The following is a 144,179-nucleotide window of genomic DNA, read 5'->3' as shown; positions in this document are numbered from 1 at the left end:
TAATATTGCTACCTTGCAATACTTTCCTTAATAATCATACAAGCTCATCATTTATGCTCCCACTATCATGATGATTATTATAATATAAGCATAACTCTTATGCTCCCACTAGCTTTGACATGTATTCAGAAAACAGCTTAACTTCCATAAAAACAATACCTATTGAATTTCTTAAGTTCATATTTCTAATACCTAATGCTTTGATAATCCTTTATCTAAGCTTATACACCTTTGCCTCAGATAGCTCATATGTGTGTCTAAACAATTTAGACTAATTGCCAAATCTCACAATTCGAATCATAGAAAGGGATACCGTAACCATAATCGAATTTAAGAATGCAATTTTCACAATCGCTATCTTCTTAAAATCTGTCTTAGTGAAAGCATTTCCTCACAGTCATTTTCATGAAGGAGGGAATCTTATGACACTTAGATTTTAATGGTGTATGTGTTCCTATCCATGTGAATTTGTCAAAACCAAAGTTTGCGACAAATCCAAACTCATATGGACCGAGCTTTCTCAATCTTGATTTCTTGCCTTATGGTAACACCAGTGCCCACCATGTCTTCCAAGTAGTTAAGCGGCTCACCCTTTCCTATCAATTTACTTTCCATTGATCAAGGTGCCTGCCTTTTATGCGTTCAAATGAGAACTCATAGAACTCACATGCATAATTAACTCGATTGGAACATCACAAAAACAAGATAGTGTCAACACGATAGGTTGTAAACTGCAAGTCGTGTGCTAGTGATGTTCGACAAGGTTTATTTTGATTTTTTCTTGAAACCTTTCAAGACCATTAAGACTCCCACTGACTCCTTGACACATAAGATTCTTTTGTCAATAAACATTTCTTGACAAACAAATATTCAAGAGTTAGTGCAGCTTTTATCAAGACAAAACATTTCATAAAATTGGTCATAGTTGGTCTTTGTCTTATCCAAGACATCACAACTTTCCAATTTCAAATGTGCGAGAATAAGAAAACCTTTTTCCAAATTCTACATTTGATGAATGTTATAAACCTTCTTAAAACTTGTCACTCAATGTCACAATCTTAACTCTAAGACTTGTTTGGACCGAAGTATGATTGACTTCTTGATTTAACCATTTCTTCAATTCTTGATTTCTCTTCTCAGACATACAATTGTACTAAGACTCACTTAGAGGATCAAATGAGATATGGTTCTTAATCATTAAGACCTATCATAAAACATAATAAAAGGTACTCTCCCTTCTTCTTAGAATAGAGAAACTTTTATCTTTCTGCCTACTTGATTCTTCTTATTCGTTCTGCTATTGACTTAAACATTTTCAATCAATTCAGAATTACAATTAATCTTATAAGTATGATCACATTTACTAAACTTTTAGTAAATCATGACGAATATCTTTGTTACTCTTGCGGTGGACTTAATCAACACACAACTTTGTGTACTTGATCTCTTAGTCTTTCACTTGACACTTTGTTAACGAATTAGTCTTAATTTCCAAATATGAAATTTCTCATTCATCATGCAACCAAGTTGCATGATTCCAAGTTTCTGTCCAATTGAAACTTGGGCGATGAGAAACTCTCCCTATTTGGTAAATTCTCAACATTTCCACAAATAACATAATTAAGAATCAAATTCATTATTGCTAATAATAGAAACATTCAAACATCAATTTTTCATACGCGCCATTGCAAGGATAAATAAATAATATAAAATAAAAATTTATTTTATTGCGGAAAAATTTGTCCTTACAATGCAATTCAATTGAAAAACTATGTTAATACATATTTCTTAGCAATCTTCATTCTAACTCCAAGTAGTAGCTAAAATTCTAATCTTTAAGCAATGCGATTGAAATCCATTTCTTCACGATTAGATTGAGCTCACTTCTTCCCTTAAGCTTCCTTTCTTTTCTTTGATCCTACAAAACATCAAATGCAATCTTATTACATTATGTATTAAGAATCTAGAATAGGAACTTAAAAGAGTTAGTTAATGGATTTTACCTAAAGCAAAGCCGTAAGTTTTGACTCTCCCATCTCTTAGATATCTTAGGTAAATAGGGCATCTTCGTCTCCAATGCCCCTTCTCTTGGCAATAAAAGCAAATAGACTCTTTTGGAATAGCACATGGAACTATTTCAGACTTTGCCTTTCTCTTATGATCAAACTCTTCGATCATGGCATGCTTTTCGTTGCCATTGCCTATATCCATAGAGGTCTGGAAGGCAGATTCACCAATCAACTTTGCTTTTCCAGTGCGCCAAACCATTGCTGATTCAGCAGCAATAAGCATATAGGTGAGATCGACTAGGGTCACATCGTGGTTCATCATATAGTACTCTCTTACGAACTCACTATATAATTTAGGGAGCGACTGAAGAACCCAGTCAATAGCCAGCTCCTCACAAACAATGGATCCCATCATTCTTAACTTATCAATGTGTGAGTTCATCTCTAGGACGTGTGCACACACCGACTTTCCTTCCTTATGTTTACTTGCCAAAAGGGCTTGAGTGAGTTTGAACTTTTCAAGCCTTCGAACTTGTGGGTTAGGGAGAATAATTGGAGGAGGTGGAGGAAGTGAAGCATGATCTCTTGTTCCTCAATTGAATCGCGGAATATCATCTTCATACGGAAAGCTTGTTCCACGGGATTTGGGAAGACCATAGTTGTCATACTTTGACATCTACAAAACGGGAGAAAATAAATTCAAGTTAGTTGATTGATTGAGTCCTTAGTAAATCACCCAAATGAGATACTAAGGCTAGGACCCAACACAATATTCCACAACTCGGGAGAGGGATGTCGTAACCCAAATTGCAGAACATTTGAAGGTAAGTGAATGACGATTCACTAATTTCCACCATGAAAAACGAAAAACATATTAAGTTTTAAATGTATTGAAAATTCCTAGATTCTTTGAGATTCATTGAACCTTTCAATGACATGCTTAAATCTCGATATGCCCCTCTAGTTTGTGACTGAGATACTGAGGATCACAAAGCGGGTGTGAATAACCATGCAAATCTACATGATGCCCCCACATGTTATAGTCACCTATTCGATGTGCCGGTTAACCACACACGCTCCACCGAACTATGACAAACACTGAGTCACCCTTTGCTACCTTTTCTTAGAACCATTTAGTGTGCCGGTTAAGCACACACGCTCCACTAACGTCTTCGCAAGGGTACAAAGTGTAATTTCATGGAATTGCATCAATTCACTTTTGCCTAAAGTAACTAAGATTGGGAATTTGTAAAAACATTTAGTTACTTTTGTACTTCATTATACTTATAATGGAAGGTTTCTGTCCTATCCTACCCGTTTGGCTAACGACCCTCCACTGGTCAAGAGTGCGGTGGGTAAGAGTGGATACCCATTCAATCGCCATTTTATAGGCAATTTCCTTAAACACCCCTTATAGACCAGCTTCGTGAATGAGGCCTACTAACGGTAAGACTGACTTTTACTCATACATATATATATATATATATATATATATATATATATATATATATATATATATATATATATATAATGTTAGACTTTTAATGTTATATATAGTATAGGGTGTATTTTGCACTTTTAAAATACTATGTGGTCAAATTTAATAATTATACTTTTAATTCAATTAAATTGTAAATCAAAAATTTTATGGATTTATTAAATCTCTTTTAGTTATACACTTTAATTAATTAATAAAACCATAAGGGTGTGATTTGAACTTTTCAAAACAATATTAGGGTTTTAGAATTTAACATTTCTAAATTAACTTTTAATCAACTTTTAAATTCAAAAACTTGAGGGCAAGTTTTGAAATATTTCAAAACATTAGGGTTTCAACTATTTAAATTTCAAAACAAAACGTTTGAGTTCAAATTTAAACTATAAAACCTAAAGGGGGAAAATTGAAACTTTTTCATAACACAAGGATCAAATAACAAATAATATAAATTAAACAATTAATTTTATCATTATCTATATTTGACCTAATTTCAATTTCTTGCAAAATAAGTTACCCAATTAATACAAATAATCAAACATTAATCAAATAAGGAAGTTATTATCTAATCAATTGGTAATTATCTTTTGTTTAATCACGAATACACTCAAAATACGATTAAAATTCGAATTTTAATGACCCATAATAGTTAAGGCAAGCATCTTTGAGTAAAACAACAAGAAATCCCTAAACTGCCTCCTTCTGACGCTCGAACTCGCCGAGTTCCTCTATGGACTCGTCTAGTAGGAGCCAACTCGCCGAGTCCACATTGGAAGCAGTCAGAAAGCCAAAATTTCGATTTTGCAACAAGAATGAACATGCAAGGCATCAATACAATAGAAACCAATCAAGGCTCTGGTACCACTGATGGGTTTTAGCCATAAGAACATCCTATGTGCTCATACAAACCCTAATGCTTGGATCTAGGTTTCTCTATTGTACATGCAATTCATCAAAGACTTTAAACCCTAGATCTAGCATATGATAATCAATATAATATATGAATTAGGGTTTAGATCATACCTTGATTGTTATGTAGGAATAACAATCTCAAATCCTCCTTGTAATGACTTTAGAAAGCTAAGAGTCACAAATGTCACTCCTCTAATGGCTCACAAACACCAAGAGCAAGAGGATGAAGAATGAGGATAGAAGGAGGCTGCCAAAAACGTGTGAAAACCCTAAGGAACATCTCCACCACGTTTTGGGGGATTAAGGGTCCTTTATATACATGTAGGCTATTAGAGTTTTAAACTAGGAAACCCTAATCTGACTGCTTAAGCCCTAAGCAGCCCATGGACCCTTCTTTAATAAGCCTTGGACGATTTCTAATGGGTTTCCGCATAGAATTCATCCAAACTTATATTATAAGGCAATCCATAGCCCAATTGCAATTATCTTATAATTATAATCCAGTCCCTTAAGTTTAATTAATCTCTTTTAGTCACAAAACTAATTACCAATTAATTCTTGACTAATATTAATTAAACAATATGATTTCTCCTTTAATATATTATTCTCATAATATATTAATCAATCATAATTAATCCTTTTTCTCCATAATTCATCCTATCAAGTTGCTTTGGTGAAGGCAACCCAAAAGGACCATGCACCATCGGGTCAAGTACATACCAAAATAGTTATGGACTTAGACACTAATCCAATAGATCTAGTGATTAAGATGGAAAGGTCCAAGCTTTATACCTCCAAAAGCTCCTCAAGGTTGACTATATGCAGACCCTTGAAGCCAAATGACACTCCAAGCTTCCTTAACAACTTTTCATTCTTTAATGAATACTATAAGGACCACAAATGGACTCTAAAAGCTCAAAATGCACTCACAAATGGTATTAGGGTTTTCAGAGACTTTTGAAGGTGAAATAGGTTGTTTAAGGCAAGGCTCAAATGAGTTAAGGGTGTTTATATAGGTCTCATGTCTGGAAATTAGGGTTTAGACATCCACATGTACACCCAACGTACTTCTGGTACGCCCAACGTACGTGTTGCCCCTCCGCGATCCTTCTTGCCAAGTACGCTAAGCATACTCATAAGTACGCCCAATGTACTTAAGGGCTTCTTATGACATATTTGAAATACTTCAAGGGCTACAAGGTCATACCTGATTTGGTACAATTCTCCCCCACTTGAACTAGACTTCTTCCTCGAAGTCCATAGCTGTGAATAGATCAGGATAATGCTCCAGGATCTCCTCCTCTGGCTCCTAAGTCCATTCAGAGCCTCTTCGGTGCTACCATTGCACCTTTACCAACTTCACCTCCTTATTCTGAAGACCCTTCGTCTTCCTATCTAAGATGGCCACTAGCCTCTCGATGTAGTTCAGGACCTCATCCACCTGAATATCATCCAATGAAATGAATGTGGAGTCGTCAGTGACACACTTCCGAAGCTGAGACACGTGGAAGGTGCTGTGAATCTGGCTAAGCTCCTCTGGCAGATCCAAGCGACATGCCACCTTGCTTACCCGGGCCGTGATCCTGAACGTGCCTATGAATCAAGGCCCCAACTTTCCCCTCTTTCGAAACCTAATAATTCCTTTCCAGGGAGACACCTTTGGCAACACAAAATCCCGCACCTGAAATTCAAGATCCGATCGTCGTCGATCGACATAACTTTTCTGACGGCTCTACGCAACCCACAGCCGATCGCGCACATGTTGAATTAGCCCAGTGGTCTTGAGCACTACTTCAGTGCTTCCCATGACCTGGTGCCCAACCTCATCCGAACAAACCGGGGTCCGACACCTCCGACCATATAGCATCTCGAATGGAGCTCAGTCAATACTGGCATGATAACTGTTATTGTACGAAAACTCTGCCAGTGGAAGGCATGTGTCCCAACTACCTCCAAAATCCAACACGCATGCTCGAAGCATGTCCTCTGGTGTCTGGATCATCCTCTCGCTATGGCCATCAGTCTGGGGGTGATACGCCGTAGTAAAATGTAGTTAAGTACCCAGTTCCTCGTGGAACTTCTTCCAGAACCTGGATGTAAACCGAACATCCCTGTCACAGACTACCAACACTGGCACCCCGTGCCTAGCCGCCACCTTTCGCACATAAATATCCGCCAACTTCTCTGTGGGTATACTCTCGGAAATGGGAATGAAGTGGGCATTCTCTGTCAGTCTGTCTATGATCACCCATATGGCGTCCACACCCCTCGCAGTTTTAGGTAACTTTGTGATGAAGTCCATAGTGATCTCTTACCATTTCCACATGGGAATGAGTAGTGGTTGAACCTTGCCATTGGGTCGCTGATGCTCGGCCTTGACCTTTCTGCAGGTCAAACATCGCTCCACGAATCCGGTGATCTCCCTCTTCATGCAGGGCCAACAATAACTCAGTCTCAAGTCTCTATACATTTTCGTAGCCCCCGGATGTATAGAGAACTTGCAATTGTGTGCCTCCTCTAATATCCTCTGTCTCACTCCTCCAGTCACCAGTACCTACACTCGGCTAAACTGTGTCAAAAGGCTGCGACTATCCTTTACAAACAAAGGATACTGTCCCCGAATCCGTTCTATCTTCCAATTATCCTTCTTCACTCCCTCAACCTTGGCCTCTTTGATCATATCCAGTAAAGGAGAAATCATCTTCATCCTCATACAAATGTTCCCAATCGGGGACCCCGCCGTCTTGCGGCTCAATGCATCGGCCACTACGTTAGCCTTCCCTGGATGGTATAGGATCTCACAATCATAATCCTTTAGCACATCTAGTGTAACAACCCAAATTTTTAAAGAAAATTTTCACTTTTAATTAATAAAACACATTTGCATAAACCAAGAAATCCCAACATAATTGTTTTCAAGTCAGCAATTCATTACAACTTAATCAAATCATCAGAGTGTCCCCAAACCCTAACAGTGAAAAAAGAGATAGAGTGCACGTTGCGCCATCACGCCTTGTCCTTGCCCTTGGGCTCAGATGTACCTGAAACAAATCAACAACCTGTAAGCGAAATGCTTAGTGAGTTCCCCAAAGCATACCACACACCACATATACACATATCCTAGTAGGTAATTAAAGCTACACACATATCACATAAGCCATGCATACATAAAACTGCAAGAATGCCATGGGCTACCCTACATGGCCTTTACCTAGGACTGCCATGAGCTACCCCACATGTCTTACATCCAATGCCATAGGCTACTCCACATGGTCTTTACCTAGGACTTCCATGGGCTACCCCACATAGTCTTATATCCAATGTTATGGGCTACCCCACATGGTCTTTGCCTAGGACTGCTATGGGCTACCCCACATGGTCTTATATCCAATGCCACGGGCTCCCCCTGGGTCTTCATGCAAAACACACAATCACATATCATATCAGATCACAAAATGTCTAACACATATACCATAATCACATAATGGGCCGGCCTTGGTGCCCTAGACCCATGGGTATGGTGAGAAGACTCACCTCAGTCAGCTGAACACAAAAGCTGCTCTCCTAACAGTCTGCAACCTCCCATGCTGGACAAATAATATTAATTAATGTTAGTACCTTAAATTAATCAAGGAAAACCCAATCCTAAATCCTTCCATGAGGCCCAATTATCCTTCCCTTGCTAATGGGCCCAAAATCCTAGTCCAAAATTATCAATGGGCCTCTTGGACCTATAACGCCCAACCAAAGTATCCATGGCCCATAACAGAAGAAATAAACCACAATTCACAGAATGCAACCAACCCATTAACAAAAATGAAGCCCAAAAGCACAAAGACCCAAAACAGATCCGACCCAATCTGCAGCGTGTACGCTCGGTGTGCTATTCTGGTACGCGTAGAGTACTGGGGTCTTAAGGACTACGTCCAATGTACATTGAGTACGCCCAGCATTCTTCCAGATTAAACACTTTCTCCATTAAGTGCTTTATACTCGATTCCTTTACGTCCAGAAGCTAGATCTGAGTTGATTAATACGTCCTAAGGCATAAAGTTGCCAACTTTATGCCTTTGCATGCCTCACATACACCCAAAACCTTCATTAAGACATTTCTAAGGTCCTTAACCCATGCAAGAGACCAATACTTCCACCAAGACTCCATTTTTATACTTCAAAACGACCAAGGGACCTCAGATCTGCCATTCTCCTCTCATGGAGTTGCTTAACTCACCAAAAGAGGTACAAAATCCAACAAAGGGGCCGAACTAGAAAACCCTAGCTAGATCTAAAGATTTAAATGGAAAGGTACAAGCTTTTTACCTCTAGAACCCTTGCAAGATGACCCAAAAGTAGATTCTTGAAGCACCCAACTGATCCAAGCTTGCTTAACAACTCTCCTTCTTGAAAGAACTCTGTAACGCCCGCAAATCCGAGCTAGTCAAATTAGAGGCAATAGGGGTCGAAAACGACTTTTCGACAAAAGATTATTTAGAATAAATAATCTTAACCAAGTTGTAGAGTATGTTACGAGGTTTTTGTACATATAAAGAACGTCGAAATCCGAGTTATAACGAAGAAGTTATGACCTGTTGAAGTTTCGCGATGGAACCGGCACGATACCGGGAAGCGTAAATAGTGAATTTACGATAGAGCGAGATTTAGCCTTAGCGATCTAAATGAAAGTTGTAGAATATGTTAAACTAAGAACATCGATAAAAAGAACGCCCAAATCTGACTTCGTATGAGGAAGTTATGATTTTTCTAAGATTTAGCATAGCAGTGCACAACCCGAAATTTGAATTTTAGATCGGTCGATTTTTAGCCGACGGGATCTAAATGAAAATTGTAGTACTCGTAAATACCAACGCATGGATATAAATAACGTCGATAATAGAGCTCGTATGCGAAAGATATGGACGAAGCTTAGTCCCTACTTTTCGAGCGCGGCGAATTCTATACAGTTTTGTAAATCCGAGATAGAATGAGAATTAGCCCACGAGGTCTAAATGAGAGTTGAAGATCTCATTAATAGGAACTCAACGGTAAAAAGACAGACAAAAACGGAACTCGTATGCGAAAGTTATGGACGAAGCGTAGTCTCTACTTTTCGAGCGCGGCGAATTCGATACAGTTTTGTAAATCTGAGATAGAATGAGAATTAGCTAACGAGGTCTAAATGAAAGTTGAAGATCTCATTAATAGGAACTCAACAGTAAAAAGACAGACAAAAACGGAGCTCGTATGCAAAAGTTACGGACGAAGCTTAGAGACTACTTTACTATACACTTCCTATAAATACAAGGGTGAACTCCTCATATTTTCTTCACACCATAAGCCTTTCTTTCTCTCTCTAACTTCTCTTTAACCTCCCTAAACCCCTACCAAGTCTAGGGAACCTCCCTATCACGAGAAGAAAGCCCCGGAGCGCCCGACGGCTCCGAGAAGAAAAGCTTTCGGCTCGGAAACGCTGCTCCAGCGAAGCCTGGTTTTTAATAAAAACCCGCTGTAAGTGAGTTACGCCTATACTATATTTAATATAGCTTTTATTTAATTATAGTAAAATTATTAGGACCTTAAAATAATTATTTGGGCTATTATTATGAGTTATATTGAGTGTTATTTAACGCTTATATAATAGTAATAATAGCTAGACTATTAATTAGTCGCGATTAACGTTAAAACTAAACTCTAGTGGTATTAACACTAGGTTTTGGTCAAGGAAAAATTGTTTTGAGATAACGAAGTGCTGTTCAAGTACCGAGTCACCACCTAATCAAGTGAGTGCATAGTCTCTTTCATCTTACACATAGATATGAAGTATTTTATATAAACTACGTGCTATGTGTGCATATTATCTGAATACTTGATGTCTATGCTCGTTGAACGTTTTATACATGTTTTAAAGGACTTAAACTGTATACGTATTTTATATATACGAAAATGTTGGGTATGAGATGGGTAGATGAATGATGAGAGATAGAAGATGACGTGAGTATACATTGGCAGCTATAGACTTAGTGCCTATGGGACAAACACCGGTAGCTATGGACTTAGTACCTTTTAGACGTTGGTAGCTATTGATTTAGTGCCTGTTGGGAATTGGTAGCTATGGACTTAGTACCTATTAGTTAGACGCTAGTAGCTAAGGATTTAGTACCTGTAGGAATTGGTAGCTATGGACTTAGTACCTGTTGAACATTGGTAGCTATGGACTTAGTACCTATTAGATAAAGACTGGTAGCTATGGATTTAGTACCCGATGAATAGACTATAGTAGCTATGGAATTAGTGCTTTATGAACGAACATTGGCAGCTATGGATTTAGTGCCAGTCCTATAACCCTGGAAGTAAGGGACTTCGGAATAAACGAATGCAGGATAGATGACTCTTAGGTTAAATCCTTAAAGAGTAAAGAAGATAATGGGCATGGGTAATTGGGTTGATTGTTTGATTGAACATAATAATTATATTATTATGGGTTGAAAACCCTATGTACTTACCAGGTTTCCCAACCTGACCCACTCAGTTTATGTATATCATAGGTGACGAAATGAAGTGACATTACACTGAGAGATTTAAAGAGATGTAGATCACTAGTGTAAATCATTGTAAGTTCTGTTTATGCTTATGTTTCGGTATTAACGATGACATCCCAAACGTTTTAAAATGAAATAAATATGTTTCTTCGAAAATGTTTTAATAACGTATTTACCATGTTTTTCTGGGAACAAATTCCGCAACCTTTTTATAAATTGAAGTACTCTGATTTTTATAAAGCATAAACAAAATCGGTCTTTTCTGGCCGTGATTTTGGGGATGTCACAAACTCCAAAATGACCAGCAAACCCCTCTTCTTAGGCTCCAACTCTCACTCACACACTAAATCAGTTGTAGGAAGACGAAATGGGGCTAAAGAGACTGATAGGGTTCGATCTAAGAGGCCAAAAGACGTTTAAATAGGGAACAAGTCCAGGATTTAGGGTTTTGACCCTCTGATGTGTACGCCCTGCGTACCCTCACGTACGCCCAACGTACACGAGGCTTCTCCGCGATCAATCAGGCAGAGTACGGTAAGCGTACCCATAGGTACGCCTAACGTACTCAAGGGACCAAATATGTATAAATAAGAATTCTTGAGGGTCTCAAGACATACCAGTTTTTTTGGGTGTTACAACTCTCCCCCACTTGAACTAGACTTCGTCCTCGAAGTCCGCTGCTGTGAACAGTTCGGGGTAATACTCCCACATCTCCTCCTCCGGCTCCTAAGTCAATTCGGAGCCCTTCCAGTGTTGCCATTGCACCTTTACCAACTTCACTTCTTTGCATCTAAGGCCCTTCGTCTTCCTATCTAAGATGGCGACCGACTTCTCGACATAATTCAGACTCCCATCTACCTGAATGTCATCCAAGGAGACAACTGCAGACTCGTTAGCAACACACTTCCGAAGCTGAGACACGTGGAAGGTGTTGTGAATCTGACTAAGCTCCTCTAGCAGCTCCAAACGATATGCTACCTTGCCCACTCAAGCCGTAATCCTGAATGGGCCTATGAACCGAGGCCCCAACTTACCCCTTTTCCGAAACCTGATAATCCCTATCCAGGGCGACACCTTTAGTAATGAAAAATCCCCTACCTAAAACTCGAGATCTGAACACCTTTCGGTCAGCATAAATTTTATGGCGGATCTGTGCGAATCGCAACCGGTCGCACACGTGATGGATCAATCCAGTAGTCTTGAGCACTACCATTAGTGCTCCCCATGACTCAATGCCCAACCTCGTCCCAACACACTGGGGTCTGACACCTTTGACCATATAACATCTCGAATGCGGCTTGGTCAATACTAGCAGGATAACTATTATTGTATGAGAACTCTGTTAACGGGAGATATGTATCCCAACTCCCTCCAAAATCCAGTACACATGCCCGAAGCATGTCCTCCAGCGTCTGGATCGTCCTCTCACTCTGACCACCGGTCTGAGGGTGGTATGTTGTACTGAAATGTAGCTGAGTGTCCAGTTCCTCGTGAAACTTCTTCTAAAACCTGGAAGTGAACTGGACATCCCTGTTGGAGACTACAGACATGGGACCCCATGTCTAGCCACCACCTCGTGTACATAAATGTCTGCCAACTTCTCTGTGGATATGCTCTCGGAAATTGGAATAAAGTGGGCACTCTTCATCAGCCTGTCCACGATTACACATATAGCGTCCACTCCCCTCGCCGTTCTAGGCAACTTTGTGATGAAATCCATGGTGATCTCTTCCCACTTCCACATGGGAATGGGTAGTGGCTAAACCTTGCCATGAGGTCGCTCATGCGCGACCTTGACCTTCCTCCAGGTCAAGCACTGCTCCACGAACCAGGCGATCTCCCGCTTCATGCAGGGCCACCAATAGCTCAGCCTCAAGTCCATATACATTTTTGTAGCCCCTAGGTGTATAGAGCACTTGGAATTGTGCGCTTCCTCTAGTAGCCTCTGCCTTATTCCACCTGTCATCGGCACCCATACTCGACCTCACTATGTCAAAAGTCCACGGTTATCCTTAACAAACAAAGGATAATGCCCCCATATTTTCTCTACCCTCCAGTTCTCTTTCTTTGCTCCCTCGACATGGGCCTCCCTGATCATATCCAATAAAGGCGAAATCACAGTCATCCTCATACAAATGTCCCTAATCGGGGACCCGACCGTCTTGCGGCTCAATGCATCGGCAACCGTGTTGGCCTTCCCTGGGTGGTATAGAATCTCACAATCATAATCCTTCAGCACATCTAGCCACCTCCTCTGATGCATGTTGAGGTTCTGCTGATCCATCAAATACTTCAGACTCTTGTGATCGGTATAGATAGTGAAATGTACTCCATATAAATAGTGCCTCCACATCTTGAGGGCAAACACCACTGCCCCTAATTCCAGGTCATGAGTGGGGTAATTCGCCTCATGAGGCTTCAACTTCCTCGAGGCGTAAGCTATCACATGCCCCATTTGCATCAGTACCACACCTAACCCTGAGATCGACGCATCGCAATACAACACTAAATCCTTTAACCCCTCAGGTAGTACTAGAATCGGAGCCTCGCATAACCTCAGTCTCATGGTCTCAAAAGCCATCTGCTGATCCACACCCCACCGAAAGGTCACATTTCTCATGGTCAAGCGGGTCAGAGGCACGACAATCTTAGAGAAGTCCTGGATAAATCTCCAACAGTAGCCCGCTAAGCCCAAGAAACTACGAATCTTTGATGCATTCCTTGGTACTTTCCACCGCATCACAACCTCAAACTTGGTTGGATCAATCGAAATACCCTCCTGTTTGATGACATGCCCCAAAAACTGTACTTCCCGCAGCTAGAAATCACACTTGGAGAACTTCGCATAAAGTTTACACACCCTCAGGGTCTCTAATACCTCCCTCAAATGATGCTCGTCTTGCTCCCTGGTCTTAGAGTAGACTAGAATATCATCGATAAAGACAATCACCAACCAATCTAGAATCGACCTACACGCTCTGTTCATGAGTTCCATGAACGTTGTTGGGTCATTGGTGAGTCCGAACGACTCAACACTAGAGCCAGAGCCTAAACCTGAACTAGAACCAAAACCTCCTCAATGATTGCTCATCACCATACTGAAAAGCAACCATGCAATAATACAAACATACCCAATATCTAGATACGTGTTCTTCACTTTCTCTTTTCACATCATGACCTCCTTATGGTCATGTCGTGACACCTGGTTTTCCCCAAAAACCATGCTTTTGACTCCTTAATTCCTAAATTGATCCATTCTAGAAAACGAGTGTTACAACTGGAATATAAAAGTTGGGCTTCCCCTTCGACCCACTGCCAGACGCTCAAGAAAAGGCCTTACCCTTCTAATTAGGTTGGGAGGTGGACTTCCTCTTCTTTCCTCTATTATAACCAATGACCAGGTCAGGAGCACTTGTCATAGAAGGTACATGATTTTTATTTATATTTGATTCAGCGGTCTGCAAAAAGTTATGGAGTTGGGTGGGTCAATGTCATCTCCGTGTTGTTCAAATGATAAGTCAAGTTGAATTGTTCATAACTTGGAGGTAAGGAGTTAAGGACCATGTTAATATCCAACTCCTTATGAAATGACACATTGAGCTTTTCCAACTGCTCTACATATCTTTGCATTCTTTTCACATGAGTGCAAATAGATTCTCCTTCCTTTAACTTGCATGACATAAGAGACTTGATTACTTCACACCATTCTAGTCTCAATTTCTTTTCAATCTTTCCAACCAGATCCAAGTACATCTTGTACGGAAAATAATCCTCATAGAAATTTTTTAGCTCTGTTTCCATGGTTGCAACCATTATGCAAGCTACCTAAGTAGCGTCATCATGATGATTGTTATAGAAAGCTATTTCATCAGGAGTTACGGTTGTCTCATCAATTTCAATAAGAGGTTTCTTGAGAACATACTCTTTGTTCTCATAGCAAAGAATCATCTTCAGATTTCACATCCAGTCCATGGATTTTGGACCAATCATCTTATCTTTTGACAAAATCGACAACAGAGTGAAGTTGGAGTTTTGAGTGGAGGTTTAAGCAGCAGGAGCATCACCATTTCTAGACATCTATAATAAGAGAGATTGTTTTACTTGGTTGATATAAATCCTTAATATTTTAACCCAATTTAATATTCAAGGCTAGGATCCAAAATACAACTCACAATTAAGAAGAGGGATGTCATAATCTAATTGCAAATTTATTAAGGTAAGTAAAACGATTCACTACTTTCAATCTAATATGAAATACCTAGATCATTTGAGACTCATCGAATCATATCATTGGCATGTTTAATCTCGTCTAATGCTCTTCGATTTGTGACTGGTATACCGAGAATCAAAAACAAGATGTGAACAACCATGAAAACCTGCTTGACAACCCCGAAATCATTTATCATCTCAAATTGATGTGTCTATAAACAACACATGCTCCATCAATAATGATAATTTTTGAGTTGTTCCATCATCTTAACTTTATGGTCCCAAATTAGTGTCTCGTTCAACCACACACACTCCACTAACGACTTATAAAGAATGATGTGTGTTTTCATGGATTATCATACATTTCACATTTTTCTAAAGTATTTAGAGTTATATATTAAATAGGATTGTAGTACTTTGGTATCATTAAACTTTTAATGAGATTATGTCATATCAAACCCATTCGACTAATGACCATCCACCACACAAGGGAGCAGTGGGTGAAAAGTACACTCATTCAAAAATAATTATTGTAAAACGGATTGGTTTAGGGCTTCAAGGGGTCAAAGGCTTGGTTTTTGGTTAAAATTAGGTCTCACACCATGAACATAAAGAGGTCATGACCTGACAAGAGATTAAATAAAAAAGCTAATTTAGACTAAGCTCACAACGTGAGATGTGTTGCAGCCCAGGCCCATGATATTTTAGGGTATCCTTCGTATTTAAACCCCATAAACTTCATTTTAGGGTTCCTCAACAACCTCATTCATCCCTAAGAATAGAAAAACCCTAACTCTAGCCTCTCCTTGTGATTCTTGAGCTTTTGAGGGAGTTTTGATGGCTTGAAGAAGAAGAGAACACCACTGGAGCATATATTCAACTTGGAAGTTCCATTTGCAACCTCTAGCAACATATTTGAACCATTATGAGTTACCAAGATTCAAGTTTTTTGATTCCTTGTTGTTAGACCTAAGGTTTTATGCACATTCATCCATGGCTATGAGAGGTAGAGCGTTGGGACTCCATAAAGTTAGCAACTTTATGGGTCCTTAGAATCCTTTGGATATTATATGTAATGGACTGAAGCTTAGATGATGCTTGAGTTTGTACTTGAGATTTGATTCACCTTTTCTTCATGAATGCCCTAGTTTGACCTCAAGTCCTGTATTGGACATGCAAGACCTTGAAGCATCGATTTTTATGATCCTTGGGGTGTTAGGAAGCCTTCTAGAAAGGATAGATTAGTGGCTCAATGGATTAAGAAGTTTATGGATCAAAAAGTCATTCATACTGATCTCACGACGTCAGGCGTTGCCTGTCATGTCGTGAGGATCATGAGCCTTAAATATTTTGTCCCTTAGTGGCTTACATTGTGAATCATAGATGGTCACGTCGTGAGGGGTAGTTTGACTATTGACTTTCGTTGACCATTAACCGTTAATTTTTAGACCACTTTGACTTTGGGTCAAACTTAAAAGGATTTGGGCTATTGATTAAGATTCTTCCGAGATTTCGTGATAGCGAGCTCATGGGAGCAATCATAGTCATCCTCATACAAATGTCCCTAATCCGGGACCCGACCGTCTTGCGGCTCAATGCATCGGCAACCGCGTTGGCCTTCCTCATTGTACTCGTGAGTCGAATGCACCAATGCCGACCTATTAGCTTATGTATCCTGGAATATAGGATGATGCTATGTTTATTATATGTTAGATTGGTAGATCTGTGTGATTACCCGTACTTTCTAGTTATATGTTTATCTGTTACATATGTCGACATAGTGTGGCTGGGTTAAGGTTGTACTGCTTTCTGCTATAAGTCAACAAACCCGGGGCAATCCAATCGGGAGATTATAGGAGAAAGTGGCATTCCAACCTGGAGTTTATGGGCTAGGGTAATCCAATCGGGAGGTTGCGAGCCAAGGTAATCCAACCGAGAGTTGTGGACCGAACATGCAATATGTATGGCAATCTAACCGAGAGGTTGTGGGCCAGGGTAATCTAATCGGGAGGTTATGGACCCAACATGCAATATGTATATTTGTTTTGTTGTGTGTGGTACTTTAGGGGAACTCACTAAGCTTTGGTTTCATGGTTTTAGGTACATCAGATGATCATGGCAAGAAGATGGTGTGATCATGCACACCCTTCGGGTTTTATGAGATTTGTTCTTGGGAAAAACTCTGATTTGTGATTTCGACAATTGGGAATTATGTTTTGTAAACATGGTTTTCCGGTTGGTTTTAAAATTGAAAATTTTACCTTGATTTTTGGGATGTTACAATTTTATAGGTCATTAACTTATACCCATCCTTATAACATGCTTTGTGAATGAGGCATACTATTGATTCAACTGACTTTTATTATGCATATAGTAATTAATCTTTATATATATATATATATATATATATATATATATATATATATATATAGGTGTATGAGCACAAACACCTTAATCCAACAAATAACACAACCTAGTACAACCCACATATATCCTATAAGCACACATGGGCTAACGTAAACAATGTACAATATCTATATAATGTAGTGATAAACTCACCTCAACCGCAGCGTAAACCTCAAACAAACCTACAAGAAACAAATGAGATCAATATACCTCACAACCTCCATATAATATCACTAAAAGTGTATTAATATTAACCCTTTACATCTTAACACAAATATAAGTCCTTTAGGTTATTTTCCCAAAAACTAACGAAAAACAACAGTCTGGTCAAGACTACTTAACCCCACTAAATCATGTCAAAACTAAAATCCAAATTTATATTCCATTATTTTTGTATCTTATCTTACCAAGTATTACTTAAACAAATCCATACAATTTTTCTACTATTTGTTATGAATTTTATGAAACAACATGTTATAGCAACTCAAATTGAACCAATCAGTGAAAATATTACCTTTCACCCTAGTTAGAGTCGTTTCCAACTTACAGCCAAAACTAAAGAAATAAAGTAGACTCAATTTATGAACTTTGGGCATTGGTTTCTAGCAAAAATGACTTCTGTAGAATTAGTTACGATCTTTCAAAATTCTAGACAGATTAGGGAAACTCACAACAAATCATAACTTTGTGTCTTGTGCTAAGCTAGCTTTTCAACCCATTAAGTCCTTAAGGGAATTATCATCAATGATGGAAGAATAGATTCTATAAAACCAAAAGATGTAGGATATACTTAATAGCCATTTGATGATCCAAAAATCACAAATCGAAAGTACATTGCCTAAAAGAGAAAACACCAAACTAGCGTTTTAGGCATCCACTCCTCAATCAAAAGACACAAGGACATAAGATGGAACACAAACCTTGTGCCACCCTTGCACATTTGCGAATGGTGGTTGATCATGGTGACCATGGCAGCCGACGATGGTAGTGGTTTTGGGATGAAAAATGCACCAAATGTGGAGGAAAGAAAAAAAATTAGAATATTACCTCACTTGAAAGATTGCACACCAAACAACAACCTAACACTACCAACAAATCTAAAAGCAATCTCCTCTGGTAGACTCTCGGTTAATACATACCCTAAAGCCCCTAAGAGAAATGGTCAATATCCTTTGGCAACCAGGGGCAATTCATCCATGGTGAGATCAACCTTTAGAACTTCTCTATCCACGAAATTCATCGATTCAAAAACCATTGCTTGAATCTCCGATGAAATGAAAATACCATTGGGAAACTAATAGTGTGGCTTTTTAAAATGTACCATTTCCTTATATTTGAACATGTTCTATATCATTTCTTAAGTCCACAACATCGTCGACTCTTTAATTGACAATTAACATTTCCCCAAAAAGTAGTTACTAACCACAACACTAGCTGTAACAACCATGAACATATATACCATGGCTAACTTATAAAACAATAAAGATATTTATATTTCATTATTTAATCCAAACCGATGGATGTTACATAAAGAGTACTTACATTGCCATTGTCGAATCCTACCAACATGATTGATGACCATCACATATTCATTTAAAGAAATATGAATACAATGAATACAAATCATACACCTGCTAATTTTATCAATTAGTATTCATACACCTGCTAATTTTATCCCAACAAAAGTACATAAAATAGTCTAACTAATTATATGTTGAAGATCTTATAATTCAAAAGACACCCTCTTAGTACACCGATCAACCTTCATGCTCAACATCAATTCAATATACTCTGTCACTACACCAATCATGTCTACAAAACGAAACAACGTATAATTCAAAAATATCGGGACAAGCAACACAAGTATAAAAGGAAGTTTATTTTCAATAGTAAAGCCTACTTACTAATTGCACACTCACCCTAGCATGATCTAAAATAATGTGTCCAAACTTGGAAAAACAATAAGAGCTCATACTAGAGGGATCTATATGTTATGGCCTTAACATACAATTTTCTGAAAAATTAATTTAAATATATGATCTAACATTTTCAAACAGGAAAGCTTACCATTAAGAAAGAAATTCGAAAAAGCATACATAGTTCCTTTATTCAACAATCCTCTAAACTGTCAAATTAAAGCCTTCTTGATGGTAGCTGAGATACAGTTTTCTTGAAATTATCATACAAACAAACAGATAATAAAAAACTTTACCAATATAAACAAAAGGGAGAAAACTTATCCACGACAAATCGATGTCCTCTCATCCATTACAACCATATCAATATTGTTCAATTTAAAAGGCTTCTAGTAAATATGTTGCTTCCATAAATGAATAACACACCCCTTGAACTTCAACTTATCAATGTTAGTATTCAAGTCACTATAATCAAATGATATTGTGAAGCCATCTCAAACAATACAATAGTTACAACAGTTATAACTATCACAATAATTATATCTACAATTAATTCATCTTATACGTCATTTATACATATAACAAACAACATCTAACATCTTAGATTAATAAGTAAGAACTGAACAACCCACTTGGTTACAATACATCTAACATCCTAGATTAATAAGCCAGAAGAACCCATAAATCCAACCTAGCAAAGAGCCTCTCCCAAAACAACGACTCGTTGGAAAACGAAAGTGTACCAAAGACTATTTTTTCTTTTAAATAACACTAAATTAGACCTACCATGTGGCCTTGAAATAAAATGCTTTCGAAAAATCAACAAAAGTTTCCTTAAGTTATATATGATATAGATAGATTCCAGCGTATCATTGAAGGTTGCTAAAAACCAAAAAAAAGTTGAGCAATCTCAATTCACAATTATTAATCAAAAGAGATAAAGTTCAAAAAAGTTTGGTGGAGGTCAAAGTGGTTAAGATAGGAAATATTGTAAATCAAAACAAACTGCATATAAACAATTAATATTTTGGTCAATTTACACAACTGTGTAATGGCAAGTCTATGTTTGCCGAAGGTGACTCCTTTGATCCACCTAAGAGCATCCACAATGATGAGTTTAATAAGAGAGTTGAATGAGGTGACTAATCTAGGTATCATTCAATAGATGAAACTCTATCATTATGAGATGTCATCTTGACATTCGATGCATTTAGAGTTCAATGGCCATTGAACTCTTCAATGGAAAAAAGAAAAGTTTTTAGTTCTTAAATATATACTATAAATTACTTTTCATAATACTCTATTGAAGTTTACAGAGTACAATGTATTGTAGGAAAAAAAATAATAATAGAGTTGTATGGATTGTAAAAATACGATGTGACAATCCATTGAACTTTATGAAGATCAATACATTATGAATGTTCTAAATTTATAAAGTTTATTAGAAATTACATACAAAAAGGTTTAGAACCCATCTTAAAAAAATTGAAGGACCTATCTTATAGTATTTGGCAAAATAAAGGAAGGAAAAAATGGTACATAGACGATAGAAATTATAGCATATTTGGTGAAAGGCAGAAGTCTCACATTCACTCCTAAAAGAAAATCGTGGAGAGTCTTCTATTATAAGTAGATGTTGCATCTTTCATAATTAAACATCATTAGGTTTGTTGAGGCCTAGACTACTTTACTCAAAGTTTAAATTGATTTTAGTAAAAAAGTTTTTAATTGAACAGGTCCGATGAACTTAGTTTTCTTTTGAACCGACATGGTGGAACTTAGGTATGGAACCATATGGTTTTTCTATAGACTCGCCATTACTTCTCACTACTAGAAAACATGGGGTTTCCCTACGGAAAATAGCTACGGAATATTTCCGTAGTTAATTAGCTACAGAATGGCTACGTATCAGCTACAAAATGGGACGCCCTAATTTAGCAACGGAATAGCTATAGAATAGCTACAGAATAGCTACGGATGTAAGTCCATAGGTATTCCGTAGCTCATTAGCTACGGAATTGCTACAGAATCACTACAGATGTGAATCCGTAGCTATTCCGTAGTTCATTAGCTACAGAATGGCTATGAAATAGCTACGGACTAACGTTAGAATAAAATAGCTACAGAATAACTACGAAATAGCGACGAATTTATAATTTCAATTATTATTATTATTATTATTATTATTATTATTATTCCTATTATTATTATTTTTCATTATTCGACTCTTAAAATTTTTTTAGATCATTTTTTCTTACATATTTAAGACACGAACAATTAAACATCATCCTAATAATACTGATAATAATAATAATATTTATAAACATCATAATAATATATAACAATTGTAACAAATGTGTTTAACACACAAACAAACGATTAAACGAAAAAAAAACTAGGTTCAACATATTGATAAGATCAATAAGATGAAATAATCTATGTTTAATTTATAAATAATGAAAAATGATTATAATAAAGGGAAATATGTATGTGTATGTGTATTTATGAATTTATATATGTATGTATCTGTATGTACGTGAATGTAGGTGTGTATGTAAATGTGTATGTGTATGTGTGTATGTATATGTATGTGTGTATGTATATGTATGTGTATGTGTATGTGTATGCATGTATGTGTATATGAATGTGTATGGTAGTAGCTACGGAATAGCTATGGATTGTGCTGTAGCTATTGCACCAATTTTATAGTAGTTTCTATGACTCAATTTATTTTAATAAACCCATTCAAATTTAATATTTTTTTTTTCATTAGTCAAATAGTCGCATAGAAATATAGTGAAACAGTCAAACAGTCAAACTTGTGTGGTTTAGAAAATATTTCCAATTTATAGTTTACCACGACAATAACAACTAAAATGTAGTTTTCTTGTATATTGCCCTTTTCATTTTAACCACGTTTCATTTCATTTTTTTTTGTAGTACCAACAGTGACAAAAAAAATTCTAGGGTAAAGCACAATAATTCAGTTTTTTATATCATTCTTGGAGATTTATCGAAGTTGGAATATATATCTGGCCAACTTGGACCCCACCAGTAATTGAAACTTAACTATCTTCGAGATTTTATGTTTCATCATCAAAAACGACCTTTTGGCATTTGCGATCATAGATCAAATGTTAGTTTCTTCTTCGTCCAATTTATAATAGAAAGCCGGCATGGCAAATTGGCAACTACAACTCAAACATTACATCCTAAATATATAAAGACGAGAGACAGTCAGCATCAATCAAAATATCAATCGTATTAGTTATTTGATTGTAGATCTATTTTTAGCTACTAACAAGCCCATAAATACACACCACAACCCCTTCGAAAACAGACACAGTAGAATGGAGACAATGGCCAAAACTGAGAAGAAGCCTCATGTCATCTTTATCCCACTTCCAGCACAAAGCCACGTTAAGGCGATGCTCAAACTAGCGCAGCTTCTTCACCACAAGGGACTCCAAATAACATTCATTAACACAGAGTTCATCCACAAGCGTTTGCTCAAGTCTGGTGGTGTCCACAGCCTCGATGGATCAAATGGTTTCCAATTTGCATCCATTCCTGACAGCATTCCTCGTAGTTCTGAAGATGACGATGGTCTAGAACATCTCCTTCATTGTGTTGAAACCCACTTCCTGACTCCTTTTCTTGATCTTGCAACCAAACTCTCATCTCCTCCAACTCTTATCATCTCTGATGGCTTCATGTCGGTTTTCACCATTGATGCTGCAAAAAAGTTGGGAATCCCGGTCATGCTCTACTGGACGCTTGCAGCTTGTGGCTTCATGGGTTTTTACCAGACCAAATCTCTCATGGAGAAAGGACTTACACCACTTAAAGGTTTGTTTTTCTATGTGTGTTTGAGATATATATATATATATATATATATATATATATATATATATATATATATATATATATATATATATATATATATATATATATATATATATATATATATATATATATATATATATATATATATATATATATATGGCCCTTCTCATGTATATGTAAAACATGTAATAACAGCTGTCATTCATGCAAACAGATGAAAGCTACCTGACAAATGGATTTTTAGAAACCATTGTTGATTGGATCCCGGGAATGAAAAGAATCCAGCTTAAGCATTTACCGACCAATATCCGGACAACAGACCCTACAGACAAACTGTTTACGTTTTCTATGGAAGCTACACAAAATGCCCACAAAGTCTCATACAATATTATTCACACGTTTGACACATTGGAGACTAGTCTTGTGGATGCTCTTTCGTCCATGATTCCTCATGTTTACACGGTTGGTCCAGTGCAGTTACTTCTTAATCAGATTCCGGCAAAGGAAAGACAAGCTCAAATGTCGAATTTTAATGGATACAGCTTATGGAAAGAAGAAACAGAGTGTTTGCAATGGCTCGAATCCAAGGAATTAAACTCTGTGATTTATGTGAACTATGGGAGTTCAACAGTAATGTCTTTACAAGATCTTATAGAATTTGGTTGGGGACTTGCTAATAGCAACCACTATTTCCTTTGGATAATTAGATCGGATGTGGTTGTTGGAGAATCCGCAGTTTTGCCTCCTGAGTTTGAGGAGGTTATTAAAAAGAGAGGTTTTATAGGAAGCTGGTGTCCACAAGAAAAGGTGTTGGAGCACCCTTCCATTGGTGGGTTCTTGACTCACGGTGGTTGGGGTTCCACCATCGAGAGCTTGTCCGCTGGTGTACCAATGATATGTTGGCCTTATTTGTGGGACCAACTGACTAATTGTAGGTATATATGCAAGGAATGGGAAGTTGGGATGGAGATGGAGAAGGAGGTGAAAAGGGAGGAAGTTAGTAAGCTTGTAAAGGAGTTGATGGGAGACGGAGGTCACATGATGAGGAAGAAAGCATTGGAGTGGAAGGAAAAGGCTCTTCTGGCAACCGCTCCCAATGGTTCATCGACCTTGAACGTGAACAACCTTGTCGAGGAAATCATTATGTTGTCAAGAAACTAAAAGAAATGTGTACATTATTTGCCACGTGTACTGAATAGTCGTTAAGATTTACCATGATATATATATATATATATATATATATATATATATATATATATATATATATATATATATATATATATATATATATATATATATATATATATATATATATATATATATATATATACTATCCGTTTACCCACGCCAAACGACGGGTGTTAATAGTTTCTTTTGATAATTATTTCTCTTCGAAAACATTTATGTTTGAACACTCAACTTTGACGTCAATGTAACGAAAAGATAAACCCTAGCAATGAATTCTAATTTGTTTTGGAAAATGGTAATTTGTTACTTGAAAACTAACCCATTTAGGTAGATTATTTTGGGTTTAAAACAAAAATATAATGTATGCAGAGCGTACTGGGCTTGTGACATGTACGTTGCGCGTACGAGCTTGTACGCCCAATGTACTCCCTTGTTAAGCTCTTTTTGCTATTAAGCACTCAATGCTTCCAGTCAATGGTCTAAATCACATATCTGAGTTCTTCTTAATGTCTAAATCCATAAAGTCACGGACTTCGTGACTTTGCATGTCCCACATAAGCTCAAACTCCAAAAATGATAATCTACATCCATGAAAATGGTCTTAACTCATGCATGAACCCATTAAGACATTCAAGATGGCAACTTTCCGCCTTAGGGACTCGTTTAACACTGAGAGTGGCAACTCTAAGCCTAGGAGTCGGATTTGAACCGTAAAGCTCCATATTTGGGACCAAAATGACTCCAAAACCAAACTACACTAGATCTAAGCATACTTGAGGAAAGTTCCAGACTTTATATCTCAAGATGATCTGAAATGAAGCAACAATCTCGGATCTACAACTTTTTCTTTGAACCACCACCTTGCTTTGCTCTTTGCTTGCTTGGAAAATGGTTTCACAACACCAAAATGCTCTTTAATGGCCTCCAAAGCTCCAAGAACACTCAAAGGAGGATTAGGGTTTCGTGGTGGCTGTCTAAGGATGAGAGGGAGGCTGATATCTAGGGCATTATGTTCTTTATATAGTGTTTAGCCCCCAAAATTAGGGTTTAGGATCTCTAAACATACGTTGGGCGTACTGCTCAACCTTCCGCATTTCACTTATCCAACCCTACACCGGGCGTACCCCAGCTTACGTTGGGCATACTCACCTAGTTGCCACCTTGCATGCATGTGCTGAAATGCAAGCTTTTCCATTCAAGGACCGATTTTGCCAACAACTTCAAAGTACTATAACTTCTTCGTTCTAAGTCTGTTTCTAACGAACTTTATATCCATGAAAAGGTGGTGAAAAGCCCTACGCCCTTAATAACGCGCCCAAGCCTTACAGCCTTCCGAATAAAACCCAAAACCCATAAAGGGCTCGAACTGCCACTTAACCGATATACCCCTTTGGCTTCAAGATACGACCTGGATCCTGGATCACCTCATTTACATTATCTATACGTAAATGGGTTTAGATCTCTCTCTTCCAAAGGCCCCAAGCCTTATGATAATCCATCCTCAGGCCACAATCCCGAATTAAGAAAGCGATTCGGAACAGGGCGTTACAAAATTGGTCACAACATGTTGGGAGTCAGTTTTAGTAGCATAATTATCAAATAGCTTCAAATATAGGAGACAAGCACAATTCTATTGATGTAGATAATTTTTTTTTTGTATTTTAAATTCCTTCACTACATTGAGCAAACTTTATTGAAAATGTTGTTTTATTTCATGTTATTGGTCTCCATCTCTAGTACTTTTGGTCTCTAGTAAATTTTAATTTTTATATTTAATAACTTAAACAATAAAAGTCTATAAAATAATGATGTGTTTTTTTCCCCGTCAAATCAAGATTTTTTTTTTACCAAAATATTGTATTTTAAAAAGATATTTACCAAAATGATATATATGGTTTTTAAAATGTTTACCATTTAAGTTAAATTTTGTAACGACCCAAATTTCACGTCCAAAAATTTCGTTTTTAAAATCAATACTTTGGAAAACATTTGTAAATAAAACATTGTCTAATCAAGCCATTTCATAACATACATCGTGTCTGAAAACCAAAATATGAAAACAACCCAATATCAGAGTACAAATCCCAGAACAAGCTCGTAAAGCGGAAAACAGTGTGTGTGTATGCTGTGCGGCCGCTACCACGCCAGCTCCTTCCCCTTCGATGAAGAGGTACCTGAAACCAAAACTGAAAACTGTAAGCACGAAGCTTAGTGAGTTCCCTCATCGTACCACATACCATACAACCACATAACATACATATATTGTCAGGCATATCTGGGTGCCCGACCTACCCCTTCGGTCCTCTCAACCGGATACTGGCTAGCATATCTGGGTGTTGGCCTCCCCTTCGGTCCTCTCGACCGGATGCTGGCTAGCATATCTAGGTGCTGGTCTCCCCTTCGGTCCTCTCGACCAGATACTGGGGACTATTTAACCCCCTACTACTACCACATAACACATATCACATACCCTATCTAGCATGGTTGGGCATAACTACCCCTTCGGCCCTATCGACCGATACTCTAGGGACTATCTCCCCTACTGTCACTAGCACATAGCATCATATCATACTAGCACATAAACATATCAGGTAGTAGCAAACCCAGATGAATATCACATAGACAATCATCTAATCATACAACTCCTACTGATGGACCGGCATTGTGGCCGTAGACCCACCACTACTGGAAGGTAACTCACCTCGAAGTAGCTGCTGATCTGTGCGGGAACTGTCTATCTGCTGCTGCTGCTCCGGAAATCCTCCGGCTGTAATTCCCACAAAACAGTCCATCAAACACTGCTAACTATCCTTAGGGTAAAATGACTACTTTACCCCCGACCAAGTCAAAGTCAAAGTCAACTACCAGTTGACCTGACTCGCCGAGTCCCTATCCTTCCATTTGATCTTACACTCGTCTCTACTCGTCGATTTAGGCGATGACTCGACGAGTTTTCCTTCTAAATGGACATCGACTGAATCTTCATCCGAATCGCCGAGTTGTATGAACAACTCATCGAGTTCATCTTCAACTGATAAACAGGTCCTGTCCTTGACTCGTCGAGTTGTATGAACAACTCGTCGAGTTCATCTTCATTCACAAGAAGATTGCCTTGGACTCGTCGAGTCTACTCATGCACTCGTCGATTCCAATCTTGACCAATTCCATACAGTCGATTTAAATGAGATCTAACACACCAAAACCATAGATCTGACCTCCGAATGTTCACTTTATACATAAAGTTCCAAACTTGATGCATATGCATGGGTTTTTTAGCTCAAAAACCCATATAAAGTGTCCTACAATGTGCATGGGGCTCTCAAGGCCCTAAAGTTGGCACCTTTATGCCATGAGACCCTTCTTAAGGTCCAGATCTGAAGTCAAAATCCACTCAACACTTCCAAATCCGAAATATGACTTAGAAATCCAAAGAGATCCCAAGTTAAAGATGAATAAACACATGGATGAGTCGAGACAGGGGCATTATACCTTGAAGCTGCTAAAAATGAAGTAAAATCCCTGGATCTACTGGTCCCAACTCAAGTTCCAAGCTCCTTCCTTCCTTCCAAGCTTAACAACCACACAAGAACACCAAAAATGGCCTCAACAAAGCACAAACGGCTAGGGTTTCAATGAGAAGTGTTTTGGGGAGCATAAGGGACAATATGTCGTCATAACATTGCTTAAATAGGGTGCAAACCCTCGGATTAGGGTTTTTGTCCGAACAGTACCTACTCGCCGAGTCCATCACTTAAGTCCCGCGTCTTATCCCGCCTCTACTCGGCGAGTTGGTCCTTCAACTCGCCGAGTCCAAGGCCAAAAATGCAAATATTAAAGAGTTAATTACAAAGAATATGTACCAAGAACTAGGTGCTACAAATCTCCCCCACTTATTTTAGACTTCATCCTCGGATTCTGTTGCTCGCTCCTGAAACAGCTCGGGGTAGTGCTCCATCATCTCTTCCATCGGCTCCCAAGTCCAGTCCGACCCCTTCCGGTGCTGCCATTGCACCTTCACGAGTTCCACCCTCTTGTTCCTCAAATCCTTCGACTTCCGGTCGAGGATTGCCACTGGCCTCTCAATGTAATTCAAGTTGTCATCAACCTAAATATCCTCTAGACTGGCAGATCCAGCTTGTATGCTCCTTGCCCACCCGGGCTGCAATCCTGAATGGTCCAATGTACCTTGGGCCCAACTTGCCCCGCTTCCTGAATCGGATGACACCTTTCCAAGGCGACACCTTCAGGAGAACCATATCTCCGACCTGGAACTCCAGGTCTGAACGGCGCTTATCGGCATAACTTTTCTTCCGACTCTGAGTAGTCTGAAGCCTACTCCGGACCTGCTGAATCTTCTCTGTTGTCTTGAGCACTACTTCGGTCCTCCCCATGACCTTCTGGCCAACCTCGCCCCAACATATCGGGGTCCTGCACCTCCTCCCATACAACATCTCGAAGGGAGGACGGTCGATACTTGCATGATAGCTATTATTATACGAGAACTCCGCCAACGGAAGGTAAGTATCCCAGCTACCTCCGAAGTCTAAAACACATGCCCGCAGCATGTCCTCCAGATTCTGGATGGTCCGCTCGCTCTGGCCATCCGTCTACGGGTGAAAGGCGGTGCTGAAATGCAGACGAGTACCCAACTCGTCGTGGAATTTCTTCTAGAACCTAGAAGTGAACCGCACATCCCTATCCGATATCACCGAAACTGGCACCCCGTGCCGCGCCACCACCTCCCTGATATAGATATCAACCAATTTCTCGGCCGAGATGCTCTCCTGAATCGGGATAAAGTGGGCGCTCTTGGTCAGTCGATCGATGATGAACCAAATCGAATCCACTCCCCGCGTGGTCCTGGGAAGCTTGGTGATAAAATTCATCGTAATATCCTCCCATTTCCACAGCGGAATATCCAATGGCTGCATCTTGCCGTGTGGTCTCTGATGCTCGGCCTTGACCTTCCTGCAGGTAAAGCACCACTCCACGTACCATGCCACATCCCGCTTCATGCAGGGCCACCAATAGTCCAGACGAAGATCCCTATACATCTTTGTCGCCCCGGGATGAATGGAGAATCGGGATTTGTGCGCCTCCACCATCAGAACCTGGCACACACCCCCGTGATATGGTACCCACGCCCTGCGGTGTAGTATCAATAACCCTTGGCTATCATAATCGAAGGAGGAAACCTAACCCACTATACGCTCGCTCTTCTGATGTTCCTCTTTTATAGCCTCCTGCTGAGCCTCCCGAATCTGCTCTAACAACGGAGTCACCACTGTTATCCTTATGCACACGCCTCTAATCGGCGCTGCCTTGCGGCTAAGTGCATCGACCACCACATTGGCCTTCCTCGGGTGGTAAAGGATCTCACAGTCATAATCCTTCACCACGTCCAGCCACCGACGCTGCCTCATGTTCAGATTCGGCTGATCCATGAGGTACAACGAACCCCATAGAGGTAATTGTTGGATAAGGTGTCTAAGTCCATAACTATTTCTGGTAAGTACTTGACCCAACCCGGCATGGTCCAGTTGGGTTACATGGCACCATGCAATTGGATAGACTAAATGAGAGAAATAACACTTGGAGATTATTAATATATTATAAGTTCTAATATATTAATAATATTATTTTATTAGTTTGATCAAGAATTAATTCAGAATTAATTAAGAGATCAAAAGATAACTAATTAAATATATGGGTTGATTATGTAAATCATCCATATCTTGTATAGTGGACTAAGAGGCTCCATGGATTATCAAGTTGGGTTCCACCCATAGGATGCTCCATGGATGCTCCATGGGAGTTACAAACCCATGGGTCATGGAAATGAAGAGTCATGACACATTAGGGTTTACATGGTGTAACCCTAGATGTGTCAACACTATATAAGAGTCCCATTCTCCACCAAAATCGGCTACACATATGAAACAAGAGGGCTAGGCCGATTTTAAGAAGTGTGTGTTCTCTCAAAAGTCTTTCCAAGAGCATTTGGTGTTGTGTGAAGCATTTGAGGCATCACACTTGGGGTGCTAGGATCACAAGGTTTCAAGGAACACAAGTAACAACAAGGTAAGTTATTCTATCTTTCATTCAAGTTAAAAATTGTTCCCCATGTATGCTAGATAGGAATATAACCTTGGAATTCAACTTTGCATGATAATTAGACAAACATAGATCCAAGGTTATTAGGGTTGCATGTACACTTAGGAAGTGTTAGAATGCTCAAAACCCATCAGTGGTATCAGAGCCTAAGCTTGTTTGTTTGTTTGTTATTTGTGCTAAATTGTTGAAAAAAGTCGATATTTTGCAATCTGCCTGATGAACTCGCCGAGTCTATGGGGGGACTCGCCGAGTTCATGTGTATCTTTATCCTACTCGCCGAGTAGGTTCATGCACTCGACGAGAAGGAGCCTCAGAATGCAGATTTTCGACTTTTGTTGCTGGAAATGGACTAGAAACATTACCCTAAACTGTTTTGGTACTTGAAAACTTGTTTTAGATGGTGTAATGTTCTTGCTAATCCATTTACAATGACAGTTATCAAAATTACAAAGTTTTAAGTGTAATTTTTGATTCATGAAAGTGTTCATATTCATGTTCTTGATCTTATGATGTTTAGATGATCATAGGAATTGTTTGTAACCTATGTGGTAGATTAATTCTTGATCATTATGTGTTTTAATGGAGTCCATAACTTGTCTTCAAGTTATGGAAAAACCAAAAGTCACTTTGCTTTAAAACCATTAAAAGAACACATGGGTTATAAAAATAAAGAGTCTTCAATTTTAATACCCTAATTAACTCATATGTTACAAGAAATGAAAAGTTTTGGAAGTTTACAAAACTTGACCTCAAGTTTTGGAACAAGTAAAGTCATGTTAAAACTTTAGTTCCAACCCTTGGAATTTTAAAAGTTAAAATTCAACCCTTATACTTATAATATTATAAGTTAATAATAATAATATATATATATATATATATATATATATATATATATATATATGTATAAGATCAAAGTCGTCTTACCGCTAGTACGCCTCATTCACGAAGTCAGTCTATGAGGTGGGTATAAGGTTGTTGCCTATAAAATGGCAACTTAATGGGTGTCCACTCTCACCCACCGCTTGCTTGACTGGTGGAGGGTCGTTAGCCGAACGGGTAGGACAAGGACTTATAAATTCTCATTAAAAGTATGATGAATATTATAAAGTAACTAAATGCTTTTATTAAATTCCCAATCTTAGTTACTTTAGGAAAAATGTGAATAAGGTGCTAATCCATGAAATTACACTTTACACTCCGTTTAAGTCATTGGTGGAGCGTGTGTGGTTAACCGGCACACTAACTTGGACTTAACAAGGTAGGTAAAGGGTGACTTAAGGTTTATCATAGTATCGGTGGAGCGTATGTGGTTTACCGGCACATCGATTGAGTGATAAACTTTAAGGGTACCAAGTGATTTGCATGGTTACTTCACACCTCGTTTTGTGATCCTCGGTATCCCAGTCACAAAACTTGGAGGGCACACTCGAGATTGAAACATGCCTTTGAAAAGTTCATTGAATCTCAAAAGAATCTAGGAATTTCTAAGAAACCAATTTCATGGTGGAAATTGGTGAATCGCACTCACCTACCTTTCAAATATGTTATAGCTTGGATTACGGCATACCTCTTCTAAGTTATAATATATTGTGATTGGATCCTAGCCTTAATATTACATTTGGGTGTTTTATTAAGGACTCTCTTAATATCTAAACTAATCTTGTCCTCTTCCTTCAGATGTCTTCAAACAATGCTGCTTCTGGCTCTAATCCTAATGGCTCCTTTACCCTTATGAACTTGTGTGGGAAAGTCACTTTTGATGGATACAACTTCAATGAATGGATTAGAAACATCAGGATGATTACCCGCTACGAGGACAAAGAATATGTCCTCGACAAGGAGCTTAAGGAGATTGATGAGACCACTGCAACTCCCCAGGAGATCGTTGCTTTCAGGCACATGAAAGGGATGCTACCAAAGTGGCATGCATCATGATGGCCACGATGACAGCGGAATTCCAAAAGTCCTATGATGACTTCTACCCTTTTGAAATGCACCAAGATCTGATGGAAAGATACCATCAAAGTGCGGGACAAGAGAGGTATGAAATCATCTGCTCCATGATAACAACCATGATGAAGGACGGGGAATCCGTCACGAGCCACATGCAGAAAATGCAAAGGTATGTGGATCGGTTGCTGAAGCTTAATGTGAACTTCCCTGAGGAGCTTGCAATAGATATCATTTTGCACTCCTTACCATCATGCTATGATCAATTTCGCATGACATATCACATGAATAAGGAAGAGGTCACACTCAGCAAACTTCAGGGTCTTCCGAAGACCACAAAAACAGGTCTTAAGAGGAAGCCAGTTGTTAACACTCCTACTCCAAACTCCGCTACGGTTTTGGCAATCGGGAAAAGTCGAGGGAAGAAGAGAAAGAGATCTTCGAAGGGTACCCTGGATAGGACCCTTGATGGCTCTTCTTCAAGTGGAACCAAGAAAGGTTTCGTCACTCCTTCTTCTGACCCAAAAGAGGCCGAATGCTTCTATTGCCATGAAAAATCACATTGGAAGCGAAACTGCCCAAAATACCAGCAAGATGTGAAGAATGGGAAAGTTAAACCCAACCATGCATGTATTTACACTATCTTATCTAATAACTCACCCCATTCTAACTCTTGGGTCCTTGATACCGGTTGTGGTATTCATATCTGTTCTGATTTGCATGGACTAAGAAGAAGTGAGAATGTGGAGCAAGGAAGAATAAACTTAATCATGGGGAATAGGAAAGCTTTACCTGTCACCAAGATTGGAGTTTATGCTTTATCGCTAAGTAGTGGGTTTAGTTTAGATTTGAATAAGTGTTGTTATTCGCCAGAAATGGCAAGAAATATTATTTCCTTTCATGCATTGTATAAACAAGGTTTCACTTTTTCATTTGATAATGAAGTTGGTTCTATTAATGCTTTCTTTAATAATTCTCTTTATTTTAAAGCATTACCTTGTGATGGCGTGTATGAAACAATATATGTGGTTGATAACTTAGGAAATAATGTATTGTGTATTGATTCTGTTAATAATAACTTGGATAAAGCATCATTATGGCATTGTCGTCTTGGACATATAAGCAAGAAACGCATAGGCCAACTCCAAAAGGATGGAGTCTTGGAGTCATTTGACCTAAAGTTAGATGATAGTTGCGAATCATGCTTACTTGGAAAAATGACAAAGTCACCCTTCACAGGTTCTTGTGAGAGGGGTGAAGGTTTGTTGGATCTTGTACACACGGATGTGTGTGGGCCCTTCAAACATGCCACAAGAGATGCTAATCGTTATTATTTGACTTTTACTGATGATTACAGTAGATATGATATGTCTACTTAATCAAGCATAAGTCAGAGACTTTCGAAAAATTTAAGGAATTTAAACAGGAATTCGAGAATCAATTGGGCAGGAACATTAAGATGCTTCGATCCGATCGAGGTGGTGAGCATCTTAGTTCAGAGTTCCTTGACTATCTTAGGGAATGTGGGATTGTCTCACAATTGACACCTCCCAGGACACCGCAGTTGAATGGTGTGGCTGAGAGGCGTAACCGAACCTTGTTAGATATGGTTCGTTCCATGATGAGTCAAGCTTCGCTACCAATCTCATTTTGGGGGTATGCCTTAGAGACTGCCGCCCATATCCTTAATCTAGTCCCTACAAAGAAAGTTGTCAAAACTCCTTATGAGATGTGGACTGGTAAAGTACCCAAACTAGACCACATAAAGATTTGGGGTTGCGAGGCTTTCGTGAGACGCGAGACTCATGATAAGCTCGAACCTCGAAGCGAGAGGTGTATTTTCATCGGCTACCCACAACAATCCTTTGGTTACCTCTTCTGCAGACCTAGTGAAAATGTGGTCTTTGTAGCTAGGAGGGCTTTCTTTAGAGAGAGAGAGAGAGAGAGAGAGAGAGAGAGAGAGAGAGATTTCATAAGCCAAGGAAACAGTGGGAGGCAAGTTGATCTTGAAGAAATTCAAGAGTTAAGCGGTGAAGGAACTTCAAACCCTAGCACTCAACTTGAGGAGGAAACTCCTGTTGAGCCAATTGACAAGTCTGTACCTCTGAGGCGTTCCACAAGGGTTAGGAATGCACTTGAGCATTACTATTGATTCCATATTACTGCGGAAGGTGATACACTTATCAGTGATGAGACATTGATAGGTCTGGATGAACCTAACAGTTACGCGGAAGCCATGGCAGGCCTTGAGTCAGCTAAGTGGAAAGAGGCAACGGACAGCGAGATACAGTCCATGTATGACAATCAAGTTTGGAACCTGGTTGAGAATGTACCAGGTTGTAAGACAGTAAGGTGCAAATGGATCTTCAAGAAGAAAACCAACATGGATGGTAATGTACACACTTATAAGGCTCGACTGGTTGCAAAGGGCTTCTCACAAACTCCGGGAGTTGATTATGATGAGACCTTTTCTCCAGTGGCTAAGATTAAGTCTATTAGGGTTATGTTAGCCATAGCTGCATTTCATGACTATGAAATATGGAAAATGGATGTCAAAACCGCTTTCCTTAATGGAAAGTTGGTTGAGGATGTCTACATGAGTCAGCCAGAGGGTTTTGTCAATACAGAGTACCCTAATAGAGTGTGTAAGCTTGAAAAATCCATTTATGGGTTAAAGAAAGCACCTCGCAGATGGAATCTTTGCTTTGATGAGAAAGTCAAGGAATTTGGCTTTTCTAGAAGTGAAGATGAATCTTGTGTATATGTCAAGGCTAGTGGGAGTGTAGTTAGCTTTTTGGTATTGTATGTGGATGACATGCTACTCATAGGAAATGACATCCCAACTCTACAGGAAGTTAAGTCCTGGCTTGGGAAGTGTTTCTCTATGAAGGACCTAGGAGAAGCTGCCTATATTCTAGGGATAAGGATCTTGAGAGACCAGAGTAAAAGACTAATTGGACTTAGTCAGAGTACCTACTTGGATAAGGTGATGAAGAGATTCAGCATGCAGGACTCCAAGAAAGGAGAGTTATCCATCCAGAGTAATGCCAGATTGAGTAAGACACAAAGCCCTAGCACTGAGGTTGAGATAGCAGAAATGAGTTGAATACCTTATGCTTCGGCTGTAGGATCGATCATGTATGCTATGACGTGTACTCGACCTGATGTAGCCTTTTCCCTGAGCATGGTTAGTAGGTATCAGGGGAACCCTGGCAAGGCACACTGGACTGCGGTAAAGAATATCCTCAAGTACCTACGGAGGACTAAGGACTGGGTCCTTACCCTCGGTGGGAGTGATGACTTGAGGGTTGTAGGGTATAGTGATGCTAGCTTTCAAACAGATAGGGATAATTTCCGCTCTCAGTCAGGCTGGGTCTTTACCCTAAACGGAGGAGCAATTTCTTGGAAGAGTTCCAAGCAAGAAACAGTGGCTGATTCAACTTGTGAATCAGAGTACATTGCAGTTAGCGAGGCAGCAAAGGAGGCGATATGGCTGAAGAACTTCATTGGTGACCTTGGAGTTGTACCAGCTATTAAAGAGCCAATGGAAATTTTCTGTGATAATGAAAGCGCTGTTGCCTTAGCCAAGGAACCAAGGGATCACGGGAGATCCAGACACGTCGACAGAAAATACCATTTTATCAGACATCGAATAGAAGAAGTACTCCTCGTGGCAAAGAGGGTATCATCGGATGAGAATCCAGCAGATCCCCTCACGAAGGAATTGACTCGGGTTAAGCATCTCCAGCATGCTCGGAGCATAGGGCTGAAGGATGATATTAGATTTAGTAGTTAGATAAGCTCGAAATTTGTAAAGTGTAATTGACATTAGATGATGAATAAAGGTGTTTTATTTATGAGTAAAGTGTTGCTATCTCTTGTCGATCGTTTACCATATTTCTTTTGCATGGTTTGACTTCCAGAATAATTATGTTTGGTATATCATATTATTCAAACCTCCACAGTCATTCATATGTCGGAAGTAGGTATGAATCAAGATTGTCATGATTGGTTGCAGAGGTCTAATGTGTTGGACATGGCTACAACAATCATGAGTGCTCATAAGTTCTGAGCATTGGACTCAACCCACGCTCACTAGAATCACTTCATGGAATTTATCTCGAGTGATCGTGAGACGGTAATATCATATAAGTCTTCAAACCTAGATATATGATTTGTTACTTACGAGTTGGTTATGAATTGATTGTACGAAAACGCATTGGTAACTCGATGTTATAAAACGTGCTTTTTTGTATAATTCAATGAGTGGTAGAACAAACATATGAGTCGAAGTTTATCTGTTCCTTCTTGGATTAGAAGCTGATATCTGGGCCCCCGATGATTTTTTTTGACCTATGTACCGGGCCAGGTCAGAACTAAGTTGATGTGTTCAATTAAGTTCTTTCACAAACAAATCGGAAATCGGGAAACAAACTGCTGGACAATAAGTAAGACATTGTTCCATGTATTTTCCGGCTGATATCTAGAACAAAGGATTATATGATCACTTATCTTAAATGACGTATCATCATCTTCTCAGTTCCGAGAGACCTTGAAAGAGCTATGATTGCCGATCGGTTCCTGAAGTATTGCAGTTATAGTTATTAGACTTATCCAAGTGGGAGACTATTGGATAAGGTGTCTAAGTCCATAACTATTTCTGGTAAGTACTTGACCCGACCCGGCATGGTCCATTTGGGTTGCATGGCACCATGCAATTGGATAGACTAAATGAGAGAAATAACACTTGGAGATTATTAATATATCATAAGTTCTAATATATTAATAATATTATTTGATTAGTTTGATCAAGAATTAAGTCAGAATTAATTAAGAGATCAAAAGATAACTAATTAAATATACGAGTTGTTTATGTAAATCATCCATATCTTGTATAGTGGACTAAGAGGCTCCATGGATTATCAAGTTGGGTTCCACCCATAGGATGCTCCATGGATACTCCATGGGAGTTACAAACCCATGGGTCATGGAAATGAAGAGTCATGACACATTAGGGTTTACATGGTGTAACCCTAGATGTGTCAACACTATATAAGAGTCCTATTCTCCACCAAAATCGGCTACACATATGAAACAAGAGGGCTAGGCCGATTTTAAGAAGTGTGTGTTCTCTCAAATGTCTTTCCAAGAGCATTTGGTGTTGTGTGAAGCATTTGAGGCATCACACTTGGGGTGCTAGGCTCACAAGGTTTCAAGGAACACAAGCAACAACAAGGTAAGTTATTCTATCTTTCATTCAAGTTAAAAATTGTTCCCCATGTATGCTAGATAGGAATATAACCTTGGAATTCAACTTTGCATGATAATTAGACAAACATAGATCCAAGGTTATTAGGGTTGCATGTACACTTAGGAAGTGTTAGAATGCACAAAACCCATCAATAATGATGCCAAATCTTGAGGGTGAACACAACACCCCCCAGCTCCAAATCATGCGTCGGGTAATTCGCCTCGTGAGCCTTCAGCTGCCTCGACGCATAGGCGATGACATGCCCTCTCTGCATCAGCACTGCGCCCAACCATGAGATGGACGCATCGCAGTACACCACAAAATCCTCCAAGCCCTCTGGCAGGGCTAAGATTGGCACCTCGCATAATCTCTGTCTCAGTGTCTCGAACACTGCCTGCTGCTCAGACCCCCATCGAAAGACCACAGCTTTCTTCGTCAATCGTGTCAGGGGTACAACTATCTTGGAGAAATCCTGAAAGAATCTCCGATAATAGCCTGCTAATCCCAGGAAACTCCGAATCTCAGATGGAGACTTCAGAACTTCCCATCTCATCACGGCCTCTACCTTGGCCGGGTCCACTGAGATCCTGTTCTGGTTGACGAGGTGTCCGAGGAAATGCACCTCGCACAACCAGAACTTACACTTGGAGAACTTAGCATGCAAGTTCTCCCTCCTCAAAGTCTATAGAACTTCTCGCAGATGCTCCTCATGCTGCTCTCTCGTCTTGGAATAAACCAAGATATCATCAATAAACACTATCACAGACTGGTCTAACATCGGTCTACACACGCGGTTCATGAGATCCATGAACATGGCAGGAGCATTGGTGAGCCCGAAAGGCATCACCACGAACTCATAATGGCCATAACGCGTCCGAAACGCCGTCTTCTGCACATCCTCCTCTCTGACCCTCATCTGATGATACCCTGAACGCAAATCAATCTTGGAGAACCAAGATGCTCTCTGTAGCTGGTCAAAGTGGTCGTTAATCCTCGAGAGTGGGTAACGGTTCTTCACTGTTACCTTATTCAGCTCCCTATAGTCTATACACATACGAGGCGACCCATCCTTCTTCTTCACAAACAGAATCGGGGCTCCCCAAGGCGAACTACTTGGCCTGATAAATCCCTTCTCTAGCAGCTCCTGCAGCTGCGTAGACAACTCCTGCATCTTGGGAGGAGCCAACCGATATGGTGCCTTGGCTATCGGAGCTGCACCAGGGACTAGGTCGATCCTGAACTCCACCATTCGCTCCGGAGGTATCCCAGGCAGCTCCTCGTGGAATATATCCGCGAACTCTCGTACTACGGGTACCTCGCCCACCGTCGCCCTACCCGCCTCTCGGGTATCCATAACATATGCGACATAACCTGCGCAACCCTATTGGAGTTAACGCCTAACTCTCGCTGCTGAACATAGGGTCGGTCCTCGTTGTGGCCTCTCGCCCTGAATCACCAGCTCTCCTCGACTTGGGGTCCTGATCCGCACCAACTGTTGCGCGCAGTCGATCACTGCCCCATTGGGGCTTAACCAATCCATGCCTATAATCACCTTGTTCCCATGCAACGGAATGGGAACCAAATCCACCAAGTAGCGCTCCTCAAATAACCTCATAACGCAATCTCTGAACACTGCTGATGCTCGCACTGATCGATCATCGGCAATCTCTACGTCTAAAGGGCAATCCAACATGCCTGAAGACTCAGTGAACCTCTTGCTAAGCGCAAGAGAAACAAACGATCGGGTGGCATCCGAGTCAAACAACACCTGAACTGGGATATCATTCACATGGAACGATCCTAAACGCATATACACAGAGCACATATCAACATCATAACATCATATAAATAAAATAGAGGGAAAGAATCATACCCGTCACCACATCAGGTGCGACACGTGCCTCCTCGGTAGTCAGCTGAAATTCCCGGCTCCTCACCACTGGAGCCTCCGCCTTGCCCTGCCGGCCATTAGTAATCCGCAGGGTCGCTGGAGCTGGCGCCTTCACTAGCGCTGCTGCTGCCAACTGGGGGCAATTGGCCTTCTTATGGCCCCTCTGGTTACAGTGGAAACACAGCAACTCTGAAGTCTGTCTCATAGGTGCAGGGGCAGTACAATCCCTGCTGAAATCCCCTATCTTGCCGCACTTATAGCAACCTGACGATCCCAACTTGCACGCTTCCTCGTGCGTCTTGCCGCATTTCTTGCAGCGGCCTCGCCCCTGTTGGCCTTTCGGCCCTGCATCTGGTCCCTTGGGCTTCTTCCTCGAAGCCCCCGTAACCTGCCCCTCCTCAACCTTCCTCTTCCGGATGTGCTCCAGGTCGATCTCCCTTTCCCTTGCCCTAGCGATCATGGACTCCAGAGTAGGGCAAGCGGAAAAACTGACATGCTCCCGAATATCAGCTCGTAGCATGTCATGATAGTGAGTCCTCCTCATATCCTCATCACCCGCGTACTGGGGCACCAACAACGCCCTCTCCCGGAACTTGGCGTTCATCTCCGCCACAGTCTCCGTCGTCTGCCTCATATCCAGAAACTCTCTAGCTAACTGCTGGAGCTCCACCACAGGGGCAAACTCCGCTCGAAGCCAGGTCACAAAGTCTGGCCATGTCATAGCCTCAACAACCGAGGCTCCCAATGAGTCACCAACAGACTCCCACCAGTCTCTAGCTCTGTCTTTCAAACACCCTGTTGCAAACCTCACCTTCGACCCCTCAGGGCAGAAGCTAGTCAGTTGTGCAGACTCGATGTCTGCAATCCATCGTCTGGCAGTTATGGGGTCCTTCGCCCCATGAAAATCCGGCGCACCACTGCCCCTGAAGTCCTTGAATGACAGTGTGTGATATCCTAACTGGCCATATGTCAGGTCACTCCTGAACGCCCTGAGGCGATCCTCCATCAACTCAACTATCCTTTCCTTGATCGACCCAAAAATGATGGGGGTCGACTCAAGGATACCTCTGGTGATCTCTGACGCTATGAACTCACGTAGCCCCTCATCTACTGGTTCGGAACCTGATCCTGAACCCGATCCCTCTCCTGAGCTGCCAACTGCTGGCCTCGAACGTAGTACCACCATTCGGCAATACATAATAACAACCGTTAGTGATACTGATACCTCTTAAAGGATCACATCTACTACAAGTTCCCTGGTCTTATCTTAGCCATCCTCAGTTCAGGTATGGATCCTCTGCTTTTAGTAGTACGGGCCCATACTACCTTCCACATCTATCTGTACCTTCTTCAAGGACTGCCTTGACTCCACCAGGTCCCTTCTACTACTACTACTACTACTAAACTTTTTCTAATCTCATCCTAGGCTTGACCTAGGGTAATCACCAGCTCACTCTCCGCCATCAGCTGCATAAGAAGTCCCTGTTATCTTCCCCTAACTAGCTCGTGAATACTATTACATATTACTAAGACTAGATAATTCTTCAAATGGGAGATCCTACCCTACAACGGTTGGACTCAAACAAGAGCTGCGCAATAGAGCTAGACCTAACCTTCTGAAATTATTTAATCCTCGCAATGTGTAACGTAACATATTCACTTACTAGATAGTAAAGACAACTAGAACTCCTAAAAGCACAAAGCAAGCAGCATTCGGGCATCGAGTACATAATCAAGCATATACCACTTTGGCTATCATACTGACTAATCTGCACTATCATATAATGCTAAGCTCATACTATTAGGCATAACCTAACCAGGCTATCCTACTGCTGTCTACTTAATACTAGCATGCAATTCTCATAATCTGAAGCACATAAAGCAGGCACGTAAGGCATCACTCCTAGATTCTTGGTCCTATTCTAACATGTTGTTCTACTGAAACTGATAAACATAACATAAGCTTGTATGGGTACTTGGGGAATACTTACTTGAGCTCGGTCGGGCGCGCACACCACACACTTCGTTCTTTCTTAAAACTCTTTACTTAATCCTTTAGAAAACTTTTTCTTTTTCGAAATCCTTTAATCCCTTGATTTGAGTTCAGACACCCCTGAAGGTGTGTCCGAATCCCTCAAACCAGGGCTCAGATACCAACTTGTAACGACCCAAATTTCACGCCCAAAAATTTCGTTTTTAAAATCAATACTTTGGAAAACATTTGCAAATAAAACAATGTCTAATCAAGCCATTTCATAACATACATCGTGTCTGAAAACCAAAATATGAAAAAAAAAACCCAATATCAGAGTACAAATCCCAGAACAAGCTCGTAAAGCGGAAAACAGTGTGTGTGTGTATGATGTGCCGCTACCGCGCCAACTCCTTCCCCTTCGATGAAGAGGTACCTGAAACCAAAACTGAAAACTGTAAGCACGAAGCATAGTCAGTTCCCCCATCGTACCACATACCATACAACCACATAACATACATATATTGTCAGTCATATCTGGGTGCCCGACCTACCCCTTCGGTCCTCTCGACCGGATACTGGCTAGCATATCTGGGTGCTGGCCTCCCCTTTGGTCCTCTTGACCGGATGCTGGCTAGCGTATCTGGGTGCTGGTCTCCCCTTCGGTCCTCTCGACCGGATACTGGGGACTATTTCACCCCCTTACTACTACCACATAACACACATCACATACCCTATCTAGCATGGCTGGGCATAACTACCCCTTCGGCCCTATTGACCGGTACTCTGGGGACTATCTCCCCTACTGTCACTAGAACATAACATCATATCATACTAGCACATAAACATATCAGGTAGTAGCAAACCTAGATGAATATCACATAGACAATCATCTAATCATACAACTCGTACTGATGGGCCGGCATTGTGGCCGTAGACCCACCGCTACTGGAAGGTAACTCACCTCGAAGTAGCTGCTGATTTGTGTGGGAACTATCTATCTGCTGCTGCTGCTCTGGAAGTCCTCCGGCTGTAATTCCGACAAAACAGTCCATCAAACACTGCTAACTGTCCTTAGGGTAAAATGACTACTTTAACCCCAACCAAGTCAAAGTCAAAGTCAACTACCAGTTGACCTGACTCGCCGAGTTGGCTTGCCAACTCGCCGAGTCCATATCCTTCCAATTGATCTTACACTCGTCTCTACTCGTCGAGTTAGGCGATGACTCGACGAGTTTTCCTTCTAAATGGACATCGACTGAATCTTCATCCAACTCACCGAGTTGTATGAACAACTCGTCGAGTTCATCTTCAACTGATAAACAGGTCCTGTCCTTGACTCATCGAGTTGTATGAACAACTCGTCGAGTTCATCTTCATCCACAAGAAGATTGACTTGGACTCACCGAGTCTACTCATGCACTCGTCGAGTCCAATCTTGACCAATTCTATACAGTCAATTTAAATGAGATTTAACACACCAGAACCATAGATCTGACCTCCTAATGTTCACTTTATACGTAAAGTTCCAAACTTGATGCACATGCATGGAGTTTTTAGCTCAAAAACTTATATAAAGTGTCCTACAATGTGCATGGGGCTCTCATGGCCCTAAAGTTGGCACCTTTATGCCATGAGACCCTTCTTAAGGTCCAGATTTGAAGTCAAAACCCACTCAACACTTCCAAATCCGAAATATGACTTAGAAATCCAAAGAGATCCCAAGTTAAAGATGAATAAACACATGGATGAGTCAAGACAGGGGCATTATACCTTGAAGCTGCTGAAAATGAAGTTAAATCCCTGGATCTACTGGTCCCAACTCAAGTTCCAAGCTCCTTCCTTCCTTCCAAGCTTAACAACCACACAAGAACACCAAAAATGGCCTCAACAAAGCACAAACGGCTAGGGTTTCAATGAGAAGTGTTTTGGGGAGCATAAGGGACAATATGGCCATCATAACATTGCTTAAATATGGTGCAAACCCTCGGATTAGGGTTTTTGTCCGAATAGTACCTACTCGCCGAGTCCATCACTTAAGTCTCGCGTCTTATCCCGCTTCTACTCGGCGAGTTGGTGCTTCAACTCGCCGACTCCAAGGCAAAAAATGCAAATATTAAAGAGTTAATTACAAAGAATACGTACCAAGAACCAGGTGCTACAAGTTTAGAAGGTAAAGTAAAAAAGAAATGAAATTCAATTATCATGGTAATTACTTTTTCGTTTTGTTCACATATGGGTAACTTCGTTTTTTTGTACACATCTACGTAACGAACTTGTTGGAAGTGTTCACATATGACCATTATGATCGGTTGTAATTTGTTATAGTTGGTTATAATAGTCATATGTGAACACTTCCAACAAGTTCGTTACTTAGATGTTAACAAAAAAAATAACAAAAAATAACAAAAAAAAAAAAACAAAAACAAATTCCTTCACTATAGGTTAGTGTAGCTCATCTTTCTTTTCCACATGTTATGTTTCACCGTTCACTAGTCTGATACCACCGCCCAGTGCTTCCAATCAAACGGAGAGAACATATAATCCACCGCCTCAATACCTCAAAACTCATTTTAGTCCACTTCTTCAACCATTTTCCTTCTCTTTTCTGCGACAAACGGCTTCTATGTCTTTCATCCACTGGTGCTACAAGAAGCAATCTCCCGCCTCGAAGTAAAATTAAGAGCAAATCTAAATTTTTGGGTGCTCTACACAAAGTAAATACATGTCCTTCACCATGTTCGTTTCTTCAGATTAGCCCATTCAACATCATAAGAACCTAAATGGTCTCCTCTGGCGTTTGTCTGGAACACAAAAGTTTTCACCAAAATAACTGATCGATTTACCATAAAGTCGGTGCTCTTAACATTCTTCGTCGCCGTTGTTCCTACTAACACCATCAATAAATTAAGAGCTTTTGGGTTCGTATCTGGGCATCTGTGGTTGATCCTTCCAAACTATAGGGAACTATTTTTTGTTGATTCTTTGGAAACAAATACCACATCTTGGATCTTGAGGTAAATTCTGATAAAAAGACGGAAACTTCATCACGGATTAATTGAATTCATCATTCTATAAATTAGAATTATTTACAGATGAATTTGGTATTGTTGTAGGGAACACTTGTCAAAGGTGCATTTGTCAGCGACAATTTTCGTAAGGGTATAAAATCAGGTGGTTTATCTTTAGAGAACCTAAGTTTCTTTTAACTACAACATTATACATTATTCTTTTTTACTAACTAATACACCGTATTTCACCAACATTATACATTATTCTTTTGACATTGATCTCTTTAAAAACTCAAATTTTGAATCTTCTATTCAATTAAGTCGGATCCTCTATGTCTTCTCTTCTAATTTCAGGGCATAGGCTTGAAGGTATGTTTGATTCTTGTAAAAAACTAAAAATGTGTTTTCTGAATTTTTTTTATTTCGTTAAAGAATATAGATATAGACACTACTAAAAAACACGCCTTTTCCGAGGGACAATTTCCTCGGAAATTCCTAGGAAACCGGTGTTTCCGAGGAAATACCAATAAAAAGTTGTGCGTAGGGAAAACCCTCCTAGGAAACTTTTTGTGATGGATTTCCGAGGAAAATTAAAAGAGTTTTCCGAGAAAATATGTTTTGTTGGAAATCCCAAGGCATTTCCAAGGCTTTATTTTTCTGAGAAGTTTCCTAGGAAATATATTTCCAAGGAATTTCTTACGAAATGATTTCCCGACAAATTTCCTAGGATATACATTTCCTAGAAATTTCCTAGGATATACATTTCCAAGCAATTTCCAAAAATATATTTTCGAGAAATTTCCTAGGACCATACTTTTTTGACAGTTTTTGGTGACGTTTTTGGTGACAGAGAGGTCCCTAGGAATTTCCTAGGAAATGTGCCGCTTAAATAAAATAAGAATTTTACAATTTTATTGCAAAAAATGCAGAATTTTTTTAATACAAATGACTAAATTCTATTTATAATTCATCAAGGTTCTAAAAAGCTCGTCATGGCTCCGCCATGGCGCACCACTGCTTCAAGGCTTGCATCTACCGTCAAGCTTTGCCAAAACGCCGCCTTAACTCATATATGTGTATAAAAATGAATAATAGTTGAAAATACATATAAAAATATTAATTATATAGAAAATTGCCGCCTTAAGTTACGCCTTACGAACGTCATGACTCGCCAAGGCTCGAAAAAACTTGAGGTTTGATATTGCCGCCAAGTCACGCCTTACGTTATTTAGAACCTTGTAATTCATACACAAAACAATAAATCTAAATACATTAAAACACAAGTTTTAACAATCATCTAAACTCTAAATCACAAAACATAATAAAGATATCTAAAACTCATACAAATATTTACTAAATAACATAATGTGTAATGTGCATTCGCTGGATTGTCAGAAGGGTTATGAATTCAACTATTAGTTCTGTCTTTCGATCATTTCTTGATTTCTTGATGATTATGGTCCAACTCATTAACCTAAAAAAATATTAAAACAAACATATCGGTAAACTCAAAAAAATAGAAAAACAAAATACATATTAACAGTTTTATCTATTATAGTAAATATATAGATATAATCCTAAATGATTAATGAATTGTGTTTTTTTCAAAACGTAAACAGAAAGCATAAGAAAGTTTAGATAAAAACAAGTTAACTAATGTAATCATCCTTGCAGAATTATAGGATTTCTCGTTAGAACCTTAATATAATTTATACTACAATTAACTAACCAAGGGCCAATTCTAACTATCTGTTAGAATCAGTAATCGAAATTAGAACTGTTCGGTATTTGGATAAAACCGAATTATCTAATTGGACAATTTGGATTGGACTATTTGGTTCCGATATTCGGATTTTTGGATTGGTTTTTAACAAAACTGAATTATTATTATGGATTGCGGATTGGTTTTGGTTTATAAAATAAGAACCGAATAGTCTAAAAAAACCGAATAAATATTTATTATTTATCTATTTATAATATATATATATATATATATATATATATATATATATATATATATATATATATATATTCATAGTTATTTATTAATTTGGTAATTTACTTTTTTCAAATACGTTCAAAACGTTTCACCCGATAAAAGAAAAATTAATATGCATTTTCTTTTAAAAGTTTTCTATCTATAAAATATTTAACTATAATGTATCTTCTTAGTAGTTGTTTATAAATTTTAAAACACAACTAAATAATTTGTTTTTGGTTCTTGTGTAAAGTTGGGTAATATTATAATTATATATCGTTTTAAAATGTTTCGTTTTTTGAAAACCGAATTATAAAAAACCGATCCAACAAAATTGTAATTGATTCGGATCGAATCAGATTTGAATTTAGATTGGACTATTCGAATCCATGTTTTGAAAACCGAAATCAATTTGGATTTACTTGATTGGATCCGATCAAACCGATCCATCCAAACGAACACCCCTAATCGAAATTCCAAAATATCAAAAAACTAAACAAAAGATGACCTCAAGTCTCAAAACATGGAATGTTAGAGCTTTGAACTTGGATATACTGGTTCTGGACATTTGATTTAGCAATCACTCATTCAATTTATCAATTATACCCAAATACTAAGTAAGAACGGAGAAATCAAAAAGACGAACAGGGAATAGAAAAAAACCACTTTTGTTACCCACTTGCTGCTGCTGCCTTAATCACCACCAAAGCATTACCATAAACCACCACCACCGGAGCCACATACATTCTTGCAGAAATGGCCGCTGTCATTGCCGGAAATCACAGCCTAGAACCACCCCTCCCTTTCGCTTTAAACACCTAGAACTACTACTGACAAAACACATATCTCCACCCTTATATCGTCATACCAGAATCCGAAACCATCGTCGAGAACCAACAAACACCACCACCTGTTCATCATCTTCCTAAACACGCACATAAACCTTTACCGAGAACCACCTTCACCACCACCCATTTCAGCCTCTTTCCTTGGTCGTTCAAAAAAACGCAACCCCAAACACTACCTATTACAACCGGAAACAACCATCCTTATACCGCCAACAACCATCGCCGCTTCCATCTCAAACTATCGACCCACCTCCACTGCCGATAATCACCATCGACACCTTCGATCACCCTTATACCCATCGGAAATCACCACGTAAACCACCTACAAGTTGGAAGAAAAGAAAGAAGAAAAGAGGAGGTTGTTGATCAATTTTGGTTGTAGGTGAAAACGCAAGGAAATGAAAGAATTAGGGCAAACAAGTTTTATTGAGCTAACATAAACAATTGGGCTAAGCTATAAAATAAGTGGAAATAATAAATAAATGACAAAACTTCAAAAATGGTCTTGTGGTTTTCGAAAATATCAAGTTTAGTCCTTAAGTTCAAAAAACCTCACAGATGGTCCCTGTGGTTTCAAAACTTTTAACAAATAGTCCTTTCCGTTAACTCCGTTAGCTTTTGGCCGTTAAGCGAAGGGTATTTCTGTCATTTCACTGTCATAGGGACCATTTATGAATATTTGTCTTATTTTAAAAAAAACTAATTATTTAATATTAAAGGGTCTCTCTCTCTATCCAAGTGGGTTTAGATCTTGGGTTCATCTTCTCTCTCTTGAACAAAAACACATACAAATTGTTGTTAAAAACCGTGATCCAAGAACAAAACACAAGTGGGTTTGGAACAAATTCACGGTAATTTTCTTGTAGTACGTGTAAAGCTTGCTTGATGGATAGTCGGAGCTCCCTCTTCCCCGGCGTCGACGAGTTCTTCATATCATTGACCTGAAAAATAGTATTTAAGTCGTCGGGACTAATATCCAGCTTTCTTTTGCTCCTCTCAAGAAACTAAATCCCTTATTTCAGAAACCTTGTTCTCTTTTCTTCATCAGAGAAGGTTTTATGATAAAGTTATTTGTTCTGAAACCCGCCATAGGCATTAGTTCTTAAGCATCGTGAAAGAATCTTTCACTTTGAAGTCTCTAACTCACAAGAACTTGAGCAAAATTACATCAGTTCGGTCGCCTTTAAGAAGAGGTATGCCCCAAGTTGAGATCTCATCGGGATTTGATTTAATTTTTGAAGTGGTGTTTTCTGATGAAGACGAAAACGCAAAATATTTGTTGGTAATGGCTTCTTGAACTAGCTGTTTGAACTCATTGAATGATACCTTCTCCAAACATGATAGATCTCTGATTTTGTTGCTCTCTTCTTTGAAAGAAATCATGGATTCGGGGATATTCTTGGGGTCACGTGATAAAGTTATTTCTGGTGGTTCTATTAGTTTCAAAAACACGAATTTACCTGCACATGATTGGAATTGAGAAATCAATACTGGTTGAACAATTCCAATGGTTTCTTCCGACCTAGACTAGTGAATAAGGGTCTTCTGATTTTGTTGCTCTCTTCTTTGAAACAAACCGTGGACTATGATTGATGGTGGTGACAGGGTAGAAGTAAGGTGAAGGGAACGAAAATGGAGGTAGAAGATACTTATTTTACTATTGAACAATCAAAATAAAGGGGTTGCTGAAGGGAAGGGGTGACGGTGGATCTGTGTGTTTTGATCGGAGTAGAGGCATGAAATCACTTACCTTGGCCGGTGTCACCTGGTGGTGAGGAGAGAGAGAGAGAGAGAGAGAGAGAGAGAGAGAGAGAGACCCTTTAATATTAAATAATTAGTTTTTTTTTAAATAAGACAAATCTTCATAAATGGTCCCTGTAGCAGTGAAATGATAGAAATACCCTTCACTTATTGGCCAAAAGCTAACAGAGTTAACGAAAATGACTATTTGTTAAAAGTTCTAAAACCACGGGGACCATCTGTGAGGTTTTTTGAACTTAGGAACTAAACTTGATATTTTCGAAAACCATAGGTACCATTTTTGAAGTTTTGTCTAAATAAATTATAGATTCCTCGAAAATGCGTAGGAACTTCCGAGGGATTTCTTAGGAACATAATTTTTCCTTTTTCGTACAATTTTGTTATACATAAAATACTTTTAGCTTACTAAATTATATTTAGAGTAAATTACTGAAATTGTCCCTATGGTTTGGTCAAAATTTCACGTTTGGTCCCTAACTTTTCTTTTGCACTCGGATCGTCCTTGTGGTTTGATTTTGTTGCGTTTTTCGTCCCTTAAATACATAAAATTAGGGACCAAATGTGCAATTTTGACCAAACCATAGGGACGAAAAACGCAACGAAATCAAACCATAGGGACGATCCGAGTGCAAAAAAAAAAGTTAGGGACCAAACGCGAAATTTTGTCCAAACCATAGGGACGATTTCAGTAATTTACTCTTATATTTATTACCAACATACATTGTAACATCCGGACATCCAGGTATTTTATTTGTTATCAATTTATTTAATTCTTGAGCTACTCGACGAGTCGGTGTGTAACGCTTTGTTCCGAATTGACTTCTAGTCTGAGGCTGTGGGCCGAATGTTGGTCATCATAAGGAGTATAGCTCTAAAGAAGGTAAGATCTAGGCCCATTTGGGTGCGGTTGAGGTATTAAAAGTGATTTGGGTGTTCGGTTTGTGTTTTGGAGCTTAGGGGTATTTAGGTAAAGTGTCGGTTTGGGCTTTTGTGGAAAATGGATTTTTGTTTGGAAGGTCTAAATAAATATATGAGTTGATAGATGTGTAGAGCTTCTCGTCACCTTTCCATGGATATAAGGATCGTCGGAATCGAGTTTGTAACGAAGAAGTTATGGCCTTCGGAAGTTTCGTGGTTTTCAGGCTTAGCCGAGTACACGAGGCGTTGTAGTAAAGAAGGTAGTACACTGGGTGTACTGACCAAGATGGTCGCGAAGGTTCCTAGGAGTACGCTGGGCGTACCATATGTACGATGGGCGTACTCCAGTCAGATCAGAACCCTATTTTAGGGTCTTGGACCCTATTTAAGCTCTTTATCTCATAACCTAACCCTAATATCTTCAGCCTCCAACCCTCTAAACCCTAGAAATCGACCCTTAGCCTCCATTTGAGTGATTCTTGAGCTTTTTGGTGATTTAGTGTGTTTTTGGTGCTTATTGTGGAAGAAGGAGTTCCTTGAGGAAGCATTGCTTGACTTGAAGCTTGTGGATCCAAGCCCTAATCATATTGATCTAACTCCAAAAAGTATAAAGTTTGGATCTTGGTGGCATTCTCATGTGGATCTAGTTGGGTTATGACTTGTTATGTTTGGACCTTGAAGAAGAAGTAACTTGATGATCAAGCTATGGTTGGAGTCAAGCTTCCAGATCCAGAATCTTCATCAACTTTGCAAGCTTTTGGAGGTATAAAGTCTCAACCTTGTCAAATCTTTCATGTAGATCTACCATTGTGAGTTTTAGTTCATTTCAGTCCCATGGATGGAACTTTATGGTTGAAATCCTATTCTTAGGCTTTGAGTTGCCACTCTCAGTGTTAAATAAGTCCCTAAGGCAGGAAGTTGCCGTCTTGGAAGTCTTAATGGGCTCATGCATGATTTAAGACCATTTCCTTGGAAGTAGATATCATTTTTGGAGTTTGAGCTTATGCGGGCTATGCAAAGCCGTAAAGTAAGCAATTTTATTGTTTAAGACGTTGAAAAGGACTTGGATATGTGTTTGTAGCTTCTTGAGTGGAGTATTAAGCACTTAATGGGAAAATTGCTTAACAAGGGATTATGCTGAGCGTATGTGCAGGTATGCCCAGCGTAAGCATCATTTGGCATGTACGCTTAGCGTACATAGGAGTACGCCCAGTGTACTCATCAGTTATGGGCTTATTGTGTTTTAGGCCTCAGTTTGGGCCATGCAATGGATTTTGGGCCTTTGGGCCTTAGTGGACCATCAAAAGTCAGATGTAGTGGGCCAAGGATATGTTTGGGCTTAGGGTAAGGCCCATTAGAGGGATTGGGCCTAATTAAGCAAATTAGGCCATTAGTGGGCCACTAGTGGGTTGGGAAAGTCCACTTAATGTTAGGCATTTGTTTTAGGTTTGTGCATTAGTTTGGATCATACTGGGCCAGGGACAGAATGGTCATATTACCTCATGCATGGTTTAAGGATTATGGTATGGGACCCGATTGCTAATTGGGTATATTATTTGATGAAGTGACAACTCGGGAAGCTGGCGGGGCAGCAGCTAATGAATTCATGCGGGAAGCTTCTACAATGCGTGGTGAGTCTTCTCGCCATACCAATGGGTCTAAGGCACCAAGGCCGGCCCATTTTATGTTATGTGTTACACTAGCTGTAGTAGAGACATGTGGTATGATAGTTATCTTACGCTAAGTGGTATGCTAGTGATTATATGATATATGTTATGCTAGTTGTCTTTGCGATACTTGCATGGAAGACCTCGGGGGGAGCCCGTGGCATTGGATGTAAGACCATGTGGGGTAGCCCATGGCAGTCCTAGGTAAAGACCATGTGGGGTAGCCCATGGCATTGGATGTAAGACCATGTGGGGTATCCCATGGCTTTCCTAGGTTTTATGTATGCATGGCTTATGTAATACAGGTAGCTTTTATAGCTAACATGATATGTGTTATGTGGATTGTGTGTGGGGGGTATGCTCTTGGGGACTCACTAAGCTTTGTGCTTACGGTTTACATTTTTGGTTTTAGGTATCATCGATTTGTAAATGAAGAGCTCGAACTGATCGCAGTGCACACACCTATGAATTCCACAATGAATGATTTTGGGATAAACTCTGATAAACGTTTTACTTAATGATGATTTGAAATGTTTGAAATAAATGGTATCGATGTTTTTGCTATATTAAAAATGAAATTTTTACCCTTAATTTTTGGGACGTTAAAGGTTGGTATCAGAGCCTTAGTTTGAGGGACTCAGACATACTTTCGGGTGTGTTTGAACTCAAACTGAGGATCTGCTAAGTTTTCAAAAGGAAAAATGTTTTAAGTAAAGAATTTTTAAGACAAGAAAGGATGTGGTGCATGCAATCAACCGAGCTCGAGTAAGTTTCCCCAGAATACCCACATCTATTATCTGTTATGATTTGATTATGATTTGTAAATCGCATGCTAGTTAAGGCTAGGGGAGATGCCTGTATATGTTGTATGAGCTGGTAGACTTGCATGCTAGTTCTTAGTAGTCAGCAATAGGTTGGCCTGATATGTGGTTCTTGTAGCCATGAGTGGATGTCATGCTAAAATAAGAATGATAATCGGTATTTGTAACTGCAATGTGTATGCTTTGAAAATTGTATACGGTTAGGATCTTATAGCCTTAGAATAGCTGATTTGACCTTATTTCTTGTGGTCTTAGGGTAGAGTCTATTATTCGACAGTCTATTAGATCTTGTTTTGTGTATAATTTTCATGTATAAGGCCTCCGACAGCGAGGGTGGATGTGGATAGCATGGGTCATGGTTTGTGGGCTGAACGTTCTATGATAGTTCTTTGGATCAGAGTGCTACTGCACGAATGCTGCTTGCTTTGTGCTTTGTGGAACTCTTAAGTGATAGGAGTCATCCACTAAGTGGATATGACGATATCCAGGAAGTGGATGGCTGGCATCATGGGGAGTTCTTCAGAAGCTGATGGCAAGACGACGTTGGGAACCTAGGAAAGCCTAGGATATGCTCCAGCGAGTTAGTGGGGTGGTTTAGTGAGATTGGGAACCTAGGGGGAGCCTAGGAGTTGCTTCGGTGAGTATCGTGCTGCTGTTTAGCGGATATTTGGTGCACCAGTGGAGTAGGTGACTTGGAGGATTCAGGAGGATTGTTGAGGAAAGTATGGATAGGTGTGGAAGGTAGTATGGGCCCGTACTACTGAAAGCATAGGATCCACACTCGAATCAGTGAGAGTCTTGGAAAATCTAAGAAGCTTATGGGAAGGAGAATTGTTGGTTATGTTTTGTGGGGATAGTTGTTATGCAGAATGCAGATGAGCACGCAAGGGGAAGGACCAGGGTTGGATTCGGCTCCGATGGTGAGCCAGTTAGCGGAAGGACTGTCGGGATTTTGAGTTCGCCTTGGATTTTTTGTATCAGACGGCAAGGATTGATTGTGTGATCTATTGATCTTTCGGGATTGGAGACTATGACTTGGGAGTATTTGTAGCCCGGGTAGGGCAAAGGTTACTCCAGCTATTGCAGTTCAGTCGTTGACCATTGAGCTGGTGTGTGTGTGTCGGGGTGCGATACCCTGAATGATATGGATCCCATAGTTGAGGACGGAAGATTGATTAGGAGTACCTCAATGAGAGAGGTTTAGGTCAGGTGAATTTATTGGAGGATCTTGGGCAAAGACTCAAGAGTTCAGATCAGTTTTGTGAGGCCAACAGGGTCGGATTCAGCGCAATACTTGCAGAGACTGCACGATGGAGCTTCGTTCCATGGGTTTGGGTTGTCATTGGAAATGGAAGGAAGTTTACATCATGCCCTCAGGATGGTCGAGGTAACACAGGAGAAGGTAGTCAGGAATCCTTTAGATGTTTGCGGATATGCTATCTTTTGCCACTTCAGGTGGACGTTGAGAATTTGCATTAGTTTGGAATTGTGATAAGTTAGATCTCGGGTCGGTTTTCTGCTATTTTCTAGGTTAGAAAGGGTTTTCAGATGCCATTCAACATGTCGAGGAATCTTTGAGAGATATTCAGACGGATGTATCTCGCGGAGCGGATTCCGTGTGTACCGTGATTACTGTGAGTCGTTGTCGGAATTTGTTCAGTGATCTAGGTTGCTATAGGAGTAGCAGGTTTGGCCCCGTCATCAGGGATTAAACATATGGAGCAAGCCCGTTATATTCTTGTTGTGTTCAGGTGAACGACAAGGAGGTCGACTGTCTGGCGATCAGGGAGGAGCAGTGAGTGTACCTGCTCCAGTCATTTTCGGGGTTAGTTCAAGGGCTTGAACGAGGGAATTATGACTAGGTTCCAGTAACCTTAGCAATTTTGTTTGGAAAGGCTTTCGGGGTTGTTAAAGGAAGAGAGAAGTTGTCACCGAAGTGTTGTGGGAGCATCCGACTTTTGGACTCTAAGATTTGAGTGTGATATCAGTTTGAACAGCTAGAGTCATTGGCCTTGGATTTTTTGTATCAGACGGCAAGGATTGATTATGTGATCTATTGGTCTTTCGGGATTGGAGACTATGACTTGGGAGTAGTTGTAGCCCGGGTAGGGCAAAGGTTACTCCAGCTATTGCAGTTCAGTCGTTGACCATTGAGTTGGTGTGTGTGTCGGGGTGCGAGACCCTGAATGATATGGATCCCAGAGTTGAGGATGGAAGATTGATTAGGAGTACCTCAATGAGAGAGGTTTAGGTCAGGTGAATTTATTGGAGGATCTTGGGCAAAGACTCAAGAGTTCAGATCAGTTTTGTGAGGCCAACAGGGTCGGATTCAGCGCAATACTTGCAGAGACTTCACGATGGAGCTTCGTTCCATGGGTTTGGGTTGTCATTGGAAATGGAAGGAAGTTTACATCATGCCCTCAGGATGGTCGAGGTAACACAGGAGAAGGTAGTCAGGAATCCTTTAGATGTTTGCGGATATGCTATCTTTTGCCACTTCAGGTGGACGTTGAGAATTTGCATTAGTTTGGAATTGTGATAAGTTAGATCTCGGGTCGGTTTTCTGCTATTTTCTAGGTTAGAAAGGGTTTTCAGATGCCATTCAGCATGTCGAGGAATCTTTGAGAGATATTCAGACGGATGTATCTCGCGGAGCGGATTCCGTGTGTACCGTGATTACTGTGAGTCGTTGTCGGAATCTGTTCAGTGATCTAGGTTGCTATAGGTGTAGCAGGTTTGGCCCCGTCATCAGGGATTAACCATATGGAGCAAGCCCGTTATATTCTTGTTGTGTTCAGGTGAACGACAAGGAGGTCGACTGTCTGGCGATCAGGGAGGAGCAGTGAGTGTACCTGCTCCAGTCATTTTCGGGGTTAGTTCAAGGGCTTGAACGAGGGAATTATGACTAGGTTCCAGTAACCTTAGCAATTTTGTTTGGAAAGGCTTTCGGGGTTGTTAAAGGAAGAGAGAAGTTGTCACCGAAGTGTTGTGGGAGCATCCGACTTTTGGACTCTAAGATCTGAGTGTGATATCAGTTTGAACAGCTAGAGTCATTGGCCTTGGATTTTTTGTATCAGACGGCAAGGATTGATTGTGTGATCTATTGGTCTTTCGGGATTGGAGACTATGACTTGGGAGTAGTTGTAGCCCGGGTAGGGCAAAGGTTACTCCAGCTATTGCAGTTCAGTCGTTGACCATTGAGCTGGTGTGTATGTCGGGGTGCGAGACCCTGAATGATATGGATCCCAGAGTTGAGGATGGAAGATTGATTAGGAGTACCTCAATGAGAGAGGTTTAGGTCAGGTGAATTTATTGAAGGATCTTGGGCAAAGACTCAAGAGTTCAGATCAGTTTTGTGAGGCCAACAGGGTCGGATTCAGCGCAATACTTGCAGAGACTGCACGATGGAGCTTCGTTCCATGGGTTTGGGTTGTCATTGGAAATGGAAGGAAGTTTACATCATGCCCTCAGGATGGTCGAGGTAACACAGGAGAAGATAGTCAGGAATCCTATAGATGTTTGCGGATATGCTATCTTTTGCCACTTCAGGTGGACGTTGAGAATTTGCATTAGTTTGGAATTGTGATAAGTTAGATCTCGGGTCGGTTTTCTGCTATTTTCTAGGTTAGAAAGGGTTTTCAGATGCCATTCAGCATGTCGAGGAATCTTTGAGAGATATTCAGACGGATGTATCTCGCGGAGCGGATTCCGCGTGTACCGTGAGTACTGTGAGTCATTGTCGGAATCTGTTCAGTGATCTAGGTTGCTATAGGTGTAGCAGGTTTGGCCCCGTCATCAGGGATTAACCATATGGAGCAAGCTCGTTATATTCTTGTTGTGTTCAGGTGAACGACAAGGAGGTCGACTGTCTGGCGATCAGGGAGGAGCAGTGAGTGTACCTGCTCCAGTCATTTTCGGGGTTAGTTCAAGGGCTTGAACGAGGGAATTATGACTAGGTTCCAGTAACCTTAGCAATTTTGTTTGGAAAGGCTTTCGGGGTTGTCAAAGGAAGAGAGAAGTTGTCACCAAAGTGTTGTGGGAGCATCCGACTTTTGGACTCTAAGATCTGAGTGTGATATCAGTTTGAACAGCTAGAGTCATTGCCATTGTTGGGATTCAATAAGTGTTAGTTGGTTTTTGGGAATCGTGTTGTTTTGGAAGGGTTATTCTTGGTGTTAAAGCTTTGTTAAGCATCGACCGTTAGCAGAATGATCTTTGGAACGAGAGAGGGTCTGGGAATCTTTTAATTATCATATGTTTGGGAGTTGAATCTAAGTGGGGGAGAGTTATTCAGATATCCAGGATAGAATGGAGTGTAAAACAAGGATTATTCCCTTTTGGGGGGAGGAAAGTCGGCCTTAGGGGTTGACTAAATATAGGATATCGTGGACGGGAGTTCGGGAAACTCCCAAACATTTGTATCGTGTCGTCTGATGTCATATAGTAGGCTTTGGGGGAGGGAACTAGGTAGAGTTCCAATTAGTGTTTGATTTCAGTTGGGAGGATAGACCACGTGGGTGCTCAACGTTGAGATGTGTTTGGATTAATAGATGAGCGATAGGGCTATGGTCAGTGATCATGTTGTAAGACTACGGGTGAGTCATAGCATTAACTAGCAGTTGGATAATGTGGAAAGTGTTGTAAGACTACGAGGGAGATGTAACATTCACTAACAGTCGGATAGTGTGGAGAGTGTTGTAAGACTACGGGGGAGCCGTAGCATTCACTATCGGTCAGATAGCGTGGGAAGTGTTGTAAGACTGCGGGGGAGCCGTAGCATTCACTAGCAGTAGAGAGTGTTGTAAGACTGCGGAGGTGTCGTAACGTTCATGGATTCTTCCAGGTGATTTGGACTAGTGCAGGCTAGTTCGCAGGGTTGTAGGGGACCAGAGGTGATGGACCGATTAGTTATCCGGGGGAGAGCCCGGATGGTTATGGGAATTTAGGACGGAACTGGTAGAGGTTGTTGAGTCGACTAAGGGTATCTATTTATCAGTCAAGTAAGGAATTTCGGAAGTTATGGTGCATTATGGATCTCGAGGTCATCGCGGGGTATCGACTCGTTTCAGAAAGGATTCCGAATAGGGGTTCGTGCATATTCAGTACATGATTTTATTTCACTGAGATGAGATTTGGGAGCATCAGGATGCCAAAGGCATCAAATGTAGGATGCCACAATAATGAATGGGTTTGGTTCGATGGTCGCTTAAGCCATCATGATATGTCTCGGGCTGGTTTCATCAACGATGGGGCCACGACACGATGGGATCAAGAAATGGCAGGATGAGGGAGATTAGGAATGAAGAAAGACTATCGTATTTAGGTAACACACACTATTATATTGGATTCAGTGGCGACGGGTTGTCAGGTTACGATGATTGGATGTGTCAGAAGAATTGACATATTCAAGAGTGGCGGTAGGGCAACTACGCCTAGACGAGGTCGCTTCGAAGGTCGCGTGGGGCGAGTGTGTGCTTGCTAGTCAGTTCAGCAATCGGGAAGGCATCCAGTGTTCCGGACAGATGACAGACAGGTTGGGACCATAGAGGTCCCCGGGTGTTCTCCAGGAAAGCAGCCATGTAGCAGCAAGAGGAGTAGGAGCGACTTCAGTAATTTGGGGTCTGTGTGTGGAATTGCCTGTTATTTGGTAGAAGCAGTTGATCGGTGATTTTGTTGTGGTATTCTCGAGTTTGTGGCGGTGTTGCTCAAGTTGTCTGGTATGACGGGGATAGTAATACATGATTTCGAGTACAAAATCTAATTTAAGTGGGGGAGAGTTGTAACGCTCTGTTCCGAATTGACTTCTAATCTGAGGATATGGGCCGAAGGTTGGTCGTCATAAGGAGTATGGCTCTAGAGAAGGTAAGATCTAGGCCAATTTGGGTGCGGGTGAGGTATTAGAAGTGATTCGGGTGTTCGGTTTGTGTTTTGGAGCTTAGGGGTATTTCGGTAAAGTGTTAGTTCGGGCTTTTGTGGAAAATGGATTTTTGTTCGGAAGGTCTAAAGGAATATATGAGTTTATAGATGTGTATAGCTTCTCGTCACCTTTCTGTGGATATAAGGATCGTCGGAATCGAGCTTGTAACGAAGAAGTTATGGTCATCGGAAGTTTTGTGGTCTTCAGGCTTAGGCAAGTACACGGGGCGTACACAAAGTGTCCGCGGGGAGTACTAGTAAAGAAGGTAGTACACTAGGCGTACCTTGGAGTACTTTGGGCGTACTAACCAGGATGGTCGCGAAGGTTCCTACGAGTACGTTGCGCATGATATGTGTTATGTGGATTGTGTGTGTGGGGTATGCTCTTGGGGACTCACTAAGTTTTGTGCTTACGGTTTACATTTTTGGTTTCAGGTATCATCAATTTGGAAATGAAGAGCTCGGACTGATCGCAGTGTACACACCTATGATTTCCGTAATGAATGGTTTTGGGATGAACTCTGATAAACGTTTTACTTAATGATGATTTGAAATGTTTGAAATAAATGGTATCAATGTTTTTGCAATATTAAAAATGAAATTTTTACCCTTGATTTTTGGGACGTTACAAGTTGGTATCAAAGCCTTGGTTTGAGGGATTCAGACATACTTTCGGGTGTGTTTGAATTCAAACAAAGGATCTGTTAAGTTTTCAAAAGGAAAAATGTTTTAAGTAAAGAATTTATAAGACAAGAAAGGGTTTGGTGCATGCAATCAACCGAGCTCGAGTTAGTTTCCCCATAATACCAACATTTGTTATCTGTTATGATTTGATTATGAATCTGTAAATCGCATGCTAGTTAGGGCTAGGGGAGATGCATGTATATGTTGTATTAGCTGGTAGACTTGCATGCTAGTGCTGATTAGTCAGCAATAGGGTCAACATGGACTGTTGACTCGAGTATGACTCTTGTTGACATAGGGTTTGGTCAACCTTGTCTTTGGGAAACCATGGAAGGGTAAATTGGTTTTTTCCCGCTTATATATATATATATATATATATATATATATATATATATAACTTAGTAAAAATGTGTAATTTACAGAGTTAATTAGATATAATTATCTTATGTGATTAGGAGGAGGCTAGACTTGGTGATTCGTGTGCGAGAGTATTCATTCACTTAGCTTACTTACGAGGTGAGCCTTCTCACTAAACTTGCCTTGAGTGGTACCTTGTGTGATTGAGCTGTTTATTGTGATTATCTATGTATTTTGATATTCTGCATTATGTCTTTGTGGTTTATGTTGAGTATTCTTATTATGAGCTTACTGAGTTGGGACCGGAGGGTCCCACTGAGACACGTTGACTGAAGGGTCTTATCGAGTTATAGCCTAAAGTGGCTAATGAGCTATATGTGGTATTTTGAGGAAACTCACTAAGCTTCGTGCTTACCGTGTTATGTGATATGTGTTTCAGGTAGTTCCGATGATCGCGGGAAGACCCCGACTTGATTGTACACACACTCACATTGGAGGTATGTCTTGGAGGATCCTGGTTTATGTGAAAAACAATTTTTGATAAATAAATTGTATTAATGTTGATACTTTATATTTTTGGGAAATATGACATGTGATTTTTATGTTTAAAAATGAAAAATCGGGTTTGAAAATTTTCGGTGTTACAAGTTGGTATCAGAACCTTGGTTTGAGGGATTCGGATGCACCTCCGGGTGTGTTTGGACTCAAACTGAGGATTTGAGAAAAACTTTCAAAGGAAATGATTTTTTATAAAACGAAAAAGAGCTTTAAGAGAAAACGAGTTGGAGCGGTTTGTACAATCAGCCAGAGATCGAACGGTGATTTCCCAAGATACCTTTACTTTGTGTTATGAGATATTTAGAATTATTTTGTTAGGGTTGCATGATAGAAATTAGGCTAGGTATTTCATATTCTAGGGATAGAGTTGCCTGATTTATGATGCCTTAGCCTAGAAGATGTTCTTGATCAGTGTTATCTACTATTCTTTGAGTATGTGTTGAGTTTTTAGTCGAGAGATAATCTAGGAGGAGATACCTAGATGAGCTTGAGAGGAGTCTTCCGAGAGAGTATTCTGTGAGTCGTGAGATATAGAGTATTTTTGAATTAGAATCCTAAGAGGAGGACTTCGGGTGACTACGGACTTGGTGTGGAAGGTAGTATTGGGCCCTCACTACTGAAAGCACCAGAACTGCAGGCAGCCTAAGTACGAATCCATAGGATGCTAAGGAGAAAGTGATCGAGTGTGAGTACATTCGAGCGAGTCTCTGATGATTTTTTGTTGTGTTTCAGAAACATCATGGTAGCTACGCGCCACACCCCAGAGAGCAGTAGAGTTAGCGATGACGAGATTCGTAGGATGATTCATGATGAGGTGGCCACAGCCATTCAGGAGGCTATTCCAGAGATGTTTGGGTTTATTAAGACCACTCTGATCGGGACGTTTGATGAGCGATATGATGTTTTTTTGAAGGCGACTGCTGCTACAGCTACCGCTGTTGTCGCTACTGCCAGACCGCAGGGGGGTGACTCGTTACTGTATCGGGAGTTCAGCAATATGAAGCCACCAGAGTTTGATGGGACTCAGGATCCGATTTCTACAAAGAGATGGATCTCTGACATCGAGGGATGTTTCTATATCTGTTCATGCCCAGAGCATTTGAGGGAGCGGTTCGCGCTGAACCAGCTTCGCTTGGGAGCGAAGGACTAGTGGAGATTTGTGACAGCCAGATTTACTCCAGTAGATCATACTACATTGACTTGGGAGAGGTTTGTGATGATGTTCCGTGATGAGTATGTTCCCCCAATGGATAGGGAACGGTTGTCCCAGGATTTTCTGTCTCTCAGACAGAAGACAGAGTCGGTGACTGTGACTACTCGGATGTTTCACGAGAGGGCGTTGTTCTGCCCTGAGCATGTGTCGACTGAGCAGGCACGCATGAGCCGTTATTTGAGCATTCTGAGGAGGGATATTCGATAGTTCGTGGTGAACTCATCTTATCGGACATTTGCAGAGCTATAAGCAAATGCCAGGAGGAAGGAGATCAAGTTGGAGACCCAGGCTAGGGAGGATGCAGAGCTTCAGGGAAGAGACCGGCAGCCGGTGCAGTCGCAGCCGGCATCCAAGTGGACTAAGCCCGCCGTTTCGAGATTAGGAGGCTAGAAGAGTCGCACTTGTGGAAAGTGTGGCAAGAGTCATGAGGGATCTTCCAGGGCAGGGATTTGCTACAAGTGTGGCAAGGAGGGGCATATGGCGAAGGATTGCCCCAAGAGATTTGTAGTCTGTTTTCACTGCAATCAAACCATCCATCAGAAGGCCGAGTGCTCTCAGCTTGTTCAGGGATCAACTCAGGGTTCCGCTCATGCTGCTTTGCGTGCTACTGATATTCGACCGGTGAAGACTGAGGCTCCGAAGACTCGTGGGAGAGCTTTTCAGCTGACAGCGGAGGAGGTCCGCGCAGCGCCTGGTGTCATGGCTGGTATGTATTTCTTTATTGTTTTTTAGATTTATTGTGCTTATTATGTATTATATCTAGGTACATTTCTTGTGAATTCTGTACCAGCTTTAGTGTTATTTGATTCGGGTGCGAGTCAATCCTTCGTGTCCTTAGCTTTTAGTCGTCACATCAGTATCCGACACGAGGAGTTGCGTCGACCTTTGACGGTTTCTATAGTCGATGAGCATGTGGTTTTTGCTACTGATGTGTTCCGAGGATATGTGCTGTAGATTTTTGGTGTCGAGTTTCCGATGACTATACGAGACCCCAGTGGGGTTGTGCTTACCGTGTATAGCGAGGGTACCAGATATGGGTCAGCTTTCTGCTCTGCTGCCAGGGCAAGGCAGAGTTTACAGTAGGGTTGTATGTGATTCTTGGCGTATGTGATGGATTCACGGACTGTGTCAGAGAGGCCAAGTTTTGTATCTGAGGTTCTAATAGTATGCGAGTTCCCCGATGTTTTCCCCGAGGAGTTACCGGGTGTGCCTCCCGAGAGGCAAGTGGAGTTTCAGATTGTTTTGTTTCCGAGGGCGGAACCAATCGCCAAAGCACCATATCGCCTTGCGCCGCCAAAGATGCAAGAGTTATCCTGACAGCTTCAGGAGCTGCTGGGGAAGGGATTTATTCAACCGAGTAGCTCGCCGTGCGGAGTGCCGATCCTTTTTGTCAGGAAAAAGGATGGTTCACACCAGATGTGCATTGATTACCAAGATTTGAACAAGCTAACGGTCAAGAACCGTTATCCACTTTCGAGGATCGACGATTTGTTCGACCAGTTGCAGAGGGCATCTTGGTTTTCCAAGATTGATTTGAGATCTGGGTATCACCAGATGAGAGTACGAGAGGAGGATATTCAGAAGACGGCCTTAAGAACTCATTGTGGGCATTATGAGTTTGTGGTGAGGCCTTTCGGGCTCTCCAACGCATCGGCAGAGTTCATGGATCTCATGAATCGGGTGTGCATGCCTATGTTGGACCGGTTGGTGATCGTGTTCATCGATGATATCTTGGTGTATTTGAGGTCCAGGGAGCAGCATGAGGAGCATCTGCGTGAGGTTCTTGGGGTATTGAGGTCGAAGAGGTTGTATGCCAAATTCTCCAAGTGTGATTTCTGGTTACGAGAGGTCCAGTTCCTGGGACACCTCGTTAATCAGAATGGGATTTTGGTAGATCCGGACAAGATTGAGGCTTTCATGCAATGGGAGGTGTCGAGATCCCCATCCGAGATCAGGAGTTTTCTGGGATTGGCCAGCTACTATCGGAGATTTATCAAGGATTTCACCAATATTGCGGTTCCTCTCACTATATTGACCCGGAAGGGTGTTACATTTGTTTGGGGGCCTGAGTAGCAGGCATCATTCGAGACTCTTCGCCAGAGATTGTGTGAAGCTCCAGTGTTGGCTCTTCCGGAGGGAGTGGAGGACTTCGTAGTTTTTTGTGATGCGTCCATTTCGGGAATGGGTTTAGTGTGGATGCAGAGGGTTCATGTGATAGCATATGCGTCGAGGTAGCTAAAGCCTCATGAGACGAGATACCACGCTCATGATTTGGAGTTAGGGGCAGTGGTGTTCGCCCTCAATATTTGGCGCCACTATCTTTATGGTGTTCAGTGTACCATATACACAGACCATAAGAGCCTGAAGTATCTGATGGATCAGCCCAATCTTAATATGAGACAAAGGAGATGGTTGGATGTAGTGAAAGACTACGACTGTGAGATCTTATACCACCCAGGCAAGGATAATGTGGTAGCCGATGCCTTGAGCCGTAAAGTAGAGAGTGCTCCGATCTGAGATGTATGTATAAGGATGATAATGATGACTCCAGTCTTAGATACCATCCGAGAGCCCAGGTGGAGGCTGTGAGGTCGGAGAACCACAAGAGAGAGTGTGTGGTGGGGCAGGCGTCCGAGTTTTTGACGGACTTTCGTGGGCTTATGACCTTCTACGGGCAGATTTGGGTGCCCTATGCAGGTGGGGCTCGCCGTGTTCTGATGGAGGAGGCGCATAGATCGATATTCTCGATCCACCTAGGGGCACTAAGATGTATTTGGACCAGAAGATAGACTATTGGTGGCCTTGTATGAAGAGGGACGTGGCATGGGTTGTAGAGAGGTGTTTGACATGTCGTCGGGTTAAGGCGGAGCATCAGCGGCCACATGGTCCATGGCAGCCTCTGGAGATTCCCCAGTGGAAGTGGAAACAAATTTCTATGGACTTTATCACCAACTTACCGAGAACTGCGCGTAGGTTTGACACAATTTCGGTGATTGTGGACCGGTTGACGAAGAGTGTTCACTTCCTTGCTATTAGTGAGAGTTCTTCTGTGGAGAGACTGGCCGAGATTTACGTGGGTGAGGTGGTAGCTCGGCATGGAGAGTCGACCTCGATAGTGTCAGACCGAGACGTGTACATTACTTCTAGGTTCTGGAAGAAATTTCATGAGTAGTTGGGTACACGGTTGCACTTCAGCACCGCATACCATCCGCAAACAGACGGGCATAGTGAGCAGACGATTCAGACGCTTGAGGACATGCTGCGAGCATGTGTGATGGACTTTGGAGGAAGTTAGGACACTTATTTTCCCTTGACTGAGTTTTCTTACAACAACAACCATCATTTGAATATTGGTATGCCTCCCTTTGAGCTTCTTTATGGGAGGAGGTGTCGGACTCTCATTTGTTGGGGAGAGGTAGGGCAGCGAGTGATGGGTGGCACTGAGATAGTGCTGAAGACGACTGAGCAGATTCAGCAGGTCAGATAGAGGTTACTGACGGCCCAGAGTCGCCAGAAGAGTTATGCAGACAGACGATGATCCAAGCTGGAGTTCCAGGTCGGAGATTTTGTACTCTTAAAGGTATCCCCATGGAAAGGGGTGATCCAATTAAGGAAACGGGGCAAGCTTGGGCCCCGATACATCAGTCCTTTCAGGGTGACCGCCAGGGTGTGTAGGGTAGCATACCGTTTGGAGATACCTGCAGAGTTGAGCCAGATTCATAACACCTTCCACGTGTCTCAGCTGAGGAAGTGTGTAGCCGATGAGATGGCAGTGGTACCACTAGAGGACATTCAGGTGGATGCAGGCCTGAATTACATTGAGCAACCAATTGTGATCACGGATCGAAAGGTGAAGATTCAGGGGATGCAGGCCAGAATTACATCCAGACATCCATGTATTTTATTTGTTATCAATTTATTTAATTCTTGAGCTACTCGACGAGTCGGTGCCACAACTCGTCGAGTAGAGTCGCGTTGTGCCATGTGGGTTTAATGACCTACTCGATGAGTCCGAGGAGCCGACTCGCCGAGTAGGTGTTGGGATGAGAAACCCTAAATCCTCGGGGTTTGGAGCCTATTTAAAGGTACTTATAGCCTCATTTGCGGCTACCCTTCCTTGAGAGCAAACCCTAATCGACTTTTGAGCTTAGAGAGAGAGTGCTTTGCTAATTGTGAGTGTTTGGTGCATCTTGTGAAGAGAAGAGAAGATTTCCAAGACAAGGGATAGGAGGGTGTTGCTAGATCTGATGTTGTTTCACATCAAAGCTTCTGGGAAAGGTATAAAGCTTGCACCTTTCTCATTATTTTGTATAGATCTCATGATTTTGTGAATCTAGGGTTTTTCCACCCAAATATGAGGACCTTGAGTGTTTCATGCTCATTGAGAGGGTTGAACTTCAGATCTGGACCATATGAGGTCCCTAGAGCCCAAAAGTCCCTGCTTTATCTAACCATAATTGTGATCTTGATTGAAAAACCCTTTTTGGGGTGTGTTTTGGCATTTTAAGCTCAAAATGTCATGCATGAACGTAAAGCCTGTGACTTTACGTGATTGATGAGCCTTAGGAGTGTAGATCCAGAGTTTGGAGAGGTTCTCTGCCTTGAAAATGATTGAATGATACATGACTCTGAATGGACTCGCCGAGTCAAGGAACCGAATCGACGAGTCGGATGCATTTGTCCCGATGGTTTTGATCGTGCAGCAACTCGGCGAGTTGAGCCAGACTTTTGAGTGATTTTGTGGATCGCGAGCAAACTCGTTGTTGGGGTGCAAAGTTATTCATTCATGACTTTGTAAATGTTTGACTTTTGTAAAACCCACTTGCATGTGGTGCTTTAGCCTTTAGACCCATTTGTTAGAGAGTGAGAGAGAGACGTGTAAACACCTCTATAAATAGTGGGTTTATACCACTTGTAGAGGTGTGCTTGAGAGATGTAAAAGTGAGTGTATAAGTGTGTGTTATTTATGTAGTCTAGATCTAGATCCTTTTTGTAACACCATATACAATCAATACATCTCTTGATCACCCAAATCACCATGTTCAGTTGTGCAAGCTTTAATTCTGCATGCCAAACCATATTCTTATGTCACTACAATTGGTATCAGAGCGGGTGTTCTTGATTTCATCAAGAATTGATCCTTGATGGCTATTTTGATTTGGTGATTCTTATAGTTCATTGATCTTCGTGTTTTAGAGAGTTTTTTGGATTCTAGAAATCGAATTCATCTTTGATTCTATTCATAATTCAATTTTCTTCACTAGAATTCAAGTGATTTTTACTTTCTCTCTCTAGAAAACCCATTCAAAATCACTTTCTCTCTCTAAAAATTTTCAAGTTCTTGTGATCATGGTGGATTTGCCATATGATTCTTGGATTGTGATTGTTAAAGAATGTGAAATATATGAATTGAAAAAGAAGTTGAATTTACGAAACTGGCCCTTAAAGTTTTGTTTGTTTGACAAGAGATTTCGTACGAATTTAAGAAGGAAGAAAAGGGTCTATTCTTCGCATGTTTGGAGAACAAAAGGGAAGAAGTTTCGAAAACGGCCCCTGAACCTTTGAATATTTTACACTTCGCAAATTAACTCAAATTTCGCATGTTTGACACTTTTCACCCAAATTCGCAAAAGGACTGTTTTTGCTGAAAATTGAAGATTGTGCATTTCAGGCCCCTGCAGTTTGTGCGAATTTACACATTCTACCCAGTTTCGCAAATGGGGTGTGTTTCACATATTTGGCTGTTTTTGATGCAATGGGTCACTGCAGAATTTTGAAATTGACAATTTCTACCCATTTTTGAGAAATTTTGTCAAAGACGATCCGTGAACGAAGCTAAAAATTCAATATTTTTTGGATTTTTCGGATTGAAACACAAAGTTTATGCCACATGTTAAGGGGGAGTTTTAACATGAACAATTCCGAATAGAGCACGTTCTTTTTCCTTGGAGTTTTATAATCAAATTTCGATTATAAAAAGGGGGAGAAGTTTTATATGGAAATTCGAAGTTGAATTTTTCATATTACGCAGATTTAAGACCGAAGTGATCTTAAAGTTTTGAAGATTACGAGATAATGCAATTGGAAGTTTGGAAGTGATGTATTCGAAATGGGTTTGGAATTATTGAAGATTTTTGGGGTGTGTTTTTATACGCAACTTTAGGGTGATTATTTGGAGTTTGGAATACTCTTGATCATCCGTTGCTGCTAGGATTGTATAGTCTCACATCCTAGAGCCCAAATTGAAGAATCATGGAAGAATTGAAGATTGAAGTTCGTTTCAACATGTGTCACCTTTGAGGCTCGAACCACGTAGTACTTGATTTTGGAAGATTTGAAGTGGGTCATTCATTCCTAACTTTGAGGGGGAGAATGTTGGGGTGCAAAGTTATTCATTCATGACTTTGTAAATGTTTGACTTTTGTAAAACCCACTTGCATGTGGTGCTTTAGCCTTTAGACCCATTTGTTAGAGAGTGAGAGAGAGAGACATGTAAACACCTCTATAAATAGTGGGTTCATACCACTTGTAGAGGTGTGCTTGAGAGATGTAAAAGTGAGTGTGTAAGTGTGTGTTATTTATGTAGTCTAGATCTAGATCCTTTTTGTAACACCATATACAATCAATACATCTCTTGATCACCCAAATCACCATGTTCAATTGTGCAAGCTTTAATTCTGCATGCCAAACCATGTTCTTATGTCACTACACTCGTCGAATCCCATAAGTGCACTCAACGAGTAGCGTTAACATGGACTGTTGACTCGAGTTTGACTCCTGTTGACTTAAGGTTTGGTCAACCTTGTCTTTGGGAAACCATGGAAGGGTAAATTGATCTTTTTCCACTTAAAAAGAGAGAGAGAGAGAGAGAGAGAGAGAGGGAGGGGGAAGATAACTTAGTAAAAATGTGTAATTTACAGAGTTAATTAGATATAATTATCTTATGTGATTAGGAGGAGGATAGACTTGGTGATTCGTGTGCGAGAGTATTCATTCACTTAGCTTACTTACGAGGTGAGTCTTCTCACTATACTTGCCTTGAGTGGTACCTTGTGTGATTGAGTTGTTTATTGTGATTATCTGTGTATTTTGATAATTTGCATTATGCCTTTGTGATTTATGCTGAGTATTGTTATTATGAGCTTACTAAGTTGGGACAAGAGGGTCCCACTAAGACACATTGACCGGAGGGTCTTATCGAGTTATAGCCTAGAGTGGCTAATAAGTTGTATATGGTATTTTGGGGAAACTCACTAAGTTTCGTGCTTACCGTGTTATGTGTTATGTGTTTTAGGTAGTTCCGATAATCACGGGAAGGCCCCGGTTTGATTGTACACACACACTCGCATTGGAGATATGTCTTGGAGGATCCTGGTTTAATTGAAAAACAATTTTTGATAAATAAATTGTATTAATGTTGATACTTGATATTTTCTGGAAATATGACATGTGATTTTTATGTTTAAAAATGAAAAATCTGGTTTGAGAATTTTCGGTGTTACATACATACACAAATATAAATATAGAATAAAAAATGTATGTTTTAACTAATATATTATAAAGGTACACATGCATGTATGTATGTATGTATGTATGTATGTATCATATTTAACCGAGTAAGATAAAAGTATTTAATATATAACAAAGTTGAACAAAATATGAAACGAAAAAACAACGTTTAAACCCCGAAAAACCAAAAAAATGAGTTTTGGTCCTAGGAAATCCCTTGGAAATATCTTCATATTTCCAAGGGATTAGTGATGAATTTTGTATTGTGTAGGAAGTCCCTCAGTATTTCCTATGCATTTTCAAGCGATTTACTAGGAATATAATCCGCTTTTTCATATTTTTATGTTCAAACATCGTTTTTTTTTTCATTTTATATTTTGTTCAACTTCATTATACATGAATTACTTTTATTTCAACAAGTTATACACGATATATATACATACATACATGTTTGTACACCATCACAACACATTACTCCCATTAGTTTACCATTATAAATTTATATGTATGTGTATAATATGTATAACTTGGTAAGATAAAAGTATTTAATGTATAACAAAGTTCTACAAAATATGAAACGAAAAAATAACGTTTGAACCTCGAAAAAATAAAAAACGGGTTTTTGGTCCTAGGAAATCCCTTGAAAGTACCTACGAATTTCCAATTGATTAGTGACAAATTTTGTATTGCGTGGAAAATCCCTCGGTATTTCTTACTTATTTCCAAGAGAATTCTTATGAACATAATCTGTTTTTCATTTTTTGATGTACAAACGACGTTTTTTTCGTTCTATATTTTATTCGACTTCATAATACATAAATTACTTTTATTTCATCAAGTTATACACGACATATAGATACGTACATGTGTCTGCACCATTAGAACCCATTACTCAAAACATTTGTTTACCATTATATATATATATATATATATATATATATATATATATATGTGTGTGTGTGTGTGTGCATGTGTGTGTCTGTGTGTGTACATATATATGGTTGGGTATGTGTATATACGTATAACTTTAGAAAATAAAAGTATTGAATGCAAAGTTGTACAAAATATGGAACGAAAAAACAATTCTTAAACCCCGAAAAAACAACAAACAAGTTTTGGTTCTAGAAAATCCCTTAGAAGTACCTACGCATTTCCAATTGATTAATGACAAATTTTGTATTGCGTAGGAAATCCATCAGTACTTCTTACTTATTTCCAAGAGAATTACTAGGAACATAATCCGTGTTTCATTTTTTGATGTACAAACAACGTTTTTTTCGTTTTATATTTTGTTTGACTTCATAATACATAAATTACTTTTATTTCATCAAGTTATACACGATATATACATATGTACATGTGGCTGCACCATTAGAACCCATTACTCAAAATATTTGTTTACCATTGTGTGTGTGTGTATATATATATATATGTGTGTGTGTGTGTGTACATATGTATGGTTAGGTATGTGTATATACGTATAACTTTAGAAAATAAAAGTATTGAATGTATAACAAAGTTGTACAAAATATGGAACGAAAAAACAACGCTTAAATCCTGAAAAAACAAAAACAAGTTTTGGTCATACGAAATCCCTTGGAAATACATACGTATTTCCAAGGGATTAATGACAAATTTTGTATTGCATAGGAAATCCCTCGGAAGTTCTGAGAAACTTCCTAGGAACTACTTAAGCGAAATACTTCTAACGCAAAGGTGGAGCTCTTTGGCATATTCAAAAAAATAACATAATATCTTTATAATAATAAAATGGTATAAAAAAAACTACCGAGTAACTACCTATGAACGTTAAATATATATTTATTTCTTAGGAAAAGCTTAGGAACTACCAAGGGACTTCCGAGGAACATTATATATATATATATATATATATATATATATATATATATATATATCGTAGGAAAAGCGTCTGGACTTTTGAAGGACTTCCTAGGACAATTAGTAAAAGTTTGACATGTTTAATGGGAGACATTGGTTCGAAAATTTCTTAGGAAATCCCTCGGAAGTTCTGAGAAATACTTCTAACGTAAATGTGAAGTTCTTTGGCATATTAAAAAAATGATATAATTTGTTTATAATAATAAAATGGTAGAAAAAAAAACTACCGAGGAACTACCTAGGAACGTTTAATATATATTTATTTCCTAGGAAAAGCGTAGGAATTTCCGAGAAATTTTCGAGGACAGAAAATTCTTCGATATTTCCTATTTATTACCGAGAAAGTTTTAAGGAAATATCATAAACACGTTTTCCTCGGAATTTCCTCGTTGATGTGTAGGAAGTAGTGAGAATTTTTTTGTCGTGGGAAATTTTTGTAGGAAATCCCACCTTTTTCTAGTAGTGAGATATAACGTTTATATTTGATTGTGTTTGCTATCAATAAAAATAGGTAACATCCATTTCTTTGCTTTTCCAGACCAGCAACCACCTACCGGCTTCAATCACCCAATTCCTTGATTACAACTGTTTACAAATGTCATATCTCTTACTGTTTTACGAGCACAAACACACGCAATGGAACACGCTAATTGATATAGAGGTTGTAAGTAAGTTAACTTTGGTTATGGATTCGTTTTGTTATAATTTTTCTCATAATAGGGAATTAACCTTACACCTCTGTATCACATGAGTATCAGCTAATTATTGATTAATACTCTGATTTTATTTTAAGATTTCTATCATTTATTTGTTGTAATTAATGGTTAAAGGCACCATACAGTAATGTATAGACACATTTTTTTATCAGGAAGACGTGTTAACTACACCCATGAGAATATAGGTTTGTCTATTTCTCACATGTGTTTAGGCCCTCTTTAATCCAAATTGTTGATAAGTTCTGTTCTTAAAGAGAATATAGGTTCAATTTTATTCTATACGTGAAAGAGTAGATGGAATCTCACAAATCGTGTCATCACTTTATGGTATACGCACACTCACAGACACCAAAATCTTTCGGTTTCTAACCGGTTGGTTTTCCAATCCCCTTTGATTTTTTTTGGTTTTTATATTGCAAAAAATAGCAACATACTTAACCTCTATGCTCTAATGTTTACTGATAATAACAACTTACTTATAATTTTCAACTTAATATTTTGATAGACAAGCTCTCATATTGTATCTTCTATTTATGGCTTCAATAAACTACTTACCGGGACTTTGTTGTTGTAGGGAACTCTAAATATTACGATGATTCAAGCTCTCAACCCGTTGGTTATGGACAACTTTTCTCACTAAAGATTATCTTTTGAATAACGAACCAACTATAATTTCATATTGTGTACAATTATATTTCAATCAAACACCTTTTACCCACACAATGCGTGGGATACTTTTATAGTTGCATATATAAACCATTAGTTTTGAGACCTATATACTATACAGATTGATTAAAAGAAAATGTTAAATAGGCAGTTTATTTTAATTTGAAATTTGAAATAATTGAAAATTTATGAGAAAAAAATGCTAAAAAAATAAATTAAAATTATATGTTTAGTTGTCATATCCGTGTAGTAAACGAGTTAATTATAACAAAATATTAAATATAAATATTTAAATTGTAAATTTATTTGAAATTGAAATCGAAATTTCAAATTTGAAATTAATTATCATTGTTGTACGTTTAATTTATGAAAACTAAATTATTGATATATCGTAAAATGAAAAATAAAGTAAATGACAAGTGGAAAATAAATATCTTAAAATTATGATAAAATGACATATAACAAATTGAACGAAAAAACGGTATGTGACAGAATGAATCTTTATTTATTTAGATTAATTAATATTTTGGTCATTTACCTAACGAAATTTTGTATCGTGGCAACATTTTTAACATGTATTAGAAATTTAAAGTGATCAACATAGAAAATAGTTAAACTTAAAACTAGTCAAAGCTGTGTGGCCTGTGCGGAGATATTATCCTTAGAGCTCGATTTCCTCGCCTGTATGCTATTGCATATAATAAGGATGCGTTCGTTAGTGATTATTGGGATGGATCAACTTGGAATTTTCATTGGATACGAAATATTAATGGTGGGGTGCTTTTTGATCATTTAGATCAATTAAATGTCCTATTGGAGTCGTTCCATTTGTGTAATAGACGTGATTCTTGGCGGTGTTCAATTGGTGCAAGTGATACGTTTGTGGTGAAGGAGGCTAGAATTAGATTGGATGAATCTCCCTTCAGGTAGTCTGGTCACTAGGTGGAATACCTCTCTTCCTATTAAAATTAACATTTTTGTTTGGAGAATGCTTTTGGATAGGCTTCCTACGAGATGTAACTTGGATAGAAGAGGGGTTGATCTTGAGTCATTGTTTTGTCCGTGTTGTGAAGCAGGCCCGGATTAGGGCATGGGCAAACAGTGCAGCCGCACAGGGCCCATTTATTTTAGGGGCCCAATTTTTTTTTATATTATATACACGATAGTCGAACAAGATACGGAATAAGGTTGAAGGTCATCAATCGCTCATCGACCACGCACCACCAGAAGACAGAAGTGAAGTGACGAAGTCGATATTCGAAATTGCACAACCAGTCGAGCACCTCTGTGAAATCGTCCATCAATTCAGCAGCGTGTAGTGATTTTCAGGTAAAAGGTTTCTACTTTTCTTTTTGTTTCATGCCTTGAATCAAAATTGCCGAATCGGATTATCATTTTATCAGACTATGATGTTATGTTGATTGTTTAATGTTTATCAGAAATCGGATTGTGACTAGCAAATGTAATACTATTGATAAACTATCAATAAATCAACTTGATTTATGTAAGTTTTAATTTCATACGACTTCAAGTTACACCTAGCTTTCCTAACCCAAATCATTAAGTTTTTTTTTGTACCTGTGAACAGAATATCAAGGTTCAGCCACTCCCGGTTTAGTAAATAACATCTAGGTAGTAAGGTAGGATTTTAGGCAAGAGAATGCATACACATGGTTTGAAACCCCATAAATCAACTCACGTAAGTTGTAACTTATGTGGAGTTAATCAATGAATGTGTGTTTCTGTGTAAAGAAAGCTTCTTGCACACTCAAGATCTGCAGAAAATGTTCCTGTAATTTTTCTTCTTTTAAGGATTAATACCAACAAAATGGTAAGAACCTATGTTGAAAAGTTCAAAGGGGCATATTAGATTGAGTGTTATAACTATTGATGATACTCTCCTTATTGAAACATGGAAAGATTGTCACCAAGTTGAAAAGATCTTGGTACTACTGCAGTTTCAAGAATCAAGACAAATTCATATTTTTGAAATCCTTAAAAGTTGGAGGTTTTCAAGAAGTTGAAGATGTACACTCTATAGATGGTGTCTGTATGGTGATAGATCCGGATGAAAAGATTCAGGATAATATTATGATGTTTTTGAGGGTTTTGTAAAGAAACCAATTAATGAAAATTGAGTGTTTAATGAAGAATTGGATAATATTTTATTGGGTAATAAGAGGTTAAGGAACCATCTTCAAGGTATGGTTTTATGGATATCAAATTCAGTAAATGGACAAGTGATATAAGGTGTTGTTGGTGAAACATGTCCATTCACTTGGGTTAACTCTTAACCCAAAGAATACAAAATTGAATGAAAAAAAGGGGCCTTTTTATTCCGGCTCGGCCTGGGCATTTAAATCCTTAGGACCGGCCCTGTTGTGAAGTGGAACAAGAGGAGAGGAATCATCTGTTTTTCGAGAGTAACATTGCACGTCTACTTTGGCTTAAAGTTGCTAAGTGGGTGGATAAGTCAATTCCTACTTTTCGTGAAGTGACAGATTTTTTTATATGGATTGATGGTATTCTGGCCGCTCGGTTTCAAAGGGTGATCATGGAATCGATTTGTGCTTCTCTCATTTGGGTCTTATGGACGTATCGGAACAATCTTGTTTTTGGCAACAAGAAGAAATACAAGAAAGAGTTTATATTTGATTCTATCATTTCTTTTTCTTATAATTGGTATTGTAATAGGAATCGTAAAGCTAGGAAAAATTGGAATGAGTGGATGCTTAATCCTCTCATGAACTAATTTGTTCTTGTTTGCTAACTCTTTTGCTAGCCTTTTTATTTCATTAAGTCGTTCAAAAAAAAAATATAGTAAAACTTGTGCGGCAGGAATGACCAAATTCACCACAGTATAGTTTTTTATTTTTTTATTAGGTTATAGTCCATGAGAATCATTTTAACTTTTTATATAGATAAAAAATAATAAATGTAAAAAAAATAATATATTGTCAATTGTAAGTATGAATTAATTTGTTAAACAAAATAAACATCATAACGTTGTTAGGATATGATTTTGTATTTTCAAATTTTGAATTGAATTTAACATATTACAAAAAATAATAATAATAAAATTAATAGAAAAATATCATGTGTCAAAAAGATATTCTAAAAAACTGATTATTCTCATTTTTAGGTTTCATTTATTAGAAGAGATAGAATAGAAGAGAAGAGAAGAGATAGATTTTTTATTTTTTTTGTTTAATTTTTAATTTTTTTTCTTTTTTTATGTTTTTGTATTTTGCCCCTTTTTTATTTTAACCATGTCCAGTTCACTTTTTTGTAGTACTAGTCAAACACGATAATTCATTTGTCCGATTTGGAATATTTTATCAAAGTTGGAATATCTGGTCAATTAAACTAGGACTCCTCCACTAATTAAAACTTAACTATCTTCGAGATTTTATGTTTCATCAAAAACGACCTTTTGGCTTTTTCGATCATAACTAAAATGTCAGTTTTTTCTTCGCCATCAAAGTCAATAAAAGATAGCCAGCATGGTAAGCAACTACGATTTGTTCTATATATTCTTAGCTGTCTACTAACAAGCCAATATACAATATTCACCACAATCCCTTTGAAAACAGACACAGAAGAATGGAGACAGTGGCCAAAGCTGAGAAGAAGCCTCATGTCATCTTTATCCCACTTCCAGCACAAAGCCACGTTAAGGCGATGCTCAAACTAGCGCAGCTTCTTCACCACAAGGGACTCCAAATAGCATTTATTAACACAGAGTTCATCCACAAGCGTTTGCTAAAGTCCGGTGGTGTCCACAGCCTCGATGGATCAAATGGTTTCCAATTTGCAACCATTCCAGACAGCATTCCTCGCAGCTCTGAAGATGACGATGGTCTAGAACATCTCCTTCCTTGTGTTGAAACCCACTTCCTGACTCCTTTTCTTGATCTTGCAACCAAACTCTCAACTCCTCCAACTCTTATCATCTCTGATGGCTTCATGTCGGTTTTCACCATTGATGCTGCAAAAAAGTTAGGAATCCCGGTCATGCTCTACTGGACGCTTGCAGCTTGTGGCTTCATGGGTTTTTACCAGACTAAATCTCTCTTGGAGAAAGGACTTACACCACTTAAAGGTTTATTTCTTTTTTATGTGTGTTTGTGATATGGCCCTTCTCTGTATATGTAAAACATGTAATCACAAGTCATCATTCATGTATACAGATGAAAGCTACTTGACAAATGGATTTTTGGAAACCATTGTTGATTGGATCCCGGGAATGAAAGAAATCCAGCTTAAGCATTTACCGATATTAGACCCTTCCCACAAACTGTTTACGTTCTCTATGGCAGCTACACAAAATGCCCACAAAGTCTCATACAATATTATTCACACGTTTGACACATTGGAGACTAGTCTTGTGGATGCTCTTTCGTCCATGATTACTCGTATTTACATGGTTGGTCCAGCGCAGTTACTTCTTAATCAGATTCCGGCAAAGGAAAGACAAGCTCAAATGTCGAATTTCAATGGATACAGCTTATGGAAAGAAGAACCAGAGTGTTTGCAATGGCTCGAATCCAAGGAATTAAACTCTGTGATTTATGTGAACTACGGGAGTTCAACAGTAATGTCTCTACACGATCTTATCGAATTTGGTTGGGGACTTGCTAATAGCAACCACTATTTCCTTTGGATAATTAGATCCGATGTTATCGTTGGAGAATCCGCAGTTTTGCCTCCTGAGTTTGAGGAGGTTATAAAAAAGAGAGGTTTTATAGGAAGCTGGTGTCCACAAGAAAAGGTGCTGGAGCACCCTTCCATTGGAGGGTTCTTGACTCACGGTGGTTGGGGTTCCACCATCGAGAGCTTGTCTGCTGGTGTACCAATGATATGTTGGCCATATTCGTGGGACCAACTGACTAATTGTAGGTATATATGCAAGGAATGGGAGGTTGGGATGGATATGGTGAAGGACGTGAAAAGGGATGAAGTTAGTAAGCTTGTACAGGAGTTGATGGGTGAAGGAGGTGACATGATGAGGAAGAAAGCCATGGAGTGGAAGGAAAAGGCTCTTGTCGCAACAGCTCCCAATGGTTCATCGACCTTGAACGTGAACAACCTTGTCGAGGAAATCATGATGTTGTCAAGAAACTAAAAAAAAAATATTTATACATTATTTTCCTCATGTATTGTATAGTCGTTAAGATTTACCATGTTTTATGTAATATTTTTATTTTTAATGGTATATATATATATATATATATATATATATATATATATATATATATATATATATATATATATATATATATATATATATATATATATATATATATATATATATATATATATATATACTATCTTATAAAACAAATATTACTATTTCTATAAATAGAATCAATATAATAATAATATTTTTTTAAGACGTTCAAGTCTTTAAGCTTAAAGTACAACCAGCTATTAATATAATAATATTATAATATATGTCTTACAAATGATAATGCTAGGGATACAACTATTAAAAACACATTTAAATTAGTATTTCCTTATTTTTAGGGATTGAATTAGTATTTTCATCAATTTTGACCCAACTTGTACTCCTAAAATATCTTCTCTGGTATCTGGTGCATTCGAAATCTGAAACACTTCTTTTCGACAAATCGTTTGAAATTTAAAAGCTCATTCAAATTGGAGTTCCCTAATTTTTTGCATAAAATATAGTTGACTGGAGATTAATTCAAATCTTCATCTCTTTTTCCTCCATGGAATCCACCACCACAATATTTTTTGGTTTTGGCATTGCACTTTTTATTTTTGTGAAACCGATCGATAATGGTGCAAGTGTTCTTAGAAATATAACATGTCTCCGAATGGAACTAATTGCTTGAAAGAAACTATTCGTCGCCGCCGCTTTGGACGGACAAACGGCTAGTATATATATATATATATATATATATATATATATATATATATATATATATATATATATATATATATCATTAAGGATATTGTCCACTTCTTGAAAATTAAGAGGTACAAAACTCAATACATCATTTACAAACATGTTATGCATATCACTAGCTTGACATCATATACGCTTTTCCTTTTGTGAAAAACCCTAAAATCCTATACACATATCTTCACACGCCGTTTCTTCCATTTTTCTTATCCGTAAACGTAACCGCCATTCCGCCTACCTCTTGAAGTCGTCGCTACCTCCACTCTCTTGAGACAGTCGCTACTTCCACCCTCCGGCAGGCCTCCGCTACCATCACCCACCTTACGTCGCTACAACATAGAAGAGGGTCCCCCATTAACCCTTACATACTAACCCGACTGTTCTTCTATTTTAACTGTATAATTGACGACCTAGAAGTTTACCTATACTACCACCGGCATCCGCCATCCCCCTATGCCACCCCACTTCTACGTTCTATCGGGACGAGAAACCCTAAACCTATCCCACCGCCAACGTCACGCACCGTTCACAGGTACCACTAACCCTAAGTTTCCTCCACCATCGCCACCAGGCATCACACACACTTAACCTGACAGTTGGATTCTCAAGACTGATTACTTATCCGCAAGCAATGAGGCAAGAAGATTCCTAACAGAAGAACCTTATGAATAGCAAAAGGACGGCCTAAGTCAAGATGGTTAGATTAACCTACAAGCTCCAAGGAGGTGGTGCCTTTTGAAAGAGAAAACCGGGCATGCTGCCTTTTATGGAATACGTATTGTTATATATGGGGAATGCATTGCACCCTCTTTGGTATTTTTATTTTTTAAAATCTTGTTTATATGTAACATTACAACCAAACTCTTTTAAGATGGTCTTTTTTTGCTTATGTTACAGGGCACTCTTAAACGGGTAGTGAAGGCTGGAGATGGGACCATAGTGACGACTTCCCCACCATACACCCGCTTTTTAGACACTGGTATCGACTGTGCCATTGTGAGCCCTGGCATGCCACATGTCGATATATTGGTTCGGGAGTTCATAAAACATGAGATATCGTGTGTCCCCGCTGATTACCTTGTGGAATATGTATGCAAACCTGGATATTCCCTTGAAACACATGTCCAATATGATACCAATGTTTGGGCAGAAAGGTCATTTAACAATCTCAAGAACCGTTGTTTAACCATTGAAGAAGGAAGAGTCAACGGGTCCCACAACACCTGAGAGCAGTGATGTGGCATGTGAGGTATGTAGATCACGTGACAGAGAAGAAGAAATGTTGATATGTGGGAATGAAAGCGGTTCGATTGGATGTGGTGTTGGGATGTATATCGATTGTTGTAATCCACCAGCACCCATTTTCCTCCATTGCACCATATCTTCAACGATGAACCCCAACACGATATGCCATCACTGGGTTAAAAGTCAACAAATACCTTTAAAGGTACTCCAAATACATGAACTTTTATATATTGGATTAAGTTTTTCAACATTTCTCATATTGCATAACTTCTTATGGTATTCAGAAAATAGATGTTGAAGCCTTTGTGCTTAAGGTATACCTTGATAGATGTAATTATCAGGGAAGTTTGTGTGTTAGTTAATACAATTAAAAAAAATATTGATTTTCCTTCTTTTTTTCTGATTTTCACTTGATTTTCCTTCTTTTTTGTTAATATGATTAAAAAAATGTTGGTAGGTGAAACCATTGATTTGAGTTGAGGCTCAAGTTGAAAGACTTGCTAGAAGTAGGATTATTATGCTTGTAAAACCTATAAGCCAATTTAGGGAACAAATGTATGTCTTATACCATGGGCTTTGTATTTGTTCAGAATCTGTAATCTTTCTGTTGTATGAATGCAAGTAAGAGGGTTTCATTCACTGATTTATGCAATGCACTCCTATGAGCAGGTGTTTCAGGGCTTGTAAGCTTTACAACTATAACATTTGTTGATGAGGCTAAACGTGGTCTTGAATGTCCAAGCTACCCCTGGCCTCGCCAATTAATTCTCAGTTCATATGACCATGCTTTGTAAGTTCTCTTTGATACAATACACATTTTTTGGATTAACAGGTTGAACTTTTTCTTTTGTTCTTTTGACTTTTGAAGTGATGCACATGATTCGACAAGGTCACTAAGTATAGACACAAGTTGCTGTCATTCTACTTTTCACATGGTTGTTGCCATTCAAGGACATGGAGTTATAATTTTGAAAACAATGGATCAAAGGTACTTTTGACAGGGCCACCTGGAATTGATCCTTCACCTTATCTTAATGGAATGTAAGCCTTACATTGCTAAGACTTTGTTCCTTTCAAATCTTTATAACATTATGTTGTTTTCTCTATGAAATCTTGTTGTATCTTTTGGTTATGACCTTATGATTTGGAGATAACCCATAACGCTTGATGTTTTATGTGTAGGAGAAAAGTGATAAATATGATCACCTGGACATTGAGATTGGTTGCAAGGAGTAGTCTCAAATGTCCACCGGTTGTAGGGTAAGTTTCCTTCGGGATCTTCTTCTGTAACAATCATTCTCTTATCTAACCTTTTGGAATGTTAACAGACACAATTGATACATTTCTTCTACTCCCATCTCTCAATCTGGTATAGTTTACTTTCCCATTTTGTTATGCTCTTTCCAAACTATTTTTTTTGTATTTTGTTGTTTCTAATGTATTTTAGTAGTTCTTATATTATGGAGTAGATCCTGGCTTGGGAACTGAAACTCATTTAAGCATATCTAGAAACTAACCTTTTTTTGTATTTATTTCATTTAAGTAGATCTAGAAACAAGATCTATATAAAAACTAACATTTATTTGTATTTTTTTTTATTTCAGCAAACCTGGAATCAGAGATCTTTTCATCACCTTAGGTTGTGGCCTCTAATGTGTAGGTAAAGTGTTGTTAATTTATTTTTTTATAGATATATGTCTATGTCTAGAAAGCTCAATGTGTTGCCACTCTTGATGGTGAAGGGTGAAAATGTCTCTAATTGATGACATTTCTGTAAGGTTGGTCACTCAATTCTACCATCAATATATTTTTAACCAATTTCCTTAAGATGGTTTGTAAAGTACAATTGTTATGAGCCTTTCAATTGATTGAAGTGACAATTTGGGAGCATAATGGTATTTCTGTCAAAAATAAGAAGCTTGTGATGTTTTTGGTTTTTTGTCATATGACTTTTATTTTCTTGAAAGAACAATATTCTTCAAATAAATTGTGAATATTGAGTTTGAGTATTAATGAAATATTTTTATTTTTATTTTTTTATGCACAGATATGCTTAGAGAGGTTTAAGAGGTTTAAAACTTTAAATGGATCCCAATGGTTGCAGTTTTCTTACTCCAGGTATGCTCCATTTTAGATATTTTCTTTAATCTTTTTAGGCATTTGATTATAAAAATGAAATCTCCAAGGGTAATTTTGGAAATTTCTTTGCTGCCTTTTCGTTTGTTATGTGAAATACATAAAATAATAGCAAGTTAAAATATGTCTTTTTTGAATTTATTAATTAGTACTTTAGTATAAATATATATTTGAAAAAAAAATATTGTTTTTATGGCAAGTTCCATAATTCTGGTTGTTAATTATTAATTTTTTATTATGATTTTATGTAACTGAAAATATGCTTATAATACGATTAATTTGGGTATGATTTCTAAATATTAATGATAAGATTTTGCATAATTTTGGTATGATTTAATTATTGGAGTAATTTTGTTATGTTCAATATTGTTCATTTTCTTCAAACTTATTCCGCTAGACTGCTTCAGTTGTTTGGATTACGTGATGACTTCTTTATTCATTTGGATTTTGGGACGACAACAAGTTATTTTAACTTATTTTTATGTTTTGTCTTAAGTAGTGGGTATGAAATATAAGGCTCTGTTTAATAAGCAAAATCTGTAAAGAAAGATATGGTTGTGTGTAAAATTGTTTGTATATTTTACTTCAAGTTTTTGATTTATCAAAATCAACTCTATTTTCCTTTTAATGCTTTAGAACGGTCTGATCAGGTAGATTGACTAAATTGCTAATACACTATTAACATTGTTTATTAAAGTTTATAATCTATGTTATATTATGATTAAAGATAATTGCATGTGTAAATATTTCCATTTAGTAGAATTTATGAGATTTATTTTCGTATATGGCATTTTCTAATAGGTTTGACATGGATTCTGCAACATGGTTAAGGCCATCGAAGGCTATTTTTGTAAGTTTTTTTGTGGTTTTTAGTTATTAGGTTAATTTTAGTTTTTTGTATTATCAACTCTAATTTGGTTTTGAATTGAATTGTAAAATTGCTAAAAATTGATTCTTTATTGGTAGGAAAACAAATCAGAGTTGTGTTCTTTTTCCTATGACCAGGTATGCAAAATTGACTTGGTGGAAGTTTGCTTTTTTTTTTTTTTTGCAATTTTTTTGAGATCTGTGTTGGCTGTTTGCATATGCTATTATTATGATATGGAGGGTGTAATGGTCAAAGTAAGTTAACAATACTATCATTCAAGGTTTACTGTTATTATGTTTTTTGAGAGCTTTATTAATTTTATATGCTAAGAAAAATAAAATTTATAAACTTTTAGAAAGTTGCAGATGATTTGAGAGGGGATGCTTTGAGAGGGGTGTTATAGACGGATTAATTGATTTAGATTCAGATAAGGTGCAACAACTATGTGATAAAAGAAACACTTAATTTTTAATAGTAATTTAATAAAAAGTTTGGTTCTTTGGTTAACATTTTTTGGTTCAATTTAAACTTTTTTAGTTTTAATGTAAGATTACTTGTGCTTTGAGATTGTTTCCAAAGATTCTTGAGCAATTTATATAATAAATGTCAATGTACCTTTATTTTTAATCCAAAATAACAATATACATCTATTAATTTTAAATGAAAACAACGATGTAGATTTATTTTCAGCCGAAACAAGTACACATCAATATTTTAAACCAAATCACATGTATTCATATTTTTAACCAAAATAAAACCTTATTTTATTTTTAAACCAAAACAATTTACTTTTAATTTTCTCTCAAAATGATAATGTAATTTTGATTTTAAAAACAACAATGTATTTTATTTTTAACCCAAAAGGACAACTTATATAATTGATATATTTCAATGATAAATGATATTTGTAGATTCATTACGTGCTCTTTAAAAATACAATTAATAAAATATAATCTCAAACAACATTACTTTGTTTTAAACTCAAACAATTTACTTTTATTTTTAACTCAAAGTTTTTTTATTTCAACAAACATAACTATGTACTTTCACTTTTGAACCATTCAAGCAACATACCTAAAATTTAAAACCAAAAACAGTAACTTGTGTTCCTTGAAAAGTAATTTACGTTACTTGAAATATAACATGTTTTCGAATGGAAATTATTGCCGCAACAAACTATTTGCACCCGGTGCTTGGCGCGGGTAAACGGCTAGTGTGTGTGTGTGTATATATATATATATATATATATATATATATATATATATATATATATATATACACACACACACTACATACTTCTAGAGGTCGTGCTAAGCAGTAAACACGACCCACGAAGGGTAATTTGGGTAGTTCTTACATTGTATCATAATAAAAAGAATAATTAAAAGTACAATGTTATAAATGGCCAAGTTTTCAATATAGAATGTCTGAGTAAGAAAATGAAAGTACAATGATGTAATACATCGCCTTGATGCCTCCTAGCTTTCCCATATCCTATTTCACATCTATATCGATTCACTTTTATCGTTGATGCGAAAGACTCATTTCACTTCAAACTTATTATTTATCGCTTTCTCTACAATCTCACCATTGAAGCATATCTATCTCCCCCAATGTGTTCTCCCTCTTTTTTTCGGCTCTCAACCATCAACTTCTACGACGGCTCTGCACTACTGGCTACAATGTTGGCAACAATGTCCACTTCCTTCACAACCTTCTCAAAAAAGTTGGCTTCCTTTTGAATTTGCGATTTTGAAAACATTTTGCTGCTTATTCAAAACGACATCTGCTGATAATCCCCAACATATGCCTTATCATTGCATTTACAGAACATAAGTTTACATCATTTTCAAGAAAATATAATGACTTTATAAAATAATATGTATTAAAATTTTAAAAGGGCTACATAAAATGATATATAGTGAGTGATATATCCGTATCTTATCTTTTTTTTCAAACTATCTTTGTTTAATGAAGCAAATATTTTTAGGCTCATTGGTCCTAATGGAGAATAACAAATGTAGTTCCCTATGTTGAACTATGTTTATCAATTTAAATTGTTTAGTCATAATGGAAATGTATTCACTTTTTTTACTAACAATAGAAATATTATAGAAATATTTTACCTATAATAAAAATATACTTATATTTTATGTATACATAATAGCAATGTATCTTTAATTTTGCCAAATAAACATGCCTAATAAAAATTTATGTCATCGATATCGCTTATTAAGATTATGATAAACAGATGAGAATGCTATTATTTACATCATGTGATGCAATCGTCATCAAGTTCAGCTTAACTAATAGCTAATGCCAAATTACCCTTGTTATCCAGAAAAAAAATGAAAAGTAACTTGTTTGTCTTTCTTCAAGTTAAAGATTGTTTTTTCTAAAAGCAAACCCGAAATATGTTTCTATTATGAGTACAAAATTAAAGTATTTTATATCAGTAAAAATGGGCAAAGTACATTGTTATTTCCCTTAATTTTCCAAAAAAATTTAACATAAGTTTCGAGAGTTACCTGTCAAAATTGGTGTAAATTGTCGCTTCTCGATATCATATTTCCCAGGGGCTAAAAGTTGTCGAGATCTTTCATGGACTCCGTACTTATCTCTTACATCACCAAGAAATACACTATGAGGTTCGGTTAAAGGAATTTGTTATTTATAGCACCATACTTTATTTTGTCCCATTACAACATTGTACTTTAAAAGAATTTAGCTAAATATAGCAATGTCATCAAAATACAAAGTAATTTTTCATGACTAAAAATTGGGTTAGATGGTTCTAAGTTCAATGTCGTAATAAGAAAAAAAATTGAAAAATTAAAGCTACTATTATTCTTAAAAGATCTATTGCATAAGTATCACATACATGTAAATCTTGTCTTGTAGAAGTTTAAATAAGAGATTAGATGTTATGATTGCTAAAGTAGAAATAAAAGATTAGATGTTATGACTTATGTTTGCCAACCAAGAAAGCTTTTAGTCAACTATGACAACTGTTTTTTTTTTTTTTTGATAAATGAAGTAGCAAAACACCCAACAGCGGGCCCCATTGCAAACCATTTTGTAACATCTGAATTATGAGGTATTAAAAATATTTATTTTTGCATTTAGAAGAGGCTCACGATGTGATCCATACCGGTCACATCCTGAGTGGTACCATTGACCGTTTGACCCGTGTTCTCGAACCTCACGACGTGAGTCAGGCCTGATGGTTCCAAACCCTAAAAATCGAGTATAAAACGGAATGAGGAGGCTAGGGTCGCCCATCCTCAACCTCTTTCACTCCCAAGTCACTGAAAAACCTTAGATTCAGCCCTCTTGAGTCCTTGAGCCATTGTTGGTGGTATTGGTGTGTTAATGGTGTTTTGTTTTCCTTGAAGAAGAAGAAGAAGCTCTTGTGGTGGTTCCTTTTGGCGAGATAAGCTTGGAATCCTCCCCAAAATCTCAAGGATAAGCTCCCAATTGATCTTACTTCACTCACAATAGGGTGTGCGACCGTAAACGTTCTTCTATGGTGCTAAGGGAGGCTACTGGGGAGGTATAATGACGTTTATAAAGGGGGCAAACCCAAAATTTAGGGTTTTCTTTAAACAGCTCGGACTCGCTGAGTCGACCTTCGACTCGCCGAGTCGGTCCCGTTCTGCGTTTCCTGATCTCACGACCCTACTCGACGAGTTAACCTCCCAAGTCGCCGAGTCCATGCATAAATCCTTCCCAATTCAAACCAGGTGTTACACCTTGGATCTGTATTTTGGTGCAAGTTTTGGACTCCAAGTTTGAATCTTGATGTTTGCACCCATCTTTTGTCCTAACTAGTGTTTAAGTCATGCATGGGACATGCATGACTAAAAAGATATAATTCTTATGGTCCTTTATAATTCTTATAGTCCTTTAGGCTAGATATGGTATTCTGGAAAGTCCCAATGCACATCTTAAAGGATTAAGAGCTTAATGCTCACAGAACAGTTCTCACGACGTGAGAAGTATAGTCTCACGATGTGAGCACGACGACTGCACCGATCTGAAACCCTGAGGCGAGTGAACCGAGTTGACTCGCTGTGTCGACCCAAGTCGAGTTGACTCTCACGGCGTGAGCCAAGGAAGGTCACGACGTGAGGATAGAATGATAAGAAAAGTGGACCATTGACCCGAGGCGTTGACTTTTGACCTAAGTTGACTTTTTGTCAATTATTGAGAAGCATGGTAAGTCTAAGGGTTTCACTGCATGATTTCTTAGGTGTGGAGTAGTCCAGAGTAGCTGATAGCGTGAGCAGTTGTAACATCCCAAAATTTAAGACCAAAATTTTCATTTTTAGTTTAATAATTCATAAAACCAACGGTATAAAAACATCCATAAAAACATCCCATGTCAAAACCAAAGTGTCAACAATCAAAACATGTTATCATAAAACAATATCAGAGTGTAATCCCAAAGATCTCATGTGCAGAAAACATACTGTGATGCGCTGTGATCGGGGCTTCTTTCCTTTGAAAACAAAGTACCTGAAACCAAAACTGAAAACCGTAATCACAAAGCTTAGTGAGTTCCCCCATCATACCACATACCATACAATAAACATACTGTAAGGCATATCTGGGTACCCGTCCTACCCTGCTGAGCATATCTGGGTGCTCAACCTACCCTTGTCAGGCATATCGGGGTGCCCGACCTACCCCTGTCAAGCATATATGGGTGCTCGACCTACCCTGTCAGGCATATTTGGGTGTCCGACCTACCCTCCAGTTTATTTCAACCGGTTACGGGGACTATTTCATCCCCTACCACTACCACATAATAACATAGCATAACATACTGTCAGACATATCTGGGTGTCCAAACTACCCTGTCGGTCCTTACAACCGATATTGCGGTATGTCCACCTCTCCTACCATTATCACATTATATCATAGCATAACATACTGTCAGACATATATGGGTGCCCGTCCTACCCTGTCGGACAATACAAACGATATTGGGGTCTATCCACCCCTCCTACTACTATCACATAATATCATAGCATACCAAAACATAACTCATAACAGATAGTGGCATACCAGACTATTATCGCACAGACAATTATCTTAACTATAATCAACTACAAGTGGGTCGGCATTGGTGCCTTCGTCCCACTTCTACTGGAAGGTAATTCACCTCACATTGATGTAGTCCTGCGGACAAAACTCTAGTTGTTGGATGACAGATTCCCGAACTGTCAATATCAAAATAACACCCAATTAATAATTGGGTTCCAATACATAACCATAAGTCTATGCTTGGGGTAAATGACTACTTTACCCCCCCCCCCCCCCCATCTTAGCTTCATTCAAGCTCAAGGCCCAAAAGTCAAACTATGAATCAAAGCCCAACATATGGCCCAATTTTCCAAATTCGGCCCAAACCTCTACATGGTCTTACCCTAAAGCCCAACCATTTATTCCAATGGTCCAACATTGGTATTCCAATGATCCAACATCTCATAATCCTCAAGGCCCAGTTATGGCCCATCTATGGCCTAATTTTCCAAATTAGACCCAAACCCCTTACATGGGCCTTACCCTAAAGCCCATCAAATTATTCTAGTCCATATGTTTGTTCTTGGATGGCCCATTATTAGCCCAATCACCAAAACCCAATAGAAAGGCCCAACTTAAGGCCCAAGAAATGTTAGGGTTTTCACATAAAATGACAATTAGGTTTACGTGTTTCTTACTTAACCCATTAAGGACTTAATCCATTAAGTCCATCAATCTACAAGGTCAATAATATAGTGTGGACGGGCTTAATACATAATCCCAATCCGGTCATCCAAAATGCGGGTCCCGACAAGTCCAAATTAAAATCTCCAAGATTAGGGTTTCCAACCCAATTAGGACCAAAAGCTAAGTCTTTAGATCAATTAGGGTTTCCTTAGGTCAACTAGGGTTTCATAAGTCGGGCACCACCCACTACCACCTCGGGTAGTGGTGGTCAGCGGCGGCGGCCACCACCTTACGGTGGTGGTTATGGTTCTAGTCCAATTATGCCCAAGCATCCCAAAAGCAAACTAAACACAAGCAAAAACACACCGCCACCCAACACGGTGGCTGGTGGCGGAAGAAGGCAGCAGCCACCACCTCACGATGCTGGTTATGGGTTTCTTGATTATTCTGTCACCCATTACAATCATACAACACAAAATCCCAAATAACACACACATACACACACTAAGATAAACACACACATACAACCACCCTTGTGGTGGCCGGCGGTGGTACAAGGTGGCAGCCACCACCTCACGGTGGTGGTGGTGGTGGTTTTTTCTCATGAAATCCGACCAAGCAACACCACACACAATACACTCTTTCTGATCGCAACATGAATCCAGCCACCCACCTAGTGGTGTACGGCGGTGACGACGGCACGAGACGGCGGGCAGCAGTGGCGGCTAACGGCGGTAGCCACCATGGCATCCATGGTGGTTTTCTTTGAGTAATTTTGATCAGCAACAACACACATACATACGTCTGGAACACAGCAACATCGGGTTATGCACTCAATCAACAAACTTGTGGCGGCATATGGTGGTTGGAGATGACAGCCACCACCTCACAGTGGTGGTGCTGGTGGCAGGTTATCTTGATTCCCTGCCCAAAATAACGCACATACTTCACTATTAGCTCCTAAAGCAGCCCTTAAAGGCGAACACACACGCATTCAGCCACCTACAAGGTGGTCGGACATCGTCGGAATGCCACAGGAATGGAGACCAACGGTGGCGGTGGCCAAAACGGAGATTATGGCCCCATACAACTAAAAGGGATGAAAAAGATGAAAGATAGCCTCACCGTGAGCATTCCGATCGTGCACGACTCATGTTCGTCGGTCACAACTCCGTCTTCGTTCTTGGTGGGGTTTCTCCGGCCGTTCACGACTTCACCAACGGCAACAGGGGAGGTGATGGTTGAAGAAGGAGAAGAAGAAGAACGGAGGAAGTTCGGTGCTCGCTTGGCGGCCGCTAGCTGATCGGAAAAACGGGTTACAGGAGGTGGCTGAATGTGTGTGTGTTCGATCTTGATTTCTATAACTCGTATGTACTAAGTGATCACAGGAGGGTATTAACAACACTTTCAGTATACAAAACAATATGTTTTCAACTAGTTTTATTTATGTAATAAAACCACTTTACATCACTGGTGGTAGATAGGGTTTTCAAACAGAACAATGTTTAAACAACATAAGTATGGTAGATACTCGTACTCTTCGATTTGGAACAGATAATTCAATAAATTACACTTAGGGAAAATATAGGATTTTCCATACTTATTAATTCTATATTCTAACATCTTCGACGATTTACAATTTATTTTCTTGAAATATTCATACAAAACATCGCACCACACTTATTAATTGTGTTACAAAGTTACTATTAAGTTGATTTTGACCAAAGCAATAGCGATAGATTATTTGTGGTGGATTTGCAACAATATTTAGCATAGGACAAAGCGCCAGAAATGTAGAATGGCAACGGATGTTGTCTTTTTTAGTAACAATGTGGTGTTGATAATGTACCCCCACTACGCAAAAGTTAACTTCTTAACAATCACTAATTGATGATATTTCTTATCATTGTTAATCTGTCTTCTATATGTAGGTAATTCATCAATAAATTTGAAAAACTAAAGTTGTCGTTCATCAATAAACCATCATTAATTTAGTAGCAATGGTACACTTTTTTTATAACGACTAACTCACACCCCATTACCCTACTATTAAATCTACATATTTCGCCTCAAGCGAAATTTAAACCCTCAACCTTTGTCAAGTTTTTTTTAAACGGAAAATCTAATATACTTTTATTTTACTTCTAATACCACCTGTGTTCCAAGTGGCACTTGAACCCTTGATATCTACCGTGATAAGTTTTATATGTTACAAAAAAAAATATGTGGCGGATAAATAATAATAATAATAATAATAATAATAATAATAATAATAATAATAATAAAAACTTAACCCTAAGTTCACATGCAAACTATTGGATCTAAGTTTTCTCTATTGATTTCAACAAACAATTGAACATCAAGAACCCTAGGAATACTCTATTATAATCGAAATTCATAAAGGGTTTTAGGGTTTACATACCTTTTGATTATTGTAGTAAATAATCAACAAATAAGACTTGAGATGAGAGAGGAAGGATAAAAGATTTTGCTTTTATTCTTGAGAAAAGGAGTGTCCGGAAATTTAAGGTCTAAGACTCCTTATATAGTTGAATTAGGAAACCCTATAAATCATAATTTGAATATAATACTAATATCTCAAATTATGTAATTATTCACACTCCTAATTATCCTTAAAGATGAACCTAGAACTCTAAGAAGGCTCCATATTTTCAGTCTACCCAAGATAACTCTAGAATTCTTTTCTTGTTTAACTATTGAAAATTACAGTTTATGTAATTGCACTTTTAATTAATTCAATTAATTCCAAAATTAATTTCTGATTAATTAATAATTAAATAATATTATTTCTAATTAATATATTAACCCCATAATATATTAATAAATTATTTAATGCTACTTATTAGTCTTATAATAAACCAATAAATCAACATCTCTTTTCAAAAAGTCATTCCGCCAATTACTAGTTTTTAGGGCAACCCAAAAGGATTTTGTTTTTAATTCAAATATATATCGATTTAGTTATTGGCTTAAACATCTAATCCAGCATACATTTGATTGCTGATGTTTACCTTTTCGATATTGATACCGTTGAGCCACATGCGTGTATTAGGGGTGCCGAACGGGTAAAATTTTCGGGTTTCGGGTAGAACGGGTATTTCCTTAAGAAAATAATATCCGACCTATATTGTAATTCGGGTTTTCGGGTTTCGGATATTTGGGTTTGAGGTCGGGTCGGGTACTTATCGGGTACACCCGAAAATTTCTTAAATGACACTTATTGATAAATTTTTTTATTTTTATTTTTTTACTTTTACATGTTGGCTGGTTTAATAAAAAATTGGGTAGGAAAATACTTCATACAATTAACAAGTACATATATAATAACAATACAAATCATTATAATATGTTATGTACTTTTTTAATTTCATTACGTACGATAGTGAGAAACTGAGAATTGTGATGACGGTTCATGACTTCAGCTTCAGCGTCGTATTCCCTTTGTAAGTTTGCGTCGACTGTCGAGTCGTCGTTCATAAGAAGGAAACGAAGGGTTTTGTTTTATTTGAAGTGTGCGTACGTGACTGCATTGTATATTCGGTATTATTTAAAAAACGAATTCGGGTATTCGGGTATACCCGAAAATAAATATTCATACCTAAAACCCGATCTATATTATTATTGGGTTAACCTATTACCCGAATGTTCATACCTGTTACCCGTTCTACCCGACCCATTTTACCCGAATTCGGAACGGGTCGGGTGTGTAGAACGGGTTTCGGGTTTTTTCGACAGGCCTAACGTGTATCATATATGCCTTTGTGATAGACAAGTATGAATTTCACCACAATTTGATGTTTGCATTGAGTTGTAATTTATTATCTCTAATACCCCCTCAAACGAACAAGTGGAGGTTGTACATGTAACTGATCTAGGGCTGTTAAATCGGGCAGTCGTGTCGTGTTTTTGTCTGACACGACACGACACGACATGACAAGATTTTGTATAACACGAACACGACACGACACGATGTCGTGTTTTTTTTCATTAACACGAAAACGAACCGATTAAAACATGACAACATGACACGACATGACAAAGATAATATTCCATAACTATTAGTGTATTTCATTCATGCTTAAAGATATATAACACGACAAAAACGACAAACACGAAAAACCCGACAACCACATTCTTAATCGTGTCGGTTTATGAACACGACATGACACGATGCCGTGTCATAAATTGACACCCCTAAACTGATCTCGAAACGAGTCAAATAGAGTTTTGGTAACGGATTTGTAAAGACGTCGGCCACCTGAAGCTTGGTAGTACAAATTTGGTGTGCGGGTTTCCTAAAGACACAAGTTCACGAATGAAATGATAATCAATATCAATATGTTTTGCCCGTCCTGTGCAATTGGATTTTGACTAAGAAAAATGACACTCAAATTGTCACATAATAAGGTTGGTCAATATCAACAAGCTTGTCACATATAGCTTTAAATTGTTTCCCATAATCAGAAACGGAGAGACTGTCCTTCTTCAATTGACACATAAAGAGTCTTTGAGATTTTGAGAGAGCTCCATAGAATCATGGCTATATGTTGATTCCAGAGCTTTCCAAACTTCATGAGAGGTTGTAGGCTTAAAACTTCTGCGATAGCCTCCTCTGTGAGAGAAGATTGAAGGAGTAGAAGAATTTTCTTGTTTGCGTCAAACCAAGATGAATATTTTGGGTTTAAGGTAGTCTTACCTTCTGTAGTGATAGTTTTAGATGGATCTGATTAAGATCCATCAACAAAACGCGTCCAATTTTGATGAATGAGCAATGTTGAGATTTGATTTCACCATAGGAGGAAATTTGCGGATGAGAGCTTTATCGTGAGCATATGCAGCAGAGTATTCATGCGGAGAGGCAACTCATGTGAAGATGAGGAACCAGCAATGAGAGAAGAAGATGTATAGAGGGAAGAAGGAAAGACAGAGAAAGGTCGATGATCGACTGAGAATAGATGGGCAAAAAAATTACAGTTTGCAATTTAAGAGAGGGGTGAGACTGTGGTTGATACCATGATAGACAAATATGAATTTCACCACAATTCGATATTTGCATCGAGTTGTAATTTATAATACAAGGTACAACATAATTTAAAGAATATATAGAGAAAATGTATAATAGATTGACTAAATCAAATAATCTAATTTGTGGGAATATTATTTGATACTTAATTTTCTAGTAGAAAATTTTGGTCCCCATAGCCCACTTGCAGAGCTGAGAGGCGAGCTCAAAATTTTCTAATAGTGTCGTCTGATGGTTAAAATGACGCTCTATTGCATTTTTAGTAAGATTGTTTTGTATTATATCATGTTGTCAAAATTTTAGCTTAATCATTAATCAGGTTCAGGTTCAGGTCATAAAATTTTCACGTTAAAAAACATTAATTTATCAATTGATTATAAGCCATGTCCAAACATCTTATCTAAATTTACGATTGTTCAGTTTTTATGAATCGTGGAATATTTTACCAAAGTTGGAATATCTGGTCAAACTAGGACTCCTCCCGTACTTGAAACTTAGCTGTCTTCGAGATTTTATGCTTTATCAAAACAACCTCTTGGGATCATAAATCAAATCTCGGTTTCTTCAATTCGCCATTATAGCCAATAATAAATTTCCTTCCTTGTTCCGATTCTAAATCAAATCATGATATAAATATTACGTACTTACTTCATAATGATCCTAAAAAGCCGGCATGCTTGGCGACTGCAACTCATACATTAAAACCTAAACGCGTAAACACGAGGGACAATCAGCTTGAGTCAACATATCAAATCATATTTACTCATCTATTAATTGTTTTATTCGTAGCTGTCCACTAACAGGCCCCTACTTATATATTCACCACAACCCCTTCGAAAACAGACACACAAGAATGGAGACAATGGCCAAAACTGAGAAGAAGCCTCATGTCATCTTTATCCCACTTCCAGCACAAAGCCACGTTAAGGCGATGCTCAAACTAGCGCAGCTTCTTCACCACAAGGGACTCCAAATAACATTTATTAACACAGAGTTCATCCACAAGCGTTTGCTCAAGTCCGGTGGTGTCCACAGCCTCGATGGATCAAATGGTTTCCAATTTGCATCCATTCCTGACAGCATTCCTCGTAGTTCTGAAGATGACGAAGCTAAAGAACTGCTCATTCCTTATGTTGAAACCCACCTCCTGACTCCTTTTCTTGATCTTGCAACCAAACTATCTACTCCTCCAAGTCTTATCATCTCCGATGGCTTCATGTCGGTTTTCACCATCGATGCTGCACAAAAGTTGGGAATCCCGGTCATGCTCTACTGGACACTTTCGGCTTGTGGCTTCATGGGTTTTTACCAGACCAAATCCCTCATGGAGAAAGGACTTACACCACTAAAAGGTTTGCTTCTGTAATTCTTTTTTGTATGTGCGATTTAGATATATGGCCTTCTTTTCATATGTACAACATGTAATATCGTACAGCTGTTATTCATGTATACAGATGAAAGTTATTTGACAAATGGATTTTTGGAAACCAATGTTGATTGGATCCCAGGAATGAAAGGAATCCAGCTTAAGCATTTACCGATAATAGACTCTTCGCACAAACTGTTTACGTTCTGTATGGAAGTTACACAAAATGCCCACAAAGTCTCATACAATATTATTCACACGTTTGACACATTGGAGACTAGTCTTGTGGATGTTCTTTCGTCCATGATTCCTCATGTTTACACAGTTGGTCCAGTTCAGTTACTTCTTAATCAGATTCACGCAAAGGCAAAACAACCTAAAATGTCGAATTTCAATGGATACAGCTTATGGAAAGAAGAAACAGAGTGTTTGCAATGGCTCGAATCCAAGGAATTAAACTCTGTGATTTATGTGAACTATGGGAGTTCAACAGTAATGTCTTTACAAGATCTTATAGAATTTGGGTGGGGACTTGCTAATAGCAATCACTATTTCCTTTGGATAATTAGATCGGATGTTGTTGTTGGAGAATCTGCAGTTTTGCCTCCCGAGTTTAAGGAGGTTATTAAAAAGCGAGGCTTTATAGGAAGCTGGTGTCCACAGGAAAAGGTGCTGGAGCACCCTTCGGTTGGAGGGTTCTTGACTCATGGTGGTTGGGGTTCCAGCATTGAGAGCTTGACAGCTGGTGTACCAATGATATGTTGGCCTTATTTGTGGGACCAGCTGACGAATTGTAGGTATATATGCAAGGAATGGGAAGTTGGGATGGAGATGGAGAAGGAGGTGAAAAGGGAGGAAGTTAGTAAGCTTGTACAGGAGTTGATGGGAGAAGGAGGTGACGTGATGAGGAAGAAGGCCATGGAGTGGAAGGAAAAGGCTACTGCTGCAACGGCTGCCAATGGTTCTTCCTCCTTGAACGTCAACAATCTTATCGAAGAAATCATTATGTTGTCAAGAAATTAAATAACGATTCATTTTACGAATCTAATAAATAACTTCTTTATATATCATTGTTACATTTTACGAATCTAATAAATAACTTCTTTATCATTTTTATGATATATACTGCCTCCATGCACATTCAATTACTAAATTTATTATTTTACACATCTATAAAAACAATAAACAAACTAAAATCGAACATCAAGCACCAAATCATCCCCACTAAATCCATTAATTAATAAAAATAGTAGCTACGATAAAAAAAAAAAAAAAAAAAAAAAAAAAAAAAAAAAAGTAAACACACTTAAAACCATAAAAACATATCAGAAGATACATACATACATTTAAATTAGAATATACCAGTGAGAAGATTTGCAGCTGTTGAAACAGCTGCACCTGTGATGGCCAACTGCACAATTTGTTCATGAGACGAATCATCAGATGTAAGTGCCAGAGCTGCACCCGTGATTGCTCCCGCCACTGCACTACTTTTCTGCACCAAATAATACATTAGATAAAACAAATGTGAATTAATAACAACTTAATTCCATCTATTGGATATTATTATTATTATTATTATAAGATGCTACTTCCATTTATTCCTATTTTTAAGGATTATAAGACATTTTATTTTGCAAAGTCTGCCCGATTATAACAAAAATGGACAAAAGAGATTCATGGACTAACCCAATCATGAACCCCTCGAGCTTCTTTTAAACCATACGTCAGACCAGAGTACATCCCAGCAGCTAGACCTGAGATGAAAAATATCATTATATATTATTAGTAGTAGTACTATTTATATCTTTATTGTAATCTTTATAATTTTGATTATTATTGTTATTGCTATTACTATTCGGAGTCCATTAGATGATTTTCTTACCCCATTGTATAGATTCTTTCCCTGTGCTTGTCACCTAAGAACATCAAAAAATAGATAAAACAAATGTGAATTAATTTGAATAATAAATACTAGTACTCAAGTAAAAAGTGCATGTCCATTACCACAATATGCTGATGTTTAAAAAACATTCAGAGAGAATGATGGCAAATTGGAGAAATGAAAGGGAAAAATATATAAGGGCAAATTTGTAATAAACATTAAACATACCAAGGCTTCAACAGAGTTTCTGCTAGTTTCCCCTGCAAATCAACATCGATAACAACCAGTATAATAAGTAGTATTACTCTATATGACCTAGCTTTTATCTAATAAAAGTTAAAAGATAGAGATCATACCATGAAGGCCTCGGAACTTCCTTTTACTGGAGATTCTGGTTTCGTCTCCACTTGCATCTGATTATATTAATATTAGAAAGCAACTTAATTAACATTAAATTTTGTTTCATCATCTCTTCATCTTAATCTATCATAGTATTACATGCTTGTTTATGCAAACAACTTTTTATTCTTCTTCAGTTTATGCAAGATAATGGTTTTTAAACAAAATATGCAACCAGAGATCGGCTACCTCATGGTGTGGTATTTGGAATTAATCTGATTTTATGCAACAATGTTTAACTTTCTTTTACTTAAGGATCAAAAAATTAGCATCTGAAGCCAAACTCATAACAGCTATCCATAATAAATTTTGATGATAACGTGAAATAGTGCTTGATCATTGTCTTCATTATAAGTAAAACAGCTCAATTTTATGGTGTCAAATTCTTATTCTACTTCATCTGTACTTTAAACATGATTAAGCAATTCTGTAAACAGTGGTAAAATGGTTATGGATGATTAGTATTTTTTTTATTTTATGAACTCATATAGAAGAAATGTGAAGGAGACCGAAGTTTTGGGAAACTCACTTTCGAGAGCAGTGAAACATGCTTCGCGTGAAACCGCCTGAACTGCTCCGATCTGCACCACACATTACATCATTCCCCGATCAATCAAACTTCGTGTTAGAGAGACAGATGTATGTATGTAGAGAGAGAGAGAGAGAGAGAGAGAGAGAGATAGAGAGATAGAGAGGGATGTGGGGCTTACGCCGGCGGCGGTAATGAAACTTCCGGCCATCCGATTGAGAAGAGGATGACCAAAATCGAAGAGACCTCCGGCACTGTTGAAGCTCCTCACTTCATCCATCAACGATCTCGTCTCCAAGTTGTGCCCCATTAATTTTGCAACTGTGTTTCTGGGTGAGAGTGTGAGTGTGAGAATAGAGAAGACGGTTGTAAGCAGAAATGGAGTGAAAACACTAATCGAAGCAGACATCTGTAACATTTGCGCGTCACACGTGTCAGACGTGGAGCAAGAAGCTGATGCCGCGTGGCATATTAAAGTAATTTTATTCTAGGGGAATTCACGAAAGGAAGTTCATTTCGAACTCCAGATCAAATGGATATCCATCCTTTTCAAATGGTTTTTTTGGGAAATTTGAAATGGGTACCCACACATATGGGGATAGTATTTTGGATTATTTTTTTTTAAAATTGAAGCGACGATATAGAAGTGGATACACAAGAGATTTAGGTGTAGGTGGTATGTTTTTTTCTATCCTGTACGTCTTGGTTACTTTTTTTACATTTTGTCGTGTATAAAACTGAAAAAGATGGTAGTACAAAACTAAAACCCTTGTTAGAATTAGAATCTAAAGAACTTGTCCAAAACGGAAAGGGTTTTGGTTTGAAACACTCCGTAATTAAGCTTTCATTAGTAATTAATATCTTAGTTAGTAAGTATTGATGAAGTACAAACACTTGTCCAAATTGATAATTTTAGTCCATAATCCAAATTTTTTTTTTATTTTTTTATTTGTATCGGTCAATTAGAGTTAGGTAGAGATTAGTCGGGACCCTAAATTATAAAAGAATTTGTTTAAAATTAAATAAATATAACTAAATACCAAAGTCTGAATCACTATTATATGTTCGGATACACATCAAAGGTATCAAAGTTTATACAGACAGCTAAAAGTTAAAACAAATAGCAAAGTCTTATTCATTTTATGTTCAAATACATTAGAAGGTCCGTATTAGCATGATACGATGAAAGATATAGAAACTTAGTTATCGACGTGATAAGAGACAGAGATGTAAAGTTAGAATTAGAGAATTTAGTTTACCATTTGCGTATTTCATTTTTCGATAATTTTGACCATTTGACATTTTGACAATTTTTTTGACCATATAGACGATTAATTGGTCACCGAGCTCGATCTGAATCCTCCTAATATGACTGATTAGCATTAATTGTAGATGAATTGAGACCGCCAAATAACTAATCGGCTGCATATACCGATTTTTACAAGAAGTTATAACATTAGCATTTTGATCATTATAGCATTTTCAATTTGTTTGCTTACGAAAATCATCTCTCAACCAAATCTTTGTTGTCTTGCTTTTTTGTTATATGCAGATGTGCCTAAATCGAATCCGGATGTCAAAGTATATTATTTTTCATATATCAGGAAAGGATAAATCGTATATGTTGGATACGAATCAGATACCCAAAGTTTTTGAAATTGGATTGGATTTTTTATCTAGTTCTTTTTATTTAAATTTATATTCCAAAATCCAAAATCTAAATAAATGTCAAACCGTATTTTTTTCATATCAGGATATCGGGAAAGGATAAATCTTATATGTTGGATACAAACTTTTTGAGATCATATTGGATTTTTATCTAGTAGTCTGAATTTATATTCCAAAAAAATCCTACATTTTCATCCAAAATCTAAATAAATGTCATCTAAAAATCTGATCATTTTTAAACAAAAATTAGGATGAATTTGGTTGGGATTATCCCAAATCCAGTTGTATCATATTGGGCTTAAAAAATAGGCCTTCAGATTTTTATTTTCTTATATTTATCAATTAAAACATGACACCATATTACATAACGATTTTGTATTACATCTAAAGCATGACACCATACTACTATTACATATGCTATTATATGTTTGCATCAACATTTAACAATAACATTATTATTGTTTTTTCTCATAGTAATCATCATATTATCATGTTACAGCAGTGGCATTTTGAATTTATTCCCCTATGATACCAATTCCTATCGTGGAAAATTGAACTATTTATCTAAATGGTTACTAATAACAAATCCGAATTTAAAAAATAAATAAATAAAAGAAAAAGAAAAACATCCCAATCTTATCATTTAAAAAATGAAAAGCTAATTCCTGTTTTAATAGATAAATAAATAGCAAAAGAAAGTTTTGGAGCTTCTTGGAAGAAGTTGATAATGTACAACATATAAATAGCGCAGCTACATTGTCCCAACCAACCAACCAACCACCACCACCAAACATTTTCATGGGAAAATTATATAACAGTCAGTCACTTGTGACCCTGGGTGTTTTGTTATACAACCCAATCTATCAATTATATAATGGTTTTCACATTGCCTAAAAGACTAATCATAAAAAGCTAACCAAAATTGCAAAAAGAAGACAAAGTTTATAAATGTTTTAATAAACCCATCCCATCCCATCCCATCATCAAGACTTATTACCAGACCGGAAAGTATGGCACCACCTCCACCACCGCCTTTGCAATGGTACTTACTGTACAGTATCATCTCCCACCACCACCACCACTACTCCTATTTCAGTTTTATCATCCATTTGCTTCTTGTTTTTTTTCAAGATCCATTTATAGCGACCTCGGGGCCCACTGTTAGGGTGTTTTTATCATCGGTTTCCTTATTTGGAGCAGTATCGCCCTTATCTTTATTGTCTTGAGAAGTGTAAGTGTTGGGGGTATTTTTTGAAGGCAATACGGCTTGACTTAGAGTTGAGCATAATGTGGCAAACACGCTTTCTTTTGATTTCATTGGGTTTTTAGTGAGCAATCGCTTTTTGACAGAATCGGGTTGTTCTTGTTTGGAGATTTTTCTTTTTAATCGGAATTGGAATTCCAGGCTTCCTTCATCCTCTTGTGTTTTTTCGGGTTTGGTTTTTGGGGGTGGCTTGTAGTCTTCATCATCATCATCATCATCGTCTTCATAGTCAACCAGTCCACCTGGCCTAGGACTAGCACTAGAAAAATTTTTAAAAATAAAAATGTTAAAACTCCAAATAGCAACCTACTTTTGCTTATTTGTTTGTTGCTATTGTTTCCTTCTATTTCAGTATTTGTACTTTGAAAAATCCACATGATTATAGCCAAGACAATGTTCTAAATTATCTAAAAAATCAAATAAAAAAGTTTCCAAGTATGAACATGAAATAATAAAAAAAAAAGTTACCTATACCTACCTTAAAGATGATGATGATGATGATCCATTGGATAAAGTGGGTTGCGTGTGTATCCTTGTTGTACTACGAGGCATTGATGCAGATGCGGAATCTTCTTCATCACTGTAAGGAACACAACTTAGATCTTTCTTAAAACTTAAAACAGATTATGCACACGCACATTTCTATTTAGGAAAGACTGAAACTTGAATCCATAATTACCTTTTTTCTACTCTCATTGGTAATCACAAAATATTGAATGGTATTGACTAGGTATACACGAATCCACTATTTTAAGTTTAAATGCAAGAAATAGCTGCGTGTTATAAGTATTTTATTCTACTTCCAAATATTTTCTTGTCAAATGTCAATGCATTGATTGAACTTTGAAAAGTCTACCACATTACAGCATTGTACTTGCACACAAAAAATTTCTTATTATTATACTTTGAAAAATCTACCCAATTATAGCAGCAGGGAAAACTGCTTTTTATATTTTTCAAATACGAGATATCTGGTACTATAAAAGGTGAAGAAAGTTTAAGATCTAGAAAGAAAAGGAAAGAAAAGAATACAAGTGTGATAAAAGTTTTGGCCAACTTCCTCAACAAAAATCAAAACTTTACACCCAGATGCACAAGTATTTGGAGTGAATTTAACTACACACTTTTTTATTGACAAAATTACCATTTCTTTTCTGTCCTAACTTATTAATGACAAAATTACCCTTTTTTATGAGATAACCACAAATGAAGGGTAAGCCTAACAGTGAAACATTTCATTAAACTAGGTCGGAACGGAAGACAAAATTTTATTTTTATTTTTATTTTTTTGGGAAACCATAATGTGAAGAAGTAAATGATTGAAGCATATTCAAATTCTTGACTAGGTGATGTTTCTTTTTGACTTAATGGACTTATTCCAGTAAGCTGTATAAGGGCGTCTCTTTTTTACTTGACACAAAAAGAACAGACTTGATGTAGAAAGTCAATAAAAGGAGACTATTTTTTTTGTTTCCTTCTATTTCCCACATTTTCTCAAATTATCTTTTGATCTTTATTTCTCCAAAAATACCTGTCCTCATTGAAGTAATCCTCCTCTTCCTTCTCAAGGCCGCGCTCATCTACACGTCTTCTAGTGTTGAGTGCATATGGCCCATTTTGATTGGTCACCTGCTCCATGGCCTGCAAATTCCAAATCCACACATACCATTTGATTCATAACTTTTATAAATAAATAAATAAATGTAAAAGAATTTAATTACCTGATCATATCTAACTTTCAGAGATTGAATGGAAGGTAAACCATCAAACTTCACCAACTCCACCCAAAATGTTTCAACCAGATATTTCATTAGTGTCTTCAAATTTTCCTGCATAAAACTCACTCTCTATGTCATCATACCAAATAACATAACTTTAAAGATATTAAATACTACTATTTTGCACTTGTGAAAACAACTACCTTACGGATATACTCAAAAAGCTCCAAAACTGCAGAGTTCAGTAAATTATAGCGACTTCCATTATCAACAAAAACATCTACAATCGGTTTCAATAGATTGTTTTTTCCCATATGATTCATGAGTTGCTCATCCTGCAAAAAAAGATTACATCATCCAAGTGCCTGAAAGATGTCTCCATCTAACTGTTTACAAGCATGTCATTATTATTAAATATTAATCCATACCAGCCACAAGATAACTTTTTTTCCAAAAAAGTCAAAATAAGGCCTTGTTTCTTCTTTTCTTCATCAAGTGTTATTTGGATAAATGATGTTTAAAAATAAGACTTGAGAAAATGAAGACACACTCGAGGAAATGGAAGAAAAGAATTAATGAGGGTAGATTTGTAAAAGGTTAGGAGTTCATGGGAATTTACTTACTTTAAGTGAAACTAGAGTTCGAATGAAGCGAATAGCTGCAACCACAAGATACTTTTCCCTTCTACAAGTCAGACTTAAAACTTTCTCTATTACGCCACTAAGCAAAAATTTGGACCTGAAAACAAGAAAAGATGGATGAATTTACACAACTCCCAAACTCTGAGTAAAATTTTAAAAATATCACAGAAAATTTATTGAAGTACTTACTTAATCTTATAAGGATGTTGCAGAACACAAAAGCATAAGAGGTCATATATGTTCAAAAGTATTTCAGGCTTGATGCTAGTTTGACTATGCAAACTTCCATTGGAATCCGCGGATTTATGAACAGCATATGGAGGACATGATGATGATGATGATGATGATATGACATCAAGTAGTTGATCCAAGTGCCTCTCATAGAAAACATCAACAATAGCATCTCTCTGCAGCAAAATCAAAAACATCAGAAAGTAGGTTGGATGCAAAGTTTTATGAATGAAAAAGATGAAGTTCTAGACAAGGGTAACCACTCAGCAACAAGGAAATATAATAAGGCCTTGTTTCTTTTTTGGTGTCATTAAATGATGTATAGAATACATTTGAAACTTTAATCGAATATTGTAACTTTTGACTTAATTGAAAAGCGGTCTTTTATTTATATGTGCAAAAGACATTCCTCATCATCGAAAATAGCCTTATAGAACAAACATTTCAGCTTGTCATGAATCGATATAACTCTAACTCATGGTTAATACATATCTTACTGATGACAAAAAGTATAAATAGCCTACACACCTGTCCTGCTGGAGAATATGTATCCAAAAGACTTTTAATTATCTCAAGAAATTGGCAATGCATATCATCCCCAAAATCTTTAAGCATACCTTTTACCTGTAACAGAACAAATATCTGCCTTTGTTATATAAGTTCATGCCAATATCAATTTTTTTTTAAAAAAAAAGGCCAGATATACAAAAGATGATTAGTGATTACATACCAAAAGCCCAATTAGTGAGACACCTTCCTGGCGACTAACATAGGAACGCAACAAAGCTGGATCTTGGCTCACAAAAAGCATGAGGATGTCTGTCCTGCATCCATCAGATTTTTGTTGAGAGTTATGTTAAGGGTCTTTAGGTCTTTTCATTTGTGGTTCAAATAATAAAGTTTGTTAGTAAGGGCAATAAGGTAGTTTCTTCCTATTAGGTCGGCGATAAATAGAAGGGAGGGAGAGTTTGTAAGTATCTTGAATCTATTTTTGTTAGAGTGATCAGAAGTTAGTTTGCAATATAATCATTCAATTCTTGTTCTACCATAAGTAGAACGAAATTAATGCATTATATAAATCAATGAGTATGAGAGATACAAATTGTTTACCCGGTCAGAATGAGCTTGTTATCATCACTCTGCAAAATATCACCAATCACTTCAAATATGCCTTCAGATACGAGATCCCTAAAGTGTCAAAACATGTTAAGAAATTAGAATTTTTACATAATAAAATGTTAAAGTTGAAACTCAGAAAGCATACCTGAACAGCCGGAGTTGCTGGACCATTTGTAAGCTCTTGCTTAGATTACAGAATTCTTGCAAGAAATATACCTAAATCATAAACAAACATATATACTTATTCAAAAAGATTAGGTTTATGTAGTGTTTGGTATATGAAATGCATATAGTATAATCTTTACCAAATTCATCTTGGATTCCGGAGTGGTGGAAGGCGATTTTAACCTCGTAAACAACTCCTTCATAAAGTTTGCATCATCTTTCAACAAAGTCACAACCTACACAAGTATAAAATATATATCAGATACTGAATGAAAGTCAAGGCTCAAGATTTTATACAAAAAGAAAATGTAATAACCTCCTCTCCTCACCATTCCATTGTTTGAGTGGACTATGGAATTCAAGCTTGCAGCTGTCGCCTCATCCAATACTCTAGACAAAACAACATCCTAACAAAAGCAACATATATCAGGATTCTATAGGAATTAGGCAAAAAGAGTAATTACCTCCTTGAATACATTCAAGAATTTACCTTCAGGTAACTGACTCTGTATGTTTGATGTATCTTTGATGAAGCTAGGGGATCCTTAATTGGTATTGCCTACACAAGTTAAGTGATATGTTACATTAGAAAAAAAAATGTACTACAAACTGAAAGAAAATCTTTTTGTTTCTCATCATCCTTCACAGCATAGCTGTCAGTAAAAAAAAATCAATGGAAATAATTACCTCCTTGAATACATGTGCTTTAAGTAAGTCACGATGGTGGACATGAGGTACATCAGGGTCATCTACACAAGAATATATAGCAGCATCCATCAATTATAAATTTCTATACCAATAATGATATATTACAGTTATAAATTTACTTTCAATCTTCGATAACACAAATGAGTTGATAGATATTTCTACACATCAATTAAATTACACTCCAAAGAACCAACAGAAGAATATGAATTCTGAACTAAAACACAGATTTAAGACGGAGGTACAACTTACATTCAAGACATCCAACAATGTCCATGATTAGTTCATCAGAAAATATTTTCTCAAAGATCTGTGGACTATTGAGGAGAACTGCAATAACAATTTATGAAATCAAAATGTCAGACTAGTTGTTCCATATTAATTATAAAAAGTAATTAGAATTTGGGTATTAACTGATCCCTCTGATAATTTTGTATATTATGTGAAGGCCATCATAATTCTCCAAATCTTCACACACTCTGAACAAATCCATCAACTTGCGGAAAAACTTTTGCTGCAAAGGTTATAATGATTTATAAAAAAAAGCATTAACCTTAGAATAATAATAAAATAGAATACTATGTACATTTCATAATAATTTTATCAAATACAGTGGCATCATATGGATAAACAAATATGCATGTTTCTCTATATTTTTCTGAGTGGAAAGAGATTGATAATAGCATACATCATGTAGTATGAGCTCTGTCACACATAACTGATCAGTAATGCTACTGTCCACCACAACCTGCAAGATAAAAGCAATTGTAAAAATAGTGTTAAATGTAAGAAATAGCAATTTACTTTCTTTAGTTGTTTATCATTGCATGCTACTTTCATTTCTTCCTATTACAGCATTGTGCTTTGAAAAATCTACCTGATTATAAGCTTTATACCAATGTCAGCCAAAAACAAAACAATTTTCACTGCTATAACAAGGTAAATTTTTCAAAGCACAATGTCTAATGAGAAATAAGTTAAAAGTAAAATGTTCCAACTGGATAGATTTTTCAAAAAGTACATTGTCCTAATAAGGAAAAAATGGGAAGTACAATGTTGTAATAGAAAAAAAAAGGATGATATAATAAATAAATAAATGGAAGTAAGTTGAAATACTTCTTGCATTTAGCCCTAAGAAATATCAAGTTGCTACAGTGAAAAGTGAACATTCAAAAAATTCAGTGTTAAGAAACAGAGGGTTTTTCTTCCAGAAACATTATCCCAACAATTACCATGATTGTTAAAATATAAAAAATTAAAAGAAAATTTTAGATTTTTGGCCCAAACCTTAAGAATTGAAGGAAGCGTTGACAGCTCTACCTCAGGCAACTCCCTCAGCTCACTGTTGGCGCCATGATATGTCTCATCTGAACAAGTAATATAATGGAATATCTATCAAAGATCACATACTAAGGGCAAAATTCCTTCCTATTTTACCCTCCTTACAGTATAGCTCAAAACTGAGATTCCATATATATATAAATCACAAGTACTTACTATTGAGGGTATTAAAATGTAGATTCCGCTGTACATTGCAAACATGATCCCTGCATAAAATTAACATTTAAATCATTGTAATAAAACAAGTCGGATCATAAATTTAATGGAAATACATCATAATAAGATGTATTTAGTGTTTACCATATGTAGGAGCACCCTGTAGTCTCTTGAAAGCTAAGAGCTAGTTCACTTGAGTACTCTGGATCCCTCCATGAGATTATTGTATCTTCTTGCTTTCTATATATATCATCTGAGCTAATCCGGTGCACAAGCAATGTTTCATTGTCTTCTTCATCAAGCACAAACAACCCCAAATCTTCAGATCTCTGATGGAAGACATTAGTTTAAGTGTAAACTTTTAGAAAGTAACTTATGGTAGTAAAGTTGATGTAGACAGAAAAATTCAATCTTTATATGTTTTAAAAAAAAAAAAAAAAACAAAAACAAAAACAAATGATGACAAACCTCTAAGTAGTCAATGGTGACATGACCAGTCCCTTGATCATCCCATTTTCCATCATCATTGAGTCGGTATACCTTGACACGCTACATATAAAGGTTGCAGGAAGAACCATTTTATCATTATGAGAAGTTAATACAAAAAAGCAATGAACACAACTAAAAAGTCTACAAGAAGTCAAAAAGAAGAACAAAGACAATTAAAAATAATTTTATGACAATCAAGTGCTAATACTAGGACAAACATTATAAGAAAGTTGGGAGAAGATGAGTATTCATTGCCATAAATCCTATCAAGGAGTCAAGAGCTATCTGAGATCTAAAAATATTGTTAAAATGCTCATTTATAAAGCATGTTTTCCACCAATGGGAGAAATTTATGTACAGATATATGCACTAATATTTAAATATAAAATTAGTTTCTTTAACTACATATTCTTATTCCCTGTGTGTTTGTATATGCCTCTAACCATTGAAATGGATACAAGTTCCTCTTTTGTGCTTCCAAAAGAGAGCCACCTTCTTATTTTAATTTCCGATTCATATTTTACTTTCCATTGCCTGTTTCCTCAACATGAGACACCTCCAAGACCACATATAAAGATACACCATTGGTACAGAGAAAATAGAGATACTTAATCTTGATTTATGCAATTCAAAGGCATCCTCTTCATCTATATGCAACTAAGAGAAGTTCAGGTTGTTCCAAGTAAGAAAAATTCAGTCACCTACAATGTTGAAAGCAAGGCCACATGGCCAACTGCCCGAATCTTTAAAGAAAACAGCCAGACAGCTAAAAAAAAGGTCTATCATACAATTTCCCATACGAGGTCTATGCAGAATCGGTTTCATTTCATGTTAACACTTGACTATGTCCAACCATCAACCAACACAATAAGAAGGGTTTCCCTTATTGTCCAACTCGGAGTATGTTAAGATTGAAATAAGGAATATACCGGAAACTAGAATTAGATTGAAAATTCATAGAGAGTATCCAGTGAGTTATAAATTTCATTTGCCACTATACTCCTAAAGTAAGTTCAACTTTTCACTAAAATCTAGTTGCTTAAACTACCACCAGAGATCCATACTTTCACATTTTGCATTCTAAAAGGAAGCACACACACACACACATAATAATAATAAAAAACCATAGTAGCAGTACATCACTTTCATGTTCAACTGGAATATATGGGATAATCAAGAATCAGGAGGACTATAAGGCATGTTTACATATAAGATGATTTGAAGATAATACTAAGCTTGAAACTTATATGGACAGCAAACGAGCTTACAAAAATATAAACTCCATTCTAGGGCAAAATAAAAATCAAAAACTAAAGTCCCGCGCATCTATAACCAAATAAACAATCCAAAATATATGCCCCTACTTATCTTTCTGACATCTGACAAGAACACAAAGATATAGCCATATAGCTTAAAATTCGACATCTAATGAACTGCAAAAACTTCAACACGAAAAGGAGGTATTAATAAGAATCAAGCAAAAGAAAAGGCAACAGAATTACGTCAAGACAAGTAACAGAATTAAAAAGATAAGCAACTGGACTGACCTGCATCGAAGAATTATTGTTAGAAGTAGTTGTCTTCTCCGGCGCTCCCATCACAAGTCAGTCCGCTTTTTCTCAGAAATCGACAACAATAAAAAGTTGAAGATGATTCTTGCAGTATACGGGTAAATTAGGGTTTTTTTATCAAAAAAATCCAACAAAGGGAGAGGGAGACAAAACAGAAGAATGAAACTGATTCAAACAGAGATGAAGAAAATCAATTACGTAGATACCCTAACCGCCATTGATGTAGGAGTAAGCCTTTCTCTATCTCGCTCTCTTCTTCCCCTCTCTCTCTCTCTCTCCCTTCTGTCTCCTCTCTCAAGCCTCTTTTTTCTTTTATTTTTCTTTTTTATTTTGGCTTCTGTAAGAAGGAGAGAAGCATCCGTGCTCAGCCCCCGACTCTCTTTGGCTTGGCTACAGAAAAATATACATATATTTTTTTTTCTTTTTTCTTTTTTTTTAATCACATTATTGTATCTCTATCATCCCTTTATACATTTAAACTAGTTTAAATTTAAATCAGATGATATTTATATTTTAAAAATTAGCATAATTTATGTTAAAAAATTAATATATCGAAAGGCATTAAATTTTGAGATATGAACGAAAGTTTAATTACGAATATGGATATATGAAATTTTAGATAGAGATTATGAGATTATAATTTGAACGTATAACTTTATTGTATCTTATACAACCTAATCACATATTTATTTTATATATACTTGATATATCAATTTAAATCGGAGACTAAACAATATATGAACCTTTATGTTTATCCAAATCCATGTATATAAACATGCTTTTATTAATTGTGTATAATTGTTTCATCGGAATATTCAATTATAATAAAATACAACTAAAAACATATATTTCGAATTTTGTGGATACTATGGTCTATCGATATCCAAAATTTTGAAATTTTACTATCAACATATAAATATGTATTCAAAGTTTTGGATAGTTTAAGATTAGGTTTCAAATTAGTATATTTTTTCCATTTGTGATTATATGTGTATTATTGTGTATATGGGTATTTTGGAAATTTCAGTTTTTGTTTCAGGTACAGGTGATCGCGGGAAGGCAAATGCATGATCGTAACAGCTCCTCATGTTTATGACTTTGTTTCTGGGATACTCTGATATTATACTATTTTCAAAACAACTTTTGTAATGATTAATCGTTTTGAAATGTTTTTAAAAGTTTAAATTTGGCATGATTTTTATGGGTGTTACATCATGTTGATCACGATAAAGTTTAATTGTATCACTACAAGCTTGAGAATAGAAAGTTTCACTGACCTTTTTTGTGGCAGGTGTGGTAGAGACCATGAAGGCGAATTGCAGTTCCATCATCTCTTCTTCGGCTTCTTCCACCTTTGAATTTTCACTGATCTGTGGCAAGTTGGCTGCTTCATATCCTGTTAGATTTAGGGTCTGCATTTGATCCTCCCAGTTGAGGCTTTGTGCCACCATTGCCAAGTTAGCTGTTTTATTATTGGTTGTAGCTCCTCTGTTGTTCCTAACAGTCACCATCGTCCTATCCGGATTGTTCCTGGTGTCTGGCTTGGTGCATTCACGAGCAAAATGACATGGCCCGTGTCAATTGAAGCATCGTAGCTTGCTATTGTTGAACCCTACCTTCTTCTCCACGTTCATTCCTCAATTGTTCTTCCCTGTACGTTGAGTAAACTTTTTTCCCTAAACACCGCCATAGCAATTTGCCATGTGAGGTCCATCTCTTCCACGTCCTCACGGTGAATTTGATCCAAATCTCCAACCATAATTGGAGGTACCAAATCTCCTGCCATAAGAGCATTGTAGCATTTCATAAACCCATCCATTAAAGCCATGTTCTCTTCAGCTTCTTTGGGAATTGATGAAGTCTGAGTTATGGTTGTGACTTTAGCATTTAAGCCAAAAGAATTTGAGGATGCCAAGGATTGATGAGGCACAGTATGTTGAGCAGAGTAGGTTTGTTGAGTTGAGAAGGCATTATTTGAAGAGATTCCTAGATTTGCAGTAGAGTGGGAATTCACATGATTGATTTCACATTGCCTATCATCCATGTCACACGCCTTGATTATGGTCATCACTTTAGCAAGGGTGAGGCTGCTCAATTCTCTAGTCTTCTTGATCACTGTCACATTCATGTCCCAACTTCGTAAAAGAGAATTCAATAGCTTATTGTTAATTTTTTAGCGTGGTATATTGATTCCAGCTGCACTCATCTCAGTGGTGAGGAGTAATAAACCTTTGCAGTTGAACTTCTAGAAATTCTCCCATAACATGATTAAATAAGTTGAACATTTGTCGAAGCAGGTCGTGTCTGCTCTGCCTCATGTCCTCGTTTCCCTCATAAACCTCAATCAAGGCTTCCCATAAATCTTTTTGCAGACGTGTATTCCCTAAATCCTTAAACAATTTCAGGAGATAAGGCCATGATAATAGTAGCAAGAGCTCTATCATGTTCTTAAAACTTTTCAAAATCCTCATATGTGTAGTCCTCTATCTTCTTATCAATCATAGTTTTAGCTTTGTCGTCCACAATTGTAATCCTGACCGGACCTTTAAGAATGCTCCTCCATATCTTAGGATCCTCCATTTTAATGTATTTTTCAATTATGAATTTCCATTTCGGAAATCCATCAGCAGACAATAGTCGAGGAATACGAGTGGTAGTCCCTATAATCGAGTCCAACTCTTGATGCATTGAACTGATTTATTCCATTTTAAACTAGTAACTCCGAAAACGTCCAAAAATAATCAAAGATTGACCGTAAACATATCCGAAAAAACCCTTTAGGCTTAGTGTTGACCGTAAACTTGAACCTTGACCAAATAACCTCCGAAAACACTAATCGTTGACCGTAAACTCCGAATTTTGACCAAATAAACTCCGTAAACCCTTTACGCTAATCTTTAACCGGAAACTCCAAATTTAACCAAAAATAGCCTCTGTAAACCATGATTTGTTATTTTGAAATTTTATCCAACACCCTTAAGATTTGTGAATTAGATATATCAGTTCAAGTCTAATCCCGATAAATTAGAAGGATATATCTGAAATTCCGATGAACATGAAGAATGCCAAAACCAATTTCACAAAGAACACAAGAATAATAATCAATAAAAATCTAAAGTTTTAAGATTATGATTTTTCTGAATAAGTAAATACTCCCAAAAACAGCAAAAAAATGATTCTAAAGTTCTTGAATGCGATTGATACCCGATATAGCTATGATACCAATTATAAGTCCCAATATTATGGATCTTATACGATATTAATCTAAATTGCTTAATGAGTGCGGAATGTCAAGTAAGAAATGATTCAAGAACATGAAATAACTTCCAATGCACACGATTCTATTGACAATAAATCGTCTGGTACATGAGAATTCTAAAGGCAGTCGTGAACCAAAACAATGAGAAAAACGATTAACCCATATACGACTGAAAACACTAATATATATATATATATATATATATATATATATATATATATATATATATATATATATATACCAAGTACAAGACCACAAAAGCCCAATCCATTATGACCGTAAACACTAGGTGATTACGGTCAAGCTAACCGTGAACATACACAAGCCTATTAACACAATAAAATCTAAGCACAAGAACAAACACATTATGAGCCCAACATAAACCATAAAAATATGACCCAGCAGTAAAATTTTCCATATTTTAATTATTGATTATATTATTTCATATTATATTATCTTCAAGATGTAGTGTAAAGTGATTAGAGTTTATGATCTTGTGATATTTAAGTTGCTTTGAGGCTTTTTATTATTGTCACAAGTGTTTCAAAAACTTATTTGATGATCTTGTATTTTAAAATAACAACCTATTTTTCAAGACAACCAAAACATTAAATATCGATGACTTAAGACTTTTTTGTATTCTATAATTTTATATCAATGTATTTTCTCGTTTTATATCATTTTTTAACCTTATGATTAACCTTTATTGATAATTAATCAAAACCATTAACCGATAAACATCATTAACCATAAATACTAACAATAAATGGTTACTTAAAACACATTAACCGATTGTAATAATTATGGACGTGTTCGACAAACTAGTTGGCATTTTGTTAAACATTATGTTAGATAACTTTAGATTTGAAGCGTTTTGTTTAGAGGTTGTTTGAGTATTTATCTAAAAACTTCTTATTAATTTATTGACTTCTTGAAAAGTTAGTAAGTTAAAAAAATGTTTGAATACTTAACTTTTAAAACTATTTTTTGTTTAACATTTGAAAATGATTTTTCAAGAAGTAACAAATTGTGTTTTTTTGAAATGACTTATAATTTACTAGGATACAAAACAAACAAAAAACAATTTTAAGCTAAATAATTTTTAATTTATTAACTTATTGATTTTTGTCACTAAAAAACCAATCCATTTTTTTAAAATTAAATGCTAAAACTTTATAGTGTCAAATCAAACTTTTTGTTCAAAACAAAACATCCGAACGCTAAAAATTAAAAGCTCCAAACTCTTAATGCGAATTATACCAATAACTTAGGGGTCGTCTGTTTCGTTTGATTCCTAAGGAATTGGAAACTAAAATCCAATACAAAACGTGTTTGGCTTACAAAAGGAATGAAATATGATTTCCATAATTACTTTTTAATTCCGTTAATGAAAGATTTCCCATTCATTCCCTGTTTATAAGGAATTCACATTCTGTTGGCTTATCTTTTTTTTTTTTTTAATTACACAATTATCCTCTCATATATATGTGATTCTAGTAAACAAATAAACTATGTGATTTTTCATATCTTTTCTACAGTTACCTTCTTCTATCGATTATATTTTTCTCCAATCGGTATTTGTCAAAAAAAAATCATCTATCGATTTTCTCCAATTCCTTCAAATTCCAATTCTTTTGACAGATTTCGTTCCTTTAAAAAATATTCTGCGAAACAAACGCCACCTTAGATTTTATCCGATCAAACCAAACATTCCATACATCTATCTATACATAATGAAACACCTTCGTAATATGCATGTAACAACATTCTAAACGGAAGTAATTGGGTCTATCCAATTATTGGAGACAGATCAGCAAATCCTCCCCCATTCACTCTATCCAATTAAACAGTCTCTCTCGCCCTCCTTCACCCCCTTCCTTCCAATCACATAAATGCACTCCTTAATCTCTACATCACCAATTTCTCCATCGTTCGAACCCTACACTTCACTCACCGCACTTCCTTCTTAATTCTCCGGCACCCTTCAGTTTCTGTTTCTGCGGTCTCAGGCGAAAGGTTCTACAGTTATCTCAGCCCAAATATAGAGTAGTTAGTGCCTTATCTCAAAGAAGACCGGGAATTACGTTACAGCAGCTTCGCCAGGCAACAATGGAAGTCCTCCAAAGTCTTTTGATTATGATCTGGTTATAATCGGAGCGGGAGTTGCTGGCCATGGTGCTGCATTGCATGATGTTGAAAAGGTTAGAAGAAATAATTGTTTAAATCGCACCACATAAATAATTGCAGTATTTTTCGTATTATAATTATAACATGGCATGAAAATTGCAAGGATTCCTTGAGCATAATTTATTCATGTTATCTATTGTCAGAACTATAAAAAATTGATTTAGATTCTCAGTCTTGTTCAAACATCCTCAAAAGTCGAGTACTCAGTCAAAGGTTGCATAAAATATTGACATAATGATTAATCTATAATATCCTTGGACATGTCGAAGTTCATACTCCATAAATAATGAAATATATACCTAACCAGTCAAAGGTTGCACACATAATTTGACTATTTGATGACTACATATGATCGAAAAGATAAAAGAAAGCAAATTTAACTCCAACAAAAATGACCTTACACATAAGATGATTGATTGATCCCTACTTGCAACTGATGCACAGAACTTTGTTGAATTTAAATGAAATCAGTTTATACTATGACAATAGCATTTTAAGGTCATTTCTAGCCTTTTCATGATTGAGGTGTAAGATTAATAAAAAAAGGTTATTTTTATCAAGTTTTAGTACATGACAGGGTCTAAAAACAGCTATCATCGAAGGTGATGTGATAGGAGGAACATGTGTAAACAGAGGATGTGTTCCTTCTAAAGCTCTTCTTGCTGTTAGTGGTCGCATGAGGGAACTCCAAGATGATCATCACATGAAAGCTTTAGGCATACAGGTAATATAACTTTGACAAAATTGCAAAAATGGTCCCTGTGATTTGCCATCATGGTTAAAAATAGCACTAGAAAGTTTATGTTTTGGCTGTTTTGGAGTTTAATAGGTGTCAGGTGCTGGATACAACAGACAGGCAGTAGCTGATCATGCAAGTAATCTTGCTTCAAAAATTCGCAACAATTTGACCAATTCACTAACTGCACTTGGTGTGGACATATTGACCGGTTTTGGTTCAATTCTGGTAAGCCTTTGACTAAAATACTTTTGTTGATATCAATATAATATAGTTTTGACATATTATACTGATTATCAGGGTCCCCAAAAGGTGAAATATGGAAAGGATAACATGATAACTGCAAAGGATATAATAATTGCTACTGGATCAATCCCTTTTGTCCCTAAAGGCATTGAAGTTGATGGTATATAAATTTTTATTTCACATAAAAATTAATAAAGATCATAAGTCTATTAATTTTTTTTGTCATTCTAAATAACTGCAGGGATGATACGTCCCAAACAAACCGCTTTGGTCGTGTTTATCAGAGACGCTTTAAGAAAAGTTTAAAATAAGATAATTATAAGTTATAGTTATCTAGTTATTATTGCTTAGTTATTTTATTATTTAGGAATCGGATGTTTAGGACTTTTGGTTATTTTAGCAGGTCACTATAATTGGTGCACCATAGGGAGAATTGTTTCTTTTATCGATTAATTAATAAACCCGTGAGGTAATTTTGGAGTTCTTCCTGTGACTCGAATAACAGGAACAGTTCACGGGAATACCTGTGATCATACCAAGGGAAGACTGTTGTTACAGGTGATCATGCTCTAAAATTGGAGTTTGTTCCTGAATAGATAGCCATTGTAGGAAGTGGATATATTGGACTTGAATTCAATGATGTGTACACTGCACTTGGTAGTGAGGTGGGCCCTACAATCCTCTAGCTTCAACTTATCAATTTCTATCAACTTAAATATTACAAAATGAATAAATAGGTCACATTTATTGAAGCTCTTGATCAACTTATGCCTGGATTTGATCCTGAGATTGGCAAGTTAGCTAAAAGGGTTCTTATAAATCCACGAAAGATTGACTATCATACATGAGTATTTGCTACCAAGGTAATTCCTAGGTTTATTTGTTTATTTGAGTTCCATTATATTATATGCAAAAAGTCACATTGATTTTGTATTATTATTTCAACAAATCACCCCTGCAAAGAATGGGAAACCTGTCATGATTGAACTTATTGATGCCAAAACAAAAGAACCAAAAGAGACACTAGAGGTAAAAAAAACTGCAACTTTTGACCTATTCAAGTCAATCCTTAAAAGCTGCAATTTTTATTCTATTAACATCAGTTCATGTCTCACCTTTTTTGGTGAGACAAAAAGCTGCATTTTTTGTTATATTGACATCAATTCTTGTCTCACCTTTTTTGTGTGATACAAAAGCTGCAATTTTTGTACTATTAGGACAAGAATTGATGTCAATATGACAAAAATGCAGCTTTTTGTCTCACCTTTGAACATCGGTCTTTGTTTCACCTTTTTGGGGGCAACATAAAGCTGCAATTTTTGTGGTCTTTGCTACTTGTGTAGGTAGATGCAACACTAATTGCCACTGGAAGAGCTTCATTCACAAAAGGTCTTGGATTGGAAAATGTATGTTGCTTAAGGTTAAAATAGTAAAATATTAAATTAATATGAGACTGGAATGGACAAGGCAACAAGCTTTCTAGGGCTATTTCTATGATGAGAGTGAAATTGACATTCACGTCTTTTCGTGAGTCTGTGTCCTACCTTTTTGTGAATTTTTGTCCCATTCACATCAGTGTCAGTTAGATGCATGTTAGACACAATACAACTAATAGGGCCTACATGTATAATTGTAATGGTTGTTCTGTAGATCAATGTGGAGACACAACGTGGTTTTGTTCTTGTTGATGAGCATATGTGTGTGATTGATGCAAAGGGAAACCTGGTATGTTTCAATTACCAATATGATCTTATAATCAAAACATATTTGGCTAATTGGTATTTGACAAAAAAAAAAAACTTTAAACTTTAGGTTCCTGTTATGCATCAACTTATGTCACATAGGCTAGGTAAGGGCAATATGGGAAATGCAATAAATAAAGAGAATCTCATTAGTTCAGGGGCAATTTAGGTATTTTATAGTTTGTTAGGTCAGTTACTCAGTTAGTATAAGAGGGTAGTGAGTATGCGGAGTGAGGTATCAATCTTCTGTGTTAAAATCTGGAATTTATTCCTTGGGAGAGTAGCTATCTCGAATCAGCTAAACTATCATTTGTTCTTGTAATCTTTTGGGTATATTTGAGGTTATCAATCAATATTTGAAGCTGTTGTTGCTTTTTGTGTTATTGAATCTGTTGTTATAACTCAGTTCATAACAAATGGTATCAGAGCATTCACCTTCACCTGGGATTAAGGCTGGTGATAAAGGAGGAGGGAAGGAGGCTAGAGGAGCTCAACTCAAGAAGGTTGAATCGCTTGAGACAGAGTTAGGGTATTTATATGCTCGAATGGAGAATCAAGGACATCAGATCCAACAGAACGCTGAATCGATGGCCTCTCTTCAGTTGAAGACGGACCAAAAGTTTAAAGAGATCTTGAGTGCCATCGCCAACAGCCGACCGGAAGAGCCCAATGGAGATGCAAATGGCAAACTGATGCTTGCTCATGCTGCTAGCGCACAGGGAATTTCAGGTAAGACTTTTTTTTTTTTTTTTTAATTCTCATGAAGTGTTGTCTAAATAAGATGGTGTTTAAAGTATTTGATTATAGCAAATGAAGTGATTTGTGAATGGATTTGGATTGTTTGAAATAGTTGTTGAACAAGTGAGTGGAAAAGATCATGTTATGAACCACTTAAGTATCCCAGCAACTTGCTTCACCCATCCTGAAATCAGCATGGTGAGATTGACCGAGGACAAATTTTTAAATTTAATCTTCTAATAACTTCTACCTATAACTTTTTTTTATACATCTTTGGGTGTAGGAAATGTTATGAATTATGATTATTAATTAAATTAAATGGGTATGTAATTTGTGTAGCCTCAAGCAAAGGAGAAAGCAAAAAAAGAAAAGTTCAAGATAAGTGTCGCAATGACAAGTTTCAAAGCCAACACAAAAGCTTTGGCAGAAAATCAAGGAGAGGGTGTTGCCAATGTTTTCTTTTCTTTCTTATTATTTCTTAACAACCCTACTCTTTTTCTTAGATCAATATTATTAGAAGTAAATGACCATTTTACCCTTACCCTTCTGTTTATAATGAAAAATAATTGTTTATTTGAGTTCATGCATATTGAGAAAGGAGGCTTTCCCCCATCAAGATCAAGTCCTATTTTAAAGATGATGAATGAATGGATGAGATTGGTTTTGTATGATTATGCAGTTGATATATAGGGCGGATACAGGGGAGATACTTGGAGTGCATATCCTGGGGATGCATGCAGATGATCTTATCCATGAAGCATCATATGTCATGGCATTAGGCACTCGCGTTCAGGTACATACATCTTACATCTTTCACCTTCATTTCCTAATGCATCCAATGTCATGGCATTAATTACTTCTCTATAATATAAATATATTTTTGCAGGACTTAAAATATGCAGTTCATGTACATCCCACCCTTTCAGAAGTACTTGATGAACTTTTTAAATAAGCCCAGGTGAGCATCTCATGTTGGAATCCTTTCCAATTATAGCAATGCCATCCAAATACAATAAAAAATTTCACCACAGTTATAGTTGGGTATATTTTTCAAAGTATAATTTCCTAATAAGATTTTTTTTCTTTTTGAAAAATACAATCCCTTAATAAGAAAGTAAGTTATTATTTCTTGTATTTAGCCATATAAATTATGGTCAACTCTAAAATCATGTCAATGTAGATGAACGCAAGCCGGTAGCAGTATAATTCAGGCAAAATGTAAGCGGCTTACATCAAACAACTGCATATGTTCATATGTAATATGTTTACATTTTGTTTATATTTGAGAGTTTTTTTTAATTGTAAATTCTACACAAATTTGACGTTTGATTCAATACTTTTAGGTTATTCTAAAGAGTTAAATGCAAGAACTAGCAATAATATACTTTCATTGATTTGTTCATTGTAACATTTTACTTTTATTTCTTCATATTACAAAATCTTACTTTGAAAAATCAACCTAGTCACAAGATTGTCATCCAAACATGAATGTTTAAAAATATTATAACTTGGTAGAATTTTCAAATTGAAATTACAGCGGTGTAATAAAAAAATTGGTTTTCTTAATTACACAAAAGGCAAGGTGTTGATTGTCATTGTTATATTATAATTATGATGCATTGTTCAAACTTTGTAAACTATGATTACGACCTTCAATGCAAATTAATAGCACAAAATGCTGATAACAAACCAATCCCTATCATAAAACAGGACAACGTTTTGACCCCACTATAGAATCGCAGTCATTCCTAAGGAATAAAAAAATGTTTTTATTGCAAAGCACTTGTATTTATCTTTTAGCATACAACTTAGAAAGGCAAAGTTTTTAAATGTTATGTTGTTTTGGGTTTGAATTGGCATAAATTTAACTAGTCACAAATTTTTATCTTGGTATAAATTTGACTAGTTGGAATATTTCACTTTCTAATAATCGATTCATCAAAAAAATAATAATAAACTTTCTAATTGGAAAATCAAGATGCTTTTCATTATAGGTGAGCCATGCTTATAAAAAACAGTTTTAGGAAGGAAGCCTTGGCATGTAATTCATGTCGATTTCAAAGCCCATTTTAAGATATCTTTCCTTGGATAAAAGAGGAGAAACGAAATTTTGCTGGGTTATATAAAAGAAAGAGTAAATTACACGAATGGTCCCTATGGTTTAGGGTAATTTGCATGCCTGATCCCTAACTTATTTTTCTAACTCGGACCGTCCTTACTTTTCGTTTTTGTTTCCCGGTTGGTCCCTATTTAACCTAAAAAGACTATTATGCCCTCATTAATTTTTTTAATTAAATTTATTGTTTTTTATTTATTTATATTATTAAATAAACAAAACCCAACGTCATCCCACCCCACAACCCTCCTCTTTCACCCTTTTCATCTCATTCTCGTTTTCCACCTGATGTATCTTTGTATCTCTTCCTCCTTGCAAATCCAGATCAATGATGCTTTCTTGTTCTTTCCGATGGCCGACAACATCTGTTATCACCACCCCTTCGTCGTCGTTGCTACAACTTGGAAAAGGGACACCGGCCGCCGCTACTACTTCCCGGAAAAGAGACCCTGGCGATCTTTCATATCCTCTCCACTGGATCATCAACAACATGCATGTCCATCTTTGTCGGCGCTCCCACTGCCGCCCTATGTTCGACATCTTCACCCCTTAACCTCTGTTCCAAATTCAGGTCATCCCTTTCTCTCTCAGATACCATCGATACCAAAACCCACAAAAAAAAAAACTCAATCTGAAAAATCAAAACTTCACAATCACGGATTCAAGGATTTGTCATCTAAAATCAGAGATTCAAGGTAACAATCGCCTTTTCTTCCGGACTTCAGTCGACTCTCCCAGTCGACTCTCCCTCACTGCTAGCATCAGGTTTTCTTGAAAATTTATATGGTTACTGGCACTGATTTACCATCTAAAATTGATTCTCAGGGGAGATTAAGATAAAAGTTGTAGATCCAAGAGATGGGACTGAGTTTCAAATATTGGGAATGGATTTGATTCAAGTTTTTTTTTTTATTACATTTATCAAGAAGAAAACCAAAAACTCTGATTTCGTTGATGATGGTTTCAAGAGATTCATCAAATTTGATTACATAGGTTTAAAATTTGGTTGTATCTTGATTAAATTGTATTTGATTTGATTCTATTTGGTGGCGGTTTACACGAAGAAGACGTAGTTGTCGAATGAAAATTATCGGGCAAAAAGGAATCAGCATGGAAGAAACGCGTGAGGGGTGATTTTGGTAGAGGAATAAAGAGGATGTGATCATTAAATATTAATAATTATATAAGTAATCATATAAAAAAATTATTAAAAAAACCAGTAAGGGCAAAATAGTCTTTTCATGTTAGACAGGGACCAAGGACGGTCCAAGTTAGAAAAATAAGTTAGGGACCAAGCTCGCAAATTACCCCAAACCATAGGGACCATTCGTGTAATTTACTCTAAAAGAAACTTTTTACGTTTAATCAGATCAATAAATTATTTGGACTTCTGTTCTTAATAAATAGAGAAATTAATAAAATTATATCAATATCTCTTGCATTTATAGAGCTCTATAATTAATAAAAAAGTCATCAAGATATCATATTAAATCAAAACCAAATCTGACAAGTTAGATTCTTGATCTGACAACAAACAAAAATCATTAAAAAGATAAAACTTTAAAAACAAACATCATCTATTCTTCCTGGGTAGATTCAGCACCAGCCTGCTTGTTGTGCTTCCTTGCATACCTCTGGTTCCTCAAGAACTTGGGATCCATCTGTGTAGTCATACAAAAATCAATTATAATTAACACATTTCATTAAATTAAAGTAAATGACAGTTCTCTGATTATATGACTATCACGCATATTTAGGGGTGTTTGGATAGGAAAAAAAGAGTTGCTTATTGCTTATTCCCACAATAAGCTAACTTTAAGTGTTTAGATAAAATCCAGCTTATTAAGCTAAATAAGCTAATTTTAATAAGCATCTCTTCCCATGCTTATTGCTTATTCCCACCACAAATAAGCTAATAAGCAATAAGCCAATAAGCTAATCCAAACACCCCCTTAATAAAGTGTTGTCTTATCTAAGAAGTTGCTGCTTAAGAATGTTGCAAAACAACAAAGTATCAAATTAAGCACTAAACTATTAATTTTCTATGGTTATTATAAAAAAAATTCAGCATTTATGTTCTTGTTAGTAAAGTGACTCAAACTAAAACCACAATGTTATATGGTTATTAGGAGAAAACTGGAAGATAGTTTAAATAAATGCATTTACTTTGGATGAAAAGAAGGAAAACAGATAGCATATTTGGAGCTCATAAAAGAACTAACAAAACTATTCATGGAAGATAACAATCAGATTACAAAAATATCCACTGGAATAAAGGTTCAAGTTCAAAGTGGAAAGAGTTCCCATTTCATTTTAGGACTTTAGACTATTAAACAACTTCAAAAACTATATTTTTAATTCAAGAAAATCAAATTTATTTTCTTATTACTACAGCTAAAATCTAACCGATAAGGATTTAGTAAACTAAGAACTTAGTTAAGTAAATTAGATAATGGTGATTCTTTTCAACTCGACGCAGAAACAAGGAAAATGAAGGCTTTCTCTGTCAGTTTTTTGTTTTTTTTTTTACAAATTTGGCCTCTTTTCAATGGGGAAAAGGAGCTAAAAATGTAACCATGAAAAAATGCGACCAATTTAATGAAAATAGATATTATGGAGAGGAATGCTTGAAGATTAAAAGGAAAACATCAGACAAATTTTCAAAGATCTGAGAGAAATTATGAATTTCTATTGGTTATGTTAATCATCTAGATATGTTACAAAATGTGTTGATAGAACTATAATGGTGAGTACCTAGACCCATTGCAACTAATCCTCTGACACAGTAGCAATAAAGATCAGACAAAAAATAATATTTATCAAACAAATTATGATTTTAAGCTTCTTCTCTTTGAGTTTAGTTAATATGAATGCTATTGATTTGGTGGGCTGAATGACAGTCAACCAAAAATCTCGCAAATCCAAACCCCAAGTGATTATAAAATCGGAAGACCTTAGAATACACGGACTATAATACGTACTAAGTAATTTTAGATAGATTAAATGAATGAACTGACCCCTTTGGTTGACGTGTGACGGTGTTTCCTCGGTTTTTTGATGCCGTTTCTGTGAGCCTTCGCCGACTGGTTGTGCGCCGTATGATTCTTCGACTTCGCCATCTCTCTCTATCAATCAATCTGTTCTCCAAATAACAGTAAAATCAGATCGAATACAAACTGGAAATGAACTTTTGCTATATAGAAGATCGATAGATCCGATTCATAGGTAAGGAACAATTAGTGAATAAATTAAGAAAGAGAGCGAGAGATAGAACAACCTGCTCAGCTGCTGTGGGCGGATTGAATTAGGGTTTCTACGAGATATGACAAATGGGGTTTGGAGTATTTAATGTTAACCCTAGTTTCTTCTTTGTAGTACAAGTTGGGCTGGAAAAAAATGGACAAAGAATGGGCCGTTATCACAAGGCCTGTTTTTCACAATTGACACTATTTACATACCTCTTTTCACTAATTTGTGTATTTAAATCTTAAGAAATTCATCATTTGTGCTTAAAAATCTTGTAGCTAAAAAAATAGTTAGCTCATTCACTTTGAAACTAAGCCTTAAAGGTTTGTTTATTCAATTTGATATCGATCATTGCAGATTGCATTGATGTCTCGTACTTATTTCGAAAAAAATACAAGACACAAGTAAATTTTTTTTTTGGTAATATTATGTCTTTAGTTTGTATATGCTCATACTAATTTTGTTTTATTTATTGCTTAAGATGTTTTTTTTTCTAAGTATTCTCATTTGCATCTACAAAAATTATGGTTGTTGCCAACGAAGATAGAGTTGAGTCTACCATCGATGTCTTACTCAACATCATTATAATGGTAACTACACAACAAGGACTTTTCGAACAAATTTAGAGAATGACTTATTTCGATAGGATTTTTTGATCCTCATCTGATCTAACTAATGATTGTATGTATTGCAAAACATAAAACAATGAGAGGTAAGATTCCAATCAATAACATTGGTTCACACTATAGTTGGAAGCATGAAACCAAATACCAAGTTAAAGATATTTGACAACGATCTTTCAAAAGTTTTTTTAGCTTTAAGAAAACTTAAGTTACAGAAATACATCTGTTTAAAAGTACAAACTTAAAGTTTTTTCTTGGAACAAAAAAAACTTATAATTTGTATGTTATTTCAAATAAAACTTAAATAAAATGGTCTGATCTAACTAAAGATCCAAATTTTATTCAGATGGTATTGTAATTTGTACATTTCAGAAAGTTATTTTTCTTTAAAATATTTTTACACAAATAAAAGTTATAACCTCGGTGTGTTTATATATATATATATATATATATATATATATATATATATATATATATATATATATATATATATATATATATATATATAGGGCTAGGTTAATTTGTTTTTTACATTTATTGTGTGCTAGAATCCACCAATAGAAATTTAGTAAAATTAAATAATTATTTAATTAAATAAAGATAGATATTAAATGATTTCCATAATTGTATATATTAAATGATATCCATAATTATAATTTTTTTTATGGAAACTAATTAAATTCGTTCAGCAATAACATTTTTTCATAATGAATTCATATCTAAGTTTTTATATATGAGTTCGTTGTTTGTTTCAGGACTCAGTCACTTAAAATACAATAAAGTTTAATGGAATATGAAGAACGAAAGTGTATTCTACTAAAATACACTCTCATTCTTCTAGATACGAATTCATTCTGAAATAATATTATTGTTGACATTAATGACGAATTTAATTAGTTTCCATAAAAATGAATTATAAGTATGAATATCATTTAATATACATATAATTTTTGCTAAATTCTTATTGGTACATTATAGCACACAATAGATGCGATAAACATTTGAACATCTCTCTTCTCTCTCTCTCTTTCTCTCTCTCTCTCTCTCTCTATATATATATATATATATATATATATATATATATATATATATATATATATATATATATAATCAGGATCGGGTGAAGACTCTTTTTTCGGTGAGGACACCTTAAAATTGAAAAAAATATACAAATCATAAAATTGAGCATAGTACTATATCGGAGAGAAAAAATTTGGAATTTTTTTTATCGTTAAAATTGAAGTATGAATCATTTTTATGATCCATGATTCAATTTTAATGATTAATTTTTTTTCCTCTTCGATATAGTACTAGACTCGATTTTAGGATTTGTATTTTTTATAATTTTTTTCAATTTTTTAAGGTGTCATTTTGAGTCCTCACCTAAAAAAAATTATCACCGGAACCGGACCCTATATAGAAAAGAAAAAAAAAAAAAAAAAAAAAAAAGAAACTTAACATAACCTAAATCAAAACCAATATGATTGCTTGTTGCAAATGGTAATATATTAAGATATTTAATTTGCATTGATCTTTGTGAAGTTATAACTTGCTCATTGATTAAAAAAATATACTTTGTTTATAGATTTATTTTTAACCATATTTCATTTATTGTTATATTTTTACAATCACATTTAAACAAATATGAACTTGTGAAACATAAATTTGAAAGAATTGTAATTTGTCTAAGATAAAAAAAAAAAAGTTGAGAAAAGGAATAGAAATGAAACTAGTTATAATTTTTTCCATATGCTTATTAATTCCATTAGTATTTTAGTGTTTCTAACATATAAAGAAAAAATGAAATTAGATTCTACCCAAACCCCAATCTGGAAGACCATCCCCTTCACGAATATACGATGAATTGATTGGTGAATAAAATAAAAGTCTCTACTGAAAAGAACTCCATCTCAAACCTTATTCAGTTGTTTTTTTTTGTTAGGCCGGGCAGAGTGGAGGTCGTTACCGAGTGTATGTTCGCTATGGACACAAAACACTGCCCCTAGCTCTCGCTAGGGGGCTCGCTAAGATGGACTCGTCAATTGTATGACGAGAAGGAAGAGAAGTGCTTGGAGGGTTTTCATTGGTCCAAACCGCCTTTTTGACTGGATTGCAAATGAAAAATTCATGGCCTCATGTGTCTGGTGCGTCTATATCATCGTGACATTATCAAAATAAAATCCAAATTTATGAAAAGGACTTCCATTTAACATCAAATACATATATCGTTGACATGTCGATAAATTAATATTGAGATAAATAGATAACTAAAGGGATAATCATTTAGATTAAATGGTTTTTTAGTGGTTTTTTGATTTTTTAATTAAAAGACAAAAACTAATTTTTCAGCATAAAAATTGTTTGTGTATTAAAATAAAGTAATTTAATTAAATTAAAATAGAAAATTAAAAAAATGGAGTGCTAGAGTGTTATCACTCCCTACCAAATGCTAATATTAGATGCTAAATAGTAAAAAATGAGATAACACTTAAAAATCGTACGTAACAAAGTGTTGAAAGTGTTACCACTTCCACTGGCCTTAATTGTTTTGTATGCATGAAATAAAATAAAATATTTCTTTCAAAAAAAATAAATTTAGAAAACCTTGAAAACTATATCTAACTAGATAAGATTTTGTATCTCTTAGGATTGTGCAATACAAAAGAATATAAAAGTGTTATTAAAAATTATATGTTTTTTTTCTATAAATAGACTATAAGGTGATTAATGTCAATATACTTTCGTATCTAAATTCAAATTCGTTTCTCTATTTCTGATTTATTTCGATTTTGTATTTCATGTCATGGATCATTCGTTTCTAAATAAATTTTTTCAATACTATGAAAACTCGTAATTTTTTCAAATCCGAATCAATTTTTTGTTATTGAAAATCTTCAAACCTCACAAAACATTGAAAAACAACCACAAGACAATAATGGGTTGTTGTTGAAGATATCGCTTTAATGTCAGCTTTTGGTTTGAAAAATTAATGTCAGCTTGGTCGAACCAAGCCTCCGCAATTTCAGAATCCCCCTGCCGAATGGTTTGTTATCCCCGGTCGAAATAGGTGGGTTAATTTCTTGAAGACCATTCACTATTTCTTGATAACATCATATAGCCAAAAGATCTCTCCCTCGGCAAAACTGTGATAAAGTTGAGCCAAAAGATACCGATTCAAGATAAATTTATGAAGAAGTGGTATTTCTTGATGGGTTTTAGCCATAAGAACATCATATGTGCTCATACAAACCCTAATGCTTGGATCTAGGTTTCTCTATTGTACATGCAATTCATCCAAGACTATAAACCCTAGATCTAGTATATGATAATCAATATAACATATGAATTAGGGTTTAGATCATACCTTGATTGTTATGTAGCAATAACAATCTCAAATCCTCCTTGTAATGACTTTAGAAAGCTTAGAGTCACAAATGTCACTCCTCTAATGGTTCACAAACACCAAGAGCAAGAGGATGAAGAAGATAAGAGAAGGAGACTGCCCAAAACGTGTGGAAACCCTAATCAACAAGTTCACCACGTTTTTGAGCCATAAGGGTCCTTTAAATAGAGATGTTATTAGGGTTATCTAACAAGGAAACCCTAATTTTGATGCTTAAGCCCTAAGCAACCCATGGACTCATTCCTTAAAGGCCTAGGACGATTTCTAATGGGTTTCCCCATAGAATTCGTCCACCCCTTTAATATGGAGTCCATTAGCTGAATATTCAACTATCATACAATTGACAGTTCTAGTCCCTTAAGTTTAATTAATGTCTTTTAGTCACAAGCTTAATTCTTATTAATTCTTGACTAATATTAATTAAACAATATGATTTCTCCTTTAATATATTATTCTCATAATATATTAATAAATCATAATTAATCCTTTCTCTCCATAATTCATCCTATCAAATTGCTTTAGTGAAGGCAACCTAAAAGGACCATGCACCATCGGGTCAAGTACATACCAAAATAGTTATGGACTTAGACACTAATCCAACAGTCTCCCACTTGGATAAGTCTAATAACTATTCTGTGTATGACTTCAGATCCTGATCTGCAATCGTAGCTTTATAAAGCCGTTGTCAACTCTGATCTTATCAGATACGCGTGTCCTTTAGATAAGGGATCATATATTCCTCCATTCTAGATATCATATAGACTGAGACATGGATCTAAATCATTCTCCCTGTCTATGTGTTGTTTCCCGAATTCAGATTTATGACGACTGATAACAGACTACAATTGAACACATCAATTTATTCCCGGCTTGGCCAAGCACTTAGGTGCCATCACTAAATCATCGAGGGGCCCACATATATCGCTTTTATCCTACTTTGGATAAAAGGAACGGATAAACTTTGACTCAATGCTCGCTTGCACTCACTCACCAAATCACACACAACAATATGTTTTATAACACCAAGTAACTGGTGCGTTTACATATTATCAATGTGCAACCGACTCACAAGATACAACTCACACATCTCGGTTTCAAGAATATAAGATGTTATCGTCTCACCAATCACTCGTGATGAAATCCATGATGTGATCCAAGTGAGCGTAGGTTTAATCCAATGCTCAAATCATATTCATAAGCACTCATGAACGTTGCAGCAAACAATTGCTTATGTCTAATACACTTTAGACAATCCACACACCAATTCACAACAATCTTCATTCATACCTACTTCCAACATATGAACGACTGTGGTCCGTTCGAATAATTTGACTGTTCAGAACCAATTAAATTATTCAGGAAGTCAAAACATGCAAAGTGAAACACAAGAATAATACTAATCCCATATGGCCCCAAACTTTTGAGTATAAATAAAACACTTTTTATCTATCGCCATATTGATTACTCATTATTTGTTGTTTCGGGTAATCAACTTCTTACTTGAATTATTACTACACTTGTCCCATGCTCTTAGCATGCACACAATGTTTACCTACGGTTCTTACTTTGTGAAATAGATCAAATGAACACATTTCCAATCATACTCATTTCACAACTCCCAATCCTTTATCATAAGTGAAAGAATATCAAATTCTTGCCACTTATGGAATATGTTAGATTCTAACATTTTATGCAATGATCCTTTCGTAATGTCACTGCACTAAAGTCACAATGACTATTGCCAATGAAATTACAAAGTCCTTTATCGGAGATTGTTATAATACAATTCCTTAGATATGATGTCTCTCACTCAAAGTACATTCCTTTGAACATCCTTTTGCATAAAAGTTTCTAATCTAGACATAGACTTTCAATATCCAACTCCCAATGTGGAAACATTTCCATATTTTCCATATGACAACTCATTCTTAATAGAACCTTTTCTATTCATAATAATGTGAATATGGTCCATCCAATACTATACTTCCAACTACTCACAAGCGACCAATCCTCGGCGAACTTTGGATTGTCCTTTGATAGTTGTTTAATTATCTTAGTCAAAACCGATTCTTGTCCTTTTCCCTCTAAATGCGCTAGACATTTGGAAAATTTTAGAATGGTCAAATATTATAGCATTTGCAATCGATCCTATACCCGAAGCGTGTGGGACACGATACATAATGTCTTACATAAAGATTTGATACTTTATCAATCTTCTGCCATAATATTTTATGTGCTACGTTCTTATAATTCGAATTATGAAGAGGAATGTCGTAATCATAATCGAAATTTAAGAACACACTATGTATCCTTGACTATATTTATTAACATTCCACAACCTAAGCCTTTAGATTTGAAATGAAGCATAATATTCTCTCCCTTAATTATAGCAAAACAACTATTCAACCCTTACAACTTTGCAAAGTATGACTCTTGTTTTCTATAATTAATATTTCTAAATTGCAATACTTGCCTTAATAATCATGCAATCATAACATTTATGCTCCCACTATCACGATGATTATTACAAACATAACACTTATGCTCCCACTAGCTTTGACATGTATTCAGAAACAACTTAACTTTCAGAAAAACAATGCCTATTGAATTTCTTTAAGTTCATATTTCTAATACCCAATGCTTTGATAATCTTTTATCAAGGTTTCTTAAACTTATACACCTTTGCCTTATATAGTTTATATGTGTGTCTTAAACAATTTAGACTAATTTCCAAATCTCATAATTCGAATCATGGAAAGGGATATCGTAACCATAATCGAATTCGAGAATACAATTTTCACAATCACTATCTTCTTAAAATCTTCCTTAGTGAAAGCATTTCCTCACAGTCATTTTCATGAAGGAGGGAATCTTATGACACTTAGATTTTAATGGTGTATGTGTTCCTATCCATGTGAATTTGTTAAAACCAAAGTTTATGACAAATTCAAACTCATATGGACCGAACTTTCTCAATCTTGATTTCTTGCCTTATGTTAACACGGCTACTCACCATGTCTTCCAAGTAGTTAAGCAGCTCACCCTTTCCTATCAATGTACTTTCCATTGATCAAGGTCTTTGCCTTTTATGCGTTCAAATGAGAACTCTTAGAACTTACATGCATAATTAACTCGACTTGAACGGCACAAAAACAAGATAATGTCGCCACGATAGGTCGTAAACCTCAACTCGTGTGCTAGTAATGATCGACAAGGTTTATTCTTGATTAGTTCTTGAAACTTTTCAAGACCATTAAGACTCCCACTGACTCCTTGACATATAAGATTCTCTTGTCAATAAACATTTATTGACAACAAAATAATCAAGAGTTAGTGTAGCTTTTATCAAGACGAAACACTTCACAAATTGGTCCTTGTTGGTCTTTGTCTAATCCAAGACATCACAACTTACCAATTTCAAATGTGCAAGAATAAGAAAACCTTTTTCCAAATTCTACATTTGATGAATGTTATAAACCTTCCAAAGACTCTTCAATCAATGTCACAATCTTAACTCTAAGATTTGTTTTGGAACGAAGTATGATTGACTTCTTTATTTAACCATTTCTTCAATTCTTGATTCCTCTTCTTATACATACAATTGTACTAAGACTCACTTAGAGGATCAATTGAGATATGGTTCTTAATCATTAAGACCTATCATAAACATAATAAAAGGTACTCTCCCTTCTTCTTAGAATAGAGAAACTTTTATCTTTCTGCCTACTTGATTCTTCTTATTCGTTCTGCTATTGATTTAAACCTTTTCAATCAATTCAAAATTACACTTAATCTTATAAGTATAATCATATTTACTAAACCTTTAGTAAATCATGACGAATATCTTTGTTACTCTTGCGGTGGACTTGTTCAACACACAACTTTGTGTACTCGATCTCCTAGTCATTCACTTGACACTTTGTCAACGAATTAGTCTAATTTCCAAATATGAAATTTCTCATTCATCATGCAACCAAGTTGCATGATTCCAAGTTTCTGTTCAATTGAAACTTGGGTGATGAGAAACTCTCCCTATTTGGTAAATTCTCGACATTTCCACAAACAACTTAATTTAGAATCACATCCATTCGTTGTAGAATTATACGAACATCAATTTGTCATAACGATTTCATTGCAAGGAAATAGATGAATAAATAAATGAGTCAAATCAAAATTCATTTTATTCATAAGAGCAGCGGAAAACATTTGTCCTTACAATGCAAAATCAACTGAAAAACTATGTAGTCAAATATTCCTAACAATTCTATCATAACTTTCTAAGCTCAAAATCTAATCTTCAAGTCCATGCGATCGAGATCCATTTCTTTATGATCAGACTCATCTTGCTTTTCCATCAAGCTTCCTTTCTTTTCACTGATCCTGCAAAACATTCAAATGCAATCTTATCACATCATGTATTAAGAATCAACGAATAGGAACTTAATGGAGTTAGATAGTGGATTTCACCTGAAGCACAACCATACTCTTTGACTCTCCCATCTTCTGGACTCTTCAGGCTCTTAGGACAGACTTGTATCCAACGCCCTTTCTCTTGGCAGCAAACATAGGTCGGTTCTCCTAGAACGTCCTCGGAAGCATGGTTGGTTGACTTTCCCAACAAATATGCTCCATTGCTTTGCCAAATCATTTCTGATTCAGCAGCAATGAGCATGTAAGTTAGGTCAATGAGGCTTTCGTCATGATCCATCATATAATACTTTCTTTTGAACTCATTATATGATTCAGGAAGTGACTGCAGAACCCAGTTCACAGCCAACTTATCAGGGAATGATGCACCCAACATTATCAATCTATCGATGTGTGATTTCATTCCTAGAACGTGGGCACACACGGGTTCATGTTTCATTTCCAATAGGGCTTTAGTGACATTGAACATTTCAATTCTTCGATCTTGTGGGTTAGGGAGAACAACGGGAAGAGGAGGAGGAAGTGAAACATGATTTCTTGTTCCTCGATCGAATCGTGGAATATCATCTTCATGTGGAATGCTTGTTCCAAAGGATTTGGGAAGACCATAGTTGTCGTACTTTGACATCTACAAAACGGGAGGAAACAAATTCAAGTTAGTTGATCGATTGAGTCCTTAATAAATCACCAAAAGGAGATATTAAGGCTAGGGCCCAACACAATACGCTACAACCTAGAAAAGGGATGTCGTAATCTAGTTGCAGAATATTTGAAGGTAAGTGAATGACGATTCACTAATTTCCACCATGAAAAACGAAAAAGAAATTTAAGTTTTAAATCTATGAAAACTCCTAGATCCTATGAGATTCATTGAACATTTCAATGACATGTTTAAATCTCGATATGCCCCTCTAGTTTGTGACTGGGATGCCGAGGATCACAAAACGGGTGTGAATAACCATGCAAACTTACATGGTACCCCCACATGTTACAGTCACCTATTCGATGTGCCGGTAAACCATACACGCTCCACCGAACTATGACAAACATTGAGTCACCCTTTGCTACCTTTGCTTAGAACCATTTAGTGTGCCGGTAAACCACACACGCTCCACTAACGTCTTCGCAAGGGCACAAAGTGTAATTTCATGGAATTGCATCAATTCACTTTTGCCTAAAGTAACTAAGATTGGGAATTTGTAGAACATTTAGTTACCTTTTGTACTTCATTATACTTATAACGGAAGGTTTTGTCCAATCCTACCCATTCGGCTAACGACCCTCCACTAGTCAAGAGTGCGGTGGGTAAGAGTGGATACCCATTCAATCGTCATTTTATAGGCAATTTCCTTAAACACCCCTTATAGACCAGCTTCGTGAATGAGGCCTACTAACGGTTAGACTGACTTTTATTCATACATATATATAATGTTAGAGTGTTAATGTTATATATAGTATAGGGTGTATTTTACACTTTTAAAATACTAGGTGGTCAAATTTAACAATTATACTTTTAATTCAATTAAATTGTAAACCAAAACTTTATGGATTTATTAAACCTCTTTTAATTATACACCTTAATTAATTAATAAAACCATAAGGGTGTGATTTGAACTTTTCAAAACAATACTAGGGTTTTAGAATTTAACATTCCTAAATTAAACCTTTAATCAACTTTTAAATTCCAAAACTTGAGGGCAAGTTTTGAAACATTTCAAAACATTAGGGTTTAGAATTTAAATGTACATCAAAATTAAACTTTTAATCAAAATTTAAATTCCAAAACTTGAGGGCAGTTTTGAAACCTTTTCAAAACATTAGGGTTTCAACTATTTAAATTTCAAAATAAAACTTTTGAGTTCAAATTTAAACTATAAAACCTAAATGGGAAAACTGAAACTTTTCATAACACAAGGATCAAATAACAAATAATATAAATTAAACAATTAATTTCATCATTATCTATATTTGACCTAATTTCAATTTCTTGCAAAATAAGTTACCCAAATAATACAAATAATCCAACTTTAATCATATAAGGAAGTTATTATCTAATCAATTGGTAATTATCTTTTGTTTAATCAAGGATATACTCATAAATATGTATAAAATCGGATTTTAACGATCTAAAACAGATAAGGCAAGTATCCATGAGTAAAACAGCAAGAAATCCCGAAAATAGCTCTATCTGACGCTCGAACTCGCCGAGTACCACACTGGACTTGCCGAGTTGAGGCCTACTCACCGAGTACACTGTGGTACTCGCCGAGTTAATCAGGCAGATGGGCCAAAAAAACGTTTTTGCAACTTGAACAAACATACAAGGCATCAATACAATAGAAACCAACCCGGCTCTGATACCACTGATGGGTTTTAGCCATAAGAACATCCTATGTGCTCATACAAACCCTAATGCTTGGATATAGGTTTCTCTATTGTACATGCAATTCATCCAAGACTATAAACCCTAGATCTAGTATATGATAATCAATATAACATATGAATTAGGGTTTAGATCATACCTTGATTGTTATGTAGCAATAACAATCTCAAATCCTCCTTGTAATGACTTTAGAAAGCTTAGAGTCACAAATGTCACTCCTCTAATGGCTCACAAACACCAAGAGCAAGAGGATGAAGAAGATAAGAGAAGGAGGCTGCCCAAAACGTGTGGAAACCCTAATCAACAAGTTCACCACGTTTTTGAGCCATAAGGGTCCTTTAAATAGAGATGTTATTAGGGTTATCTAACAAGGAAACCCTAATTTGGATGCTTAAGCCCTAAGCAACCCATGGACTCCTTCCTTAAAGGCCTAGGACGATTTCTAATGGGTTTCCCCATAGAATTCGTCCACCCCTTTAATATGGAGTCCATTAGCTGAATATTCAACTATCATACAATTGACAGTTCTAGTCCTTTAAGTTTAGTTAATGTCTTTTAGTCACAAACTTAATTCTTATTAATTCTTGACTAATATTAATTAAACAATATGATTTCTCCTTTAATATATTATTCTCATAATATATTAATAAATCATAATTAATCCTTTCTCTCCATAATTCATCCTATCAAGTTGCTTTGGTGAAGGCAACCCAAAAGGACCATGCACCATCGGGTCAAGTACATACCAAAATAGTTATGGACTTAGACACTAATCCAACAGTAAGTGTCCCAACTTCCCCCGAAGTCCATAACATAATCACGCAGCGACGAAGTTACTACAGGGGCTGCCAGATGCCCAGCCACCCCCAACATTCTTAGTGTACTAATTAGATAAGCCCATTTCATATGTTGATAGCCCATTGCCCCTCCTATAATTTAATATGTAATAGCCCGGATTCCCAGGTATTATTCATTTAGTTATTTTTGGTAAATTGTGAGGAGACTCGGCGAGTTGGAGCCTAGACTCGCCGAGTAGGATCGCGGATTTGGACGCGGGTTCGTGTCCGGACTCGGCGAGTCCATGTTGTTTAATAAAACCCTAATTTCCCGGCCCTGAGCCCTATTTAAAGGGCCTTATAACCCTTCATTGCGGCTACCTTCGACCTTGAGAGCACCAGAGCACCTGTGAGTCCTTGTGAGTGAGAAAAGAGACCATTATTCATCATCTTTGTGTGTGTTAGCAAGAAGGGAAGAGGAAGGCCAAACTAGGAGGGTTGGGGAGCTTGGATCTACTTCCATTTTGGAAGAGGAAGCTATTTGAGGTATTATTCAAAGCTTATTCTCGTGTTTTTTATGTATATGGTCAAATCTAGGGTTTCTTCATGCCTTGTATGCCTTGTAATTTGAGTACGAGAGGTCCCTTTGGGAATTGGTACCTAGATCTGGATCTTAGTAGGTCCAGAGAGTCCCAAATGCCCTGCTTTATGCCTATCCTTTTGAGTTGGGGACTTAGGTTACCATTTTAGATGTCATTTCACCAACAGAAGCCTTGTAAGCGTTGCATGGTAGCCAAGATTGTAACTTTACGTGATAAATGTGTTTGGAAGGACTGGAACTATGAGTTACTGGAACGGATATGACCTCAGGAGTGAGTTTGAGTTCATGCATGGCTTAGACTCGCCGAGTCCGAAGAACAGACTCGGCGAGTAGCATGAAGATTGCCTTTAACCACTCAGCGAGTGGTCTTACCGAGTTATGGGTTGACTCAGTGAGTAAGGGAGAGTCAGAGAGGGTCGACAGGTGGACTGAGTCAAGCTGGAACTCGCCGAGTTGTTCTTGAGACTCGACGAGTTGAGTCGTGGTGGCCCCGCGATTCATGCCAGGTGGAACTCGTCGAGTCAGGGAAGTACTCGATGTGTCAAGAGAGGATCCTAGGGAGTCAGTGAACACGTATAGACTCGCCGAGTCGCTCTAGTGCACTCGCCGAGTCCGGTCAAAGTTGACCGTTGACCAGAGTTGACCAGTGTTGACTTGATAGGGGTAGTCAACTTTAGTTGTGAAAGTGTTAATTAGAGGTATATGATGTTATAGGAGGATTATAGCTCGGAGGATCGAGCGCGAGTGATTTCCGGGATTCGTGAGTTATCGAGATACACGAGGTGAGTCTTCTCACTATACTTTACCTTGAGTAGGTAACCAGAGTTATGTGACAGAGTATTTGTATGTTATATGTATGTTTTCTGTTGTACTGCATTATTTCTATGTGATTTATGCTATGCATATTTATAGAGTTGGAACCGGAAGGTTCCCAGAATTAGAACCAGAGGGTTCACAAAGTAGGGTCTACGGACCCACAGAGTTATAGCCTCGAGTGGCTAATATGTGTTATGTGTGGTATTTTGGGGAACTCACTAAGCTTTGTGCTTACAGTGTTGGTGTTTATTGTTTCAGGTACTAGTGATGACCGTGGGAAGGCGCCGGCTTGATCAGTACACACACATGGGATTTTTATGATATGTGATCTTGGGATTCGTTGTATGACATTGATTGGAGTTTCAAACATTGATGTTTATGAAAATTAAATGAATATGTTTTAAATTATGCGAAAAAATTGTTTTGAAAGTCACGGTGTTACAAGTTGGTATCAGAGCCTTGGTTTGAGGGATTCGAGTACACCTTCGGGCGTATTTGAACTCAAACTGAGGATTTGAGAAGTATTTTCAAAAAGAATAAAAGATTTTTGGAAGAACGCAGAGCAGAGTTGTGTGTACGATCAGTCCACGCCCGAACGGTGATTTCCCCAAATACCCTCATGTTATGTGATATTGATATTGATATGATGTATTCTCATGCTAGAGTAGGCTAGGTACTCCTATTAGGACTAGAGTGGCCTGATTTGTGATGCCTTAGCCTAAGGAGAGGTGAGCTGCTATGAGATGCTTGAGAGTGAGTAGGTAGCAGCGAGGGGCTTATGAGAGATCTGTTAGAGAATGGATTATGCATGATAGAGTACTTGGAATTTGGGATCCGAAGAGGAGGACTTGGGGTGTATTCTGATACGATGCAGACAATAGTATTGGGCTCGTACTATTGAAAGCACCAGAGCGGTGTACAGCCCAAGTAGGAATCTTTGGAATACCAAGGATCAAGGAGGGAAGAGTTGTCGAGTGTGAGTATGCTCGAATGGATTCTAATTTATCGTATGATGTATTTCAGAGGTAGATCATGGTTAGGACACGTCTGATGCCTGAGAGCAGTGAGACCAGTGATGAGGAGATCCGCCGGATCATTCATGAGGAGGTGGCTGCAGCCATCATGGCAGAGATACCAGAGATGTTCGGGTCTATTAAGACCACGTTGATTGAGACCTTCAACGAGCGTTATGCCGCTCTTTCTGAGGCTGCTGTTGCAGCGGCTACCGCAGCTATTGCTGCTGCGAGGCCGCAGGGTGGTGATGCGTTGCTGTTCCGAGAGTTCAGCAACACAAAACCACCAGAGTTTGATGGGACCCAGGACCCGGTGGCGGCTATGAGATGGATTTCTGATATAGAGGGGTGTTTCTTCACTTGCTCAACTCCTGACCATTTGAAGGTTCGGTTCGCACTGAACCAGCTTCGCTTGGGAGCGAAGGACTGGTGGAAGTTTGTGACGGCGCACTTTACGCCTGCTGAGTTTGCGGCAGTGACCTGGGAGAGGTTCACTGCCATGTTCCGAGATGAGTACGTTCCCCAGGTGGAGAGGGAGCGTTTTTGGCCCAGGAGTTTCTGACCCTCAAGCAGGGTACTGAGTCTGTTACGGTGATTACCACGATGTTCCATGAGAGGGCGATGTTCTGCCCTGAGCACGTGTCCACGGAGCAGGCACGTATGAGCCGATATTTGAGTATCTTGAGGCGAGACATTCGGGAGTTCGCGGCGAACTCCTCGTACCGAACATTTTCCAAGCTTCAGGCAAATGCTCGGAAGAGGGAGATTGAGCTAGAGACTCAGGCCAGGGAGGAGGCGGAGTCTTAGGGGAGGGATCGGCGACCGACACAGTCTCAACCGGCAGCCAAGCGGGCCAAGCCCGCTGATCCCAAACCAGGAAGCCAGAAGGGCCGCACTTGTGGGAAGTGTGGCAAGGGTCATGATGGAGTCTGTAGAGCGGGATCTTGATACAAGTGTGGCAAGGAGGTGCACATGGCCAAGGACTGCCCCAAGGGGGTTTGCAGTGTGTTTTCACTGCAACCAGACCGGACACCGGAAGGCAGAGTGTCCGCAATTGCGAGGGTCATCTCAGGGAGCACCTCAGGGATCTGCCCCTGCCGCCATCAGAGCTATCGAGAGTCGGCCGGTGAAGGCCGAGACGCTGAGAGCACGAGGGAGAGATTTTTAGTTGACCGCAGAGAAGGTCCGCGCAGCACCCGATGTCGTGGCTGGTACTTTTCTTGTGAATTATGTACCTGCCTTGGTGTTATTTGACTAGGGTGCGAGTCGGTCTTTTGTATCTTTGGCTTTTAGTCAGCATATCAGTGTTAGTCGTGAGGCGTTGAGTCGGCCTCTGAGAGTTTCCATAGCTGACGAGAGGGTGATATATGCCACGGAGGTTCTCTGAGGGTGCGTAGTCGAGATTTTCGGTGTTGAGTTCCCGATTGATTTGGTTCCTATTGCGATGGGTGACGTCTGTGTCATTGTGGGCATGGAGTGGTTGAGCAGATTCGGTGTGGTTATCGACTGCGAGCGACAGCTGGTGACCATACGAGACCCTAGTGGGGAAGTTCTTACGGTGTACGGTGAGGGTACCCGTTCGGGATCAACATTTTGTTCGGCTGCTAGGGCAAGGCAGTGTCTACAGCAAGGCTGTAAGGGTTTTGTGGCGTATGTGATGGATACGCGAGTGGATTCCGAGAGACCGAGGTCTGTTGAGGAGGTTCTGGTAGTGCGTGAGTTCCCTGATGTATTTCCTGAGGAGTTGTCGGGTGTGCCTCCTGTGAGGCAAGTGGAGTTCAGTATCGATTTGGTTCCGGGGGCCGCGCCTATCGCTAAGGTGCCTTATCGTCTTGCACCTCCAGAGATGCAAGAGTTATCCTCGCAGCTTCAGGAGCTGCTGGGGAAGGGGTTTATTCGGCCGAGTAGCTCGCCGTGGGGAGTGCCTATCCTGTTCGTCAAGAAGAAGGATGGTTCACACCGGATGTGCATTAATTACCGGGAGTTGAACAAGCTGACGGTCAAGAACCGTTACCCGTTGCCGAGGATCGACGATTTGTTCGATCAGTTGCAGGGAGCGTCTTGGTTCTCCAAGATCGATTTGAGGTCTGGATATCATCAGGTGAGGGTGCGAGATAAGGATGTCCAGAAGACAACGTTCATGACGCGTTATGGGCATTATGAGTTTGTGGTGATGCCTTTTGGGCTCACCAATGCCCTAGTAGTGTTCATGGATCTCATGAACCGAGTGTGCAGGCCGATGCTGGATCGGTCGGTGATTGTATTTATCGACGACATTCTGGTATATTCGAGATCTAGGGAGCAGCATGAGGAGCATTTGAGAGAGGTTCTCGGAGTTCTGAGATCGGAGAGGCTTTATGCCAAATTCTCCAAGTGTGATTTCTGGTTGCGGGAGGTCCAGTTCTTAGGACATCTCGTTAACCAGAAAAGGATATTGGTCGACCCGACCAAAGTTGAGGCGGTGATGAGTTGGGAGGTGCCGAGGTCACCCTCCGAGATTAGGAGTTTCCTAGGGTTGGCGGGGTATTATCGGAGATTTATCAAGGATTTCTCTAAGATCGCAGTGCCACTCACCAGGTTGACCCGGAAGGGTGTTGCTTTTTCATGGGGCCCCGAGTAGCAGGCCTCCTTTGAGACACTTCGCCAAAGGTTATGCGAAGCCCCGGTGTTAGCCCTCCCGGAAGGGATGGAGGACTTTGTGGTATACTGTGACGCATCGATTTTGGGGTTGGGGGCGGTGCTGATGCAGAGAGGGCATGTGATAGCATATGCATCGAGGCAGCTGAAGCCTCATGAGATGAGATATCCCACCCATGATCTAGAGTTGGGGGGCAGTGGTGTTCACCCTCAAGATTTGGCGTCACTACCTGTATGGGGTTCGGTGTACGATATACATGGACCATAAGAGTTTGAAATATTTGATGGATCAGCCCAACCTAAATATGCAACATAGAAGGTGGTTGGATGTGGTCAAGGATTATGATTGTGAGATCCTATACCACCCAGGAAAGGCTAATGTTGTAGCCAATGCACTGAGCCGCAGGGCGGAAAGCACCCCGCTGCGGGATGTATGTTTGAGATTGATCGTGGTAGCTCCAGTGTTGGACGCCATTCGTGGGGCACAGGTCGAGGCTGTGCAACCTGAGATGTAAAAGAAAGAGCGGTTTTTTGGTTTGGTTTCAGAGTTCGTTACCGATGGGCGGGGGCTTATGACATTTTAGGGGCGTATCTGGGTGCCGTTTGTGGGAGGAACGCGTATAATTTTGATGGAAGAGGCTCATCGGTCGAAATTTTCGATCCATCCTGGGGCCACTAAGATGTATTTGGACCTGAGGAAGGAGTATTGGTGGCCCTGTATGAAGAGGGATGTTGCATGGTTTGTTGAGAGGTGCTTGACCTGCCGTAGGGTTAAGGCCGAGCACCAGAGACCGCATGGTAAGTTGCAGCCGTTGGAGGTTCCCGAATGGAAGTGGGAACATATCACCATGGATTTTATCACCAAATTGCCAAGGACTGCCAGGGGAGTTGATGCAATTTGGGTGATTGTGGACAGGTTGACGAAGAGCGCTCACTTTCTTGCTATCAGCGAGAGTTCTTCAGCAGAGAAATTGGCAGAGGTGTACGTGAGGGAAGTGGTATCTCGGCATGGGGTGCCGATCTCGATTGTTTCAGACCGAGATGTGTGTTTCACTTCTAGGTTCTAGAAGAAGTTTCATGAGGAGTTGGGTACTAGGCTGCATTTTAGTACCGCATATCATCCCCAGACAGACGGTCAGAGTGAGCGGACGATTCAGACGCTCGAGGACATGCTCCGGGCATGTGTATTGGATTTCGGGGGTAGTTGGGATGCGTACTTGCCCTTGGCAGAGTTTTCCTACAACAACAACCATCATTCGAGCATTGGTATGCCGCCCTTTGAGCTGTTGTATGGGAGGAGGTGTCGGACCCCCATTTGTTGGGGAGAGGTTGGTCAGCGTGTGATGGGCAGTACAGAGATCGTGCTTCAGACGACAGAGCAGATCCAGCAGGTCAGACAGAGGTTGTTGACCGCTCAGAGTCGTCAGAAGAGCTATGCAGACATACGTCGGTCCGAGCTTGAGTTTCTGGTCGGCGACCTTGTGCTCCTGAAGGTCTCTCCTTGGAAAGGAGTGATTCGATTCAGGAAGAGGGGCAAGTTGGGCCCCCGATATATTGGTCCTTTCTGAGTGATCGCGAGGGTAGACTGGGTATCCTATCGTTTGGATTTTCCAGCAGATTTGGGGTAGATTTACGACACTTTTCATGTGTCGCAGCTGAGGAAGTGTATAGCCGATGAGTCGGCAGTGGTTCCATTAGAGGATATTCAGGTGGATGCGAGCCTGAATTATGCTGAGAGACCAGTGGTAATCAGAGATCAGAAAATCAGGGTTCTGAGGAACAAGGAGGTACCCCTAGTTTTGGTTCAGTGGCAGCATCGGAAGAGGTCCGAGATGACTTGGGAACCGGAGCGTGAGATGCGTGAGCAGTATCCAGAGTTATTTGCAGAGCGAGACTTCGAGGGCGAAGTCTAGTTCTAGTGTGGGAGAATTGTAACAGCCCGGATTCCCAGGTATTATTCATTTAGTTATTTTTGGTAAATTGTGAGGAGACTCGGCGAGTTGGAGCCTAGACTCGCCGAGTAGGATCGCGGATTTGGACGCGGGTTCGCGTCCGGACTCGGCGAGTCCACGCTGTTTAATGAAACCCTAATTTCCCGGCCCTGAGCCCTATTTAAAGGGCCTTATAACCCTTCATTGCGGCTACCTTTGACCTTGAGAGCACCAGAGCACCTGTGAGTCCTTGTGAGTGAGAAAAGAGGCCATTATTCATCATCTTTGTGTGTGTTAGCAAGAAGGGAAGAGGAAGGCCAAACTAGGAGGGTTGGGGAGCTTGGATCTACTTCCATTTTGGCAGAGGAAGCTATTTGAGGTATTATTCAGAGCTTATTCTCGTGTTTTTTTATGTATATGGTCAAATCTAGGGTTTCTTCATGCCTTGTATGCCTTGTAATTTGAGTATGAGAGGTCCCTTTGGGAATTGGTACCTAGATCTGGATCTTAGTAGGTCCAGAGAGTCCCAAATGCCCTTCTTTATGCCTATCCTTTTGAGTTGGGGACTTAGGTTACCATTTTAGATGTCATTTCACCAAAAGAAGCCTTGTAAGCGTTGCATGGTAGCCAAGATTGTAACTTTACGTGATAAATGTGCTTGGAAGGACTGGAACTATGAGTTACTGGAACGGATATGACCTCAGGAGTGAGTTTGAGTTCATGCATGGCTTAGACTCGCCGAGTCCGAAGAACAGACTCGGCGAGTAGCATGAAGATTGCCTTTAACCACTCAGCGAGTGGTCTTACCGAGTTATGGGTTGACTCAATGAGTAAGGGAGAGTCAGAGAGGGTCGACAGGTGGACTGAGTCAAGCTGGAACTCGGCGAGTTGAGTCGTGGTGGCCCCGCGATTCATGCCAGGTGGAACTCGTCGAGTCAGAGAAGTACTCGACGTGTCAAGAGAGGATCCTAGGGAGTCAGTGAACACGTATAGACTCGCCGAGTCGCTCTAGTGCACTCGCCAAGTCCGGTCAAAGTTGACCGTTGACCAGAGTTGACCAGTGTTGACTTGATAGGGGTAGTCAACTTTAGTTGTGAAAGTGTTAATTAGAGGTATATGATGTTATAGGAGGATTATAGCTCGGAGGATCGAGCGCGAGTGATTTCCGGGATTCGTGAGTTATTGAGATACACGAGGTGAGTCTTCTCACTATACTTTACCTTGAGTAGGTAACCAGAGTTATGTGACAGAGTATTTGTATGTTATATGTATGTTTTCTGTTGTACTGCATTATTTCTATATGATTTATGCTATGCATATTTATAGAGTTGGAACCGGAAGGTTCCCAGAATTAGAACCAGAGGGTTCACAAAGTAGGGTCTACGGACCCACAGAGTTATAGCCTCGAGTGGCTAATATGTGTTATGTGTGGTATTTTGGGGAACTCACTAAGCTTTGTGCTTACAGTGTTGGTGTTTATTGTTTCAGGTACTAGTGATGACCGTGGGAAGACGCCGGCTTGATCAGTACACACACATGGGATTTTTATGATATGTGATCTTGGGATTCGTTGTATGACATTGATTGGAGTTTCAAACACTGATGTTTATGAAAATTAAATGAATATGTTTTAAATTATGCGAAAAGTTGTTTTGAAATTCACGGTGTTACATAATAATTAAATTATATATTACTCAAATTACCAATGCTCTAATTCCCAAAATGAAAAAGACGGCAACTTTTTTATTTGTTGCTACTTGCATACTATCCTATAATTTTTTTTCCACTTAAAATATATTCTCTATTTAAAGAACAAGATATGTTTTTTAATTTTCTTGTATTCAATAATTTTTTAATTTCCATTAACTATATTATTGTAAATGGTATTTTGTTTCTTATATTGATAATGATAGAGTATATCACTAGTACAATTCATTTAATGAAACATATGCATCTATAATTAAGATAACTTTTAATATTAGCATATTAATGGAGAATTATAAATCAATGTTTAATGTCAGTTGAAAACTTTTCAAAATGTCATTTGTTTAATGATCGGTATAACGTCTACTTAAAGGAATTTTTAGTCATTTTTTCTTTCAAGATTGTAGACTCTTTCACATTATTTTGATATAAGATATACTTGAATATATTTTTACGACATCAGCCCCCATTATTCTTAAATTCTAGCTCTGCCCCTGTAAGCACGTAGCATATCTTCGAGCGTCTGAATCGTCCGCTCGCTCTGCCCGTCTGTATGTGGGTGATATGCGGTACTGAAATGTAACTGGGTACCCAGCTCCTCATGAAATCTCTTCCAGAACCTGGAAGTAAAACGCACATCTCGATCTGACACTATCGATGTCGGCACCCCATGTCGTGCCACCGCCTCTCGAACGTAGATATCGACCAACTTCTCCGCAGAAGAACTCTCACTGATAGTCAGAAAGTGAACACTCTTCGTCAATCGATTTACAATCACCTATATCGCATCGACACCTCGCACAGTCCTCTGAATAAACCCAAAAAAGAATTTCAAATTAGGAAAATAAAGATATGTTAAATGTGGGCATGAGCATGTACTCGTCCTAATTTCTTAGAACCGAAACTGTGACCGAAGGTTCTTGGTATATTGGAACCGAAATCGTGTTTGAATCATAAACGAGAAAGAAAAAAATCGAAAAAGTATTTATTGTAAGCAGAAATTTAATCTAAATAAAAGATAAAGAATTAAATAAATTAAATAATAAGATGAATTTAAATAATTGATTTAATAAAAAATATCGGTCCCTATAAATCAAATTACAAAAAGAAAATTAGTCGAAAAAAAGAGATACATAAAAAAACAAAAGTTGATAAAACAAAAGTGGCAAGGTTTTATTTATTTACTTTTTATT

The 144,179-nt window shown here is 37.6% G+C and overlaps 6 protein-coding genes, 1 long non-coding RNA gene and 1 pseudogene across 14 annotated transcripts; 5 read left to right on the top strand and 3 right to left on the bottom strand.

Annotated features, from left to right (window-relative positions):
• Positions 1-22,822: 22,822 nt before the first annotated feature.
• On the top strand, positions 22,823-24,537 carry LOC145059373 (UDP-glycosyltransferase 85C2-like). Its single transcript, XM_079007229.1, has 2 exons — positions 22,823-23,332; positions 23,544-24,537. The coding sequence occupies exons 1-2, from the start codon at positions 22,834-22,836 to the stop codon at positions 24,488-24,490; spliced, it is 1,446 nt and encodes a 481-aa protein (XP_078863355.1). The 5' UTR covers positions 22,823-22,833; the 3' UTR covers positions 24,491-24,537.
• Positions 24,538-75,771: 51,234 nt separating this feature from the next.
• On the top strand, positions 75,772-77,412 carry LOC145059372 (UDP-glycosyltransferase 85C2-like). Its single transcript, XM_079007228.1, has 2 exons — positions 75,772-76,319; positions 76,408-77,412. The coding sequence occupies exons 1-2, from the start codon at positions 75,821-75,823 to the stop codon at positions 77,340-77,342; spliced, it is 1,434 nt and encodes a 477-aa protein (XP_078863354.1). The 5' UTR covers positions 75,772-75,820; the 3' UTR covers positions 77,343-77,412.
• Positions 77,413-78,307: 895 nt separating this feature from the next.
• On the top strand, positions 78,308-82,902 carry LOC145057725 (uncharacterized). 6 transcript variants are annotated; one of them, XR_013686170.1, is made up of 12 exons: positions 78,308-78,959; positions 79,044-79,593; positions 80,061-80,181; positions 80,260-80,432; positions 80,574-80,651; positions 80,720-80,760; positions 80,996-81,051; positions 81,439-81,509; positions 82,329-82,377; positions 82,494-82,532; positions 82,635-82,649; positions 82,751-82,902. It is a non-coding gene; the product is annotated as an uncharacterized LOC145057725 (long non-coding RNA). The 6 variants fall into 6 exon arrangements; XR_013686171.1 differs by lacking the exon at positions 82,635-82,649; XR_013686169.1 differs by having other exon boundaries at positions 82,635-82,902.
• A 10,917-nt stretch (positions 82,903-93,819) lies between these two features.
• On the top strand, positions 93,820-95,641 carry LOC145057723 (UDP-glycosyltransferase 85C2-like). The gene is made up of 2 exons (XM_079005602.1): positions 93,820-94,506; positions 94,609-95,641. The coding sequence occupies exons 1-2, from the start codon at positions 94,008-94,010 to the stop codon at positions 95,541-95,543; spliced, it is 1,434 nt and encodes a 477-aa protein (XP_078861728.1). The 5' UTR covers positions 93,820-94,007; the 3' UTR covers positions 95,544-95,641.
• A 120-nt stretch (positions 95,642-95,761) lies between these two features.
• LOC145057724 (outer envelope pore protein 16-2, chloroplastic-like) lies at positions 95,762-97,892 on the bottom strand. The gene is made up of 7 exons (XM_079005603.1): positions 97,515-97,892; positions 97,334-97,385; positions 96,762-96,818; positions 96,634-96,665; positions 96,406-96,439; positions 96,210-96,277; positions 95,762-96,015 (listed from the first exon to the last, which is right to left on the bottom strand). The coding sequence occupies exons 1-7, from the start codon at positions 97,749-97,751 to the stop codon at positions 95,872-95,874; spliced, it is 624 nt and encodes a 207-aa protein (XP_078861729.1). The 5' UTR covers positions 97,752-97,892; the 3' UTR covers positions 95,762-95,871.
• A 1,751-nt stretch (positions 97,893-99,643) lies between these two features.
• LOC145057722 (uncharacterized) lies at positions 99,644-108,778 on the bottom strand. Its single transcript, XM_079005601.1, has 23 exons — positions 108,378-108,778; positions 106,810-106,890; positions 106,486-106,670; positions 106,342-106,391; positions 106,132-106,211; positions 105,533-105,592; positions 105,259-105,358; positions 105,097-105,174; positions 104,827-104,888; positions 104,630-104,698; positions 104,469-104,546; positions 104,280-104,375; positions 104,120-104,190; positions 103,966-104,043; positions 103,586-103,679; positions 103,384-103,479; positions 102,814-103,031; positions 102,607-102,721; positions 102,187-102,318; positions 101,987-102,094; positions 101,797-101,906; positions 100,744-100,845; positions 99,644-100,524 (listed from the first exon to the last, which is right to left on the bottom strand). The coding sequence occupies exons 1-23, from the start codon at positions 108,426-108,428 to the stop codon at positions 100,128-100,130; spliced, it is 2,511 nt and encodes an 836-aa protein (XP_078861727.1). The 5' UTR covers positions 108,429-108,778; the 3' UTR covers positions 99,644-100,127.
• A 4,787-nt stretch (positions 108,779-113,565) lies between these two features.
• Positions 113,566-118,711, top strand: LOC145057721 (dihydrolipoyl dehydrogenase 1, chloroplastic-like; annotated as a pseudogene). The gene is made up of 9 exons (XR_013686166.1): positions 113,566-113,861; positions 114,425-114,571; positions 114,677-114,811; positions 114,884-114,989; positions 116,998-117,300; positions 117,422-117,507; positions 117,649-118,102; positions 118,196-118,267; positions 118,490-118,711. The product of XR_013686166.1 is annotated as a dihydrolipoyl dehydrogenase 1, chloroplastic-like (transcript).
• Positions 118,712-120,883: 2,172 nt separating this feature from the next.
• Positions 120,884-122,846, bottom strand: LOC145057720 (large ribosomal subunit protein eL29z-like). 2 transcript variants are annotated; one of them, XM_079005599.1, is made up of 3 exons: positions 122,703-122,846; positions 122,443-122,562; positions 120,884-121,086 (listed from the first exon to the last, which is right to left on the bottom strand). In XM_079005599.1, exons 2-3 carry the CDS (start codon positions 122,542-122,544, stop codon positions 121,003-121,005), a joined length of 186 nt encoding a protein of 61 aa, XP_078861725.1. In that variant the 5' UTR covers positions 122,545-122,562; positions 122,703-122,846; the 3' UTR covers positions 120,884-121,002. The 2 variants fall into 2 exon arrangements, with proteins under 2 accessions (XP_078861725.1, XP_078861726.1); XM_079005600.1 differs by having other exon boundaries at positions 122,700-122,766.
• Between the last annotated feature and the right edge of the window lie 21,333 nt (positions 122,847-144,179).

The sequence above is a fragment of the Lactuca serriola genome, chromosome 6, assembly GCF_051521515.1.
Source record: "Lactuca serriola cultivar US96UC23 chromosome 6, Lser_US96UC23_V15, whole genome shotgun sequence".
Lineage (NCBI taxonomy): Eukaryota > Viridiplantae > Streptophyta > Magnoliopsida > Asterales > Asteraceae > Lactuca > Lactuca serriola.
The sequence above is the reverse complement of the archived record's forward strand: the minus strand, read 5'-3'. Positions and strand labels throughout refer to the sequence as shown.

Excerpts from the sequence above, each read along its gene's own strand:
- LOC145059373 (XM_079007229.1), top strand. The coding sequence starts at position 22,834 with ATGGAGACAATGGCCAAAACTGAGAAGAAGCCTCATGTCATCTTTATC. Across the intron at positions 23,333-23,543 it reads AGGACTTACACCACTTAAAG|ATGAAAGCTACCTGACAAAT; the intron begins GTTTGTTTTTCT and ends TCATGCAAACAG.
- LOC145059372 (XM_079007228.1), top strand. The coding sequence starts at position 75,821 with ATGGAGACAGTGGCCAAAGCTGAGAAGAAGCCTCATGTCATCTTTATC. Across the intron at positions 76,320-76,407 it reads AGGACTTACACCACTTAAAG|ATGAAAGCTACTTGACAAAT; the intron begins GTTTATTTCTTT and ends TCATGTATACAG.
- LOC145057723 (XM_079005602.1), top strand. The coding sequence starts at position 94,008 with ATGGAGACAATGGCCAAAACTGAGAAGAAGCCTCATGTCATCTTTATC. Across the intron at positions 94,507-94,608 it reads AGGACTTACACCACTAAAAG|ATGAAAGTTATTTGACAAAT; the intron begins GTTTGCTTCTGT and ends TCATGTATACAG.
- LOC145057724 (XM_079005603.1), bottom strand. The coding sequence starts at position 97,751 with ATGTTACAGATGTCTGCTTCGATTAGTGTTTTCACTCCATTTCTGCTT. Across the intron at positions 96,666-96,761 it reads GAAGTTCCGAGGCCTTCATG|GGGAAACTAGCAGAAACTCT; the intron begins GTATGATCTCTA and ends GTTGATTTGCAG. Across the intron at positions 96,440-96,633 it reads GAAACTCTGTTGAAGCCTTG|GTGACAAGCACAGGGAAAGA; the intron begins GTATGTTTAATG and ends TGATGTTCTTAG.
- LOC145057722 (XM_079005601.1), bottom strand. The coding sequence starts at position 108,428 with ATGGGAGCGCCGGAGAAGACAACTACTTCTAACAATAATTCTTCGATG. Across the intron at positions 103,032-103,383 it reads CATATTCTCCAGCAGGACAG|AGAGATGCTATTGTTGATGT; the intron begins GTGTGTAGGCTA and ends ATTTTGCTGCAG. Across the intron at positions 102,095-102,186 it reads TTTTTGAGTATATCCGTAAG|GAAAATTTGAAGACACTAAT; the intron begins GTAGTTGTTTTC and ends AGTTTTATGCAG.
- LOC145057720 (XM_079005599.1), bottom strand. The coding sequence starts at position 122,544 with ATGGCGAAGTCGAAGAATCATACGGCGCACAACCAGTCGGCGAAGGCT. Across the intron at positions 121,087-122,442 it reads GTCACACGTCAACCAAAGGG|ATGGATCCCAAGTTCTTGAG; the intron begins GTCAGTTCATTC and ends ATGACTACACAG.